General features: G+C 40.1%; 4 protein-coding genes across 9 annotated transcripts; 1 reads left to right on the top strand and 3 right to left on the bottom strand.

Annotated features, from left to right (window-relative positions):
* Positions 1-8,198: 8,198 nt before the first annotated feature.
* On the bottom strand, positions 8,199-19,640 carry rundc1 (RUN domain containing 1). Of its 2 annotated transcripts, XM_017710385.2 has the most exons (6): positions 19,105-19,640; positions 17,066-17,074; positions 14,016-14,174; positions 12,389-12,587; positions 11,353-11,448; positions 8,199-9,622 (listed from the first exon to the last, which is right to left on the bottom strand). In XM_017710385.2, exons 1-6 carry the CDS (start codon positions 19,486-19,488, stop codon positions 8,751-8,753), a joined length of 1,719 nt encoding a protein of 572 aa, XP_017565874.1. In that variant the 5' UTR covers positions 19,489-19,640; the 3' UTR covers positions 8,199-8,750. The 2 variants fall into 2 exon arrangements, with proteins under 2 accessions (XP_017565874.1, XP_017565875.1); XM_017710386.2 differs by lacking the exon at positions 17,066-17,074.
* A 4,536-nt stretch (positions 19,641-24,176) lies between these two features.
* grna (granulin a) lies at positions 24,177-61,661 on the bottom strand. 4 transcript variants are annotated; one of them, XM_037544860.1, is made up of 25 exons: positions 61,633-61,661; positions 60,963-61,045; positions 58,902-59,042; positions 56,130-56,267; positions 52,119-52,247; positions 51,672-51,756; positions 48,853-48,962; positions 47,033-47,183; positions 46,834-46,938; positions 44,336-44,433; positions 42,880-43,033; positions 41,698-41,795; positions 41,102-41,255; positions 40,740-40,837; positions 37,142-37,295; positions 36,698-36,795; positions 36,051-36,204; positions 35,607-35,704; positions 34,960-35,113; positions 34,516-34,613; positions 33,756-34,022; positions 31,285-31,575; positions 30,615-30,845; positions 29,207-29,434; positions 24,177-25,826 (listed from the first exon to the last, which is right to left on the bottom strand). In XM_037544860.1, exons 2-25 carry the CDS (start codon positions 60,972-60,974, stop codon positions 25,683-25,685), a joined length of 3,390 nt encoding a protein of 1,129 aa, XP_037400757.1. In that variant the 5' UTR covers positions 60,975-61,045; positions 61,633-61,661; the 3' UTR covers positions 24,177-25,682. The 4 variants fall into 4 exon arrangements, with proteins under 4 accessions (XP_037400757.1, XP_037400758.1, XP_037400761.1 ...); XM_037544861.1 differs by having other exon boundaries at positions 48,853-48,959; XM_037544864.1 differs by lacking the exons at positions 37,142-37,295; positions 40,740-40,837; positions 41,102-41,255; positions 41,698-41,795.
* A 2,994-nt stretch (positions 61,662-64,655) lies between these two features.
* Positions 64,656-80,436, top strand: ifi35 (interferon-induced protein 35). 2 transcript variants are annotated; one of them, XM_017710380.2, is made up of 10 exons: positions 64,656-64,703; positions 65,180-65,212; positions 66,285-66,353; positions 67,024-67,182; positions 71,530-71,646; positions 73,352-73,496; positions 75,187-75,293; positions 76,267-76,453; positions 77,935-78,044; positions 78,523-80,436. In XM_017710380.2, the coding sequence occupies exons 2-10, from the start codon at positions 65,186-65,188 to the stop codon at positions 78,730-78,732; spliced, it is 1,131 nt and encodes a 376-aa protein (XP_017565869.2). In that variant the 5' UTR covers positions 64,656-64,703; positions 65,180-65,185; the 3' UTR covers positions 78,733-80,436. The 2 variants fall into 2 exon arrangements, with proteins under 2 accessions (XP_017565869.2, XP_017565870.2); XM_017710381.2 differs by lacking the exon at positions 64,656-64,703 and adding an exon at positions 64,710-64,887.
* A 2,537-nt stretch (positions 80,437-82,973) lies between these two features.
* On the bottom strand, positions 82,974-103,951 carry bcat2 (branched chain amino-acid transaminase 2, mitochondrial). The gene is made up of 11 exons (XM_017710379.2): positions 103,698-103,951; positions 100,178-100,252; positions 98,765-98,965; positions 97,988-98,098; positions 97,608-97,727; positions 97,195-97,358; positions 93,328-93,470; positions 92,919-93,004; positions 87,839-87,979; positions 86,209-86,283; positions 82,974-84,300 (listed from the first exon to the last, which is right to left on the bottom strand). Exons 1-11 carry the CDS (start codon positions 103,713-103,715, stop codon positions 84,259-84,261), a joined length of 1,176 nt encoding a protein of 391 aa, XP_017565868.1. The 5' UTR covers positions 103,716-103,951; the 3' UTR covers positions 82,974-84,258.
* Positions 103,952-112,155: the final 8,204 nt, after the last annotated feature.

Genomic DNA, 112,155 nt, shown 5'->3' with positions numbered 1-112,155 from the left:
CTTTATGAAAAATAATCCTATGTAGCACCAAAAAGGGCTCTGCTATTGTTTATGATGTCAAATTGTAACAAGAGAAGAACCCTTTTTGGTGCTATATCGAACCATTTTTAAAAGGGTCCCATAAAGAAGCAGATACGACACATTCAATGTCATAATTATCAGTGGGAAACTCTGATTTTCCGGTGAGTACAAGTTTGGGGGTGTCAGCAAAAAAGCAATGACAGCTGCTGCTAAACTGTTTGCATTTTAGAAATTCTGCAGCTACACAAGAACAAAGTTGGCTAAAATCATCCACATGTGAAAATATAAGCACATGCCAACCAATCAGTAATGCTAACCAATCAGTGCTCAGTAGCAGTAATGCTAACCAATCAGCACTCAGTAGCAGTAATGCTAACCAATCAGCACTCAGTAGCAGTAATGCTAACCAATCAGCGCTCAGTAGCAGTAATGGTAACCATCAGCGCTCAGTAGCAGTAATGCTAATCAACAGCGCTCAGTAGCAGTAATGCCAACCAATCAGTGCTCAGTAGCAGTAGTGCCAACCAATCAGCGCTCAGTAGCAGTAATGCTAATCAATCAGCGCTCAGTAGCAGTAGTGCTAATCAATCAGCGCTCAGTAGCAGTAGTGCTAATCAATCAGCGCTCAGTAGCAGTAGTGCTAATCAATCAGCGCTCAGTAGCAGTAATGCTAATCAATCAGCGCTCAGTAGCAGTAGTGCCAACCAATCAGCGCTCAGTAGCAGTAGTGCCAACCAATCAGCGCTCAGTAGCAGTAGTGCTAATCAATCAGCGCTCAGTAGCAGTAATGCTAATCAATCAGCGCTCAGTAGCAGTAGTGCTAATCAATCAGCGCTCAGTAGCAGTAATGCTAATCAATCAACGCTCAGTAGCAGTAGTGCCAACCAATCAGCGCTCAGTAGCAGTAGTGCCAACCAATCAGCGCTCAGTAGCAGTAGTGCCAACCAATCAGCGCTCAGTAGCAGTAATGCTAAACAATCAGCGCTCAGTAGCAGTAACGCTAATCAATCAGCGCTCAGTAGCAGTAATGCTAATCAATCAGCGCTCAGTAGCAGTAGTGCTAATCAATCAGCGCTCAGTAGCAGTAGTGCTAATCAATCAGCGCTCAGTAGCAGTAGTGCTAATCAATCAGCGCTCAGTAGCAGTAGTGCCAACCAATCAGCGCTCAGTAGCAGTAGTGCCAACCAATCAGCGCTCAGTAGCAGTAATGCCAACCAATCAGCGCTCAGTAGCAGTAATGCTAACATGCTACTAGCCAAAACCTGTTTGCTGTAGAAATGAAAATATCCTGGGAAGTTATTTTTGTTATTTTTTTAATGAAGTACAGAATTCTGCTTTCCAGAATTAAAGGGAGTTTCCACACTAACAGCTAGGAACACATACTTTTCCATTTTTAGCCATTTAGCTCCATTCACCCTCTTTCACTGAGGACTTTCTCTAGCATTCAGCGTCTTTGTCATGCATAATGGTAGAAATAGGAAGCGGTCAGTCTCCCCTTGAACCGGCTCTGACTGCATCAGCTAATTGTTGACTCTCTCAATCTGGCAAACCACTGTATAAACAACTGGTGGTGACTGTTAAAGGTCACTGCAGTTGGACCAAGAATTAAATGTGCAGTTTGCCAGGTCTTCTTCTCCCCCGGTCCTCATCACCGCACTTCTCAAAACATCACACCGATCTATAGAGCTACGCATAAGAAACCGACTTCAGCCTCACTCCAACAATTAACGTTGGTTTGTTGAGGCTAAATGAAAAAGTGTTCAAACTCATTCACTGATTGTACATTAAAACATGAATTCAAACTTCAGATCACAAAGTCGCTTGGAAGTTTTATTCAGATTTATTAAGGTCCATTCACTACATAACACAACAAAAGATAAATAAAAGTGGACAGGTTTCCCATCAGCCTGTTTTATATAAACAGAAACTTAACTAAAATATTGTTGAAGCACATTCACAATGTACATTTTTGAGAAAAACAAAAGGCCTAAAACAATGTTTACTGCTACTTAAAGTCGACAAACCAGCACGTAAAAAAACACAGGACGGCAAAAACAACAGTGGCGCGACGCTAAAACAAAAACACTGACATATTTGACACGAATGAGAAATTATAATCGAAACAAGTGCTAATTACGTGAGGAAAAACAAGAGAAACTATAAAGACAATCTGGAATGCAAAAGGACTGAAAGGCTACGTTCACATTACCAGGCTGAAGCGGCACAAATCCGATTTTCTGCCCTAACGTGACTCGGATCCGATGTTTTCAGGGCTGTGACACGGAAATCTGATCTTTCCAAATCCGACCTGAGCCACTTTTATCTTGGTCCTAGATCAGACCGTATCCGACTCGTGGCCATATGACCTTAAAGTGACGCTCAGATCGGAATTCATGTTTTTTTACACTACACATGCGCCGTCATTCAGCGTTACCATGGCAACAGCGCCGTATAGAAGTTAAAGCCTGTAAACAGTGGAAAAGCAGCTCATCTCACCTTTTTCTCCTTCGTCTGGCTCTAATAATGAAGCTGAGAGCTGATCAGAGTTAATTATCTTCTCAGCGAAGCTCGTTCTGCTCATTAGTTTGTGCTGATGATCCACGTGATTCATTCACGTGACATTACTGAGCAGGATGAGCTCATGAGGGTCATTTCAGGACGCCGGCTCATCACATTAATGACAGATCTCAATCACTTATCTAAACGAGTGTAAACCACCGAGTCATAGAGATCAACAAATAATCTAATTTGAGCAACGAGGCTTGTAATGTGAATGTAGCTTAAAATACTACAACACTGACCCCCATATTAAGACCTCATTAAGTACGGCTTTAGTTACTAAGGAGTGAAGGAAGCAGATAAACAAACTCATGCTGGAAAAAATAGGAAAAAAATATATAAATATAAATATAAACAAACTACCTTGCAGGGATTACCTTAAAGCATGCGCTCATAACACCCAGTAGTTCACATTAAAATAGTGCACAAACATTCAGAGATCAGAGAAAACAAGAGAAAACAAAAACAAATGCTAAATGCTTTGTTGGGAAGCAGTGGTTGGGCACAGTAGTGTGGACAGTACATTCAAGATCGTAGAGCCATTTAAAGAACCCATATTCTACACCTTTCTTGCATTTTTGTCAATATCGTGTGGTTTTCTAGACCAAAAAGTCATCCTTCATTTTTACATGAGCATTTTTGTTACTGTACCTTTAAGACTGGTGCATGTAATTGAGCTCTGTTCTAATTGGCTGCTCTGTATTGAGCCTCCTTCAAGAAGCACCCAGAGCTGAAACACTCCTTAGAACTTCAATGCCAGTGGGCAGAGCTAAACTACTGTGGGATGAACAGGTGGATATATGCAAATGAGCTTCCATGACATCACAAGAACTGTTTTGAAAGCTCAGTTTCCATATATGGATCGTATAGACTGGGTAATAAACGGTACACACTTAAAATGATGGTTCTTCCTTGGTTTTTCAGTTAAGAAAATGGTTCTATATGGAACCATGAACACTCAAGGAACTCTTTGCATGATCTGCATTGTAGAATGGTTCTGTAGATTGATGGAGAGTGTGTCGTAGATGGTTCTATATGGAAGCTATATAGCACCAAAAAGGGTTCTTCTGTTGTTACAAGCTTGGCATCGTGATAATGGTAGAACTATATATAGTTTTGCTTTATAGAACCCCTTTCAGAAAAGTTCTTCACACAGTGGGTTCTGCAGTTAAGAAAATGGTTCTACATAGAACTATAAACACTCAAAGAACCTTTTGCAAGATTAAAGGGTTCTTTCAATAGTGAAATCGTTCTTCAGATTGATGGAGGATGTGCTGTGTACGATTTGATATTAAACCTTCTTGAAAAGGTTTCCATATAGCACCAAAATTGGTGCAGGTTTGACATAGTAATAATAGTAGAACCTTTTTTGGTGTTATATGATCCCTTCTCACAAAAGGTTCTATATAGAACCATACACTCTTAAAAAAGATTATTTACTAAAAAAAATGGTTCTTTATAGAACCAAGAACACTGAAAGAACCCTTTGCATGATTAAAGGGTTCTTGGCATTGTGAAATGGTTCTTAAGATTGATGGATGTGGTGTTGTGTTGAATATGGTTCCATATAGCACCAAAAAAGTTCTTTTGTAACAAGCTTGACATCATAATTATAGAAGAACCCTTTGCACAACAGTTCTATGTAGAACCATACATAGTTCTCCTTTAGGCATTGTGAAATTCAGATTGATAGAGAATGCTGTATTTTCCATATAGCACCAAGAGTTCTTCTGGCTTGACATCATAACAGAAGAACCCTTTTGGTGCTGAATAGAATCCTTTTTAAAAGGATTCTATATGGAACCATACACAGCACATTCTTGTCAATCTGAAGAACACTCACCATGCAAAGAACCCCTTAATCAAGCAGAGGGTTCTCCAAGTGTTCATGGTTCTTTATAGAATCATTTCCTTCACTAAAGAACCCTTGAAAAACCATCTTTTTGAAGTGAGATTGTACAAAGATTGTACATTTTCAAACATCAGGAATGTTCACATATTACTTCAAACTTCTTCATGTCAAAAAAGCAATAATATGGGCCCTTTAAAGAGCCTTAAAGTCAGCAGGGCCTCCAAACAAGGACAAAAACAGCAGAGATTTCCATAAACAATACCTTCTTCACTCAATCAGCAGACATGAAACCATTCCCACCATTAAAAGATACGTCCTCAGAAATTACAGTGACAGCTTCATTCCAAATGGCTATAAAAGCACTTCTGTAGCAGCAAACAAGTAAGTCTTTGTCAGGGTCCCAGTGGGCTGGAATATAATCCAGCCTGTCTGAAACATTAGTCTGCAGCATAGGTGCCCATTAATGGAGCTCTGAGGAACAGAGGCAAAGCTGTATCCACTAAAGCAGGAGTCGGCAACCCAAATTTTAAAGAGCCATTTTGTACTTTCAATAAAAATGAAATTATCTTGAGACCCACAAATTATGTCCATTTTACCATCGGGGCTGTAAATGTGTCTCAGTATTTGCTAATGTCCTAGTATAGAATATAAAATACAGATATACACCAAAAACAGACTCACTTTGCTCTGCTTTAAGCTGCAGCTCAGCTATAGCAGCTTTTCTCGCATCTCCAGCAGGAAACCTTTCCTCAAAAGTAGAACAGTTTCTTGTAAAATGTCTCTCAACACTCGGCTTTTACGATGCTGAAGTTGCTTCTCATTCACCAGCTTCTTGTTTGAATTTCTCCATTCCACCTTAAACGGAACAGGAAGCTGGTGGATGAGAAGTAACTTCAGCTTCACAATGTTTTAGTGTTTGGCAGTTTCTCGTTGCAGATTAAACGTATCAGGAAACCAGCTGGAGTGATTATAAATGCTAATAAGTCCGTTCATCTCCAAATGATTGATGTACGTCTTAAATCTCTCTCTTTGCCTTTTCGTTAGCCACTAACAAGGCGAGACTGTTGTCTGTGTTGCTATGGTGACCAGCAGTCTGAGCGCTGGTCTTCAGGGTTAAAGCGTGAATCAGCAGTTCTACATTAACTCCAGTGTTTAAGATCATTTACCGTTAAACTGAGTTGAACGATCAGCAGAGCTTTATTTTACTGTAAAGGAGGATTATTTTATTTTTACCTACAAACCTGATTCCGCTGTGGAGCCACAACAGGGCAGTAAAAGAGCCGACACCTGCACCATACTTCAGTGTTTCGGCACAGGTTTGACGGAACACTCCGTTCTAGATACATTTAGAGAGTCAGGATATTCATGCAAACATGATGCTCCTAGAAATGCTCATGCAGACCTGCATGGCTGATTTTGGTAATAGCTTTTAAAGTAGGCCATTAATAGCACTCATAACATGTGACGGAACCAGTGTTGGGTGTTTGGGAGGAATGTTAGCACATGGCTAAGAATAAAAACCTCGAGGTATCGATTAATGCAGCATAGTCATTGTTTACCTTCTCCTTTATAGACATGAAAGATGGCACTCAGAATGATTAGCATGTTAAAAGAGCCAAATAGGGTACCTATTTTCTGAAACCCTCTAATGAAATGTAATGATAGGAACTGATCACTGATAGTGACCCAAGAAAAAAGCTGACCTATCCATGTGCTGCCCACAAAGGCGGTCTGTAGCTTTACGTAATGCTGGAGAAATCCTGATCAGCCTCAGGAGCAGAGCTGCTCTATTCCAGGAATTCTGATTCCAAGTGACCGGAATTGATGAAGTCGATTCCACGTGATAATTTCACTTGTAAATATTAAGACATGGAGAAGAACGTCTGATAAAAATAAACAATATTAATTATATCTGACCCTAGATATTCAGCTAACGCTAAATTAGCTGACTAACAGGAGCTAGACTGTGCACTCTTAAAACACTCAAAGAATCTTTGCATGAGTAAAAGTTTTCTTTTTGCATCTGTATAGCACCAGAAAGGGTTCTCCTACTGTTACAGGCTTGACACCATTGATCCTTTTTACTGCTATACAGACCCAAAAAGGTTCTATATGGAAGCATATAATTCACTCTCCATCAATCTGAAGAATCATTTCAGCATGCAAAGAACCTTTAAATCATTCAAAAGGTTCTTTGCATGGGGGAAAAGGTTCCCTGAGGGTTCTTCAAGATGGTTCTTCAGGGGTTGTTTGGTAAAGGAAATAGTTCTCTATAGAACCATGTACACTCAAAGAGCCATTTAAATGATTAAAGGGTTCTTTGCATGGTGAAAAGGTTCTTCTATTGAAAATGGTCCTATTTCAAAATGGTTCTAAATAGAACCAATAACACTCAAAGAAACCTCTGAAGGAGTAAAGCGTTCCTTGCACCAAAAAGGGTTCTTCTATTGTTACAGGCTTGACGTCATTGTTCTTTTTTGGTGCTAAACAGACTCAAAAAGGCTCTATATGGAACCATATAAAACATACTATCCATCAATCTAAAGAACCATTTCACCATTGCAAAGAACCCCTTTCTGGTGCTACATGAACCCTTTTCAAAAAAGGTTCTATACAGAACCATACACAGCACATTCTCTATCCATCCGAAGAACCATTTCACCATACAACGAACCCATTAATCAGGCAAAGGGTTCTCTGAGTGTTCATGGTTCTATACAGAACCAATTTTGTTTACTAAAGAACCATCTTTTTAAAGCATGTACCTGATTTCTCTCTGTCAGCTCGTTTAGGTGGTACATGTTTGTTTCATTTAACTTTGTCTAGAGTAAAATATGAATCTATTCTTATTGGGATATTACGATTTTTATGATGTTCAGTTTTTATTGTATTGAATAAACTTTGAATGTTATCATTTCTAAGTTACTTCCATGTGTAAATATCACGTGTGTACATACGTGAAAGGTTTGCTGTAGTTCATCGTGAGGATGAACATTATGGGCTAATCAGAAAGTTGACTCGTTTCAGCTTCATCACTGCTAGCTAGCCAAGTTAGCCTGTGCTGCCACTACTTCAGCTGAAGGTACTGTAATAGATTTATTAACATTTGTCCCATCATAAAACCATAAATACAGACATTATGACAAAAAAACTAAACTTTAGCCACATCAACGAAGTGAGGCTACTTAATAAAAGCAAAGAGCGAAACGATCCTGATGAAACCGATTAGCCACACAAAGCCTTATCTGTTTAGAGTTGGATGATTTGTGCATCAATGTTGGCTGTAGCTGTAAGTCACGGTCAGATTACATGACTACACTCTGTCTAAACAGTGTGACCTTTCACATGGACACAAGCGTTCATAAGTTTGGCATCATACTTCATATTCCAATTGTTATTCATTACTAACTTTACTAAAGTAAGTAACATGACTAATACTTACACAGTGCAGACTGAAATACAACAAGCTAAAATTTCTTGCGTTATCTTGAGAACTTAAGAGTACTAGTCGTTCTGGATGTTCATTTTAGTTCAGCTACTAAGATCATCTGCATCTCTACAGCTCATCGTTCTGCATACATCTTCACTTTTCTCTGAAGTTGTAGAGTAGCGCCTTCAAAATATGATCATTTTATATATCGCCGTTGTCAGAACAAAATCTCGTATCTCCAAAATAGTAGCTTTACAGGAGAAGGAAAAAACTCTACTTTCAATGTAAGTCAATGGAACCAGAGGTTGCTCCAAGTCATTTTGGGGCATTTCTTTTGGTCCAATCATTATGTAAAAAACTGAAAACCAGCAAAGTTTTGCTCCAACAGCCATGATATGTTACTGCAATGATATTTTTATTTTACCGAAAAAAAAACGGCGATTTCGAACTTTTGAAAGGTCGTGTATATTAATGAAATAGATCATTTAAAACTATAAACACAAATCTAGTTGTGTTACAGTTTCCCTTTAGGTTGAACGGGATTTCCGCCAGCTTTGTGTAAAGCTTTTCCAACCTAGCAACAGTCGCTAGGGAGAAAAAACATATTGTGGAGCATAGCCAGGTCAGCTTTGAAACTCTTTTATGGAATACAGTAAGAAGCTGAACTCATCACTGAACTGGTGACCGAGAAGAATAAAAGGAGACGTTTTTCTAGGAAGGGAATGTTGACGTAGTGCAACAGTAGTGAACTCAGGGTTACGACAAATATTAACTTAGATTTAAATAGATAGAAGATAAACTTCCTTCTCCAGCATTTTCCTGCCTGGCTCAGAAGCCGAGACTCCAAAGCTACATTCAACGCCTCGTGCTCTTCATGCGAACTGGGGATCAGAAGGCGTCCTTGATGTTCTTGAGCTGGCGCACAGCCAGGTCCACGGGCAGGTTGAACTTGAGGTGGCTGAGGCGTCCCAGGATCCTCAGCGCGCCCTCGAAGCCCGTCTGGGCCATGTAGCTCCAGGGCTGGTAGTGGGAGTGGACTAGAGTGCCAGATTTGCAGAGGAGGTTGACCCAGGACACCAGCCTCTGCTCATTGAGCGCCATGCACACTAAAGCCTTGAACTCTGAGTCGGCGCTGCGCTTGTAGCGCCCGTGTTCGCGCAGGACGCTGTGGATGGCCCAGAGCAGAGACTGTTTTGGCGTGATGGTCACCTTGCTGCCCCCTAGAGGCAGGCTGAAGGACTGCGAGAGCTGCCGTGCTGGAGATTCTACGAAAGCCTGGCCGTTTTTGGAGTGATAGTATTTCACAAACAGCTCCCAGGGGTGCAGCGTTTGGGGGGAGGGGCTAAACGGGAGCAAACATGAAATGGGCGCCAGAACCAGACTCATGCCCTGCGAGGGAGTGTAAAGGCCGTGGGCCAAAAGGTCCCGCAGCGCCACCGCCAGGTCCTTTCTTACTGAAGCCGTAAGCTCGTCTCCAGGGCCACCCAGAGTCAGACCGGACGTATAACTGACTACGTGCTCCTCCAGACCAGCTGGCTGCCTTTGGGACGCCTGAAGACGCACCCGCTCCACCGCTCCCTCCAGCTTCTGCAGTAACGGGCCGTAGTCCTGAGCCCCGTCCCCGTGGGACCACACACTCTGTGGCATCCGGCTGGCGGCGCAGCCAAACTGGCTCAGGGCGAAAATCTGCAGCACAGCCAGAGCCTTCTGGATCAGCTGCAGGCCCGTCTCACGCAGCCTCTGAGCCTGTTCTGGGTCAACTGGAGAAGCAGAGAGAGAAACAGAACGTGAAATGAAGGCAAAAAAAATTCTAAAGTTTCCCTTCAGTTAATGACGGTTATTTTATTAATTGGTAGCTACAACTAATTATGTAAGATAAAATCACAATAACACACAGCCTCAAGTAGCTTACTGCTTTTATAATACGGTGTAGAACATAAAATATGATAAAATACACAATTTCTCAGAAAATGTCAAGTTATTATTAATAATAATCTACTTAAAGTATTCCGCCAAGAAACGTAGCTCCTTTAGAGTACGGTATCACTTCTTGTTGTATAACAATGAACATATGATAACAGCACTGTTTAATACAGAAACATTCGCATTATAAGTACTTTTTGGGTCACCAAATTACCACCATGAGTCTTATTTAGCACCAATCCAGCTGCACCCTCTTCTCACACTGGGGCTGAATATCAAATGGCTCCCTGCTCCCTACATAGTGCACTATGTAGGAATATAAATACTGGATTCTGCAGCCCAACAGAGCAAAATACAGCTAAGAAATAGTCATTTGACACATCCACACTCAATAAATGATGCACTGTTTGACTACAGAGGCTAGAATTTCTAAACTTTCGTAGCTAGAACTCTGTTTAGGGAGTACGGAGCCGTTTTGGAGTCAGCCTGGGTTTGACGCGACTTCTGAAGTGCGTGAGACATTTAAGTGACATTTTTAGACTTTTATACTGCCAATTTACAGTTAATCGGATTGTAAGTGCTTTAATTCAAACCTGTGATATTAACGGTGGAGCTGTTTAGGCTCTTTTAGCCTGTTAGCTAGTTGACCAGCCTGGTTCTAGATAAGAACATAAGTCATAAGTTAGACAAAAAATGGGTTCCTACTTTATCAGTACACTCGGTGATCCATGCGGGCAGCATGAGAGTCACAGATTACTCCACTGACAGCAAAAGGGTGTTTTTTTCGTGATTGGAAGAAATATATAATTCAGCTGCTGTGAGGCTTCGAACGTGATTCAGCCAATCAGATTTTAGGACCAGAACTATTCGTCCTATAATATGAATTTGTCCAATGACTACTTTAAGTACTTCAGTAACTATGAATTCAGTTACCTCTATAAATTATACATTAACTATTACAAAATAGTACATTATGCATTATTTTGTATTTAATACAACTTAGTAATGACTATTAATTATTCACTATCTAATGACTAATTCAGTGACTACTATGAATTGTTCAGTACCTACTACAAATTATTCACCAATTACTATGAAATATGCAGTAACTACTGTAAAGTATGCAGTAGCCACTATGAATTATTCAGTACTTGGTATAAAACAAATGTACAAGTCCTACAGTGAGAGTGAGGAACTGAATTGAGGATCCTTGAGGGTCAGTCTGCAGACCCAGACTGAGCTTAATTTGAGCCAAAAAAAGCTCTTCAATGGTAAATTCCATGAGTTTTGACAAAGCTGAATCTGTGCCAGGCCCTTACAGTAAAATCACTTACAATGGTAATGCACGAAATTTGAAAACACTTTTTTGAGTGGAACTAGGGACTTCAGACCCATTAAAAGGGGTAAAAAATTAGAAACATGAAAGACTTCTGAAATACATAAAGCTGTCAATGCATAAGCCAACATCAACAACATGAAGGAGTTTGTGGAAAATTATTATCAGACATTAGGGAACCATCTTCAGATGCAGGGCTGAAGAAGACCAGAGCTATGTATGTAAACTGACCTTGCTTCATGCCACCTTGACTCCGAGGTTTAGGCCCGGATGCTCGAGCTTGCTGGCTGCTCTCTCCCTCTGACAGAAGAGGGTTCCCCACCTCATCTGTGTAGTAAGATCAACATTAGTTCACTCACACTTATAATAATCACTAAAACCTACCATCAATGTTTAGTACAAATATTGATGCAAGTTTCATTGCAAGTTTAGTCTTAAAGGGGAATGACACCAATCTTTCAAAATTTCTGAATAATTCAGTCCTTGAGATGTAAACAGCCATTCTGAGTGGTTTGTCATGTAGTGCTTTACTGTAGAGAAACTTATCGGCTCTGTTTTCTTGGCAGCGATGTTGATAGGAACCAGGGGTCGCAATGATTGCAACGCAAATATAGACATTTTACTTACTATCAAAACCACCAGTGAAGCTACATGCTTCTGAGTTTTTATATATAATGTTGATGATGGCAAACAGTCATATATCTGAAAAGGTAAGTTTTCTTTGGCAACTATTTTGCCTCACAATGTGCTGCATCTACCAAAACAGATTAAAAATGTATTAAAATACATTTTAACCCAAAACTTTTCTGTAAAACTATCATAAGCCAATGTGACAAACATCAGGCAGCACATACTCTACATAACCATTTGATGTAGTAACTTTCTGTGAGGGAGCTTTTAGACGTGGATGTCTGGTTCCCATCACCACCACTGCGAGCAATTCTGACTCTGTAAGTTTCTCTAGAACAGAGCATTTTACACCAAACCCCTCTGAGTGTCACTCTGAATGACTCTGTTTACATCTTAATCAGTTTATTTTTTAATAAAACTTCTGAAAAATGGGTGGAGTTCCCCTTTCAATAATCTGAATATTATTTAATCGTGAAGAAAAAAAGCATCTGTGGAGCTTCATGTGTCTAGCGGAGACCTAGCTAGTGGGCTGAACTGGACACAGCGTGGGAAGCTTGAAGCTGTCAACAGTGTGTGATTGTTGACCTTTAGTCTGGCCCTTTTGGGTGCGTTCTTCACGTTCCACACTGCTCCTCACCCTGTATGAAGTTAATGAACATCTCCAAATCCCTGATTTGAGTTTTGAGCTGCTCCACCAGCTGCTCTTTAACCCTGACAGGGTTGACAATCTGGGCGATGGCTGCGTCCACTCGCTGGCGTAGCTCCTCAGGGGTCAGCTTCCCAATGTCCTCGTTCAGATTAACGTCCAGCTTCTTGATCAGCTCATCAATGATCACCTGGAGCAGCACAAATAGATAAGTTTCCCAAAAGAATCCAAGCACAAAGGCTGATAGTAAACAGCAGAGAGAGCAACACTCTCTCTGTCACTTATGACACCTTATGATATCCCATAAATATATATCAGTGCTGTTGGAACAAACCCTTGTATCTACATTTTTGTTGTTTTTCTGTTTTTGGCATAATCTGAAAATTCCTGTTGTCCTTCATATAGTGTGTAAGTTTTATGATGAATGGACCAAAAGTAATGACCCAAAACGACTTGGACAATGGACCCAAAGAAGACTTTAAAAGAAAAAATTTATTAAGAAATTATTATTATAATTCATATAAAAGATCATATTTATTCAGACTGATCACTATTTTACATCAACCTTGCATATAAAAGCTCAGAAGACACTTAGAGGTTAAATAAAATGTTGTAGTCATGGCGACCCATGGTTCCCATCACCACCACTGTTAATACATCTGAACCATTTCACACCAAACCACTCTGAATCACTCTGAATCGACTAAATGCATTCTGATTACTGATTTGAACTGAATTTGTTCATAAATACACTCTATTCAACAATCTGATGGAAAATCTCTGTTTACATGCTGACCATGACAACCAGCATCACGAGGCCAGTCAGAGTGAGATGAGCAGCAGTGAGCAGTGCTTGTGTTTTAAATTACTTTAAAATGATGTCCATGTTACATCATATATCCTCGTTAAAGAAGGCCAAGAGGAAGACATCCTGTTCTGAGACACATAAGCTGGACATCCGTACCACTGCCGTCTTTTAAATATCAGAGCATAAACTTCGTCTCCTCTGCAGACCAGTTTCTGCTCTGCCATGTTGAATGTTATAAACTTTTACTATGACATGACGCATATGCAGAAAGGACTTACACTTTCAAATTGGGAATGTAGTAAGATACAGGTGTTTACACAGATATTATTCTTCTATTTAAAGGATTATTTAGAGGTTTAACCACCTCGTTCAGTCAGATAGAAACTGTATTCTGAATGGCCTCAATCAGACTAGACTATTCTGATTGAGGTGTTAACATGGACGTATTCTATTCCGATTGAGCTATTAGTCTAGAATATTAACAGATTATTAGGCTGCGTGTAAACATGAATGTGGACTGATTTATCTGCTTTGTTCTCTTAGTTTCACTGTAAACAAACCCAGCATGAAGTGAGTCACAGTATAATGTGCATAACGATTCAGACAGAACACCCATTTTCTAAGCCGCTTCTAACTCAGGGTCGCGGGGGGGTGCTGGAGCCGATCCCAGCGGTCTGTGGGCGGAAGGCGACACAGACAGAACAGATCTATATATTTTTACCCCACTTCTCCATCCTGAAGGTATCAGGTCTGACGGATAAACACCTTTAGTCATGATATTACGCTGTAATATTATGGGATAACGTGTACCCTTTGTCTCTCCATGACAACAGACTGCGGCAGTGAGTCATAGCTGCCCTCCTGATAGGCAAAGCGCTCCAGGTCGTCCAGCTGCGTCTTCAGCTGAAAGATCAGCTCCTTCTGCTTCTCCCTCTGAGCCTCCAAACGCTCGCGCTGCTCCCTCTCACTCTGTACACATGCATACAAACACAGTGAGAAAGGTGGTGGTGCCGTGGGGGGGGCTAAATGGTGGACATTTGCACATTTAAAACACAGCACTGGTATACATTTTGGCCCTATGTACAATAAATAAAATACTTTTGCATTTTCTGCTGTTTTTGTAGTCGTCATTAATTAGGCTGATGTGTTTAACCAACTTAGATGTGCTTGTTCTTCCAACATAAGGCCTACATACTTCTGTTAAGGCCTACATACTTCTATACTAAATGTCACTGGGGTGGCCCCTCAAGGTTTCATCTCAGTACCTTTAGTCATGGAACATAACTGTAATATAATCCATTTAAATTATACACCGATCAGGCATAACATTGTGACCACCTCATTGTTTCTACACTCATTGTCCATTTTATCAGCTCCACTTAATATACAGGTGCACTTTGTAGTTCTACAGTTACAGACTGTAGTCCATCTGTTTCTCTGATACTTTGTTAGCCCCCTTTTACCCTGTTCTTCGGTGGTCAGGTCCCCATGGACAGAGCAGGCACAGGTACTATTTGGGTGGTGGCTCATTCTCAGCAATGTAGTAACACTGATGTGGTGGTGGTGTGTTAGTGTGTGTTGCACTGGTATGAGTGGATCAGATAAAGCAGTGCTACTGTCCTACAGAGGACCCGTACTACCTCGGCGGCAGCCTCGGCTTTGGAGTGCATCTAATGATTTCTGGGTAAGTCTTTTGCCCCTTCAATGGCTCATCTAACACACTTCCCTTGTGCTAATACAGTGACGGAAAGGCATGACATCAGGGATTCCCCTGAGGCAGGTCAGATGAGGGTAGGTTAACCTCTTATTGTCCAGGGTATATTTTTGTTTGTCTATCTGAATTTACATGACCAAATCATGAGGCAGATTATTCAGTAACTGCATGAAATAAATTTTTAACCCCCCCCCAATTAATAGAAAAAGTGTTTTACGATCACACATTAAAAAATCTCAGAAGCTCTATGTATTATTTTATAAACGTAATTTTTACATTGCATATCACTGAAGAGATGCCAAGTGTGAGTTTACAGCCCAGATTTGTGGAAAAATTAGTCGACTTTCAGTAGAAAAAATTGGTGAGTTCAGCTTCTTTTATTATAAAGGTTTAAAATTACTTCACACTTGACTGGAAAGAACAGTTACAGCTTCATATGACGCCCACCTTCTGAATGTAGCTTATGAAATATGAAAGCTATGAAGAATATGATACTGATGAATACAGTTTGGAACCACCGGTAAATCCAAGGAGCATATGAGGCTACAACTGGTATTGAAAATTAGTCAATTGGGTCATTCTCCATTTGCAGTAGTGGACAGTAACTAAGTAAATGTAATTAGTTACTGTACTTACGTAGTTTTTTCTGTATCTGTACTTTACTTAAGTTTTTCCATTTTGGGCGACTTTTTACTTTCACTGCACTACATTTCAAAGTCAGATATCTGACTTTTTACTCCACTACATTTTGAGAAATCTGTCATTCCTTTTGGTTTCTGTATGTATAAAAACGTAACGTCAAAACGAAAGAAGCTCAAAGCTTCATACCGACCCAGTGCAGCACACGGTTCAACGTCACTGCAGCTGCATAAAAATACATACATCGACCTAAATGATGGACTAACCTAACTTTGTGTAAATAGAGCAGAATATAGAAATATGTACACATATGCAGTCGTGACTGACATGTTTCTTTTTTACTGAACTCATACAAACACTTTCATTTTATAGTAAATTAGTTTTGGTTAGCTTATGTTTATGAACAGAGACCTACAGATCAAAAGTCAGTATGTCCATTTACACAGCTGAGCTATCATTAAATAACACTTTTCCCTTATGATTCTCTGATTTTTCATTATTTATCTTGTTTCATAGTCGCTCTGCATCTATAAAACAGCTCTTCATTAAACCAACTTTCAACTATTTATAATACAAAACAATGTTTTTAACACTTTTTTTTTACATTTTACTGCATTTAACCTTTCAAACTCTTTGAAACCACGGTGGATCCAAAACGTCATATTCTTCATAACTTTCATATTTCAAAAGGTGGGTGTCATATGAGGCTGTAACCGTCTTCTTTTCAGTCAAATAGATGGTGATGGAATTTTAAACTCTTATAATAAAAGAAGCTGAAATCACAAATTTTGTTGTCTACTGAAAGTTGACCCATTTTACCACAAATCTGGGCTATAAACTATAAACATGATATGCTCTTTAAAATTGATTTTTATAAAATAATACAAAGAGCGTCTGAGATGTTTGGCTTTCAGCAGAAAATTGTAAGCATAAAGCAATATGTGTGATCATAAAACACATGTTCTGTTCATTTCAGGGAGCTTTTACAAAAAAATAAAAAATAAAATAAAAAATCTTATTTATTTCCTGCAGTTACGGAATAATTTGCCTTTCGATCTGGTCATGTAAATTCAGATGGAAAAACCAAAAGATACCCTGGAGAATAAGACGTTAGAAAACACATATTTTATTTTAAAAAATGAATTTGTCACAGACATATTGATGAATGGTGTGATCAGGACTCATATTAAATTCTATTGTAGTATTTTGAGCTCTATTAATGGACATATTACGCTTGTTTAGTTTTGGGATGAAAGATTTTTTTAACCCACCTGAATTCCCACTCCAGATGGAGAATGACCCAAATTCAAATGGGGGGAAAAACACGGGCATGCATTTTTTTTAAATGTGAAAGGCATTTCAAAGACACTGTTTCAGTCCGAAGTAAATTTCACACACTAAAGTACGAGTGTGTAAAGCACATTTTCAAACATATTTTTACATTTCATTTAAATTTTAATTTCTTTTGCACATGGAAAAGCATGTAGATCAGGGTGTTTATACTCACCAGCTCCTCCTACAAGCAAAGCATGTGAGAAAAAAGGGACAAAAAATAACATCTTTAAATCAAGCTGCTGAAAAATGATCAGATTTTTAGCTAAATGGGAGACAAACATTAAAACTGATGGACATTATAATGAAGGTGGAGAGACTGAGAATGAGAAACTCATTGTAGGAGCCATAAACCCTATAAACAGGACTGTTTCCTGCTATAAACGTACAAACCGCCGTTAATGAGCCCGAAAAAGGGCTTTGGAGGCATCAATCAATGCATCAATCAGGGTCTTATGATGGTTTTGGCTCCAATAAATAATGAAAACTTAAATTATATACAGATATTATAAGTAATTATTTCTTATATGCTCTGTTTCATTTTAAAATGACTGAGGTATTAACTCTTATTCATTCTTCAAAACAAAATAATAGGACTGGGGTGGGTGGGGACCAGCAAATAGGATGTTATTTAGAGTCCCCCAAATGTTCAGAAGCAGCCCTGCTTATAAACAGTAAATAACCGCCTCTTTTATGCTGTTTGGTCCAGATCGGTGCTGATAACATTCTCTAGAAACACTTTCATCAGAGAAAGTGCATCCAAACAGAGTCTTTCATTTCCTGAGGGTGTTCAGTGCTGTGATTGGTCAGCGCTGACAGCATCTAAACTACACATTTACTCGCTTTACCAAAGATTACAACTTTCCATCATAGACAAAAACACTTAACCATGCAAAGATTCAAATGTCCTATCTGTGATACGCAGATGAGGCCAAACATTATAACGTCCGCCTAATTTACTATTGGTCCTCCACCACAACAGCTCTGAAGATCCCTTGTGGTATCGGGAATCTGGACGTTCGCAGCAGATCCTCTACATCCTGTAAGCTGTGAGGTGGAGCTGCTGTGGAGCCGACTGTGTTTCAGAACATGATTGAATTTAAATAGCTTTCGGTTACAATTTTCCAAATTAAGTAAACAAATGATCATTAATTCAACACAGTAATGTGGGAGGAAATGTCGGTAATAAATGTTGTTTTTTCTGCAACGTTTCATGTTTACAACCTATACACTGCCATTTCACCTCAGAACTGCAATACACTCACAGCCTGTGAGGTTTTTCTTATTTACTGTGCCGTAGAACTTTTGTTGTTTTTGTTCACATGTTTAAAGTTAACAAGGAAAGCATTAAAGCAAAAATATTCAGCAGTTAAAAGTAATGTAGACTCATTTTTCTAATGAAAAAAGTGAAAAAATGATAAATATCGGAGAAAAACAATCGCTGTTCAAAAAACGCCTCGTCTATTTCCATCAACTGACACTGAAAGTAAAGAATGTTTTTGGCCTCTCCTGTAAAGGTACAGTTTTTGAGATACTCATTTTCTTTGGACATTGATGATATGTGGACACATATGAGTAAGAACTGCCAAAGATTTAGAGTCCACAAACTTTTTGCTGCACCATACAGAGTTCCAACTGTTATGAAGCTCCTAAAGTGCTAGTGCAGAAAAACAACATTTGCAGCAGCACTGCCTTCACAAAATGTTTGCTTTCCCTCTTGCGTTCCTCCATACAAAATCCACTGCGTTTTCAAGGGCACGAAAACTTTTCAGGGGGACGCAATCTTATTACTTCTGATTTCAGACTGACCTGTTAACACAAATAGAACATACTAATGACATGCTGGTGTTGTTTATGTGTGATGTATTGGTTTAATGGTGTTACATAAACATAAATCTACTATTAACAACAAAAACTACAACTACTACAAACACAAAATAACAACTACTACAAAACAACAACTAGAAAATAACCACAAAACAACACAAAACTACACAATAACTACCTCAATTACAAAACAACAACTACTACTACTACTACACAACAACAACAACAACAACAACAACAACAACAGAAACCTCAACATTAACAGCAGCAACAACGACTTCAAAACAAAAACAGCTTCAGCAACATAAACAACAACAATTTCAACAGCATTTCTGCTTCAACTTCAGCGATATAAACACCACCATTCATCCTCCTTGTGATCCTCACCGGGTTCTCGCGCCCTCTGTGCCCCAGCACGTGCGGGCACCCGCGGAAGGCGAACTCCTCGAGCTCCTGGAGCATTCGCGTGCGCTCCCGCTCGTCGGCCGGCGCGCGCGCCACCTGCTGCAGGCGGAACTGCACCTGGGCGAAGTGCGAGCTGACGGCCAGCAGCGCCGCGCGCAGCTGCTCGCGCTCGTCCTCCAGCCGCCGCAGCTTGGAGGCCGGTGAGCAGGGCTCGAGCTCCGTGGATGCCGGCGGCTCCGTCCCGACTCTGCCCGAGCTCCACTCCTCCTCCTCCGGGTTCGCCACGGCGCCCACCGGCGCCCAGCGCTCCCCGGCTGCGGCCCCCGGAGCCTCGCTGTCCGAGGTGGACAAATCCTCGGTGGACATGACGACTAAAAAAAAACAAACACGAAAAGCTCGCGTTTTAATCCCCTTAATCTCTACGAGAGGTGCTGCGCCATCTCGAAGCGTTTACTCGTCCATCGACGGTCTGATCAGCCGCTCTCGGTGAACCGGACGGAGCGACGCAGCAACGTAAAGCGAGGAGATCCGTAATAAAAAAAAACAGAAACAAACCGGCGATCTGCAAACATCCGTATCTGGCTCAAAACGCGGCGAAGCTCCATCCGCCTGCTTTACAGATCAGCATGATGACGTGCGTCGCCTGGGATTCAACCAGGGCGTGATGACGTCAGCTTACGCACAGCTCATTGACGGGCTTAGCGATGACACATTCATCAGAACTCTTGTTTATTTTTTTATTTTATTTAGTTTATTATTTGCCCAAGAAGGAACAGTAAAGTAAAACAAAAAATAATGTGCAGGGAACGCTTTGGAAACGGGCTTTTATAAAGAAAAAAAATATTAAATTTCAATTTAATAAGAAACAAACAGACAAAAACACACGTAATGGGCTGTTTTACGTTTAGGTTTCTTTGAGTGAGAGCGGGTGAGTTTTACCCTGAAAATGACAGGCCTACAGTTTTTAGATGAGGTGAAAGACAGTGCCAGATTGAAGGTCCTCGATGACAGAGTGTAAACTGTCCACGTCCTAAAGCCTGTGTGTCATAATTCTCTCCGACCCGCAGAAGTATTTTCATTTTCTGTTAATATCAGCCCGTTTCACAATGCCCTGCACTACAGTCCCCAGCATGCACTGCAACGTAATGTGCTCCGACTCCACACCGATTTCCACACCGGTCATGTCACCAAACACACCAGCTGCATTTTAGCTGCAGTTAAAGCTAATGACGAACTTGAAAGTTGTACTGAAAACTGTTTTCAAAGCAGTCAGGAAGACGATTGTGTGTAAAGGAGAAAATAAACGGGCTTATTTGAAAATGGTTGACTTCATACACATTGAGTATTTGAAGTTTTTGGAAAAGTGCACAAGAGTTTACACAGTTGGCTGAAGTGACCATTTTAACAAAGCACTTCTGAAGAATATCTAAACAACTGGTGTTACATGTGAAAGTACAGGCCCGAATAATAATACAGAAAGATGAATAATACAAGAATCTTACAGCAGTATGCATTTGATTCCTCTGCTGTTTGGAGCGATTCATTCATCTTGGTTGTTTACTTTTTAGAATTATTCTAATTATTGGATATGGATTATATCATAAAGCTAAAGCTGAATGTCATGAACCAACAGGATTTCATTATTCTTTAATATCTGCATGAAAAGACCACAAACAAAGTAAACACAGTGGATGTGAACACAACCATGCTAGCAACACAAAGCAGTTGTACAGGACGCATATTCGTGGGCTTGAGGTTGGGGAACTGGCCCTGTGACCGGAAGGTTGCCGGATCGATCCCCAGTGCTGACAGCACATGACTGGGGTGTCTTTGAGCAAGACACTTAACCCCCAATTGCTCCCCGGGTGCTGTGGACAGGGCTGCCCACCGCACTGGGCAAGTGTGCTCACTGCCCCCAAGTGTGTGTGTATTTACTTCATGGATGAGTTAAATTTCTCTGTTTGTGGGATTAAAAAAGTATCACTTAAACAAATACAGCATCATGTTATATGTGTCCATGTTAATAAACTTGCTGATGGCGTTGTTGCTAGCTGACAATGATGTCACTAGTTGTGACATAATTAAGGTGTAAACAAAGTCCATCCATTTTCTAAGCCGCTTCTCCCTCAGGGTCGCGGGGCATAAACAAAGTTCTGCAGAGCATTTTGATGAGAAATGGAGCTTTGTAGTGAAATGTCAGATTTCTTTACAGTGGTGGTGATGGCAACCAGGAGTCGCCATGACTACAGCACAAATATAGACATTTTATTTGGTATCTCATTCAGGTGTCTTCTGAGTTTTAATATGCCGATGATGGTATTAAATGGTATTAATAAGCTGATGATGGTAAAATAGTGACCAATGTAAAAAAAAATGCTTTCTTTGGGGGACTATTTTGCCCTACAAGGCCCCATGTGAAGGCCAGCACGGTGGCACGGTGGGCTCGCAGCAAGAAGGGCCTGGGTTCGATTCCCCCGCTGGGTTACCAGGGTCCTTTCTGTGTGAAGTTTGCATGTTTCCTCCCACAGTCCAAAGACATGCAGTCAGGCCAGTTGAACATGCTAAACTGGCCCTAGGTGTGTGTGAACGTGTCTGTCTGTTTGCCCTGTGATGGACTGGCGACCTGTCCAGGATGCATCCTGCCCTCTGCCCAATGACAGCTGGAATAAGCTTCAGCACCCCCTGTGACCCAGAAAGAGAAGTGGCTTAGGAGAAGAAGAAGGCCCCGTGTGTATCCCTCCACTGTGAATGGCTTTAAAAACAAAATAATTTTGGCACAAAATTTTCTCAAAATGATCAGAAAACAGTGTCTCAGACATCAGGGATTGAATTCATAGCCATTTTCTTGTAGTAACTTTCCTTGAGGGAACTTTTACAGGTGGACGTCTGGTTCCTATCACCACCACTGTGAACAGTTCTGACTCTGTAAGTTTCTCTAGAACAGAACGTTTCACACCAAACCCCTCTGAACGGCTCTGAATGATTCTGTTTACATTGTAACCCTTTGATAGTGGAAATGTTAAAAAGAAATTGGTGGAATTCCCCTTTAAGGCCTTTGAAGTGAATATTTTCAACATTTTGGCTTGGAGCATTAAAAAAGCTACAATAACTGTTCCCCCCTCAACGCGCTGTATTCAACTGGAGCACGCTGAATGTTTTTAGCTTCAATGTCCACCATATGTTTCAGCTCCATGAACCTGAGCAGAGCAGGTGGACTACAGAGAGTGCACAAGGAAACGTCTGTTTAGATCACACAGCTGCGCTTGGCACCTCTCCTGTTTACTTTCCTTTCTTTATTTTAGACGTCACGCCCTGGGTGGGGGTGAACCTTTGTACTCAGGGAATATAATACAGACAGGAGGGACTTTCAGATAATGTCCATTCTCAGCCAACACAGAAAAGAATTATGTAATTGCATTTTTTCATGAGTTGCTGAGACCAGTTACACTCCTAAAGCAATGGTTTGCCTGAAATAAAATACAGTTTAACCCTTTTACCTTACACTGAATGTAGTCAATCAGGCCTGTTGTGCTGGTGTCTGAATTCTGCTCATTGACTTGTAGCACCTGAGCATCATATCACTAAAACCTAGCATCTCCAAAATGGTAACTTTACAGGAGAAGGAAAAAGTCAATTGGTGCTGTTTCTTTTGGTCCATTCATCATGATATGTACACACGATGTAAATGAACAGCTGGCATTTTCACATTATATCAAAAACTGAAAACGCCAAAAATGAAGGTTTTGTTTCGACTACAGCGACGTGTAGCTATCACGTAATGGAAACTAATACCCCGCCAGTTTATCGTCATTCGCTTGCTATAAACCATGTCTCAAATAGATTCTATTATCTCAAATAGACTTGCTTGCGTGCTTCTGACACTATGTGATATGTTACGAGTCTCATCCTGCATGAAATAGAGAAGAAAAAATCAGGAGTAGTTCACTTACGTGTTTACCAAATAGCATTAGCATAGCTAGCATGATAACAGCTCTGCTCACCACAGGACATGTTGGATTCTTGCAAGTTTAGATGATCATGATTTAAATCTGAGGGACTGAAGTGCTGCTGCTGGCTCTGAAGGGACAGAAAGGCTAAATTAAACCTGTTCTGTGGTGTTTGGATCCGTAAATGAACGTATGCAAGCAGTACAGGTTTGATTCTGACTAACTGACTCAAGTGTAGGTGATAAAAATGAATGTCTGAGAGAGTAAAAGTGGAGTGACTGGTGTTGGGAGTGACAGAAAGCTGAACTCGAATCTGCTCTGTAGTGTTTGAGACTGTAGCGTTTTGGCTAAGCTAACAAGAGCTTAGTTAGCAGGCCAATCATACCACACAGCACAGGCTCGGTTCCAGCTAACTGATGCTAAAATGGCTCAGTTTAGAGGATATCTGAGAGTGCAGAGTCCAGTAGCTGTGGTTAGAGTGAAAGCTGAACACGTTCTGTAGTAAGAGGAGCTCTTATTCCTCGCCCAGCCGGTAACGCCACGTTTTACTGAGCTTTTTCCAGTCTTTGATTTTCCCCCTTGCTATCAGCACCACCTATGCCACCCCACCACTCAGTGACCCTCTAAAATGTGGAATGTGTTTTTATAGAAAAATGATTTTTTATGATGCTATGATACGTCACCCCACTGTATACTTGTACTTAGATGGAATGACAATAAAAGTCTCTTGACTTGACATTTTTATTTTTTTATTTTATGGTGCTATGGTACAATTGTGCATTGTAAGCAAATGGCAAAAATTTACCAAATGTAATATAATATATATATTTTCAAATATTTCTGTTATGTAAGCAAATTTAAATAACAAAAACACATGAAAACATTTTTAGCATGTTTAAGTAATAATTCAATAGATGGTTCATTTCACCATTTTTGTGGTGTCATGAAAACAGCCAATTTATTTCTAAGAGATAAAAAAATGTTGGAAAATCTAAACATGAATTTTGACTGTTTTGGGTATATAGAGGACCTCAGGAAGAAAAATGTAGGACATAGGCCCTTTAAGTGAGTGAGTTGTAGCAGGAGCATAAACTTCAGCACAAGTCCTTGAAATGGTGTCATATTTTTAATTCAACTTCAGGAGGCACTGGACATTCAGCTTCCTCATGCATCTCAACACGTTCTGATCAACAACAATTCAACTACTGTACATGAAGTCAGTGTAATACCGTTAAGAAGACCACACTGGCCACACTGCTGGTAATTTGGGAAATAATCATTCTTTACAGTCAAATTCATCATGACACAACGTGTGTTTTGTGTTTTATTATTTCAGAGAGTTCAATTAAGCAGTGCTGTGTGCTGGAAAACTGAAGAAGAAATTCAGCCAAAATAAACGCACCTCCTGAGGAAAGTGCATTTAAGACCAAAGTAAAAACCATTAGATGGCATCCACTATTCAACATGGACTTAAAGGGGAATCCCACTTGTTTTTCAAATGTTCTGCATAATTCAGCTGTTGAGATGTAAGCAAATTCATTCAGTGGTTTGATGTGAAAGGGTTCATTGCAGAGAAACCTTTATTTACTTTTTAAATTTAACATTTTATTTACCCTCCAAAATCACAAGATTTCTGAGGTTTTAATGTAATAGTAAATGTAATGTGATGTAATGGTGGTAAAATAATGCATAATCTGAAAAAATAAATTGCCTCACAACACCCTGCATGTACACCTCCACCAAGAATGGATTTAAAAGTAATTTTTTTAGGCCCAAAAATTGTCAAACCTATCATAAAACAATGTCTCAGACTTTGCACATCAAAACCACTCTGAATTATTATGTTTACATTTTGCAGAAATGTTTTTAAAATTAAAATCTGACAAAAATGACAAAGTATGATGATGATGATTAAAAAAACTGTTGGATGGTGACTTTAAATGGCTCAATTATTTCTAAGAACTTGGAAATTTAAGTACAATATGAGATGGCTCAATAGTGCAAACAAATCTTCAGAATGAAACTCAGCCCTTAGATTCTTAATTCCTTTGTAAAAAAAAAAAAAAAAATCAACTGTAATCTCCATATCTATAAGCATGATGCCAGATTTTGATTAGTTTAATGTGTAAATGACATATCTATGGTTTTACACTGTCCTTCAAAAGTTTGGGAAGTTTTTAAAACAAATAAGCATGTTTTCTTTGTCAGTTATCTTCAGAAACCGCTGATAAAAGCCCAACCCTGAGAATAAAACCAAAGGCCATGCACTGTATGCCCTTGCTCTGGGGGATGTTGACACTCAAACCTTCCAGATACTTAATCCACCTTTAGACCAAAAGAGTTTTAATATGTGCTTTTTAATTACTAGTGCTAGTGCTGTCTGCTCTTCATACCACCCAAGACACTTTGATAAGCATGAAGTCATTAAATATACTCAAATCATTTGTATAAAGTTGTTTTATACTAACAACCTACTTCTGCTGAAAAGTATCAACAAAAATTGGAATTTACTTAGAAAGTGTAAAAAAAAGGGTAAAACACACTCAAACTTTTAAAGGACAGTGTATGTACATGTGTGTGAGTTCTAAATCAGTAGGACATCCTCGGCAGGGTTTATACGAGGAGCGCTCGCTTCTTCCTGGAGAAGAACACCTGCCAGTGGTCCCAGTTGAAGCCCGTTGTTTGAGTGCAAACGCCGCCCTCTCCACAGTTGTATCCAGCTGGACAGCAATGCTTCATATCACTGCAACACACAGCCTGGAGGGAGAAGGAGGGACAGAGCAGGGATGAGAAATATAATATAAATAACGTGCATGTGTATATATATATATATATATATGTAGTTCTATAATTACTGACTGTAGTCCATCTGTTTCTCTGCATACTTTGTTACCCTGTTCTTCTGTGGTCAGGACCTCCATGGACCCTTACAGAGCAGGTATTATTTAGGTGGTGGGTCATTCTCAGCACTGCAGTAACACTGACGTAGTGGTGGTGGCAATTTAGTATGTGTTGTACTATTAAGAGTGGATCAGACACAGCAGTGCTGCTGGAGTGTTTAAACACCTCAGTGTCACTGCTGGACTGATAATAGTCCACCAACCAAAAAATATCCAGCCAACAGCGTCCTGTGGGCAGCATCCTGTGAACACTGATGAAGGACTAGAGGATGACCAACCCAAACTGTGCAGCAGCAGATGAGCCATCGTCTCTGACTTTACATCTACAAGGTGAACTGACAAAGTAGGAGTGTCTAATAGAGTGGACAGTGGGTGGACAGTGTTTAAAAACTCCAGCAGCACTCCTGTGTCTGATCCACTCATACCAGCACAACACACACTAACACACCACCACCACGTCAGTGCTGAGAATGATCCACCACCCATACAATACATGCTCTGTGAGGGTCTATGTGGGTCCTGACCACTGAAGAACAGGGTAAAAGGGGGCTAACAAAACATGCAGAGAAACAGATGGACTACAGTCTGTAACTGTAGAACTACAAAGTGCACCTCAATAGAACGGAAGCTTATAAAATGGACAATGAGCGTAGAAACAGGGAGGTGCTAATAACATTATGCCTGATCAGTGTATATATACAGGCATATGAAAAGATCTGAACAACCCAGGTATAAATTTGCTTTAGTTGCTGGTTTCGTTGGTTTGGTTTGTTTTGTTGATTTTGATGAAATGAAAACAACAAACTTAAATATGCCATTTTCTACAATTTTTAGTGCACAATATTAATATATTAGAAAAAACTAAATATAAACAAATATAATTTGTGCCAAAACTTTTGTGCAATGCACATTTAAAGTTTCAATTTTCCCCAGTATGTTAAATTCAGCAAATAAACAGTGATTGCGCATAAAAATGTACAGAAGTGTGTCTCTATAGAGGATGTGTTCAAACCTTTACACGTGACTAATATAATATAATATAATATAATATAATACTGCACTTTGTAGTTCTACAAGTACAGACTGTAGTCCATTTGTTTCTCTGCATACTTCGTTGCCCTCTCTTACCCTGTCCTTCAGTGGTCAGGACCCCACATGACCCCCATAGAGCAGGTATTATTTGGGTGGATTCTCAGCACTTTAGCGAGTGCATCCATATGATAAGTGTCTCTAATAAAGTGAACAAAGAGTATATATACACTAAAGCACTAAATCATGAAAGGCTATGTATAATTTTAACACTCTTAGGTGTTGGGCATTCACTGAACAAGCTTTTTAATGGTTTTAATGTTTTCTAATAACTTGATGCATTAATACAAAATTCACCCGATGAGTGTCGCTGTGTGCATGTTGAGTTTTTTACGAGGCTTTCAGTGTGGCTCAACCAATCAGCTTTTAGAGCCCTTTTTATAATTCACACAAGAGTAAACAGAGATATAGTCATGGGGCAGGTCTCAAATTTGACTTCCATTTGAATCCCATACACTACTGTCATCACTGTGGTTAAACAATGTCACTCCCGACTATTTTCATTCATGCACAAGAAAGTGATGAATGAATTAGAGAACAGTGGAGCCAAAGATAACCTGTCATTAACAAGATAACAAGCATTATCTCTAAAGTGGTTTGCATGAGCAACTGGACATGCTGGGTGTGAAAGTGAGAATTAGCTAGTGCTCTACGGCATAAAGTCACTTTTCCACGACTAGTACTTAAAGGATAATGTAGCTTTTACATATAGATCAAAGGAGAGACAAAATTCAGACTGATAATGCTGTTTCAGTTATGCACAATTACATCATCTCCTTTTTGTTGTTAATGTGGTTGACCAGCCCAGACGTGTTGGGTGTCTGAAATTCTTTAGTTTTAGGACTGGAACTACGAGGCTAATGCGGTCAACAAGTCATAGAGACTTATATCCCAGTAATAACCAGTCAAACCAAAAGGCTAATGATGTTGTTATCTTACTGTTGTCTTTAAACATAAAAGCTGAAAAAGTTCACAAACCAGCTGCCTGTATGCCTATGATTTAAACATAGAAATTCAGAAATTCTCAAATTCAATACAGGGATTTGTGTAGAATATGTTAGCTCATTGAGTTCAACAGTTATGCAAATACAAATACTTTCTTGATTTTTTGCAATATATTGCTTGCCATACCCAGGTCAACATGTACGAATATGTACAAATTTTGGCAGGAGTCTCTTTTTTTGAAGCCACGTCTACACTGTTAGAAATAAAGGTGCTGCTGTGCAGGTACATTTTTGTGGTCAAGGTACAAACAGTGTAAATCTTCCCTCAAAAGGTACAACATTGGTTTTAAGGTCCAATTGTGAAATGTACGTATTTTGTACTTTTTCATAACCTAATGTTTTAAAACAAAACAATAAATTAAAAAGCCTGGAGATGAGACAGGGAGTGTGGAGTCAGTACAATTTAGAAAATATAATATCAGTGGATTAAGGTACAGTTATGTTCCTTAGGTACTGAGATGTACCCTTTAGGGAACCACCTCAGCAATAAGAGGGAAACTGCCCCAGTGACAGTTTAGTACTTTTTTTGTGTGTGTGTTATAAATAGAGGCAGTTTTAACAACTTTGCTCTTTGTTTGTGTTGTATCTGCTGAAAGGCCTATACTGGCTCCATAATGGCGTAAAGTGCTTGGACCCCTACGGTTGCCGCTTGCATTGCAATTTGTAGACGTCATATTTCTCATAGTGGTTACAGTCCATAGATGTTCTACATCAATTTCAGGCACAAACTAAATGGAAGCTTGCTAACAGTGCTAATGTACAACTTTATTTCAATCTCCTTTCAACAGCATTAATGTATGGAAATTCAATTTAGCTTTGGGATCAATAAAGTCTAAAAAATCTATCTATGTATGGCTGAATATGCAAAGTGAAACTTCACCACTGCTGAATAGTGGCTCTCTTTCAGATTTCGGTAACGTGATCTTAGTCCTGATTGGCCTATAAACAATCATTAAACGTTACATCTGCAGGTAGGACTGAATAATGCCTGAATGCTCTGCTGGCAGGAAACCCCTACCCTCCCAAAATTGTCTTGTTTAAAGTGGCAAATTTTGCTGAAATGCACTGAATCTGCATGAAACAGACTGGTGCAGATCAGTAGCCCTGAGCACTCAGCTTAAATATCTTTATTCAGAGCTCTTACCTTTGCAAACGGGCAGCAGCCCCAGGTGCTCCGAGAAGTTTTACAGCAGGCCTCAGTGTCCTTGCAGATGAATCCCCCTCCGCACTGTATGTCCTTATGCAGGTGCCTGATGTGTGTTAAGGGAACCGTCTCCACCTGAAGTAGGATGGTCTTCACACAAGATCTCGAGTCCTCATCACACATGTAGCCCTTAGGGCAGCAGTGCTCTCTGTCTGGGCAGCAGGTGGCCTGAGGGTTCATAATGAGAGAGAAACTGTAGTGGAAAAATATGTAATAAATTCCAGGATGATTAATAATATATGAAGAACAATTACTCAAACACTGATCTTTACGGAGGTCTTCCACTTCATTACTCCACAAATAAGTTAAAGAATGGTTTGTTGAAACACCTAACTTAGAATTTTCCACTCATCCCTGATGCAGTTAGTCAGAAATGTCACACCAGCACACCAGAAGTCAAATAGTCACCCAAATGTTCTATGCAAATACATCCCCAAAATTTCTCTTAACCCACTGAAACCACATCCAGCTTTTCATTAGGGTCATGCACACTTGTAGTTGTGTGTTTAGGACACAGTATGACTTACTGCGAGCTACAAAAATGAACAAAACTCCACCGTGTAGCTGGACTCCCATTTGTGTGCATTGATTATATCTATAATTTCTGTTGTTTATTTTTAACTGCTTAAACTTGAATTGAACAGAACTGGAGACGACTAACAATAGACACAACAGAAATCTTGCAATATGGAGTCCCAATACCTGTATGATGTACGTACACACACACGGGAGGCGGAATCCAGCACAACACCAAAACAGTACCATGTAGCTGAATAACCGTCAGCTGTGTTCAGTTGGATGGTAATGTTTTGTTCATTTTAGTAGCTCACTGTAGGTAATAAACTACATCGTCAAGTCTGTGGGACCTTAATGAAGAGCTGGATGCAGTAAAAGCGGATTTAGAGACGTTCTGAGGATGTATTTATGAAAAGAATTTGGGACTATTGACTTCTAGCGTATGGTGGCAACATTAGGCTCATAGCTCCAATGCTAATACTAAAGAAGCAAATTTTGAAGACCAAACATTCTTGGCTGAATGACTACTAAATAATTCCTTTAAACCTAATTTTAACTTTAACATTGATTATTCAAACATGTACAATATTTTGACATTAAAAAATAGTACTATATTTACACAGTGCTATGGTAATAACTGTTGTGTCATATATTTTATTCATATGGAAATTATGCACGCATTTGAATCAAGTAAATTCAACATATTACTTGTGTTGTATTTTTATAAATGTGCTTTTTATGTAAAACAATTAAATATAAAATAAAATAATATTGAAAAAAAAAACTGGGAATATTTGGCTGTAAACACACACAAACTTACAAAGACACTTACCTCAGGAAGAGGACAACAGCCCCATTTTCCTGTCCCAAGCCTACAGCAGGTGGCGCCAATGGGGCAGCTTGTCTGTGAGTCACACCTGACAGCGCTTTGGTCAGGGCTGCTCTCAGCTGCCACTTTAGTGTACCAGGGAATGACCACATCACCCTTAATGCAAGAAGTCTGAGACGTATCACACTTATACTGCTCTGGACAGCAATGTTCTCCATCCTTACAACACACAGCCTGAGAGAGTTAACAGAGAGAGAGACAAAAAAACCTGATGTAGGTGAGAAAAATCTATTACAATTTGACTTCAGTTCAGATCCTGAAGGCCAAACCAATGGGAGGACTTGCTTGGCTGTATCTATGTAGATACCACAGAGACAAAAGTCCTGATTGGATCATTTACCATAGATATTTTCAAGAATTTAACTCTTTTGTTTACAACCAAAACTTAACTATAATACTTGCAGTGTGTAAATACAACAAGCATGATGATGTTTTTCATTAGGCTGAATGAATAACTGGCTCGACATGTAGGTATTATAATATAAACCGAGTCTGTACTACAGTTTCTCATCAGGTTGAAGGGGACTTTTCTCAGCATTCTGTAAAGGGTGTCCAATCTCACAGTACATATGTGAGTTGTGAATGGACAGGTTCATTCATACAGTACACTCACGTTAGGCAGAGGGCAGCATCCCCATTTCTGGGTTTTGCTGATGAAGCAGCAGGTTGTGTGATCAGGACAGGAATGGTGTTCATCACACTGAATGCTGCCATTTCCTTCGTTCTTCTTTGGCTTCTTCTCCACTTTCACCTCCTCGTTCTCCTTCCTCTGTGCTGGCCGTCCAAAAGCTTTGACTACCATGGCCATCGGGACAGAGGTGTCGCCTTTGTCGCAGGCGAGCGTTCTGAAGTTACAGGTAGTGTCATGAGGGCAGCAATGTAAATGATCCTTACAGCACACACCCTGTGGAAAAATTGGTGTAGGGGACAATTCAGCATAAAGCTGCAGTAGACACTACAAATCAATGCCTGTAAGAATGGCTGGAATTTACAGTCACTATTAGATGATTTCAAGGGGACTTTGATATGAGCTGCTCTTAAAGAGGAATAGTCTCGACTCAGCTCGGGTTTTCTGTGTCTGGCATGTTTCAGTGGAAATAGTCCACCAGTTTCAGTCTGGATTTGATGCTGAATCTTCTGGGTTTGAACATGTGCAAACGTTTATCAGAACAAAAGACATGTTTTGTCACAGCTCAGGTTGTAGTACAGGAACGTGTTGTAACTGTTGTCATACTGACTGAGAATAAAAATGCACACAAGTCATAGATCCCTACCGAAGTTGCAGTGTTCAATAACTTCTGCTACACAAGGGGGCGTGGACACATCGGTGCAGTGTCAATACAGCCACGCCACCATCTACTGAAACAGTGCAAAGGAACTCTGGGTGATTAACGACTTGGGTTTTATAGGTTCTGGAACAGAACACTTCAATATCTATAGAATGTCATGAGTTTTGCTCTGAACATTTAATCAAAAGTCTGTAAAATTAAGCAAGACTTTTTGACAGCAGACACATTTACATGCAGCCTGATAATCCGTTAATAATCCAACTAATGGCTGAATCGGAATAGAATATGCCCATGTAAACATCAGAATAGACTATTTAGGCCATTTGGAATACATTTTCTGTCTGATTGAACAAGGTGGGTAATCCTGTAAATAATCCATTAAATAGAAGATTAATATCTGTGTAAACGCCTGTATCTGATTACATTCTCTATTGGAAAGTTTAAGTACGTTCTCATCATGTATCTCACATCATAGTGAAAGTTTATAATGTTCAGCATGGCGGAGCAGAAACTGGTCTACAGAGGAGACTAAGTTTATGCCCTGATCTTTAAAAGACGGTGGTGGGATGGACGTCCATTTTATGTGTCTCAGAACACGATGTCTTCCTCTCAGCCTTCTTTAATGAGGACACGTGAAGGACGTTTTCCTGAGTTTGACATCATTTTAAAGCAATTAAAAACACAAGCGCTGCTCATCTCACTCTGACTGGAATCGTGATGCACAACGTTATGTTCGTTGTCATGGTAACGTCTACACTAAGTGGTTTTCTACACATCTGTGTAATTTTGGATCAGATTACTTGTAGTGAGCATGTAAACAGAGATATTCAATTAGGCTGTTGAGCGAGAATATAAACACCTCAGTCTTAATCTATTATCAGGATGTATTCAATCAGACTGGCAGCAATCCTTGCATGTAAACACAGCCTGTGTGACTGGTCTCCTTTAGAGTAGTTTGGTGATAAATCTAAGTTAATTGTTCTCCCTCTTACCCAAATGTAGTCAGTCAGCCATGATGTGCTGGTCTCTGAAGTTTTCTTCTTTAGTTTAGCACAGGAGCTACAAGGCTAACAATCTAAAAGCTGATGGAGCTAAAAATCCTCCAGTATCAATGTGCCAGTGAATTTGCCTGTATCATTTGCCTCAAATGTTTTTTTCTTTCTGTTTTCACTTATGTGTTTTTTTCCTCAAATTTAGTCCTGGCCTGCTGGCTAGGTTTTCTGGCTAGTGGGTTTAATCCGGGTTCTCCGGTTTCTTCCCATAGTCCAAAGATGTGCAGTTAGGCCAGTTGGACATGCTACATTGCTCCTGGGTGTGATTGTGTATGTCTGTCTGTCTGCCCTGCGATGGACTGGCGACTTGTCCAGGGTGTATCCTGCCTTCCGTCTGATGACTGCTGGGATAGGCTCCAGCATCCCCCCACCCCCCTTGTGACCCTGAGGGAGAAGCGGCTTAGTGCGTGTGTGTGTGTGTATTATTATAATACATCTTCTGTATTTAAAATGTTTTCATCTGCTTTTCTCTTAGTTCCTGTAACCAAACAAATATGCAATGACTTTTTATTTTCAATTCTCTTGCAAATGTTTTAATGAGAAATAATTAATAATGGAAATAAAAAGGACTAGAAGAGTCATTTGAACTCAAATGAGTCTAAGATAATCTGATAAGTCTGGAGGCTAACAAGCCTGCCTTTGTTTTCCCAAGATCAGCTGCCATAAAATTCAAAATTCTCTGAGTACTTTCTCATTTGCTTACTCACACAGGATCAGGCGTTAACGGACAGGGAGAAAGGTACCTGAGTGAAAGGGCAGCAGCTCCAGTCTGCTTCCACATCCTTGCAGCAGGTGCTGGACGGTGGGCAGGAATGGCTGGAGTCACAGCTCACGTTGGCTGCTGTGTTTTGACCTTTCACTTTATCCAAAGGTTTCCGTCCTCTGATTGGTAGACTGGGCTTCTTCTCCAGCCAGGGCACAGAACCTGAGGGGTCCTCACATGTCCCAGCAGCGACATTACACTTTTTCCCGTGAGGACAGCAGTGCACAAAGTCATCACAGCACACGGCCTGTAATGAACACACAACACAACCTCACACACACTGAAGATTCACTGGGCATAGATTTTACTTTAGTTTGGTCTGATGGAGAGGCTTAAACTCCTGACTAATTTATGCTTGTTACAGAATAGTTCATAGTAGATACTGAATAATTAAAAGTAGGTACTGAATAATTCAAAGTAGACACTAAATAATTCATAGTAGATACTGAATAATTCATAGTAGATACTGAATAATTCATAGTGGATACTGAATAATTCAAAGTAGAAACTAAATAATTCATAGCAGATAATAAACTATAGTGGATATTGAATAATTTATAGCAGATTCTAAATAATTATCTGTAATAATAACTCTTAAGATTAGAAGCTGAAATACGACCCTGTAGTTTAAGAGTTTATCAGCTGAGAGCAGGAAAAGACCCACAGTGTAATATAAGCCTTTATTTCAGCTGATAAACAGTGATGTGGAGAAAAGTGGTCCAGTACTGAGACTCAGGTACCTCAGGTAAAGGACAGCACTTCCAATCTCCCTGAGCGTTCTTACAGCACGTGTCTCCATCAGGACAGGCCGCAGTGTCGTTACAGGGAACATCAGCACCTAAAGACACAAGAGGACGAGGCAGAGATAATTTAGATACTGACGACTCATTTTATGATGGCCATATTTTCATTCAGTGTAATGTATCAAAGAGAAACTCCACTGACTTTTCAGTATTTCTGCAAAATGAAATGTTTAAGATGCAAAGAAAGTCACCCAGAGTGGTCTGATGTGAAAAGCACCAATTCTGGGGAAACACACTGACTGAGAACTGTTCTCAATGAGGCACCATAAAAATGTCAGTTTCTCTTCAACACATTTCACATCAAATCACTCCGTATGACTGACAAAAACTGGCAGAACTGCCCTTTAATGAGGTGGAAACAGTGAGTTCTTCATGACGTACCTTTGGTCTTTGGAACTTTCCGTCGTCTGATTGGTAGACTGGGATTCTTCTCCAGCCAGGGCTCAGAACCTGAGGGGTCCTCACATGTCCCAGCAGCGACGTTACACTTTTTCCCGTGAGGACAGCAGTGCACAAAGTCATCACAGCACACGGCCTGTAATGAACATACAACACAACCTCACACACACTGAAGATTCACTGGGCATAGATTTTACTTTAGTTTGGTCTGATGGAGAGGCTTAAACTCCTGACTAATTTATGCTTGTTACAGAATAGTTCATAGTAGATACTGAATAATTAAAAGTAGGTACTGAATAATTCAAAGTAGACACTAAATAATTCATAGTAGATACTGAATAATTCATAGTAGATACTGAATAATTCATAGTGGATACTGAATAATTCAAAGTAGAAACTAAATAATTCATAGCAGATAATAAACTATAGTGGATATTGAATAATTTATAGCAGATTCTAAATAATTATCTGTAATAATAACTCTTAAGATTAGAAGCTGAAATACGACCCTGTAGTTTAAGAGTTTATCAGCTGAGAGCAGGAAAAGACCCACAGTGTAATATAAGCCTTTATTTCAGCTGATAAACAGTGATGTGCAGAAAAGTGGTCCAGTACTGAGACTCAGGTACCTCAGGTAAAGGACAGCACTTCCAATCTCCCTGAGCGTTCTTACAGCACGTGTCTCCATCAGGACAGGCCGCAGTGTCGTTACAGGGAACATCAGCACCTAAAGACACAAGAGGACAAGGCAGAGATCATTTAGATACTGACGACTCATTTTATGATGGCCATATTTTCATTCAGTGTAATGTATCAAAGAGAAACTCCACTGACTTTTCAGTATTTCTGCAAAATGAAATGTTTAAGATGCAAAGAAAGTCACCCAGAGTGGTCTGATGTGAAAAGCACCAATTCTGGGGAAACACACTGACTGAGAACTGTTCTCAATGAGGCACCATAAAAATGTCAGTTTCTCTTCAATACATGTCACATCAAATCACTCCGTATGACTGACAAAAACTGGCAGAACTGCCCTTTAATGAGGTGGAAACAGTGAGTTCTTCATAACGTACCTTTGGTCTTTGGAAGTTTCCGTCCTCTGATTGGTAGACTGGGCTTCTTCTCCAGCCAGGGCTCGGAACCTGAGGGGTCCTCACATGTCCCAGCAGCGACGTTACACTTTTTCCCATGAGGACAGCAGTGCACAAAGTCATCACAGCACACGGCCTGTAATGAACATACAACACAACCTCACACACACTGAAGATTCACTGGGCATAGATTTTACTTTAGTTTGGTCTGATGGAGAGGCTTAAACTCCTGACTAATTTATGCTTGTTACAGAATAGTTCATAGTAGATACTGAATAATTAAAAGTAGGTACTGAATAATTCAAAGTAGACACTAAATAATTCATAGTAGATACTGAATAATTCATAGTAGATACTGAATAATTCATAGTGGATACTGAATAATTCAAAGTAGAAACTAAATAATTCATAGCAGATAATAAACTATAGTGGATATTGAATAATTTATAGCAGATTCTAAATAATTATCTGTAATAATAACTCTTAAGATTAGAAGCTGAAATACGACCCTGTAGTTTAAGAGTTTATCAGCTGAGAGCAGGAAAAGACCCACAGTGTAATATAAGCCTTTATTTCAGCTGATAAACAGTGATGTGCAGAAAAGTGGTCCAGTACTGAGACTCAGGTACCTCAGGTAAAGGACAGCACTTCCAATCTCCCTGAGCGTTCTTACAGCACGTGTCTCCATCAGGACAGGCCGCAGTGTCGTTACAGGGAACATCAGCACCTAAAGACACAAGAGGACGAGGCAGAGATAATTTAGATACTGACGACTCATTTTATGATGGCCATATTTTCATTCAGTGTAATGTATCAAAGAGAAACTCCACTGACTTTTCAGTATTTCTGCAAAATGAAATGTTTAAGATGCAAAGAAAGTCACCCAGAGTGGTCTGATGTGAAAAGCACCAATTCTGGGGAAACACACTGACTGAGAACTGTTCTCAATGAGGCACCATAAAAATGTCAGTTTCTCTTCAATACATGTCACATCAAATCACTCCGTATGACTGACAAAAACTGGCAGAACTGCCCTTTAATGAGGTGGAAACAGTGAGTTCTTCATGACGTACCTTTGGTCTTTGGAAGTTTCCGTCCTCTGATTGGTAGACTGGGCTTCTTCTCCAGCCAGGGCTCGGAACCTGAGGGGTCCTCACATGTCCCAGCAGCGACGTTACACTTTTTCCCATGAGGACAGCAGTGCACAAAGTCATCACAGCACACGGCCTGTAATGAACACACAACACAACTTCACACACACTGAAGATTCAGTGGACATAGATTTTACTTTAGTTTACTTTTAGTTTACACTGAATAATTCATAGTAGACACTAAATTATTCAAAGTAGAAACTAAATAATTCAGAGCAGATAATAAACTATGGTGGATACTGAATAATTTATAGCAGATTCAAAATCTTCTTCTTCTTTCGGCTGCTCCCTTTAGGGGTCGCCACAGTGGATCATCTGCCTCCATCTTGCCCTATCCACTGCCTCCTCTACTTTTACACCAACCATCTCCATGTCCACATTCACTACATCCATAAACCTTCTCTGACGTCTACCTCTTCTCCTTCTACCCGGCAGCTCCATCTCCAACATTCTTTGACCAATATATCCACTATTCCTCCTCAACACATGTCCAAACCATCTCAACCTGGCCTCTCTGGCTTTATCTCCAAACTGCTCCACCTTCACTGTCCCTCTGATCTGCTCATTTCTAATCTTGTCCATCCTTGTCACTCCCAACGAAAATCTCAGCATCTTCATCTCCGCCACCTCCAGCTCAGCCTCCTGTCTTTTAGACAGAGCCACAGTCTCCACACCATACATCATAGTAAGACGCACTACTGTCTTGTAAACCTTCCCTTTCACTCTTGCTGCTATCCTTCTGTCACACATCAGCCCTGACACCCGTCTCCACCCACTCCATCCTGCCTGCACCCTCTTCTTCACCTCTTTTCTACACTGTCCATTGCTCTGGATGGTTGACCCAAGATATTTGAAGTCATCCACCTTTACAACCTCTACTCCTTGCATCTTCACCTTTCCACCTGCCTCCCTCTCATTCACACACATGTATTCCGTCTTGTCTCTACTGACCTTCATTCCTCTCCTCTCCAGTGCAAACCTCCACCTCTCCAGATTCTCTTCCACCTGCTCTCTACTCTGACCACAGATTACAATGTCATCTGCAAACATCATGGTCCATGGAGCCTCCTGCCTGACCTCATCTGTCAACCTTTCCATCAGCATTGCAAACAAGAAGGGGCTCAAAGCTGATCCCTGATTTAACCCTACCTTCACCTTGAAACCATTTGTCACTCCAACTGCACACCTCACCACTGTCTCACTATCCTCATACATGTCCTGCACCACCCTAACATATGTTTCAGCTACACCTGACTTCCTCATACAGTACCACAGTTCCTGTCTTGGCACCCTATCATATGCCTTCACTAGATCCACAAAGACACAATGTAGCTCCTTCTGACCTTCTCTGTACTTCTCTACCAACACTCTCAACACAAAAATTGCATCTGTGGTACTCTTTTTGGGCATGAAACCAAACTGCTGCTCACTGATCTGGACCTCTCGCCTTAGCCTTGCTTCAACAACTCTTTCCCATACCTTCATGGTGTGGCTCATCAGCTTTATATCTCTGTAGTTACTGCAGCTCTGCACATCACCCTTGTTCTTAAAAATGGGGACCAGTACACTACTTCTCCACTCATCAGGCATCCTCTCACTCTTCAGGATTTTGTGAAACAACCTGGTTAAAAAGTCCACTGCCTTCTCTCCTAAACATTTCCATACCTCCACAGGTATGTCATCTGGACCAACTGCCTTTCCATTCTTCATCCTTTTTAAAACTGCCCTCACTTCCACCTTACTATTTCTCTGCACTCCCTGATCCACTATCTCTCCCCCCGTTGTCCTCCTCTCTCTCTCGTTTTCCTCATTCATTAGTTCTTCAAAGTACTCCTTCCATCTACTCAACACTCTCTGTTCACTCACTAGTACATTTCCCTCTCTATCCTTTATCAGCCTAACCTGCTGTACATCCTTTCCAGCTCTATCTCTCTGTTTAGCCAAACGATACAAGTCCTTTACTCCTTCTTTACTGTCCAGCCTCTCATACAGCTCATCATAGGCCTGAGCCTTTGCCTTTGCCACCATTCTTAGCTGCCTTCTTCTTCTGAATACTCTCCTGGACTTCCTCATTCCACCACCAGCTTTCCTTGTCTTCTTTCCTCTGACCAGACGAAACACCCAACACATTTTTGCTAGTTTCTCTCACCACCTTAGCTGTAGTTTCCCAGTCCTCAGGTAGCTCCTCACTGCCCCCAAGGGCCTGTTGCAATATTTCCCTGAACTGCCTGCAACCATCCTCCTCCTTCAGCTTCCACCATCTAATCTTTGGCTCTGTCTTCTCCCTCTTCCTCTTCTTTGTTTCTAATATCATTCTACAGACAACCACCCTATGCTGCCTTGCTACACTTTCCCCTGGCACCACTTTACAATCTCCAATCTCCTTTAGGTGGCATCTCCTGCTAAGGATATAATCTACCTGTGTGCACCTCCCTCCACTCTTGTATGTCACCCTGTGTTCTGTTCTTCCCTCTTCTGAAAATATGTGTTCACCACAGCCATTTCCATTCTCTTTGCAAAATCTACAACCATCTGACCTTCCGCATTTCTGTCTTTCACACCATACATACCCAGCACCTCTTCATCCCCTCTGTTCCCTTCACCAATATGTCCATTGAAGTCTGCACCAATCAGTAATCTCTCCTCTCTAGGGACACCATCTACCACTTCATCCATCTTACTCCAAAATTCCTCTTTCTCCTCTAACTGACAACCAACCTGTGGTGCATATGAACTCACAACATTCAAAATCACACCATCAACCTCCAACTTCAGACTCATGATCCTCTCTGACACTCTCTTTACATCCAGAACACTTTTCACAAGCTGTTCCTTTAGGATTATCCCTACTCCATTTCTCTTCCTCTCTACACCATGATAGAACAGTTTGAAACCACCTCCAATGTTCCTGGCCTTGCTTCCTTTCCATCTGGTCTCCTGGACACACAGAATATCTACCTTCCTTCTCTCCATCATGTCTGCAAGCTCTCTGCCTTTACCAGTCATTGTCCCTATGCTCAGAGTCCCTACTCTAAGCTCCACACTCCTGCCTTTCCTTCTCTCTCGCTGCCTTCTAACCCGCCTTCCTCCTCTCCTCTTTGATGGTCTTCGACCTACAGTAGTCCAATTTCCACCGGTACCCTGCTGGTCAACAGCACCGGAGGCAGTCGTTGCTAACCCGGGCCTCGAACGATCCGGTACGGCAATCATATTTGTGATCCGCATGATAGTTTTTGCACAAGTTTTATGTCGGATGCCCTTCCTGACGCAACCCTCACCATTTATCCGGGCTTGGGACCGGCACCAGAAGTACACAAAGTACACCCCTAATGGCTGGTTATAGCAGATTCAAAATAATTATCTAATAATAACTCTTAAGAATAGTGGCTAAAATACGACCCTGTAGTTTAAGAGTTTATCAGCTGAGAGTAGGAAAAGACCCACTGTGTAATATAAGCTTTTATTTCAGCTGATAAACAGTGATGTGGAGAAAAGTGGTCCAGTACTGAGACACAGGTACCTCAGGTAAAGGACAGCAGCTCCAATCTCCCTGAGCGGTCTTACAGCACGTGTCTCCATCAGGACAGGCCGCAGTGTCGTTACAGGGAACATTAGCACCTAAAGACACAAGAGGACAAGGCAGAGATCATTTCGTTACTGAGGTCTCATTCTAAGATGGTCATATTTTCATTCAGTGTAATGTATCAAAGAGAAACTCCATCAACTTTTCAGCACTTCAGCAGGCCAAAACTACTTTTAAATTGTGGTGATAGGAACCAGACACGTGAAGAGTTTAACACCTCTAAAAGCTCCCTCACAGAAAGTTACTACATGAAATGGTTAGGAATACATTGCCTGATTCCGGAGTTCTTCATGACGTACCTTTGGTTTCTGGAAGTTTCCATCCTCTGATTGGTCGGCTGGGCTTCTTCTCCAGCCAGGGCTCAGAACCTGAGGGGTCCTCACATGTCCCAGCAGCAACGTTACACTTTTTCCCGTGAGGACAGCAGTGCACAAAGTCATCACAGCACACAGCCTGGAATGAACACACAACACAACCTCACACACACTGAAGATTCACTGTGCATAGATTTTACTTTAGTTTGAACTGATGGAGAGGCTTAAACTTCTGAACAGATACTGAATAATTTATGCTCTTTACAGAATAATTCATAGTAGATACTGAATAATTTATGCTCACTGAAGAAGAATTCATAGTGGATACTGAATCGTTCAAAGTTGACACTAAATAATTCATAGCAGATAATAAACTATAGTGGATATTGAATAATTTATAGCAGATTCTAAATAATTATCTGTAATAATAACTCTTAAGATTAGAAGCTGAAATACGACCCTGTAGTTTAAGAGTTTATCAGCTGAGAGCAGGAAAAGACCCACAGTGTAATATAAGCCTTTATTTCAGCTGATAAACAGTGATGTGGAAAAAAAAAAGTCCAGTACTGAGACTCAGGTACCTCAGGTAAAGGACAGCAGCTCCAATCTCCCTGAGCGGTCTTACAGCACGTGTCTCCATCAGGACAGGCCACAGTGTCGTTACAGGGAACATCAGCACCTAAAGACACAAGAGGACGAGGCAGAGATAATTTAGATACTGAAGTCTCATTTTACGATGGACATATTTTCATTCAGTGTAATGTATCAAAGAAAAACGCCACCGACTTTTCTGCACTTCAGCAGGCCAAAACTACTTTTAAAGTGTGGTGATAGGAAGTGAGAGTGGTCTGATGTGAAAGGCACCAGTTCTGGGGAAAGACACTGAGAACTGCTCTCAATGAGTGTGTTTACATGAACTTAATAGTCTGATAACTGCAGAAAACCAGACTGTGTCAGTAACTGGTTACGTGTGTTTTTATGCACTTGAGTAATCAGATAATGGCAAACTCTGGGTCTACATGAGTAAGACGGTCATCAGGTTTCTGCTTTACAACCAGCCAATAAACTCACTGAAGAAGACATGACGTAAACTTAAAGTAAACCTCAAACTACGTCCCACTTTATCTGAAAATCTAAACATACATCATTTAGAAGATGAAGGATATTCAAATTCTTCATTTTGTCAAGCATGTATTCGGTTTCAGCGTTACTCTAGTGTTTTGTTGATATCTCGCAGGTGTCGTGTTAATTGCTGATTGCTATTTTTGTTGCAATGGCCTATTTTCACACATGGGCAAACTGAGAAAACCAAACGAAGTCAGAGTAAGAGTTTACATGCATTGAGAAATCCGGATACTGAGCTAAAATCCAGCCTCTTTATCAGATTTCTTAACTCTGAACTGAGTGTGTTGTATACCTGAACACTTGAATAATCAAATAAATGCTGAAATCTGATGATAATCAGATTATTAAGTTCATATAAAGCCATTCAGTAATGCATCATAAAAAAAACTGCTGGTTGGTAAAAAAGTTGTCATTCTGCCTTAAAATTCAGAGTTAATTGAATGTCTAACAGTAAGTTAAAGAAAAAGAACCTTGTGTTGTGGGCTGGACCTTGTTGAGTCCTTATGGAACTGTTTTATTTCACATCAAACCACTTTAAATGACTGACTTCAGAAATATTGGTGGAACGGCCCTTTAATGGCAGTATAATAGACCAGAAGAGATATGTAGGTGGAAACAGTGAGTTCTTCTTAACGTACCTTTGGTCTTTGGAACTTTCCGTCCTCTGATTGGTCGGCTGGGCTTCTTCTCCAGCCAGGGCTCGGAACCTGAGGGGTCCTCACATGTCATGGCAGCGACGTTACACTTTTTCCCATGAGGACAGCAGTGCACAAAGTCATCACAGCACACGGCCTGTAATGAACACACAACACAACCTCACACACACTGAAGATTCACTGTGATTTTACTTCAGTTTGAACTGATGGAGAGGCTTAAACTGGCTGCGATGTGATTATAAAACGATTATCGATGCATCTTTTTTCTATACAGGATTTCTTTTTCTCACTCTGTGACAATATTGTACTTTTAAAGCAAAGTATTTGTAATGATCCCTTATGAAGCACATGAGACGCTGCTGCCACTCATCTGCAATAAAATGCGAGTTCACTTCCAATCCAGGTGGAAGCTTTGGCATTGTTTACTTGAACATTTGGAGATGAACAGACTTATTCACGTTTATAAGCAGCACAGTTGGTTTCCTGGAACATTAAATCTGCAATGAGAGACTGTCAAACACTTTTTGAATTTTCCACCATTTAAATGGTGACGTGTTTACGTTCTGGCACATCAGGCACCATTTAAGGTGGAACGGGAAAATTCAATCAAGAATCTCGAGAATGAGAAGCGATTTCACTCTTGTAAAACAGTCGAACGTTGAGAAACATTTTACAAGAAACTCTCGAACGTTTGAGGAAAATTTTCCTGTCGGAAAGGGGAGGAAAGCAGCTACAGCTAAGCTAAAACTTAAAGCAGAGCAAAGTAAGTCTGTGTTTTCGTTTAGATTTTTTAGCCTATAATAGGACATCAGCACACATTGAGACATACTGGACATTCAATGCTGTGGCTCTCAAAGTGGTTTGATTTTTGCCGAAAGGACAAAATGTCTCTTCTAAACATTTGGGTTGTGACTGCTGATCTAACCTGGCTTTAATGCAGAGGATGCTGGTCAGGTTTCTCACTCATCCACTAGTGTTTTTGTTATGTTATGCAGTTCCGCCCTTCTAAGCAATTTTTGCATTTTGTCAACATTACATTATAAATTAAATACTTAGAAAATCAATTTTTGATATTTGTGAATCGATTCAGAATCGTCCACGTCCGCATTGCGATGCATCCAAAAATCTAGTTTTCCCCCACCCCTAATAGTTACAGAATAATCCTAATAGGTACTAAATAATTCATAGTAGATAAGGAATTATTTACACTAGATACTGAAAAATTCATAGAAGATATTGAATAATTTATAGTAGTTACTAAATCATTCATAGTAGATACTGAAATATAAATAGTCAACAATTTATAGTACATAATGAATAATAAGTCTTAAGATTAAAAGATGAAAAATAAGCCTATAGTTTAAAAGTTTAAAAGACCCACAATGTAATATAAGCTTTTATTTTAGCTGATAAACAGTGAGAAGTGAGACACACATACCTCAGGTAAAGGACAGCAGCTCCAATCTCCTTGAGCATTCTTACAGCATGTGTCTCCATCAGCACAGCCCACAGTGTCGTTACAGGGAACATCAGCACCTAAACACACACAGAAAACAAAGCAACATTGATTTTTATTAATTGAGGATGTAACCTGAGCAACTGAAGTGAAAACGATCAAAACAGAGTGAACTAAAGAAAAAGATTTGACAGGTCTACACCAAACACGTTAGGTGTGAAAGCACCCTTAGAAACTTCATCTCTGGCTAGCATCTGTCTGCATCTGTCTGCATCTGTCACGCATTTGACTCCTCGATCAGACTCAAACTCCAACTCCCAGAATGCGCTGGGAGTTCATGTGACTCTGGACTCCAGCTGGCGCTTCTATCAGCGCTCACAGTCCCCCGAATTCTAACTGTCTACACCTGTGTCTCATTTTCCCTTAGAGTACAAAAGCCCGGGCTTTAGATACTATCACTGCGAGGTATTGTTTCTCTGAAACTACTGAGCGGTCTCTGCAGCACCCGGAGAGCAGTTGGGGGTTAGGTGTCTTGCTCAAGGGCACTTCAGTCATGTACTGTGGGCTCCAAGGAATAACCTTCTGGTGATAGGAACCAGGTGTCCACCTCTAATAGCTCACAGAGTGTTTCCTGTGTTTGGGTCCGTTTTGAGATAATGTTTTGGCTTAAAATTTTTTTTTTTTTTTATCCATTCAAGGTACATTTTTCAAGGTACATGTAAAATGTTCCTATTTACATCTTATTTGTCATTTTAAACATTACATATAAAACTCAGAAGACACATGCAGGTTAACTGTTGGTTTTGGATAGTGATTACAATGGCATCTCAGTTGATATGTTTCTCTAGAATGGAGGAATTAACATCTGACCACTGTGAATGGCCTTTTTTTACATCTTGATTGAATTATGCAGGAATTTTGAAAAACTGATGGGATTCCTCTTTAACTTTAACTCTGAGCAAACTTTTGCCTGTGACTGTATGTTATCATCTTTTAAACATAAAAGGAATGTTTTTAACAAGTTATTCCCAATTAATCCATGGATCCTTTAAATCGACAGAACGTATTGGTCAAGCAGTTTATCAGGTAGGTCCTAATTAGGGGTGGGAGGAAAAACCGATTCTTAAATGCATTGCAATGCGGACGTGAACAATTCTGAATCGATTCACAAATCAATTTTCTACATTTTAATTGATAACGTGATGCTGACAGACTGGGCAGGGTGGAATTTGGACGCGCAGAAGTGCAGCGCCTGGACACACTGCGGTGGCACAAAACAAAAACACAAGCTCCTCTGCACCCTCTGCATTAAAACCCGTTAGGTCAGGAGTCGACAACCCAAATGTTAAGAAGAACCATTTTGTCCTTTCAACAAAAATCAAACCACCTTGGGAGCCACAACATTTAATGCCCAGTATGTCTCAGTATGCTCGAATGACCTAGAATAGACTAAAAAATATAAACAAAAACGCAGACTTACTTTGCTCTGCTTTAAGCTTTTGCTCAGGTATAGCCACTTTCCTCCCATCTCCACCAGAAAACTTTTCCTCAAAAGTAGATCAGTTTCTTGTAAAATGTCTTATTTTACGAGGCTGAAGTCACTCCTCATTCTCCAGCTTCTTGTTTGAATTTTCCCATTCCACCTTAAATTCTGACTGAGGCGCTGAATGTAAATGCAGCACCCATTTAAGGTGGGACAAATCAAAGGAGAAACTTCATTTTTGCAACTTTTTAGTGTTTGACAGTCTCTTGTTGTAGATTTTACATAACAGGAAAGAACTGCAGTGCTCATAAATGTGAATAAGTCTATTCGTCTCCAAATGTTCGTCTTAAGTCTTTCTTTTTGCCTTTTGGTAGCTACTAGCCAGGCAAGACTGCGTTGCATAAGTGACCTACAGTCTGCACACAAGTTCTCAGTCTTTGAGAACCAGGGCTTTTGCACTATGTTGCACACTTTGGAACTGAAATACAGTGTCTAGCCTTGAAGATATTTTACTGACACAGCAATCCCCCCAATCTCTACAATGAGACCAGAACCGAAGTAATGAAATCACTGAAGAAAACAAGTAGGACGGCTGTAACGTGCTTCATAGACACCCATCACCACAGGATCTTATGTCACCGTAACAGCGTATTTTATCACAGATGAGTGGCAGCAGTGTCTAATGTGCTCCAAACAAGAGCAGTGAATGAGTCTTCCAGTATAATAAACAAAGACACTGGAAGTAAATTCATTATGAATTATTACAAATACTTTGCTTTGAAAGTGCCAAGTCCTCACACAGTGAGAAAAAAGAAATCCTCTATTATAAAACAGATGCAACAATAATATTTTTATAATCGCATCGTAGCCTCTGAATCATAATCGAATCGAACCATAAGGTGCCCAGAGATTCCCAACCATAGTCCTAATACTGGCCATGGCTAACAAAGGGTTAAAAACTGTTAAGATTATTGTTTATTCCATCAGTCCTGCTCACCCTTTGAAACAGCAATAGTCATAGTGGTAGTAGTAGCAGCAGTGCTCCGTGATGTCGTAGAGGTTTCCGGTTGTTCAGTGGTCATCTTTGGGGTCACTGCTTCAGCTGTAAGAGAGGACAATCAATTAATTGATATAAAAGAAAAAGAGGTCTACTAACACTTTGTTAAGGTATGGTGCATTGTGGGATAGCATCTCACGTTTGCGGTCCTCCCAGTCTGCTCTCAGCCGGGCAGGGAATTTGGCCCACATGGGCAGCTCCTGCTTGGTGGAGGTCACACATTTAGAGCTGTTCACATGGCAGACGCTGTCTTCTGGACAACAGTGCACTTTATCTGCACAGCACACAGCCTGTGGAGGAAACATATATTAAGTTGGGCCAAAACTAGAAACTTCAGAAAACAGTCGGCATCACACACTTATTGTCCATCTACTGCACACAGAACACTCTCAGAAATAAAGGTACTAAACTGTCACTGGGTCAGTTCCCCTCTTGTCATAATCATAATCCACTGAAATCATATCTTCTAAGCTGTACTGACTCCATACACCCGGCCTCGTCTCCAGGCTTTTTATTTTCTGTTCTAAAACATTCGGCTATGAAAAAGTACCAATACAAACTTTTCACTGGGAAAAGCTCTTTCATTGGTTGTTGCCTGAACCACCCATTGAGTTTCACCACTCACACAACAGGGCTCTTGAACATTCTGAGTTAAAATCAAATGTGTGAAAACATCAGAGAGCCTCGGATTACTCTACACTGTTAGAAATAAAGGTTCAGTGCAGCTACATTTTCCTTCATCAAGGTACAAACAATGTAAATGTTCCCTCAAAGGTACAGCAGTGGTTTTAATGTCCAAATGTGAAACTTAAATAAGTTTTTCCAGGTGAAAAGTTCGTATTTGTACCTTTTCATTCCCGAATGTTTTAAAACAGAACAGTAAAATAAAAAGGCTGGAGACGAGACGAGGTATGTATAGTCAGTACTAGAACATTTTTAGAAAATATCAGTTCAGTGGATTACGGTACAGTTATGTTCCCCTACTAAAGGTACTGAGATAGGGTACCACCTCAGTGATAAGACACTGTTTTCTACCTTTTTTCTGAGAGTGTAGAGCTCGACTGCAAGGCTAATGAATGACTAGTTTCTCCTCTCATACTGAGATCATCCATGCTGTTGCTCATTTCCGATCAAGTTCCCAACCTGGAAAATTGCTTCAGATGTGAAAATTTGCCAGAAGTGGCAAATCATGCATTAAACCCTTGTGTGGCGTTGATGTGTTTGTTACTCAGTGGTCTGGTGGACCCACCACTTTACTGTATTACTAAATCATTACAGCCATAATAATTTATGTAAAAAGTGTAGGGTCTCCTTTAGCAGCTGTAGCTAGTCAGCAGCCTGTCCATGTTGTCCACCCTCACACACACACACACACACACACACACACACACACACACACACACACACACACACACACACACACACACACACACACAAATATACAAACACATACACACACAGAGACACGCACACTAACAGCAGGCCATGTAGGAGGAGAACAGAGTAAAGGACACTTTTACTCCCTGCAGGTTCAGCCCAGCGCTACATATGTAATATAAATGTATAGGGGGGTGAACAGAGTGAAGGGTACTTTATATGTTCTTCACAGAAAATGGGCAAAAATCAAGGAATCTGAGGTCGAAATATTTATAAAGCCCATAATTTTTTATTCTGGTGAATACTGAATGCAGGTGGCAGCTCAAAGTGCTCTACAAAGAGGTGATAAAGCTTAACAGCAAGAAATTATGAGTACTAATTTAAGATCATATAAGAAAATGATAGATCAGATTAAAAATATAAACAGCAAGAGATGCAGAATTTTAACTGAACACTAATTAAGAGATAATGGTTGTTTCTGCAGCTCAGCTGCTGTATATGGATTGCATGTGCTACGGACTGAACGGTACAGTCTGAAAAACAATTATGAGTAAAGTTGTTCTGCCTCAGTCTGACACCTACCCTGGGCATGGGGCAACAGCCCCACCCTCCGTCTGCAGTCGCACAGCACGAAGTCTGCACTGGGCACTCTGACACACCATCAGCACACCTAACAGCCCGGACAGGTTCTGCTGAGAGAGAGAAAAGAGAGAGAGAGAAAAGAGAGAGAAAAGAGAGAGAGAGAGAAGAGAGAGAGAGAGAGAGAGAGAGAGAGAGAGAGAGAGAGAAAGAGAGAGAGAGAGAAGAGAGAGAGAGAGAGAGAAGAGAGAGAGAGAGAAGAGAGAGAGAGAGAAGAGAGAGAGAGAGAGAGAGAGAGAGAAAAGAGAGAGAGAGAGAAAAGAGAGAGAAAAGAGAGAGAGAGAGAAAAGAGAGAGAGAAAAGAGAGAGAGAAAAGAGAGAGAGAGAAGAGAGAGAGAGAGAGAGAGAGAGAGAGAGAGAGAGAGAGAGAGAGATTCAGTAAACAAACTCACAAAACTCTTGGCTATGGAGTTGGTGTTGAGGGACCAGGTGAGGTTATCTGTGACATGGACACTGAGGAACTTGGTGCTCCTGACGATTTCCACAGCAGAGCCAGTGATGTTCAGTGGGGGGTGGCCACCTCGCACTTTTCGGAAGTCAACAACCATCTCCTTAGTCTACATTCAGAGACAGGTAGTTGGCTCCGCACCAGTCCGTTAGCTGCTGCACCTCCTTTCTGTATGCTGACTCATCGTTCTTTCTGATCATACCCACCACAGTCGTGTCATCAGCGAACTTGATGATGTGGTTTGAGCTGTACTTTGCAGTACAGTCGTGAGTCAGTAGAGTGAACAGTAGTGGACTGAGCACACAGCCCTGAGGGGCACCGGTGCTCAGTGTGGTGGTGCTGGAGATGTTATTTCCTATCCTGACTAAATGAGGTCTCTCAGATAGGAAATCCAGGATCCAGTCACAGAGGGAAGTGTTCCGACCCAGCAGGGTCAGTTTTCCAATCATCTGCTAAGGAATGATGGTGTTGAATGCTGAACTGAAGTCTATGAACAGCATTCTGACGTAGGTGTCTATATTGTCTTGGGAGACAATTGTATTGGGAGAGAGCCAGGTGGAGTGTGGTGGACATGGCGTTGTCTGTTGAGGGATTGGGGCGACATGCAAATTGCAGTGGGTCCAGTGAAGGAGGAAGCTGCTCTTTAATGTGTTTCATGACAAGCCTCTCGAACCACTTCATGATGATGGGAGTGAGTGCAACGGGACGGTAGTCACTGAGGCAGGACACTGGAGACTTCTTCAGCATGGGGATGATGATGGTGGACTTGAAGCACGTTGAAACGACTGTCGTGCTCAGAGATAGATGTTGAATATGTCCGTGAGAACATCAGACAGCACTCTGCCTGGTATGTTGTCGGATCCTGGTGCTTTTCATGGGTTGACTCAAGAGAGTTCTCTGCACATCAGCAGTGGACAGACACAGTACCTGTTCACTTGGAGAAGGTGTGGTTTTCCTCACCATCGTGCCGTTCTGTGCCTCAAACTGAGCACAGAAGTTGTTAAGCATGTATGGAAGGGAGGCATCACTCTCACAAGCAGGTGGAGGTGACTTGTGCCGTGTGTCAGCAGTGTTTTAAAAATGAGCATGGATTTTCTTTGAGAAGGCATGCTTAGCCTCTTTGATGGACTGGGAGAGCTTTGCTCTTGCCACCCTGAGGCTTGCTTTGTCCCTTGACTTAAAAGCCTTGTCGCGGGTTCTCAACAACATGTGCACCTCTGCAGTCATCCATGGCTTCTGGTTGGGGTGATTTGTGACGGGTTTGGAGACAGTAACATCATCAGTGCACTTGCTGATGTAGCCAGTCAGTCCATCTGGGTTTGTGTTCTGGAGGTTGCTGATAGCGCTGTACAGCTCGTTCAGTGCGGCATTAGCATTAGCACTATGAGCTATATACACCTCTATTATATACAGCGAACTTAGCTCTCTAGGCAAATAAAATGGCCTGGCTCTGACAATCGCAAACTCCACCAGCTGTGAGCAGTGACTAGAGACTAGCGCTGCGTTTTCACACCATTCAGTGTTGATGTAAATACACAGGCCTCCACCTCAAGTCTTACCGCACAGCTCAGCATCTCTGTCCACACAGAAGCACAACAGCCATCGAGCTGTACAGCTAAGTGGAGCCTGTCATCCACGTTTCCGTAAAAACAAAAACACAGCAGTCTCTGAACTCATGCTGGGTAGCCCGCTGAATCCGGAGGTAGTCCAATTTATTCTCCAAGGAACAAACGTTAGAGAGAAGGAGCAATGGAATGGCTGGTTGTGTGTTGCTTTCAGCCAGCAGGCTCACACAGCGCCAGGAATTGTAGCAAGCCTAACTCACGCGGCTCTTCCCGCAGTTCATTTGGAAGCAGAGCTTGTGGCTGATTTCTCAGCTGTAGCAGGCTCTGCCGATGGTAGACGCTGGTGCTTAGTTGAGTATGGTTATCAGGTGAGTAGTGGTGGTTAGAATCGTTTTGTGAATGTATCGTTTTGTGAATGTATCATCCTGTATGTTTACTGCCTGGTATGTTTATTGTTTTGTGTATTTATTTTTATGTCTTTATTGTATATTCTGCACTGTTTCACATGTATTCGCACTCTATGGGGTCCTGTATAATGTGATGCTGCTTTGTGCTGCCACAAGATTTGACTTGAATAATTCAAAGTATACACAGAATATTTCATAGTGTTTACTGAAAAGTGCTGAAAGTGCAGTTTATTGTAGGTTAAATATTTTCCTTTCAGTCTTTGAATACTAGAGTGGAGAAACACTGTATTACGACTTACAAATGTAAGGATGTGTTATGTGTCATGTGTCTGTTTTCCTCACCTTTCTTTTTGATGCAGGAGGTGCTGTCCACAGTGCACTCATGATCGTTTGGACAGCAGTGTTTTCCATCCGTGCAGATGATGCCCTGGAAACAGAAAATCCATTAAAATCAGCCATTCTGCCTGCATCAGCCTTTCAGGCTGCAGGACCACTTCCTAAATCAGTGTGTTTAAACCTTACACAACCTATTCTGCAAACTTTCTGCACATCTTAATTCACAGTTCCTTTATATTCAATTACAAATTAAAAGAAACAGTCCGGAAAGTCTCCAGTTGTAAAGTCTGAGAACTTAATAAACTCTACGAAATAATTTGAGAGTGTATTCAATTTTCTGGATCTCTGAATTACTTGTTACTTTCTACTGTGTCTATGTATATTTGTATTTATTCTTAAGTTATATATGTATAAGTTATATAAAAAAACATGCTTGCTACTGAGATAACATACTTGTGTGACAGGACAGCAGCTGTATCTATCAAACAGCTTCAGACAGGAGAACTCCGCTGGGCAGGAAGTATTATCCGGGCAGATGATGTTATCCTTGCTGGCCACAGAAGAGCTGATCATTCTGAATGACTGAGAGAATATAAGACTTCATCAAGCTCAATACTTAGTGAGTAGTTCTAAAGCTGCACTATGTAGATTTTGGGGACTTGGAGACCCCTCTGGTGGAAATATGTAATTGGGTATGAAAGAAAATTTTGCAACATGGGCTGTGCTTTGGACCCCCAGCCATTAGGGTGTACTTTGTGTACTTCTGGTGCCGGTCCCAAGCCCGGATAAATGGTGAGGGTTGCGTCAGGAAGGGCATCCGACATAAAACTTGTGCCAAAACTATCATGCGGATCACAAATATGATTGCCATACCGGATCGGTCGAGGCCCAGGTTAACAACGCCTCCGGTGCTGTTGACCAGCAGGGTGCCAGTGGAAATTGGACTACTGTAGGTCGAAGACCATCAAAGAGGAGAGGAGGAAGGCGGGTTAGAAGGCAGCGAGAGAGAAGGAAAGGCAGGAGTGTGGAGGTTAGAGTAGAGACTCTGAACATAGGGACAATGACTGGTAAAGGCAGAGAGCTTGCAGACATGATGGAGAGAAGAAAGGTAGATATTCTGTGTGTCCAGGAGAAAGGAAGCAAGGCCAGGAACATTGGAGGTGGATTCAAACTGTTCTATCATGGTGTAGAGAGGAAGAGAAATGGAGTAGGGATAATCCTAAAGGAACAGCTTGTGAAAAGTGTTCTGGATGTAAAGAGAGTGTCAGACAGGATCATGAGTCTGAAGTTGGAGGTTGATGGTGTAATTTTGAATGTTGTCAGTTCATATGCACCACAGGTTGGTTGTCAGTTAGAGGAGAAAGAGGAATTTTGGAGTAAGATGGATGAAGTGGTAGATGGTGTCCCTAGAGAGGAGAGATTACTGATTGGTGCAGACTTCAATGGACATGTTGGTGAAGGGAACAGAGGGGATGATGAGGTGCTGGGTATGTATGGTGTGAAAGACAGAATTGCAGAAGGTCAGATGGTTGTAGATTTTGCAAAGAGAATGGAAATGGCTGTGGTGAACACGTATTTTCAGAAGAGAGAAGAACACAGGGTGACATACAAGAGTGGAGGGAGGTGCACACAGGTGGATTATATCCTTAGCAGGAGATGCCACCTAAAGGAGATTGGAGATTGTAAAGTGGTGCCAGGGGAAAGTGTAGCAAGGCAGCATAGGGTGGTTGTCTGTAGAATGACATTAGAAACAAAGAAGAGGAAGAGAGAGAAGACAGAGCCAAAGATTAGATGGTGGAAGCTGAAGGAGGAGGATGGTTGCAGGCAGTTCAGGGAAATATTGCAACAGGCCCTTGGGGGCAGTGAGGAGCTACCTAAGGACTGGGAAACTACAGCTAAGGAGGTGAGAGAAACTGGCAAAAATGTGTTGGGTGTTTCGTCTGGTCAGAGGAAAGAAGACAAGGAAAGTTGGTGGTGGAATGAGGAAGTCCAGGAGAGTATTCAGAAGAAGAAGGCAGCTAAGAAAAAGTGGGACAACCAGAGAGATAAAGGAAGTAGGCAGGAGTACTGTGAGGCTAGTCGCATAGCAAAAAGAATGGTGGCAAAGGCAAAGGCTCAGGCCTATGATGAGCTGTATGAGAGGCTGGACAGTAAAGAAGGAGTAAAGGACTTGTATCATTTGTCTAAACAGAGAGATAGAGCTGGAAAGGATGTACAGCAGGTTAGGCTGATAAAGGATAGAGAGGGAAATGTACTAGTGAGTGAACAGAGAGTGTTGAGTAGATGGAAGGAGTACTTTGAAGAACTAATGAATGAGGAAAACGAGAGAGAGAAGAGGACAACGGGGGAGAGATAGTGGATCAGGAAGTGCAGAGAAATAGTAAGGTGGAAGTGAGGGCAGCTTTAAAAAGGATGAAGAATGGAAAGGCAGTTGGTCCAGATGACATACCTGTGGAGGTATGGAGATGTTTAGGAGAGAAGGCAGTGATGTGTGACAGAAGGATAGCAGCAAGAGTGAAAGGGAAGGTTTACAGGACAGTAGTGCGTCCTGCTATGATGTATGGTTTGGAGACTGTGGCTCTGTCTAAAAGACAGGAGGCTGAGCTGGAGGTGGCGGAGATGAAGATGTTGAGATTTTCGTTGTGAGTGACAAGGATGGACAAGATTAGAAATGAGCAGATCAGAGGGACAGTGAAGGTGGAGCAGTTTGGAGATAAAGCCAGAGAGGCCAGGTTGAGATGGTTTGGACATGTGTTGAGGAGGAATAGTGGATATATTGGTCAAAGAATGTTGGAGATGGAGCTGCCGGGTAGAAGGAGAAGAGGTAGACCTCAGAGAAGGTTTATGGATGTAGTGATGGTGGACATGGAGATGGTTGGCAGATGATGCGGCGACCCCTAAAGGGAGCAGCCGAAAGAAGAAGAAGGGTTGTGCTTTGGACCCCTTCCCTGAGCGGATGAATCTAATGATTGAAAGAGCATGCAAAGAGAACTCTAAACTTGGTGACGGATGCATCGTCCAAGGTTGTGAGCAAATAGTTAACTAATGTCATCACATCTTCATCAGTATAGTGTTGATGCTGAGATCACTTGAGACCTAAACATTGGGCCAGACCTTCTCTTTGAGCATGTGCATGTGATGTGAATATGTAAAGATGTACAACATGGTGTGAAAAAAACCCATCAGACACCGCTGACGTTTAAATGATTATTTTAGGCTTTACAGGGTGACTCACAGCAGTGTATTTTTATTCTCCTCACTCAGGAATGACACTTCTTTCAACGCTCATTAAAAATAGTGCTGTTTTAAGACTGTTGAGTCAATTGAATTTATTAGGTTCTATAAAACTAATATGCAAGAGTCCTCATACAGACCCTCAAGTTTCAAGTGATAGTTCAGCTAAAAATCTAATTTACCTTTGTCTCAAATGCAGTTCATTAGCTAAGACATGTTGGCATCTAAAGTTTGCTTATTTGGTTTTTAATTGTAGCTATAGGGCTAATGTAGTTTATATCTTACCAGCTAGCATGGTGCTAGCTGCATGCCTAAAGCTGCAGTCACATTGAACTCTTGCCTCACTTTTTTTGCTAGGGTGGAGCCTAGTATGGACGATCCTGATGTAATGGAGGGAGGGAAAGTACAGTTTGTCGAAATGAACAGCCAACTGCTATATAAGCGATCACGACTCTTCGCTGAGTGACAGCAGGGCTCATCACCCAGAATGTGTTTGAGCCGTAAAAAGGGCATGCTCACTTCTTTGGTTTATTTGTGTTCATTCTTTGAACTCTGCTTTTAGACTTTTAACTGATCTTTGACACTGTAGCCTCGTTCTCCTGCAGCCATGTTCAGCCTTTTCTTTTGAAATCTCTTCGAGCACGGAGGGTTTTGATAAGTCTCTTTAATTTTGCATCACTGCAGATCAGATACATGTTGGATTTCAGTAGCACATATGAAAGCGTCTCAAATTGTAATTGAAAATGTCAGATTCAATGTGTTTTTGCTGTTCACACAGACACATCTGTGTCACATATGAAGAAAAAAATCAGATTTGGGCCACTTTTACCTGCTCTGTGTGAAGAAAGCCTTCGTGTCAGTTAGTATACTTTTTCTCTGTCGTAATGTGACACAGCCAAACATCAGAAGGCATTTAGAGGTGACAAAAGTCCCTACACAATTATGGACATGTAAGAATTTGGTCTTTTGAATGATGTGGATTGTGCTTAATGTGATATGAAATAAGCTAAAACAGGTCCATTTTGTTCTCAGGCTGACCTTGAGATGGAAAGGAGTGAGAACTAACTAACTGCTTTGTTAACAGATAACAAGATTACACAACTGCATTTCTGAACTATATCAAACAGTGCAGCAAAAAGCGAAAACAGCCAAAAAGGAAGAGAAAGAAGAAACAGTGTAGATTGAGTTAATGCTGCAGTAGATCACGTGGTTTGATTTCGGTGGTCTTACTTTAGCGAGGTCAGTCTTTTTGGCAGATATCCTCTCAGTCCAGGGCAGAGAGTGAGTCGAGTTTGTACACTTGGATTGTGGTGTTTGGCACAACATCCCCTCAGGACAGCAGTGTAGGTGGTCCTCACAACACTCTCCCTGCACACATTTGTGAGTGATCTCAACCTGTGATGATGTCTCAATAGCATTTTTATTGCTTTATAATTTTTAATTATAACCTGCTTATAAGAACAGTCATATGCATAAGTTTGAGCACCTCTGGTCAGTCAAATTATATGTTTCTTTTTCTTTTCAATGTGAAAATAAGTTAACATATTCTCTATTATTATTAATAAATTACGTTCATGCTAAGTGGAGTTGATACAATATGTGTAGATTCAAGGTAGGTGGACCTAATAAAGTGTATAAAAACATCATTTATAATATGCAGGTCTCATCTTGCCTATCCTTCATATAAATCAAGCTAATATATAAACACTTATGAGGTTTATTTTAGTAATGCATGCAAAATCCAATGATCAAGAATAAGATGATATATCTGAAAAAGCTTTATAAAGCCTGTTTGTAGGTGAACATATAACTGTGACTATAAGAACTGTAAGTATAGCTGCGCTATATAAAACATTACATTTTATAGTAGATATTCCAGCTATTTTCTGTAATTTTACAGACAAACTACTGTAATTCCTATTTACAGAACAATGCAGAACTATAGTTTACCATCTTGGTTGTAAATATGTCTCGCTATGTGCTGATGACCTAGTATGGCCTAAACATACAAACAAAATGCAGACTTGCTTTGATCTGCTTTAAGCTTTTCTCACCGGCGGGAAACTTTTCCAAAAGTAGAATAATTTCCTGCAAAATGTCAATGTTTGAATTTTTACGAGTCTGAAGTCTCTTCTCATTCACCAGCTTCTTGTTCCAATTTTCCCGTTCCACCTTAAATGGTGCCTGAGGCGCCAGAATATAACTGCTGCACCATTTAAGGTGGAACAAGAAGATTCAAATGAGAAGCTCACTTTAGTTTCATAACTTTTTAGTGTTTGACAGTTTATTTTTGCAGATTAAACTTATCAGGAAACCAGCTAGAGTGATTAGAAATGCTACTAAGTCCAAATTATCAATGTTCATCTTAAATCTCTCTCTTTGCCTTTTTGTTAGCTACCAGCTAGGCGAGACTGTTGTCTGTGTTGCTATGGTGACCAGCAGTCTGCAGTGATCATCAGGGTTAAAGGGTGAATTAGCAGTTCTACATTAACTCCAGCGTTTAAGGCCATTTACTGTTAAACTGAGTTGAACGATCAGCAGAGCTTTACTTTACTGTAAAGGAGGATTATTTTATTTTTACCTACATATCTAATTCAGCTGTGGAGCCACAACAGGGCAGTAAATGATCTACATGTTGCCATCCCCTGATCTAAGGAATACAGTAGATGACATCAGGTTTTCTGCTGTAATTGTTCACCTATTACTGATTGTGCATAACTCCTCCCATTTAAAATAATATTATTTTACAGTTTACAGATAATCATAAGGGAAAAAAGCCCATCACAAGCCAGAAGAAGCCAAGTGTGGTCTATCACACTTTCTTGATAATTCACTTTCCCTACATTTTGAATTGCAAAGCAAGTCAACGTGTAAGTAGTAGCATAGGGAGGAAAGCCTTATCAGCTCCTGTGAACATGCGTGGATGAGTGCAGTAAGGACAGGTAATTACAACATATCTGATCCTTAGCCAAGCTTATCTGACCACAATTTACTATGTCCCTTTGTGTCCACTCTACTACGGCTGTGCATTTCATGAATATATGACCACTTATCTGAGCTACTCCCTACTACATGGTGAGCAAAAGTAGCTTGAGTCCATCTGAGCGGCACCAAGTCTATGTTTATAGCATTGTAATATGCTGCTATTCATATTACTGTCACTAAAATGTCCTGCACTTGCAGTCTGTTAAAGGTATAATCCTCCAACTTCTCAAACGTCCAGCATAATTTAAAGGTTAAGATGTAGACGCTACAACCCGTTTCTCATCATCACTACTGTAACAAAAATCAGAGTCTCTACACAATATGTATTATATATATATATATAAATATATAAATTTTTTTTGCTTTATTTTGGCATTAAAGTTCAGTGAAAAGGGCTTCATCTGTAAAGTGTTAATATTATACTCCTCTTTTCTCAACTTAAAATGCTGTATTTTGACTCCTTGAGGTCAGCTGGTGGGCCTTGGGGGGTAGATATAAGCCATATGAAAATGTTTTGGTATATATGTTCATTAAGTTGGATGATTATCTACACGTACATCAGTCCACATCCCCCACAGAGCACACAGCTGTCTCCATTTTAATGCACAGTTATTGTTTAATGTATAAATGCATTACATCTTAAAAGAAAAATAAAACACAATATGTGTGTTTTACTTATTCCAATATGTCAAACTAAAATGAACAGAAATTGTGCAGAAAAATGCCATAATTTGAGTTTGAGTGAGTTAAATTTCACTCATAAAATGATTAAAATGTGTCTTGGCTGGGGGTGTTTTACTTTTGCATGCAACTGGGTGTGAACTGTACTTTAGGGAAGAGAACCTGACCCCTAGGTTACTTCTTCTTTCTGACAGTGCTATCTTTTTTGCTTTAGACAGATGCTATCACTCTAGATATATATTCAAAATATATAGCAATATATTCTATATATATAAAACAGTATACATAATTTCCAAAGGTGCCTATGCTATGATGATCATCCTGTGGTCGACTGACCTGATGGAAGGGGCAGCAGTTGTACTCTCCAGAGGACTGGACCTGGCAGCATGTCTGCTGGTCCCCACACAGCTGCTGACTGGGACACTTTGAGCCGACCACCAGGTTCAGCAAGGCCAAGGCTAACGTTAACCTCAGCATCTGCGCAAAGATGAAGTTGAGCAGAGGATGTTAAAGAAATATGCAAATGAGTTGAGTTTTTTGTTTGTTTTTAAATAGCATTGTGAAAATTCCCTTTTCAGGACAGTTCAAACTGCATCAGCCTGCCTTCCCTTATTTTGGGAGATTCACTTCCTCAAAGTTCTCGAATCACATGGATTTCAGTGTCGCCATTGTCCACCATCACTTTACTCCCTCTTAAAACACTTCTGCACTGCACTTTCACTTCAGCTATGCCCAACCACACTCTTTTAAATGTGGAAAAAAACAGCTTTCATATCTCTTTACACAGGAGTGGTGTGATGGCGTCTGGAACACAGAGGTCATTCTGATAAAAAGCTGATTCTCCTTGGCTTTGTGCCAAGCCTGCACACAATTATGAGGAAGATATGTTCCTCCAGCAACCAGGAACTGGTCTTTTTTGCCAGTTCCGACTTATTATAACCCAGAAAAATTAAATATTATACTGTAAATATGAAGTATCATGATCAGCTCTATATCACGTGCATAGAAGCCAAATACAGACATACAGTGTTTATCCCAAGACATCTTACAAGGCAGAGAGAACAAAACATCACATTTCATGGAGCACAATCTGACTGGTGTTATAAACAATTCTGACTGGTTCAGTTCCATCTATTTCTATAGAAGCCACCATTGATTACTATCACATTTGAGTCTTCTGCGGACAGTCAGAAACACAGCAGAGTAGTATACATTTAAAAACAATGGGTCTTCAAAGGTTCCTTAGTAAAGACAATGGTTTTATATAGCACCATCTGCATGCTTAAGTGGCTCTTTGCATGGTGAAATGGTTCTTCAAATTGATGGAGAATGTGTTGCATATGATTCTCTATAGCATCAAAAAGCGGTTTTCTATTGTTACAAGCTTGACATCATAAAAAATAGCAGAACCCTTTTTAATGCAATACAGAAACATATCGCTGCTGTTGGGACAAAACCTTGTATCTCCATTCGTGGCATTTTTTTAGCTTTTGACATAATTTGAGAATATCTGTTGTTCTTTACATTGTCTATAACTTTCATGATGAACAGATCAAAAGAAATGACCAAAAATGACATAGAAAAAAGTCTTGGTCCATTGATTTACATGGAAAGTCAAGGTTTTTTCCTTCTCCTGTAAAGTTGTAAATTTGGGGATACAAGGTTTGTTCCGACAACAGCAATTTGCAACACATTCTTCTTCAATCGGAAGAAAAATTTTACCATGCAAATAACAATTTAAGCATAGAAATGGTTCTCTGAGTGTTCATTGTTCCATATGGAAGCAATGTCTTCACTAAAGAACCCTATAAGGAACCATCTTTGTTAAGGGTGTAACACTATTGCCAGCTCTGTGAAGGTAGCAGTGTTTTTGAGGGCTTGTAGAATTTTTTAAGACATTCAGAAATGTATAGGAATCAAAGCTGTCACCGATATGAAGATTAAAAAAAAGAGTTTACCATTTCTTATGCAATTGCATTGTTTATGCAGTGTCTATCCAATAATACATTGGTAGAGAGAGAGAAGAACAGAGACAGTGTGTAAGTGAGCTCATGCATCTCTGGATTACTGTCATGGAAAAAAAACATACTTTATTTTTAATGTAAGTCAATGGAATCAGACTTTTTTTCCAAGTAATTCTGGGTCATTTCTTTTGGTCCATTCATCATGACTTTTGCATGCAATGTAAAGAACAACAGGCATTTTCGAATTATAGCAAAAACTGAAGAATTACAAAAACTGAGATACAAGGTTTTGTTCTAACAACAGTATAATATATATATATATATATATATATTACATGTATAATATTGCTGTCATCACCACCCTTTTGCAAAACAACCTATTCAAAGCCTCAAAACTACTCAGCGATATAACTAACCTTGTCAGTTCACTTACTTTTAAATGCATGAGAAAAGTGGGTCTCCAGGAGCTCTTCTAGGCAAAATGACAAGCAATCTCCCTCAGAAGCTCCTGGTATCCTTTAAAGAAATGCACGTATTTAATATTAATTTATTTTAAGATTTTTTTTATAGTGCAGTATGTGGTGAAAAGCATATTGTCCTTCAAACCACTGTTCAGGTTAAGAGGAACTGCTACTGTTCTCACAAACACTATCAGTGGGTGCTAAACTCAGAAAGCATGAAGTTAAAGCCAAACCGAGGGCCAAAAACCGAAAATAAGTAAGCACAGAGCACAAATACAGTTTTTGGATGATAAATGAAGCGTGTGAATCAGTGAGCCGGTCAAAAGTAAATCTGCATAGTAACAGGTGATGCAGTATGTTAATGTGGTAGCTTTTAAACTTTTTAGGAAGCTGTAAATTGAGACAAATTTTGCTAACTAACAATATAAACAGCATAAATCCAGCGTTAGAACGATGAATGAGGCGTGTAGCTCGGGCTAGTGCGCTAACTGAAGGAGTAAAAACTGAGTTTGTTTAGTAACAGATGATGCGGATGAAGCCTTAATGTGCTCATCAATAAGCTTTTTGGAAGTCTGTAAGTGTTACTTGAAGACACCGCTGGAATTCGACTACAAAACGGGGGAAACAGGATGATCCTCCTACCTCTCCTCTCTCCTCCGTGGACGCTGCAGAATACAAAACAGAAAGCGCGGTTATTGCAGCCCGTATCTTCCTAAGCCCCGCCCTCTGCACTGGACGTACGCTGATTGGCCCGCACAGATGTCAGTCAAGCAGATGAAGAGGCGGGTCCTGGCTGTGGTGCAGGACGCTAAACTGTACACACTTATTTTTCAAATGCGACTATTTTTATTTTTCATTTCTACGTACATTTTTGGAGAAAAGTAACAACCACATGTGTTTTATTTCCTTTTTATTTCTCTTCGTTTGTTGACATAGGTTTAATTTCATTCTCTAGGTTCTGCCGGGCTGCTTAGAACCTCTCACTGAGGATCTTTAGTTTTAGCATTCGCATTTAGCATTTTATTTTAGACCAAAAGGATCCGAAACAGAGAATAACAAAGCCACACTTCAGCTTCTCAGCTCATAAAGGCACAGGTTCCACTTCAGTCCTGTAGAGAACTCAGCATACAAGCTTTTTTGGTACAGGGAGCTCGGTGCTTTTTATTTTTAGTGTTTAAGTGGATTTTAACACACAAATGTTCTAGATATGTAGAATGTTTTTGAAGGAGCTGTACAGCAAAGCGCTCCTGAAGATGTAGGAGGTGAAGCAGCTCATATTCAAATTGGATCATATTTAAAATAGAACAGCCATGCCAACAGTTCCAAAGGTCCACAGGTGTAGATGACCATCTTTCTCCCTAAAGCAGAACTCCACCAAAACTATAAGTAGACGGTTGAGATGTGAACAGAGTCGCTCAGAGTGGTTTGCTGTGAAATGCTTCAATCTAGAGAAAGTTACAGAGTCAGAACTGTTCACATTGATGGTGATAGGAACCAGGCGTCCACCTCTGAAAGCTCCCTTACAGAGAGTTACTACATGAAATGGTTATGATTCACTGCCTGATGACACTGTTTTATGATAGTTTGGAGAAGATTTTGGACTAAAATGAATATATAATGATCCATTCGTGGTGGAGGGATACATGCAGGGTCTTGTGAGGCAAAATAGCCCCCATTAAAAACCTATAGTTTCCACTATTTTCAACATTCCATACAAAATTTAGAGGACACGTGCAAGTTCACTCAAACACTGAGTTATGAAATAATTATACTTTACAGTCAAATCCTAAGTTTCTGACTGGACATACAGTGCACTATTTTGGTGTAGAACCCAGTTTGAGATATATGCCCATTTTGAATTTGATGCCAGAAACTTGTTTCAAAAAAGTTGGGACAGGGGCATGTTTACCCTCGTCTTTTTCCTTTTTTTCTTTTTTACTTTTAACAACACTCTGCTGCTTCATAATATGCCAAGTGTTTTCAGTGGTAACAGGTCTGGACTGCAGCCAAACCAGTTTAGCACCTGGACTCTTTTACTACAGAGCCATGCTGTTGTAATACGCGCAAAATGCGGTTTGGCATAGTCTTGCTGAAATAATCAAGGCCTTCCCTGAAAAAGACGTCATCTGGATGACAGCATATGTTGCTCCAAAACCTGTAAATATCATTCAGCATTAATGGCGCCTTCAAAGATATGCAAGTCACCCATGCAATATGCACCAACACACCCCCATACATCACGGATCCTGTGTGTCTATGATTTCCAAAAGTATTTCAAATTTTGATGCATCGGACCACAGGACACTTTTGCTTTAGTATTAAATGATCTTAGGCTCAGAGAAGGTGGCGGTGTTTATGAATCCTTTATATATATGGTTGCTTATTGTATGGTAGAGTTTTAACTTTCATTTGTGGATGCAGCAACAAACTGTGTTCGCAGACTGAGCCCATGCAGCAATTTCTGTTTTTAATGCTGTGCCACCTGAGGGCCCAAAGATCACGGCCAGCACTGCCTATTCTGTGAATGTTTTAGTGATACCATAGATGATGAGTTTTTTTTACTTTACGTTGAAAAATGTTATTCTTGAACTCTTGCACTATTTGATCATGCAGTCTTTCACAGAGCGGTGAACCCCTCCTCATCTTTACTTCTGAAATACTCCGCCTCTCTGAGATGCTCTTTTATACCCAATCATGTTACTGACCTGCTGCCAATTAACCTAATTAGCTGTGAGATGTTGCCCCATGCGTTTATTAGCATTACACAACTTTACCAGCCTTCTGTTGCTCCTGTCCCAACTTATTTGAAATGAGTTGCTGGCATCAATTTAAGTATGGGCATACATTTTTCAAAATGTTTCAACATTTGATTTGTTGTCTTTGTACTATTTTCAAATAAATATAGAGTTTTTGTCATGCTGCACAGTGTCCCAACTTTCTTGGAAATTCCGTTGTAAAAAGTTAGATAGATAGTTAGATAGACAGACAGACATACAGGTGAATAAACAGATAGACAGACAGACAGATAGATAGAAAGACAGGCAAACAGACAGAGATAGAGATAGACAGATAAATAGATAAATAGACAGACAGACAGACAGACAGACAGACAGACAGATAGACAGATAGATAGACAGATAGGTAGATAGATAGATAGATAGATAGATAGATAGATAGATAGATAGATAGATAGATAGATAGATAGATAGATAGATAGAAAAAGGGTTCTATGTAGTACCCAAGCATGTTCTATTACTTGTAACAGCTGAAGCCTTTTTTAAAAAAATCCACAATAACTTCCTAATCAGAGACGAACCCTTTAACCATGCAGAACAATGCGCTCAGGTAGTTCTTCACTGTTCTATACACACCCACACATATATATCAGCTGCCTTTACTAAAGAACCCTTGAAGAACCAGTTTTGTAAGCTGTCACTGAGCCGCAAATCTTGTTGTCCTTGTTTTACTGTGTTTATATTAATATTTATATTTACACGGTGTGCGGTTTTATGTTGGTGCAGATTCGACTCGGGTCTAGAAGATTTGCTCTCCAAACAAAATTAGAAGATTTGCTCTCTAAACTGATTGAAATCGCGTCCGCCTCCTCAGAGGAATATATGAATAATTAAACCCCTCGGCGGTGACGTCACCGCCACTCACCGCCCTCCCAAGTGACGAAACGAAAGCGAAAGCGAGCGGCTCGCGCGGTCAGGGTGAGTCTCTGATGTTTTTGCTCTGTTTACTGAAAGCTGGGCTGTTTTCTGTGGAGATAAAGATGGTGGAGAGTTTAATGGTGTAAGTCGGGATCACGACGCTGTGGCTGATCCGCTGAATTCGGTCCTGTGTGGAGAGAAATACGCGAGACTGGAGCAGCAGCGAGGGCCTGAGAGCGGACGAGTGGGTGAAGAGTTTGAGCGATGAAGCCGAAATACTGTTCTAATACTGACTAATGACCCGGGATCAGTGTGTGGTGGTGGGATTGTGGCGTGTCTGGGGGCTTTAGGCTCGACTTAAAGCGTTAGTTTCCTATAGAATAACATGGTATAGCAAATATGCAGAGGTCATTTCCTGTTTGGCGCATATTTGTGCTGTGGGAACTTTCGCTTTCCAGCAGGCTGTTGATAAAGCCTCTCTGAGTGTCTCAGAGCGGTTTGGTGGTTCTAACTGCTCCTCTTTTCTCTATTTACAGGATTTTATGCTGTCAGAAATGTCTTCTGATGAGGTAAAGGACACCGCATGTTCTCTCTCCACATTATACATCACGACTTCATCAAATACAGTGCTGTGCAAAAGTCTTAGACCCCCAGAAACACTGTTAAAACAATTTAACCTGGCATTAAGTGTGTTTATGCCTGTAAACACCACATAACATCACACACTTAAACATTCTGGCTCTTCAAGGGTTCCTTAGTAAAGGAAATGGTGCTGTTTAGAACCGTGAACACTCAAAGAACCCTTTGCATGAATAAAGGTTTCTTTGACTTATGAAAGAGTTCTTCAGATTGATGGAGAATGTGCTGTAGATGGTTCTATATGCACTCTTTTTGGAAATGTAGCACCAAAAAGGGTTCTATTATTTTCATGATGTCAGGCTTGTTCCAACAGAAGAACCTTTTTTGGTGCTATATAGAACCCTTTTCAATAAGACTGTATACAGGACCATCCACAGCACATTCTCCATGAATCTGAAGAATGCTTTCATGATGCAAAGAACCCTTTAGGGAACCCTTTCTTTGTTTCATTAAACATTAAAGCAGGTGTTGGGTGATGATCCCAAACAATACTGGGTTTCCTGGAGAGAGAGATAGAGAGAGAGAGAGAGAGAGAGAGATAGATAGATAGATAGATAGATAGATAGATAGATAGATAGATAGATAGATAGAAAAGGCAGACAGACAGACAGATACATAGATTGATAGATAGACAGATAGATAGATAGATAGATAGATAGATAGATAGATAGATAGATAGATAGATAGATAGATAGATAAGGCAGAGAGACAGACAGATAGACAGTGGGACTTTAATGCTGTATACCAGTTTTTGTTATTTTTCCTATTTTGATGATACCCAAACCAGTTGCTCTTTACACTGTGTGAAAGCTTCGTGATGAGTGAAACAGTGGGAAACAGTTCAAAATACTTTGACTACTTCAATTCCATTAACTTCTATTCAAAGTTAAAAAACTTATTTCCTTCTCTGGTGAAATTACCAGTTTGTAAATACAAGATTTTAGCTTACGACTGTACAAATAGTCTGGAATACTTACGCTCACTTCACCCCTGTCATTTCAGGATTTCTCTATTGTAACTGGTGATGACTTAAAACTACAGAAAGTCCAAGAGGAGATTGAAAAGCTCAAGGTGTGTATTTCCTGCTGTATCTGGAAAACAAACACATTTTCCTCACTTTTTTCACATAGTATATAAATATTTTTACTGTTTTAGAACATATTGTTCTCTACCATGTCCACACAGTCCATATCTTCATTATTTCTTGAAATAAGTAAAACAGTCTGCCAATGGAGTAAAACACTTTCACTTGATAAAATCACTTAAAAAATGAAATTCTGCAGAAACAGGTGGAATAATCTTATAATATTCTTACAACAGCCTCATAATAAATGGTAGATTTATTGACTACATTTAAGACATTTTCTTTTGTTAAGATATTATTTTTTTGCCATGTGTAATTTAGCTCCACCCACTCAGACTGAAGTTATAGGAGTGTTTCAGCCTAAGATGCTTTTGGAATGAGCTTACTGCCAATCAGAGTGGAGCTCATTTACATATATCAGTCATAAAGGTGCAGTTGTTGCAAAAACAGCCTTTTTAATTCTAAGAGACAAAGAGGTTCGGAAAATGGTCGTGTAGAATTCATTTTGGTGCATAAACTCACACAAATGTTATAAGTGAGGGAAAAAAAATGAAAAACAATAGAAATGTACGTTAGACAGACGCTGCATAGAGACACCACCCATTAAGCACAGACCTTCAGAGAAAAAGAACATGAGAGCTGTTTCTAAATCAACAGGCACAGCATGACGCCCTGCTGAAAGACCAGAAGCTGCTCTCGGATGCCAGGAACAGCAACGTCCAGTTTACTCACCAGTTCCAGCAGCGAGCTGTAAACATCAGAAAGGACCTGGAGGAGGAGAAGGTCAAAAAGGCCGAGGCAGAGAAGAAGGAGCAGGTCAGAATTTGAACACAGTTTACAAAGGTTTTGAAAAAATATAGATTTTTATTTTGGTGTGGACAAAAATGCAGTGTCCACATTCTGACAGCTTTCTTTAAGAAATTTTTGCCTTACATACCTTGCATGTACCTCTCCCTAAATGGGTTTAAAAAAAACATTTTAAGCCAAAATCTTCTCAAAACTGTTGTGTATCAGTGTCTCAGATGTTTACATGCAGTCTGACAATCTAAATAATAATCTCACTAATAGCTAATTTGGAATACAATACATCCATGTAAACACCTCAGTCTGAATAGTGTAGTCCAATTAAGGCCGTTTGGAATACAGTTTCAATCTGATTGAACGAGGTGGGTAATCCTGTAAATAATCAGTTAAATAGAAAAATAATATCTGTGTAAGGGCCTGTATTTGATTACATTCCCAGTCTGAAAGTTTAAGTCCGTTCTGCATGTGCGTCACATCATAGTGAAAGTTTTTAATGTTTGACATAGCAGAGCAGAAAAGACGGTGGTGGGACATGTAAAGCACGTTTTCCTGAGTCTGACATCATTTTAAAGTGATTTAAAACACAAGCACTGCTCACTGCTGCTCATCTCACTCTGACTGGACTCACGTGATGCTGGTTGTCATGGAAACGTCTTCACTAAGGGGTAATTGCAGATCTGATTACTTGTAGTGAGCATGTAAACAGAGATTTTCATCAGATTGTTGAGTAGAGTGAGAATATAAAGACCTCAGTTTTCATCTATAATAAGAAGGTATACAATTGGACTGGAGAACATTTTTAGATGTAAACACAGCCAGTGTGCCACTATTGGTCAGTGCTTTCCTAATGAGATTACAATTATATTATAGATTTATATATTATATATTAGAGATTATAGAAATACAAGCTGTGCACACAACTGAACTCCTGTATCAGCAGTGGGCGCCTAGATACTTTCAGACACACAGTGTTACTCATTACTGTTGTTGCAGTTACTATGCATGTCCTATGTTTACATGCTCCCTTTAAACAGCCCATAGTCTTTTTTTTAATGATGCATGCAGTTTTTCAGTGTTCTAGATGTACTGACCCGACATACACTCAGAAAATGTACTGTGCAATAATTTTTACAATAACAAATATATTTCGACAGCACAGTTTTAGAAATCAGTAATGAATCAATTTAAATTTAAATTTCTGCATAATTCAGTAATAAGTAAATCATAGTGGTATGATGTGAAATGGTGCAACATATTTATAACCATTTCATGTAGGAACTTTCTGTGAGGGAGCTTTTAGAGGTGGACGTCTGACTCCTATCACCACTACTGTGAACAACTCTGTAATCTTCTCTAGAACAGAGCGTTTCACACCAAACCACTCTGAACCACTCTGAATGAATTCTTTTACATCTTAACTATTCAATTATGCAGATATTTTGGTGAAATAGCCCTCATGTTTTATTGACATGTTTTAAGACCTAATCATTTATCATTGTGAAGTAATTTTGAAAATTGGTGGAGTCCCCACTAAGATAAATAACCAATGCACAAAAGGGGAAAGTGAGCACAATAAAACAAGAAAAAAAACAAATAAATATATAACTAAGCAAAAAAAAGAAACAAACTTTACCAGTTTTACAACAATGACTTGACACAGAAACACCACAAAGCTGCACTTGAGACATAAACAAGACACACAAATAATATATAAAATAAAGCAATTAAAAAAAAAACAACTACAAACACTGAATCCTAAACCAACTCAAAGCTGTTTACCTCGTCTGAAACCTCGTCTGCTAGATGCTGTAAATGTAAATGATAGTTACCTTCATTGCAAGGCATCCTGGGAGGCCACACAGACCACATCAAACCATATGTATGTGGAATGTTCTAGAACAGTGATGTGGTGTGATTTACAGTAAGAAGACTCTGTGCTGTTTGTCGTTACATGAGAGATTATAGAGAGCATGATATAATGAAGGAGAACATTCTTGTAATTAAAGGTGCCTTAAAGGATTTTTTTCATGATTACTATGCAGTGAGATTTGCTGCTTTTGAGAAACATATATAAATATATATGATTAATTTTATTGTTTGTTTAAAATTGTCAACTAATTTTATGAATCATTATATTTCATCGTCTTTGTACATTACATATGAAAAAGTATGAGTGCCCCTGGTCAAATTCATCAGATTGTTTTGTTGATTTTCTAAGTGAATATAAGTGAACACATCCTATACCAAGAGCACACTTAAGTCTGACATTATTCCGCAAGGTTTAGTGCAGAATTTCTATTTATTTGCTGAGTTTTAACATTTAGTAAAAAAAATACATAAACGATAAAAAGAGCCATATTTTACGCTTTATTTCTTTTAATATTTCTAGCAAAAAACATGTAACAAGGGGTACCCAAACTTTTGCATACGACTGTATCTCATGTCTTTCTGCTTTTAAATGTAGTATTTTAATTCTAAACTACTTGATGTAAATGCTTTATAATATATATAAATAAAATACAGTTTCTCACAAAAGTGATTACACCCCTCACATTTCTGCAAAATATTTTATATTATTTTTTCATGGGACAACACTATAGAAATGAAACTTGGATATAACTTAAAGCGGTTAGTGTTCAGCTTGTATAGCAGTGCAGATTTACTGTCCTCTGAAAATAACTCAACACATAGCCATTAATGTCTAAATAACTGACAACACAAGTGAGTACAGTGAAAATGTCCAAATTGTGCCAATGTGTCATTGTCCATCCCCGGTGTCATGTGATGCATGAGAGTTCTAGGTGTGAATGGGGAGCAGGGCTGTTAAATTTGGAATTTTTTGGGTACAATTCGCTCATTGTGGCCACTGGATATTTAACATGGCACCTCATGGTGAAGAACTCTCTGAGGATGTTAGAAATAGAGTTGTTGCTCTCCACAAAGATGGCCTAGGCTATAAGAAGATTGCTAACACCCTGAAACTGGGCTATAGCACAGTGGTCAAGGTCATACAGAGGCTTTCCAGGACAGGTTCCACTCGGAACAGGCCTTGCCGACCAAAGAAGTTGAGTCCACATGTTCAGTATCATATCCAGAGGTTGGCTTAAAAAAATAGTGCTGCCAGCATTGCTGCAGAGGTTGAAGAGGTGGGGGGCCAGCACAATGCATCAACCCGGCCTACATGGCCGTTGTCCCAGAAGGAAACCACTTCTGAAGTTGACACGCAAGAAAGTCCGCAGTTTGCTGAAGACAAGCTGTCCAAGAACATGGATTACTGGAACCATGTCCTATGGTCTGACGAGACCAAGATAAACTTGTTTGGCTCAGATGGTGTCCAGCATGTGTGGCGGCAGCCTGGTGAGGAGTACCAAGTCAACTTTCTCTTGCCTCCAGTCAAGCATGGTGGTGGTAGCATCATGGTCTGGAACTGCATGAATGCTGCTGGCACTGGGGAGGGAAACATGAATTCCAACATGTACTGTGACATTCTGAAGCAGAGCATGACCCACTCCTTTCTGTGCCACATGGCAGTTTTCCAACACAATAACGACCCTAAACACACCTCCAAGATGACAATTGTCTTGCTGAAGGTAAAGGTGACAGGCTGGCCAGGTATGTCTCCAGACCTAAACCCAATTGAGCACCTGTGGGGCATCCTCAAGTGGAAGGAGGAGGTGTCTAACTGGCTCCATGATGTCATCATGGAGGAGTGGAAGAGGATTCCAGTAGCAACCTGTGCAGCTCTGGTGAATTCCATGCCCAAGAGGGTTATGGCAGTGCTAGATATGCTAGATAGTGCTAGATAATGGTGGTCACACAAAATACTGACACTTTGAGCACAATTTGGACACGTTCACTGTGAGGTGGTACTAACTTGTGTTGCCAGCTATTTAGACGTTAATGGCTGTGTGTTGAGTAATTTTCTGAGGGCAGTAAATCTATACTACTATAAATCTATACTACTATACAACTGAACACTGACGTTATATCCAAGTTTCATTTCTATAGTTTTGTCCCATGTAAAGACATAATAAAATTTGCAGAAGTGTGAGGGGTGTACTCACTTTTATGAGATACTGTAATTATTATTATTATTATTATTATTATTATTATTATTATCATCATTATGTAGAATAATCATATTTGTTGAAGAAACGTTTGTAAATGAGGTGCGAGTGTGAAGAACTTTAAAGAACCTCCATATAATGTAAAGGTTCTAAACCAATACAAGGTTGTTCCTAAAGACATACCACCAAGAAACAAACCAAGACCTGTTCAGGAACCTTTATTTCTAAGAATATAGTGTCAGTGTTAATAATCTTTATAATAACTGACTTGTGAGCTATTGTTTTCATGTAGGAAAGGCTGGAAGATGTAAAGAAGGAGTACGACAGGCTGGAGATGGAGCTCAGGAGTGTGGACCAGAAACTGAAGGATTTGGAGGAAACCAATCAGAGCCTGAGGCAGCAGACTGAGGTTTGGAGTTAATGAAGCTCAATAAGACACAATGGCTTGAGTTATTAACCTCTCACATGGTCAGGGCTCACCAGCCGGCCCAAATTGTGATTACACACTTCTATAACCTTAGAATAGCGTAGCCAGTTTGCACTGAAATCCCTGTAGTTTCTGAATAAGAAGCCTCCATGTATAATAAGCCTGAGATCTTAATGTGATACTCATTATTATGTGTATAGAGGAAAAAGGCCCATTGAGGTCTCATTCACTTCAAAATGGCTTTGAATATTAAATAATGATAATTTTTAGGTGTGCAATAGAAGCCTGTAACCTAATAATGATTCACATTGGTTATGATTCTTTAGAAAAAGATTAATTGAGTCCTGGAATCTCAAATTTTACCAAGATTCAGTCATTTTGGTTGGATTCAGAGTCATTATAAAGTATACTGAATGCACAAATGCAACAGAGGAACTGTTTACACAGTAAGAGAATATGCATATGTTTTTATTTATTTCATTTACAGACAAAAAAACAATACCAAGTTTTTTCAATGATTTTTACACTTGAAAATAGCCAAAGAGTTTGAGCACATACTTTATTGTACTTTATTGTACTTACTATTATAGTCACTGATAATCATTTATGAGGTGAAACTTTCATGCAACTAGTTGCGTGTTGAGAGTTGCATGCAATTTCATTTCACTTTCATTTCTGTGCAACTTACAGTTACACAAAGCAATTAAAACAATGCAACACATTAGATTACTCCACTAGTTAGCCAAATTAGCGACTGTATTTTTGAATGCGTGGTTCTTGCTATATAAAATCATCTGTGGCATGTTATTTACATTTGTATATTTGCAGCATTTTTATCATCCTCTTATATTTTTTAGCTGTCGTTGCCTCTATTTCTGACTAAATATTAATTTTAATAAGAGATTTTGTCTCTTCTGTGTATTAAGCCTTTGAAAATTAATGTTTAAGTAGCCATTGCGGTCACGAGAGCAGAAAATTAATAGTTTAGCTACATAGATCATTATAACAGCAGCTAAAAAAGAACAAACACTGCACAAACAGCTGTTTAAAGCTGTTTAAATGCTGATAGCATTAGCTGGCTAGTTACCACACCTTGTAATATAAATGTTTGTTTCGAGAAGCTCGTTTGTTTGGAGTTATGATTCAGAAAACGGACAAAATAAATCATTATCAACCTTGCATATAATCAAACAGGAAGATCTCTTTTTCAACCGTTCAGCAACTCTTTTTGTGGTATTTTCTTGTCCACAGATCTCTGGTGAAATCAATAGTTTGAAATGATGTTGTTTGTCATGATCATGTGATGTGTTATCTGATTATTTATTCACAAAACTTGTTCCACAAAGATGAGACGTTTGCAACTGTTGCCGTTTGAAATGAGTTGCTTTATATTTTGCAACTAAAGTGCAACTTAGTTTTTGTAGGTTTCAGGCAACAAAAGTTGCATGTAAGTTTCAGCGTGTAAAGCCAGCCTAGGATGAATTCATTTATAAGATTACTTCAGTCGTGATTGTCCAATAGTCTGAAATCAATGCAGTTAAACTGCCACCATGAGGAGTTTATGTACTTTACAGTGTGTACATGCATGTAGGTGCTCATGTTGGCCAGACGGTTTATTTAGTCTGAAATCTCAGTTCAAAAGTAACATCACTGTGAAACTGACGAAGCTGAATGTTTGGCTGTTCAGGTGTCCACTGCAGTGCCAGAGAAGAAAGTGGTATTTCACGGAGAGACGGCTGACGAGGCTCAGGCTTCGGGTTTCGATTTGAAACCCCACATTGTGTATCCGATGGAGGGGGGCACTGCGCTCATCACCTTCGAGGATGAAGAAGGTCTGAGTTTACTGATGTCCTCAGTGCAGAGCGTGGAGTTGAATGAATGTTGTTGAGTGAAAATCGAAGTTCTTTGTCTGTATTTCTATAATAACAGATATTTTTGGTTAAGAGTATCTTGCCCCGCCCACGGGTGCACAGTGATGTAATAAAAAATCAGAAGACTTTTTAGAGGTGGGGCTAAAGTCAATACATTTTGATGAAAGATTATGAGAAAACAATTTCGTCTTTTAAATGATGTGATATGATTCGTATGAACAAGGCCACAAACGAAGACGGTCAAAAAGGCAGTTTTTGATTTCAGGTTGACTTTGAAACTGTTCATGAAGGTAATTCAACAAAATAACTGATTAAAAAATATTTGTTTGTTTGTACTTTAACACTTTCAGAAATACAGAAGATTTTTGCATTTGTCTGATTAATATTTTACCAACACTTACAAAAAAAAAAAACATTCCTTGCTCAGTGCTGTAGAACCATTTCTGATACACTAAAGAACTTTTCAAAGAGAACTGTTTCTGTAAATGAGATGTGGATGAATGTGAAAGTGAAGAACCTTTATAAAGCTTAATGCCATCTAATGTGTAGAATCTAGAAAGACCTGTTAAACTCATAAAAGAACCTTCACCAGGGCTGGTAAATGAGGAGCCTGGCCGCTTCCTGTTTCCATGGCAGTCCTAAATGAATGGGAGTAAATTAAGCTAAATGCAATAAAACTGAAAGTTAAAATAGTTTCTAATCACTCGCCCAGAACTTTCCTTTCAGTTTAGAAAGTAGAAGAATGTATTTCACTAAAAAAAGCAAAGAAAACTCAACTGTATGATTCCTTTTTTCTACAACAAACGGGTTTTGACCAGCAGTAGGCTAATACTGCTGCTGCTGAGTGCTGATTGGTTGGCATTACTGCTACTGAGTGCTGATTGGTTAGTATTACTGCTATTGAGTGCTAATTGGTAGGTGGGCGGAGCAGCTCATTCGCTGTTTGCGCTCACTGACATCATGAACGTGCATGAGGCACCGTTTTAAACTCCTAGAACTCGAGTTTAAAAGCTCTTAAAAATATAACAGCCGTGTTAAAATGGTTTATACTGTTCTTTGTTCAGGAAATGAATGTATTCTTTTACATTCAAAATGTTTAATCATTTATGAAGTATGATTTTGGTCAAATGCTCCATATCAACCCATTCATTTTGGACTCACTCGGGAGCGCCCTCTAGTGTTTGAGAAACCTGGAAGACATTGCAGAGCAGGAATTCTCCTCTCTACAAGTTCTCTACCGTTGCTTTTTGTAAAGGTTCTCGTGCACAAATCTCTGTCATACATGGCTCTTTTTTGAAGCAGTACAGTTTTATGACATCACTCGATGAACCCTTTGTGGCACTGTTTTTTTAAGAGCCTCTACTTTGACGCAAGTACACGATTTTTGTCCAGCTATATAAAGAGCAGGCCAAATGTTTGGAAACAACACTAATGTACTGTGAAGAAGGCGGTATTGTAGTACTGTAGTAGTACTTGTGCAATTAATGTATACCAATAACTGTGTGTTTGCACACTCACTTCATTAGATATTTCTGAAAAATATATTTATAATATCTTTATTTTAATTTATAAATAGTCATTGCTTGCATCCATGCTTGAAGTGCATTGCTTTGTGTTATCTAATCTTCTGTGTCCCTCTTTTCCTTCTCAGTGGCTGAAAAGATCCTGGCTCTAAAGGAGCACGAGGTGATGCTGGGTGACTGCAAAATTGTCGTGCAGGCCGAGCCAGTGCGCTTCCTGGTGCCTGATGTGGTGGAGGTACTGCAGCATCTCCTTTAACCTCAATGAGTCTGTAGCTTTGTGTTTTTGTTTGGTGGATCAGTTGACCCATAGAAATCTAGAGTTATGGTTGGCTTGAGAAAACCAACTTACTGTATGTCGGTTTTTATTATTCTACACTTCTTTTTGTACCATTTTCACAGGTGGTACTTTTTTAGCTAGAACTACTGAAGGATTATAGCCCTTATACAGGAATAGTGCACTTCTGGGACCGATTGCATGTAGTTTTAGTATAGCATTCATTCTAAGAACGTTTCTTCCCCAACCACCTGGGATTGCATAGCAACAACCTAGCAACATCTTATCAGTCACCTGGGATTCCATAGGCACATCTTAGCAACCACCTTGGATGCAATATCAATGGCCTAGATACACCTTAGGAGCCACCTGAAATGCAATAGCAATGGCCTAACAATGCCTTAGCAATTACCCAGGATAACTTTGCAGCACCTTAGCAACCACCTGGGATACTATAGCAATGGCCTAGCAATAACTTAGCAAATACCTGGGATACCATAGAAATAGTCTAGCAAGACCTTAGCAACAGCCTAGCAAGACATTGGCTATCACCTGGGATACCATAGCAACAGCCTAGCAACCTCTTAGCAACCACCTGGGATACTATAGCAACAGCCTAGCAATAACTTAGCAAATACCTGGGATACCATAGAAATAGTCGATTTATGTTCTGTTTACAGTCTCTGCTTTATTTTTTTTTTTGTCTTTGTTTCAACCTCAAAAAATGCCAAAAAGTAGACATATCAAACATGCTGTTTATATAACAATCAAAATTTCTCCTCTTCCACCTACAAACATGGTGTGGATCAAAAGATCTGCAGTTATCACACAGTTTATCTGCTTGTTTCAGTGAGCTGTGAGTAAGAAATGTAGGAAGAGGTATTTTGATCGGGCACCTCACAGGGTTAACGGTGTGTTTCTGACTCTGGTTCAGATGGACACTCAGGTTTGCCCGCGCCGCATCCTTGTTTCCAACCTGCCCAACAAAGAGAGCAAGGAGCGGATCCGGGATAAGCTGGAGATCCATTTCTCCAAGTCCAAGAACGGGGGCGGGGAGGTAGATGAGATCGATATGCTGGAGGACTCTGGAAACGTGGTCATCGCCTTCTTAGACAGCAACAGTATGTACAATATATAGTTACGTAACGGAAATATAAAATAATTTTTTAAACTAAAAATTCCAAATAACATAAAAAGCTTAGTGTATTGTACACTATATGACCGTAAGTATTGAGACACCCCTCCTAATTATTCAAGTTCAAGTTTTTCACACACACTTTTTGCTAACAGGTGGAGAAAATCAAGCACTTAGCCTTGCAGTCTCCATAGACAAACACTGGCAATAGAGGGTTGTACTGATGAGCTCAGTGACTTTAAGGATGGCACTGTCGTAGGATGCCACCCATGCCAATTTGTGAAATTTCCACCCTGCTAGATCTGCCCTAATCAACAGAAAGTTCTATTATTGGAAAGCAGAAGCACCCATGATAAACAACATCTTAGCGAAACAGTAAACCAAACAAACACACCCACAACCCCATATCATTATACCTCCTCCCCCAAACTTTACAGTTGAGTGCAGTCAGGCAGGTAACGTTCTCCTGGTATTCGCCAAACCCAGACTTGTCTATCAGACTGTCACATAGAGAAGTGTGATTTGTCACTCAACAGAATACGTTTCACTGCTCCAGAGTCCAGTGTCGGCGCTTTACTCCACTCCATCCGACACTTGGAATTGTGCATTTTGATCTTAGGCTTGTGTGTAGCTCTTCAGCCAGGAAACCCATTTTGTGAAGCTTCTAATGTGCAGTTCTTTTGCTGATGATGCTTCCAGAGGAAATTTGAAACTCTAGTGATTCAACAGAGAATAGACACTGTGAGACACTGTGATTCAACAGCAGCCCGACTCTGTGAGTTTGCGTGGACTACTGCTTCGTGGCTGAGCTGTTGTTGCTCCTGGACACTTCCATTTCACAATAATAGCATTTACAGTCGCCTGGGGCAGATCTAGCAGAGAAGAAATTTCATAAACTAACGTTAAAATTCTATGACAGTGTTATGTTTAAAGTCACTGAGCTCATCAGCACAACTTATTCTACTGCCAGTGTTTGTAAGCTATGTGCTTAATTTTATCCATGTTAGCAACAGGTGTTGCTGAAACACCTGACCTTAATGATTATGGAGGTCTTTTGTTCATGTAATGAACCTATGTTCCCCTTTTTTGCAGTTTCTCCAGGTACATCTGAGCATTCAGTGTATGTCTAAAAATATTGTACTGCAGGCCCCCTAGTGGCCATTCTGCTGCTGGAATGGAAATCGACTCGTTAATTTGAATGAATACAGCCAAAGAAAACATGTTTTCCCCATAATCCACAAAAATAAAACTGACAGCTGAAAGCTTTCTTCACATCAAACAGTCCTATAAAGCTGGGCCAAACTGGCAGAATTTTGTTTTATGTCTACTATGGAAACAGGTTAAACAATTTCCTACAGGTTCATAACTGAATTGTCCCTCTATGTTAATGTGGGTTCATTTCAGGTTTCCAGGTGGTTTAGCAGGTTTGCATCTAAAACACAGAATCTTTTTCTCTTCCTCTAATAGTTGCCAAAGGCCTTACAGATAAACAGACTCACGAGGTAGAGATGGAAAAAGGAAAGAAGCACAAAGTGAAGGTCACTCCCTTCCTCAATGGCGACATCACACATCTCCAGGTGAGAGACAGTCCTGTATCTGACCACATACCTCGTTTAGTGTTTTTTCCTCTTGAAGAGCAGCAACATCTTCAGTTTTATTACAGCTTGAACATTAGCAAATGTAACAGCTGGAATGCACACTGATCATCAAAACGTTGGGCCTCATTCTCTAATACAGAGGTCTTTAATTAAAAGTCATTAAGGTCAGTCAAAGAAAATTTCCTCAAGCAAAGGTCCGGAACATCATAATGTCTATGCACAGATCTGATTGACCGAGTAGCGTCACGTGTGATATTTACAATGCATGCGATTGGTCTGTGAGTCTCTGGCCGCTAAAGCTACTGTAAAGGCTAGAAAACCTATGCTGCTTAAAAGAGGACTAATAGGATTATTGGAGAATGAGACCCATTCAGATGCCAAAAGGTGTTCCCAAACATTTGACTGGCAGGGTATATGTCTTTTACTTTCGTATCTCTGACCTCTCTGTCATCCTCAGACTCGTAACGTGATCTGTGATAAGACGGTGCTCCTGACGGGAATCCCCGCTGTAATGGATCAGGACAACCTGCAGGACCTGCTGGAGATCCACTTCCAGAAGACCGCCAATAGCGGTGGAGAAGTGGACGCCATCATCTACAACCCTGAGGGCCAGAAGACTCTGGCCGTGTTTGAACAGGATTCTTCTGAAGATGAGCAGAACCAGTGAGAGAGACCATCGCGGCCTGACCACAGCCAAACTGCGACAACCTCGATATATGCTGCCATTATTTAGCTATACGGCTCAGGTCAGGTCAGGTTTTTGCTGCTAATATGGGACTGAGGAAGATGACGGATAACTTTGTGATGATTTTATCCAATTATGCAAAGTTTGGATGCACTGTGTCCAATGACGCTGTTGTGGATTTTCTAAGTGAAAATAAGTGACATTCTCTACAGAGAACACATTCCTGCACATTTTAAGACTCAATAACTGTTTATTGTTTAAAAAATATTCAGGTTGGCTTGTGCAGATGTTTTGGCACATTAAATATTGTATATTATGTTATCATTTTTCCAATATGTTAAAATAAACTGAAATTGTGCACTAAAATTGGCCAAAACACATCATATTTAAGCCTGTTCACTGTAGAGGACGAGTCAACTTATTTTCACTTATTTAATCAACAACACGTAATTATGAACAATCTTATATCTTATTTTTATCACATGTCAATTTTATCATATGTCAATCTTAATCGAAACTCTCATATTCAGATGGTGCCGAAGCCCATCAGGTGTGGTTAAGCTAGGCTAATGCTGGAGCAGGGTTTTCTGTTGTAAATGTTTAGCAGGTGTTTTGAGATGGATGCTGTAATTTTGTGTTCTCCAGCAGTTCAACACATTCAGTGCTTTTACATGCATTCAATAATCTGATCATAATCAGATTTCTGCAATTATTTGATTATTGAAATGGTCACAAACAGCATACACCGATTTCTTTGATCAGAGTAAGGTCTCCAAATCTGATTAAGTAATCTGATAAAAAGGCCGGATTTTAGCTCAGTAATCAGGTTTCTCAGTGCTGTAAACTCTTACTCAGATTTCTTTTGGATTTCCCAGTCTGAGCATGTGTGAAGACAGTGGTATCAGAAATAAGCAAGCAGCATCACCGCAAGACGCAGCAAAACACTTTGGAGCGACGCTGAAACCAAATACATGCTTGACAAAATAGAGGATTTAAATACTTATGCTTGTTCATATTTTCAGGTGAAGTGACTCAATGTCTGAAGAAGAAAAAAAAAGCCACGGCACAAAGTTTGAGTTTTACGTTACATTTACGTCTCGTCGTCTTCTGTGCGTTTATTGGCTGGTCGCAAAGCAAAAATCTGATTACTGTCTGAGTCATGTAGACCCAGTTTCCACATTATCTGATTACTCAAGTGTATATAAACACATTGATTGGACTACTGACAAAATCTGATTTTCGGCAGTTAGCGGATTATTAAGTGCATGTAAACAAACTCACTGTTTTACCTGCTTTAATGTGTCTCAAGCTGATTATTAAGCAGTAATGGGCTGAACCAGTGCATGGAAAAGTCTCAACTGTGCAGTAAACAAGCCTGAAGTCTGGAGAAATTAGTTGTTTGTGAACTTTAATTTTGGTGATTTTTTTAAAGAGGTTTTTGGGGGAAAAGGAGTCATTTATGTATGCACTATTGAGCTGTTTTTTATTCTACTATATCGTTATCTCAAAAATGTATCATGAATGCAAATATGAAGACTTGCATAGGTAGTTGACGTTTAAGCCAGAAGAAAAATAGAAATATAATTTAAGTTCATAAAACAAGCCAGTCATATTCATATGCAATGTCAAAGTCTTCAAAATGTATTCATTTCTCTTCTAAAGCAATAAAGTCTTATTTTCAGAAAAGATTCTGAGGTTTAATCCCCAAAACATCTCTCCACCCACCAGAACCCACATCCACGTGTTGTAGCTGTGGTTTTAGAACATAGCATAACTTACTGTGAGCTATAAAACTTCACCGTAGCCATTTCAGACAACACCAGTGCTGGGATTCACAAAGCAGAACTGATCTTGGATCAGATTCCTCCATATTTATCATAGTCATTGTCACACATACTGATTCTAGACCTCTTTGACTTGAGGTGTTTTGGACTCTGTTTTCTAAAGGGGCTGCCTGTAGTTTGGGTCATTTTTATAGCTCACAGTAAGGCCCAGTCCCATTTCTTACTTTTACCCCTACCCCTTGTTTTTGAGTGTCATCTTGCCTCTTGGAACTGAGTTACAAGGGGTAGTGGTCGAAATCTTCCTCTATGAGGTGTGGTACCACCCCTACAAATGACTACATCTGTGGTCAGTGGAAAACTGTGAAAATGTTTGAGTTTTCTTTGAACTATTCCTTTAAATACCACCAGCCCAATGGTGCCCAGTCCTGGTCCTGGAGATCTACCACCCTGCAGAGTTTAGCTCCAACCCTGACCTAACACCTAGGCAATCAGGCCTTCAGGCGTGTGTTGGATCTGACCCAGGCTCATGGATCTCCAGGACCTGAATTGAGCATCTGGAACCCACCCCTATCTACAGTAAAACAAAGCAAAGCTTCATTTTGTTTATCCACAGATTTATTGTAAAAATACAGTAACAGCAAATGGTAAACACACCTACAGTCCATCCAAAAACCCTTACATTACACATTACATTACATAGCAGCTTAGCTCTTAGTGCAGCAGAGACAGAAACACACGAGCAGTGAAAACAATCACCTACAGAACAGACTCAAGCAGGCACTTTGGAGAAAGAAAGGGACAGAATTGGGGTCACTGATGACGTTGCACCACGAAGGGAAGGTTTAAAAATGTAATAGACAAAATAAGAAAGGTCAGAAGAACAAAGAAACAGGAGTCTGATTAGAGAAAACAAGTTAAAGCTTAAATCAACATTGACCACATACAGGGTACCTCAGAAACCTTTACTCCTCTCATGAGCCTCTATAGGGGACACTGAAGCCACATTACTGTGCACGTAACATTTAGCTCATTTGAGTTTTTTAATGCTAACATAAAGCTAATGCTTGTTTGGGAGGTACTGCATAATGCAGGATCTGTCAGTAACTCAGAAATCGCGTTTTATAACAACCACTTGAAGGGCTACAGAACTGGAGTTCCAACACAACTGACCTGTTCATGCTCCTCCCTCAAACACATCCTACTGTAGCAGCTCAGCTTAGCTGGACAACCTGAGGAAACTGTAGTGCTGGATTCAGTTTGATCAAAACACCTGAATGATTACCTTTTGATTTAACGGCATCAATGTAGAGTCAAGCTAATATTGACACAGCAAATTCTCCTTTACAACCTGCCTAGTTTTGATTACCCCGATAACAAGAGGATAGTGGGCCACTAAGCTGGTGGTCCACTGGTATTTTGATCAACATTTTCTGGTCGGCCCACCGGCAGTTATGCAGAGTATTAGACAAAACAATAATTGCTCATTTTCCACTCACAGTCCCATTTAACTGATTTTTCCTTCCTTCCTTTCTTTAGTTATACTTTGTAAATTAGTTTAGTAAATAATTTTAATCTAGCTCAGAGTCACCAACATCTTTTATAAAATAATTTTATATCAAGACTTTTTTTTTTGTTTGTAACATTTGTTTCAGTTTATTTTCCAAAATAAAAGTCTCTGTGCATTTAAAATCTGCTTGAGAAAATTAAAAACTAGTTACTCCTTGTATGCAGGACAGTAATCTGGGTGGTCCAAGGGATGGACCAGCATCAGCAAACAGTCAGCAGGTGCTGACCTTATCAAGCCAGTGGACCGATATATGCTCGCTATCTGGGTATCCATTCAACTGTGAATGCACAGTATTAGAATCCTATGAATATCAACAGATTAAGTACTAGAATAGAAATAGCCATCTGACAGAAGATTAGATTTAAAGCATATTACTTTAAATGAATATTTTATATTTGATGCTGGGATGAATAACTGGCTCTAAATGTAGGTATTGTGATATAAACTGAGTCTGTTCTACAGTTTCTCATTAGGCTGAATGAATAACTGGCTCTAAATGTAGGTATTGTGATATAAACTGAGTCTGTTCTACAGTTTCTCATTAGGCTGAATGAATAACTGGCTCTAAATGTAGGTATTGTGATATAAACTGAGTCTGTTCTACAGTTTCTCATTAGGCTGAATGAATAACTGACTCTAAATGTAGGTATTGTGATATAAACTGAGTCTGTTCTACAGTTTCTCATTAGGCTGAATTAATAACCGACTCTAAATGTAGGTATTGTGATATAAACTGAGTCTGTTCTACAGTTTCTCATTAGGCTGAATGAATAACTGACTCTAAATGTAGGTATTGTGATATAAACTGAGTCTGTTCTGCAGTTTCTCATTAGGCTGAATGAATAACTGACTCTAAATGTAGGTATTGTGATATAAACTGAGTCTGTTCTACAGTTTCTCATTAGGCTGAATTAATAACCGTCTCTAACTGTAGGTATTGTGATAGTAGTTGTAGTTCTTTTGCAGCATTAAAATAATGCATCTGTGGGCGGAGCATGGACAGGACAATTTAACTAATATCATGAAGATTTGTTTTATGTATTAGAGAGAGAGAAAGAAAAAAATAAAAATTCTGCCGACCTGAAGGTTCAACCCCAAACACACACTTATAAAAGCAAACTTTACTCTAAAAACAGCCTCAGTGCTTCTTTCTTTGTGCTCCTTTCCAAGTAACTCGGGTACAAATATATATACATATAGACTTACGTACCATACTTTTGTTTCTTGGCCATGTTAGAAAAATCACATTCGTTTTCTTCATGTAACATACTGACAGGGCAGTTGTGCGAACTTCAAAATTACTGCATTTCACTCTCTGCATCTAATTCAGAACACAACAAAGTAGTCTTGTCACGTTTTAAAGCCTTCCTTAGAGCCATCCACACTGTGGAAATGTGTTTGATGTGTGGGCATATGAAGCTAGCCACTGCTAATAAACAACCAGCTTGGAAGAACAGCTAGGAAAGGCTGTGCTATTGAATAGCACATTTCTACCCTAGCTGACCTACAATTAACAACTTTTATTTTGAACTATAACTATAAATTAACTTTAATTTATAACTTTAATAACTTTTGTTCCTCATTTGACATTCATTCCTACTTTGTTCAAGGTATTTTTTCCTGTTAGGAAGGTAACAGTTCAAGTTCTGTCAGTACCCAGCAGACATCTGCATCAGTAACTGGTCAACAGGGGAAAGAACAGACAGATTTCCTGACCTGTCTGAATGTAGACGTATTGCACCTATATACGTAAAATTGTGCTTGTATTCTAGCTCACAAGCAGCTACTGTACCATAAAGGACAAATGAGTGGATAAGTAAGAAAAATACACCTATAAAGGACACATACAGAGGTGTGTTAGAGTCGTGCTGGACCTAAGGCCATTTTCGGCTGCTTTGCATAATTGTTTTAGTGGTGTTTTTACCAACGGACTGTTCAGTAAAGCGGTCTACTTTAGAGTAACTAAATCTATCCCTTTAAAAAAAGTTCCTACACACAACACAAGACAAACAGAACTAGGGGACGACGGCCGTAAGCAGCACACAGCCTGCCAGCGTGGAGGAGTGAATCAGTGGGTTAAGGGCAGGTGGTCCAGTACATACGGTTCTTACAGTTGATTGGGAGAAGGAGGTCTAGTTCGGCAATCTGACTGGCCAATCAGACGACGACTGGGGACCAGTCCCTCTTTATTCGTCCATACTGTGTGTGGATAGAAAAGGACAGGAAGGTGAGATGTGATGGCAGCAAAAATCATTATTATTATTGCTAATGGTTATTTAATTAGCCCCCTTTGAAGAAAAGCAAAACAAAAAGTCTTTTAATGGCAGACTGGCATAAAAAGTGAATGCACTATGATATTGGAATGATTAGCAACAGCAGATATTTGCTAAAAAAATGGTCATTGCAAGGCTGTTAAGAATTTATCAATATTTTAAACTGATATTTGATGTATTTATTGAACTCTGGAAGAGCAGAATGTTCAGGTGACACCACAGTTTCCTTCTTAAGCCAAGCAGTTTGCTTTTTTGCTATTAGGCCAAAGTAGCTAACAAGTAATGGAAGCTTACATCCAATCAATCACTGGCATGCCTAAATCATCATATACTTGCTTTAAAGCGAGTGGAGTTCAGTAGCTCTAATTGACTTATGTGGTTTCTGATCCTGTATGATGTCACTACAAGATACAGACATGAAATGTGATGCTGAAAAAAGCTGTTGGATCTCAGTGACAACTAGAGAAGTGACACATGACTATTAACCTCTTCAACTCCTTGAGACCACCAGCACATTGTCATATTCTTCATAACTCATATTTCATAAGCTACAGACGGTGGGTGTCATATGAGAATTGTAACCGTCTTCTTTACAATCAGATAGATGTATAAATGTAATTTTACACCCTTATAATAAAAGAAGTTGAACTCAATTTTTTTCTAAAAGTTGACCCATTTTTCTACAAATCTGGGCTAAAAGCTATAAACAGATGGCGTCTCTTCAGTGACCTGCTCTGCAAAAAATTATTTTTATAAAATAATACAAAAAGCGTCTGAGATGTTTGGCTTTCAGCAGTAAATTGTAAGCATATAGTAATATATGTATATAAATAAATCAATACATTTATTTCATACAGAATTCAGATGGACAAACCAAAATATACCCTGGAGAATAAGAGAAAGTAAAGCATCTCTGGCTGGATGTAACACAAGAGCAGAAATTCTTTGGGACTTGTAAACAGAAATCTGACCAACCTCTCTTTAAACAAATAGCAAACTTCAAAATGACAAAATGACCATTTATTATTTTGAAAAATAAAAAGAAATGAATACCTAACAACTACTTACATCAGAACTGTAAGCACATTTATACATGCACACAAAAACAAATAGTTCTGTTTCATTTTATTTTATGTTGTAGCATCAGAGTTGTATTTAGTTTAAAAATAATGTTCTTGCTTTTGTTGAATGTAGTTGGGAGTTGTGTTCTTAGTTGGTGTGGGACCCTTACTTTGAAGCACCTTACTTTGAAGCACTCTGGGGGGTGTAAGATAGCGAGATTCAGTATTCCAGCTGGCTGGGAGAAAAACGGTAGAGCCTGAGCAGCCTGTGTGCTGCGTGTTTTCCTCCTTTCCTGCAGCTGTTTTGAGCCGAGTTTACATTAAAACATTAGAGTTACGCTGACGTTTTCAGTCTCAGTGTGTTCCACAGTTGCCGAATGATTGTTATTTGTCTCTCATGCGGGAGAGCAGGTTCGGTTTGTGTAATGACGTCTTTGTTGCGTAGCAGTATGAGGTAATTAGATCTGTTCTGTCATTGCTGCTTGAACAATGTGTTTATCGTGGAAACTCGTATCACAATAACTCTAAAAATTTGATCTATCGTGCAGCCATATTGTATGAACAGAGTCAGTTGGCTCTATATGTTCACTACAAATGTTGCGTAGGGTGCCGCAAGTTACTGAAGACTATATAACCCACACACTAAAAATGTCTTTTCTGGAAAATTTGTGTATATTTTGTTTCACCAAATTATTACTTTATTCCTTTATGTCTCCAAATATTTATTTCAAAACACCTAAAACGGTTTAAGGGCAACAAGTAAATACACTAACCTGTATGTCTGTGAGCTCCTTGAAGAACCTCGTGGCAAGTTCTGGACCATTCTGCATAGTGGGAATCTGATACGTCTACAAGACAGACAGAAAAACGAATGGAAAAACTCAACGCATACAGACATCTTTAAGAAAGGACCCACATTAGTCTTCATAATGCTATTCCAGCTCTCACTACTTCACATCAGTGCTTAAAATATTTTCCAATCTAGCTCAGCGCATCACCATCTTATTTCCCCCCCCATTTTCTCCCCAATTTAGTCGTCGATTCAAGCCACTAGTCAGGACTCCCCCAATCACACAATACTACCAGCACTAGGAGGGCGAAGGCAAACACGGGCTTCTTCCGAGACCTGTGAGGCGCCATCACATCTTTTCGAACTCCCGCTCACACATCATTGGACAGCCGAACACGCTCGGAGGAAAGCGCCAACCGCCAGATCTGTTAGGTCAGGTAACATACGCCTACACTGGCTAACATCGTGCTGACCATCCTGGCCAACCAGAAAGCAAGGACAATTGTTTTCTCAGACTCCTGACCACAGGTACTGTAGCATCACTGGGAGCATCATCTTTTAAGAAATAAAAAACCTCTTTCTCCGTATTCATCCCTCACACTAAAATCAACTTCCACACTGACGTACAGTTTTCTCTCTCAGTCATCTTCCACTGTGCGGCAACAGGACTGAGATGAAAATTGATAAACTGCTTGATAAAATTATTGCTAAAAATTGATAGTCATATGAAACTGTGGGTATTTTACAGTAAAATTCCATATTTCTAGGACATTTTCAATTTGCACTAACGGAGGTAACAAAGCTTTTGCCCAAAGTCAGAGTTTTATAGAAGAAGTGGGCAAAAAAAATTATCTTCAGAAAAACACCATCACTAATAGGGGTGGGATGAAATATCGATACAGTGATATATGGTGTCGCCATCTTTTGTAATATGTCATTGATACACTGGCACCAAACCTTCATTTATTTATTGAAACATGCACACGCTGTAAACACTCTGAACAGACATCCCCTCCAATTTGGTTTACCAGATTCACTACTTCAGGACGCTTACATTGTAATAATGTCACAGTATATGTGTGCTAAAGAGTCATGAAGCTAAGCTCTGCACTTTACTGTAGACTGTTTCATACTGGTTATCAAATTCTGTGAAACTAAAACCAATTAATAAATAATTCCTTCTATACATTAGGAGTATTTTTTTTTTTAGTTACACAGATATCCCGATGCATCGTAGAGGATTGTCTTGCAATATAATGGGTATCACAGCACTGTGAGCAACGTATTGTATTGTATGGTGAGGAGCCCCATGATTCCCACCCCTAATTGCTAATGTGTTTCACATCAGAGCTCACGGTTGCCTGTGGTTTGTTCATGTCTTTTAATAAAGCTTGGAATCAAATGAAAGCATACTGTACAAATTAAATTTGTGCAAAACTTCAGGACAGTTAATTACTGAAGCACGATTAAGAATGAACACTAGTCTCTGATGTGCTTTTCTCTGTGTGGCAGCACATCATTCACATGCACTACTTTTAAAGCTCAAAATTTCTAATACACTACAGATTCTTTGGCAGACTTTAAACAGCAGTTAGTGGGCAATAGTGAAGTACCTGTCCTTTGTAGAGGAGACTGCCAACAGGACACACCACACAGGCGGTTCCTGCTCCAAACACCTCTCGCACCCGACCAGCTTTCAGAGCTTCCAGGAACTCTTTCATAACCACAGTCCGCTCAGTAACCTTAAACTCACCCTGAAACACACATATATACACACACAAACGCTTTAGTCAGCATCTTCATCAACTCCTGCTCCTCATGCTTGATCAACAAGTCACACACATGTTCAAAAACGTTCAAATTGGGTTAGGAACTGAATCAGACCAATCAAAAACCATTAAACACAAAATACTTTGCCTATTGAGGCTTTGGGGACACAAATACAAGTTCAGCATGCTTGTCTGTTTGCAATATCCATGTTAAGTTTAATTAAGTAGCCATCACTTCAATGAGAACCAAATTGAGGACAAAGGAACGTCTTCTGTAATAGCCTAAGTTCATAATCTGGACAGGTTTGCATGGTTTTCTACTTTGTACACTAGTTAGTCTCAAGCTATCCTTTTACTAAACTAAGTCATGTCTTAACTAGTAACGACTAACTAATGTGCCCGTCACTTTAACTTGACAATGGCATGTGCAAAATTTGTCAACGTAAACGTGCCGGCAGCGTGTGCCGACTTCTTACATGGAAAAACTATCCAATATAGAAGAGAACAATGTAGCGCAACCCATGGCAACCTAGTGATGCATGAACCTGAACTTAGCAAACAACTGCGCTATAACTAGCTTACGAGTGAACACAGCTGGCACAACCGGCTCCTGATCCTCAGTCCAGATAAGAAAACCGGATTTAAAAAACATCCTAACTGGACAAAACTTCCTAAATAACTCCTAACGTAGGCACAACCCCAGTGGTGTCCTGGGTTCTGTTTTAATTGTCTATTATTTTAGGCAACTGTGAAAGGCAGTACAACAATCTCACAATAGCATAATTACGTTACATTTCTTAATTAAGCAGTAGAAGACGAAAGGGAGCATGTTGTCACTAAATAACACCACGACTGTGATTTGGTCCCCGAAGATCATCACAGCTGTGATGTTATTGGCGATAACACATGACCGAGCGTTCTACTGCTTTAATACAACAGTGAAATAAATAAAGTAATAAATTAATAAACTGGGTCATAAACGGCGCGTTTACTATGCTTTAATGATCGCAGTTCCTTCCGCTAAATTATAGTTCCTTAACAAGCAGCTTGTTGCTATGTCAGAGTAGTGAGCTCCGCCCACTTGCTGCTCAGCCTGCAGTTCGTTCTTCAGCTCCACACACTTAACTCCCAAACTGTCGTCACCACTGAGCAGCTTTTTGTTTTTATTGGGTCGGTTTTATGGCTCAGTCTGATTTGGTCAGACTATGAAGATCAGACCCCACGTCTGGTGAATGGTACTGGGTTCATTTCTGGCTGATTCCAGGTTGTTTAGCTGTTCTTCTGTCACAGCTGCCACTGAAAAGCTGCTCAGTGGTGATGAGTTTGGGAATTTAGTGTCGTCTCATCTTCAGAGTCGGACCAAATCAGCTGTCAATCAAATGTGATCTTAAAAGCATCAGTTTTCTGTTTGTGGCAAAGTAAGAAGTAAAAATGTTCAAATGGCTTCAGAGATTAATTTTCTCATATGTGACAAAAGAGCCTTTGTATCTATTACTTATAGACATTCCTTCAGTCCATGTGCGAGATGAGCTGCCTTTAGCAGAGAGCAGTGTTGTGGAAATTGGTAAATCAGCCATTAGGGTTGTACTTTGTGTACTTCTGGTGCCGGTCCCAAGCCCGGATAAATGGTGAGGGTTGCGTCAGGAAGGGCATCCGGAGTAAAACTTGTGCCAAAACTATCATGCGGATCACAGATATTATTGCCATACCGGATCGGTCGAGGCCCGGGTTAACAACAACGAGAGGTTCAGATCAGTGAGCAGCAGTTTGGTTTCATGCCCAGAAAGAGTACCACAGATGCAATTTTTGCGTTGAGAGTGTTGGTAGAGAAGTACAGAGAAGGTCAGAGGGAGCTACATTATGTCTTTGTGCATCTAGAGAAGGCATATGATAGGGTGCCAAGAGAGGAACTGTATACTGTATGAGGAAGTCAGGTGTAGCTGAAAAGTATGTTAGGGTGGTGCAGGACATGTATGAGGATAGTGAGACAGTGGTGAGGTGTGCAGTTGGAGTGACAAATGGTTTCAAGGTGAAGGTAGGGTTACATCAGGGATCAGCTTTGAGCCCCTTCTTGTTTGCAATGCTGATGGAAAGGCTGACAGATGAGGTCAGGCAGGAGGCTCCATGGACCATGATGTTTGCAGATGACATTGTAATCTGTGGTGAGAGTAGAGACCAGGTGGAAGAGAATCTGGAGAGGTGGAGGTTTGCACTGGAGAGGAGAGGAATGAAGGTCAATAGAGACAAGACGGAATACATGTGTGTGAATGAGAGGGAGGCAGGTGGAAAGGTGAAGATGGAAGGAGTAGAGGTCGTAAAGGTGGATGACTTCAAATATCTTGGGTCAACCATCCAGAGCAATGGACAGTGTAGAAAAGAGGTGAAGAAGATGGTGCAGGCAGGATGGAGTGGGTGGAGACGGGTGTCAGGGCTGATGTGTGACAGAAGGATAGCAGCAAGAGTGAAAGGGAAGGTTTACAAGACAGCAGTGTGTCCTGCTATGATGTATGGTTTGGAGGCTGTGGCTCTGTCTAAAAGACAGCAGGCTGAGCTGGAGGTGGCGGAGATGAAGATGATGAGATTTTTGTTGGGAGTGACAACGATGGACAAGATTAGAAATGAGCAGATCAGAGGGACAGTGAAGGTGGAGCAGTTTGGAGATAAAGCCAGAGAGGCCAGGTTGAGATGGTTTGGACATGTGTTGAGGATGAATAGTGGATATATTGGTCAAAGAATGTTGGAGATGGAGCTGCCAGGTAGAAGGAGAAGAGGTAGACGTCAGAGAAGGTTTATGGATGTAGTGAAGGTGGACATGGAGATGGTTGGTGCAAAAGTAGAGCAGGCAGTAGATAGGGCAAGATGGAAGCAGATGATCCGCTGTGGCGACCCCTAAAGGGAGCAGCCGAAAGAAGAAGAAGTGTGGAAATTGGTATAGATTACCTTATATGTGTAGACCTTGCAAAATTTACCTAATTTACATGGCATACTTTACCACGGTTGCCATTTGTGACCTTTCTAACCTCATACCATCTCATCTACACCATATGTTGCTGCCTCTTTGCTTCTTGGCACATCCATTCAAGGGGGTTCGTAATTTGATTAAGCAAGCTTGTAATTGCGCAGTAAGTGCTTATTTGCTCAGGAAAAAAAAAAACATTAACATTAGAATAAATTCAAATAATAATACAGTAAGTAGTGATTTTATGTTTATCATTGTGTTCATTTGACCATTTCCTGCCCTCTCCTTAATAAAGCCCAGTATTAACTGTAGTTATCAACCAATACCTGCTTCATCTAGTCAGTGCTTCATTATGTAAAATCAAGAGTGCTGGTAATGGAATTTAATAAATATGTGATGGCTGCAGTTGTCCATGGTGTCCAAATAATGTGCTAAAATGCTTTTACATAGTATTGTAGTGTGTGTGTGTGTGTGTGTGTGTGTGTGTGTGTGTGTGTGTGTGTGTTGGTGGTGGACAAAGTACACAAATCATGTACTTGAGTTAAAGCAGAGATACCCAAGGTAAAATATTAAGAGTAAAAGTAGAAGTTCCTCCCTTTAGACGTCAACTTGAGTAAAAGCACAAAAGTATTTGGTTTCAAATGTACTTAAGTTGGAAATGACAACACGGGATATGAAAGGACAATGGGTGTTGGGAACACAGAATGAAAACGGAGGAAGACTTTGTGAGTTCTGTCAGCAGAACGGACATGTCATCACAGGAACATTATTCCCTCACAAGGAGATCCATAAAGCAACATCAGCAGATGGAAAAGTCAAGAACCAAATCAACCATCTTCTGATTAGCGGGCAGTGGAGGTCATCGGTACAAGACTCCCGAGCACAGAGAGGGGCTGATGCCAAGAGCGACCAACAATTGGTGAGGACACGTATTAGGCTGCGCCTCAACTCACACAGGAACAACAAGAAGGTCAGGCCGAGATTAGACAGTGAACATTTACAAAACAAAGAAACAAGGAAGAGGTACTGTGAGGCAGTAAGGAGCAAGCTGGAAGAGACCAAGACGGAGAGTGAAGATATAGAGGAAGTGTGGGAACAACAGAAGAATGCGTATGTTAAGTCAGCAGAAGAAATACTCGGCTTTAGAAAAGGGAAGAACAAGCCATGGATAAGCGATAACAGCTGGAAACTTATTGAGGAGAGGATGTGAAGTTTACGGGTGTGAAGCCTGGAAGCTGATCTTCCAGACCAAGTGTTTGAGAAGGATACTCAGAATCAGATGGCAGCAACATGTATCCAACAGAAAGGTGCTAGAGATGGCAGGAGCGGAGAAGATCAGCGAGGAGGTTAGAAGAAGGAGATAGAACTCGATTGGGCATGTGCTGAGAAGGGACAGGAATGATGACTGTGCTGTTGCCCTCGAGTGGACACCAGAAGGAAGAAGGAAAAGGGGCCGCCCGAAAACAACTTGGCGGAGAATGGTGGAGGCGGAGAGGAACAGAGCAGGCTGGAGCAGGTGGAATTCAGCACGTTGCGCAGCTGCAGGCCGAACCAAGAGGAGAAGTGATGTTCAAGCCTTGTGTGCCTCCTGGCACAGAAAGAATTAAAGAAGAAAGAATCTCAGGATCCGAAACGTTTCCTTTCCTATATTGATCTGTCGGTCTCTGTTCATAAACATAAACTAGTCAAAACAAATTTACTATAAAATGAAAGTGTGTGTGTGTGTGTGTGTGTGAGTGTAGACCTTCAAACAGAAGATGACGATACTACCAAAACCTGTTATACCCACTTCAGTGTATCAACACTGTTTTCTGACACTAAACAATGAATTAACTGTTTGAAAGGTTAAACCAGAGCAGCAGCAGCTACCTCTGTTCCTTTTCCTCTTCCACTGTAACTTCTTCACTTCCTGCTTGACCCACTTACTTCTGCGTCCCCCCTCTTCCCCTCCCCCCACTCGCTCACCCATTCTCTGGCAAGATCCAGCAGAGACTGCCTGGTGACTCCTGGGAGAATGATGCCGTCTAGTGGAGGAGTGACCAGCTCTCGTTCTAAGGACAGATAAATAGGTACACATTAAAAAGAACTGGATATATTAGAGAGCAGACAAAATCTGATTTTAATCCAGTATGAACCTGCAGTGTGTGTAGTTTTACAGTCTGACGGTAATAATTGTGGAGTGATTTTAATACAGTATGAATGTGCAGTGCATGTTTTTACAGTCTGATGGCTCCAATAGTGCTTAAGACAGCAGCCAAAGACAGACATACTGAAAGAATGTCATCCTAAACAATCCACATCCCTCTCAGACATTCACTGCAGGTCCACAGATAGCCAGCAGAGGGAGACAGAAGCCACACAGGGCCTGACTCACCTCCTTTCTCAGTAGTCCAGTAGATGAAGAGGTTCATGGTGCCGACCTCAGTGATCTCCTCATCCTCCCCATAGAGCCACAACACCTGCTGACAGCCCTGCCTCAGTGCCTCTGTCTGGATCGCAATGGTCGGACCGTAGTTACTGAAACCGACACAGACAACAGTTACTTAAGTAGTAGTAACTGACTAACTCACAGTAGATACTGAATATTTTAACTTGGATACTGACTAACTCAGTACATCCCAGACAAAGATTTTTTCCAATCTGATTGAATATATTCTCATTACAGATGAAGACTTAAGTGTTTATATTCTCACTCTACTCAACAATCTGATTAAAATCTTAATCATATCCAAAATTACACGCATGTGTAGAGAACCACTTAGTGTAGACATTACCCTGACAACAAACATGACATGAGATGAGCAGCAGTGAGCAGTGCTTGTTTTTAATTACTTTAAAATGATGTCAGACTAAGGAAAACGTCCTTCACATGTCTGTATTAAAGAAGGTTGACAGGAAGACATCGTGTTCTGAGACACAAAAGATGGATGTCCGTCCCACCGCCGTCTTTTAAGGATCAGAGCATAAACTTAGTCTCCTCTGCAGACCAGTGACGTGACGCACATACAGAACGGACTTGAACTTTCCGATAGGGAATCAGATACAGACCTTAACACTGATATTAATCTTCTATTTAACTGATTATTTACAGGATTATCCACGTAAATCAATCGGATAGAAACTGTTTTCTGAATGGCCTCAATCGAACTAGACTATTCCAATTGAGCTGTTAGTTGGATTATAAAGGGATTATTTGACTGCATGAAAACGTGGCGAACTTATAGTAGTTACAGACTAATACACCTCAACATTAATAATAGAATAATGACCTTGCAATTTAAGGGGATAAGCAAGCCTAAATTCTCAGAGGGTAAATGTAGTTATGCATTTGCTTGAAAAAAATGCAAAAAATGTGTGTAGGTAGTTGGTTGCTTATTACAATGCACTACTATCACTGATTGTTATTAGCGATGCACATGCAAGAATAACTCTATGCATGCTGTTTAACAAAGACAGAACATCACAGGAAGAGAGAGAGGGAGAGAGAGGGAGAGAGAGAGAGAGAGAGAGAGAGAGAGAGAGAGAGAAAGAGAGAGAGAAAGAGAGAGAGAGAGAGAAACAGTAAGAGAGAGGGGGGTGTCATCGTTGTGCTAGGTCACAGACTGCAGACAGTGAGTAAACACAGCTCAGTGTAAGTCTGTTACTGAGGCTCAGACTGCAGGGCTGTGTCTGTATCTGGATTTGGAGCAAATCTCTCTCAGCTTAAGAGCACGAACAGTTTTTGTGGAGGGACCACTAATGAAAAATTAAGACTACTAAATATATATTACACACAACAAATACTGCTATTATTCTTAGCGCTGTAATGATTATTATGCTGTTGCAGTTATTGCTGTTGTCATCAGCATTTGGGACTCAAAATCACCTTATTTTTGCTCCAAATATGAAACTGGCCTGATTTTGTCTGATCCGTGTTGTAGTTTTATGATGTAAATCAGGTGAGGCAGGTACCTCTCAAATTGGTCTCACATTGGTTCTGCAGCTGAAAATTGCATTGCGTGCCCAGCTTGAGCCTCGAACACAGTAAAATCACACGAGCTCTCGCATCTGATCGCCTTATTATATCAGCGCTGCTGTTTTGTCTCAGATCACGGACAGACTTCATCCTGAGTAGAACCTTATAAATGATCCTTGGTCTGTTTTACCTGCTAAAGTGCTGAAGACTGTAGGCTTTGTGTACAGTGAGCCTCGAGGTCTTGACCGTAAAGCAAAGCTAAAGCGAAATGGGACTGTTTTGTTTTCACAATGTACAAATCAATCGAACCTCAAAACGAACTACAAACATTCATTCTTGGAGCCTTTTAGAGGGGTCCGAGTTCATTTGGCGTGTTCACATATGCAAAAGAAGCCGTCACTCAGCGACCGGGGTCCACTTCAGACACTTAAATGTGTGCCCAAGTGTGTAACTGTACCAACAGAACTCAGTTCGGTTCATTTTAAAAGATCTAGATTTGTGAAAACACCCTGAAAAAAAGCTTGAAGCAGACATCAGACAGCAAACGAAACATTGCTGTGTCCACCATGCAGTCAGCTCTTGTCAGTGCTTGACCCTGCGTGCCTGTGGAATGGAATCTGTTCTATTTAAGCACCCAGTACGCAGCTCTATAGGTGCTGGTATACAAGCCTCTCCCACTTTAAGAGGAAAGACTCCACCCACTCAACACACTCAGCATTCTTCTGCTCCAACACACTGCTCAAGACATTAGGACTCCAAGACTGAAGCACTGCAGTGAGTCCTCTCTGGAGCAGAACTGACTCATTTCTGATTTTCCATGTTTGCATGAATGTAGTTTAAAATTACACAGTCCATATCTGCCACTCTGAGCCACCAGCTTATACAGTGCATACATTACCAGCCTGCTGTTACAGTTCATTACACAAGACATAACCAGCTAGTCCATTAGAGCGTGTTAAAACAAACAGGCAGATCAAGCAGGATGGCTTCTGCCTGAGCGCTACTGTGAGAAATGCTCACAGTGCAAATATAAGAAAGCTAGAAGCAGCCAGTTAAAGTGATTCTTCAGCAGAAAAATCATTTATTTTTATGGAAAATTACATTTAAAATTTTTTGTCTTTTTAAATGATTATATCATTGAAGGGGCATATCTTACATTTCATCCTCCTAGAATTATAAGGTTCTATTAAACTTCAACATTATGTGAGGTGTTTAAGCTGTATGTATTTTTGGACTCTTTATCTAGAAAACAAAAGGTTTTATCTCTAAAGTCAAACTAACTTAAGCTATGTTTACACAGCAGGTAAAAGTGGCCAAAAAGCAATCTTTTTCTTTATTTGTGACACAGATGTGTGTCTGTGTGTCAGCGTGAACAGATAAACACACGGAACCTGACATTCAATTGTGGTTTGAAGCGCTTTCATATGTGGTACTGAAATCAGATACAGCAACGCAACTCCGACCGAACAGCCAGATTGGAATTCATGCGGCATTTAGGTCAATCCAGATCTACGTTCATAATTTCACGCTGCTGAGACTCAAACATTTAGGCTGATGTTTCTGTACCAAAAATAGTGAGAATTATCGCAGCTGCTCCATGTTCAAAGAGGTTTCGAATGAAATGACCAGAGGAAACTAAGGCAGCAGCGTCAGAGAACAGTTCGGACACAAACCAAAGAAGTGGCCATGGTCAAATAACGTGCCCTTTTTACGCCAAACTCAATGTGGGTGATGAGTCCAGCTGTCAACGACTGGAACTTCAAAATCGCTCCTGTGACGTGGCGAAGACAAAACTGAAGCTCCGAGAGCGACAGGCGTTTGCTGGCAGTCATGATTGTTTACCTCTGGACGAGCCTCATGAAGCATTGTTTTTTTGCACATGTGGGTCAGTTTAGCAGCTGATCTGTTCAGACTGGTGTCACATGCAGATCACATTTAAAAGATCATGTGAACAGACAAACTGGTGAGAAAATCAGATTAGGGCCAGTTTTACCTGCTGTGTAAAAGTAGTCCAATTGACTTGATTATGTGGTTGCGGACACTGTATGACTCACTGTTATCTATAAAGCAGATAAGAGCAGTTGCAGACACCTTTAAGGCTGAATGTTGTAAAATCTGTAATTTTGTTCATTTTTATAGACAACAGAGGTCACATCATCTCAGAAATCACATAAGTAAACATCCTTATTCAAAATGTTTGCATTTTTAAGTACTCCTCTATGCAAATCTTTAAGCAATCAAATACCAAACAACGAGAGCAGATAAACTTGTGTGAATTTCACTCACCCTCCCATCTTGTAAGCCCCCACACCGCCCCTGCAGGCTCGGACATAACGGGGGTCTGCCAGCAGGGATACAGGGTTAAAGGTTCCGGTGGCGAAGTACGGCCCAACCGGCCCCACGATGACGAACAGCAGGGCCTGGCCTGACCGAGACACGCCCAGAGATGGCTGCAGGGGTCAGAGAGGAGAGGTTATTGTAGCACTTACAGTTAAGAAGGACAAATGATTTAACACTAGAATAAAAAGTCAGGATTGGAGTCTCTGAGCTGAATCGATTAAATTCATAATTAAGTGGTCTTACATTTTTCTGATTTTTTAGAATTATTTGATTTGATATCCTGAACAGCAGATTTGATTGTGATTCAGTGGCACAAAAAACATCATTTTGCCTGAGATTCACAGCTGATATGAGCTCACCTCCATTCCAATGTAAGTGGGCCGGATGTACAGACTGGCATTTGAGGAGTAGGGGACCCACTCCTGGTCCACTTCAATCAGTTTCTTAATGCACTCCAGCAACTCTTGCTTGTCAAATGCCTGGAAAGTGCAGCAAAAACATTCACACCTTCCACAACAAACTCAAGACTGACATGGGCAACAAAATGTCTAAAGCACTATTAGACCTGGATAATTTATATTATACTAGATTAAATTCCCTCCGCAATTATTACCGTCAGACTGTAAAACTACATACACTGCAGATTCGTACTGGATTAAATCACATATCATTAACTACTTAAATAGCAGAATCTGGGTTCCAGACGTCAGTTCTGTAAGGTGTGTGTTGTGGTACTCACAGGGAGGCAGCAGCGATCTGCACTGCGGTACATGCGCTCCATATTCAACATCGGCCTGAACAGACGGATGTGATTATCTGCACCTCTGAACGCCTTCATCCCCTCAAACAGCTGAAACACACAAAGAAGAAAGAAGAAAGAGAATGGAGAGGTGAGAGGAATTACCTTAAACTTACTTTTAACAAGCAGACCTTGCAGATTTCATAGGATAACCTAACGTTTACACAGAGACTGATATCATCGCTGTCCAAATAAATCCATGCAACTCTATTTTTGTCAATTCTTATTTTTCTACATTACTTAAACACACTAGCTCTTCTTTACCTCGTGTGAAAATCGCATGATGAATGGACCAATAGAAATGCATTAACTCATTAACTCACAGTGAAAGATTGGGATAGTGTAGTGGGTAACACCTCTGCCTTCTACACTGTAGACTGGGGTTCAATCCCCACCTGGGTAAGCACCCTACACTATACCAATAAGAGTCCTTGGGCAAGACTCCTAACACCGCCTTGGCCTACCTGTGTAAAATGATCAAATTGTAAGTCGCTCTGGATAAGAGTGTCAGCCAAATGCCATAAATGTAAATGTAAAGATTCCTCTCCTGTGAAGTTACTATTTTGGAGATACTTGTTTTTCTTTGGATTGCATAAATTGCATATTTAAATCTGTTCTCTGTAGAGAAAATTAAGAGAACACGTAACCTGACCGGGGAGAAATTATACACATGTAATAATACATGCATGAGCGCATAACAGCATAAAAAGTCCTGACCTGCACTGAGTAGTGGAGAGCAGAGGTTGCCGGGTGAAGGGAGAGGTTTTGAAAGGGTTTGATCTGAGGGGCTTCCCATCCTCCTTTTTCTGACCAGTGGATGGTCAGCATGTGGTCTGAGAACTGCTTCCCGAACACCAGGGTGGACGGGTCTGGCTTGGGCTTCGGATCATGGCTCTTCTCTACGGTGAGGTCGGCAGCCTGACAGAGAGAGGAGGAGAGAGGAAGGCAGAGGGAGAAGGAGAGAGAAAGAGAACAAACAAAAAGAGGGAGGTGGGAGTAAAGTGGATATGCGGAGGGGCAGAGAGGTGTTTATTCATGATCGCTGATTGCACATGCATCTGAATAACTGATCTGGATCCATTCATGCCAGTTACATGTTTACACAAATTGAATGAAATTAAGTGATGGTGAGAAAGGAGGGGGAGCTGCTGGTGCAGACAGATAAAGGGACAGCATGAAAGAGTGAAAGCACAGAGAGAGAGAGAAGTCAGTCTCTACAGGACAATAAAATTGCTAATGTAAAAAGCTCTGACACTCCCCAGATTAAAACTCCACCCATGCTGTAAATCTTCACAACAGTAGGTCTTAATCCTGGTCCAAGTCTCCAAGCCAGACTTTTGCCTGTCGTCAGAGAGTCTGGTGGACTGCATCACTTAATGCAGCCAATAAGCATGAAAGTTTTTGTACAGTATCAAAAAATAAAACTGAAAATTTCACAATCCTATGGAATTCAATGTCAGTGATCACCCTGAGGCATCTGGTCACACCTGAGATATATATATATATATAACACACACACACACACACATACAAGCTGCTGCAGGAACAAAAACTTGTATCTCCAAAATGGTAACTTCACAGAAGGAAAAACATACTTCACTTTTAATGTAAGTCAATAGAACCAGACTACTTTTCAAGTAATTCTAAGCGATTTGTTTTGATCCATTCATCATTACATTAAGCAAATAAAAAAAACCTGAAAAATGTAGATACCAGGTTTCATTATATATACACGTTTACCTCCAGTATTGTCATTTTTCATTTTTTGACACTATCTGAAAAATACCTGTAGCCCTTTACATTGTGCGTAAATTTTAAAAAAAGCCAAAAATTACTTGGAAAAATTTCTGGTTCCACTGACTTACATTAAAGGTAAAGTATGTTTTTTCCTTCTCCTCTAACGTTACCATTTTTGAGATTATTATGAATTAAGCGTGTCTGACTGGCTAAACAGCATTTTGTTGACTCACTAAACCTGCAGCAGCTGTTGGAACGAGTGAAAGGAGTAAACAGGCCCAGTCAAGCAGAGTCAGGAGACTCAATTGTGGCTAAGACTGACTAATAGCAGTCACACAGGAAACTGAGCCGAGGGGTCCAATTGCCTCCCTGCGCTTCTGTTTAGGTGAATACCTTGAAAGACGAGCTGGCAAAGCGGGAGGATCCAAACGATGAGGAGAGAGGCTGCAGGAAGCGTCTGCATAGTGCCTTAACAGAGAGGAGACATAGAACAGTGGAAGAATAATGAGTACAAAAGACGGGAATCTCAATGAAATTTAATATTTGAAAGTAGATGTGTGAGCAGACACAGTGACACCACTCAGCATCTTACTATCGCTGTATATTAAGAGGAAAGTGCCGTTATAAAACGGATGGCTATGGCCCTAAAATCTGATTGGCCAGTCGAAGCCGCTGTAAAATCCACAATATACGCACACCTATGACTGCATCACGACAGATGAACTCCATCACTGTACCACAGCAAGAAAAACCCTTGTGCTACCAATGGAATAATCTTTGACTCTCATGCTGCTCACAAGGAGCACCGAGTGAACTGATGAAGTAAGAACCCGTTTTTTTGTTTAAACTGAGGGACGACTTATGTTCTTAACTAGAACTGCGCTGGTCAACTAGCTAACACGTTAAAAGAGCCAACAACATAAACAGCTCCATCATTAATATCACAGGCTTGAATTAAAGCCCTTACAGTCTGATTAACTGTAGAACTGCAGTATAAAAGTCTAAAAATGTCACTTCAGTCAAAAGTCGTGTCAAACCCAGGCTGAATCCCAAACGGCTCTGTACTCCCTAAACAGAGTTCTAGCTAGGAAAGTTTAGAAATTCTACAGCCAAACAGTGATCATGTATCGAGTGTGGATGTGTTTGAGTCCCAAATGACTGTTTCTTAGCTGTGTTTTGCTCTGTTGGGCTGCAGGATCCAGTATTTAAACTCCTGTGTAGTGCATTATGTAGGGAGCAAGGAGCCGTTGGAGAGTCAGCCCCAGTGTGAGAAGAGGGCACCGCTGGATTGGTGCTAAAAAAGTCTCATGGTGGTGATTTAGTGACCAAACAGTACTAATAAAGCGGAAGTCCTTTCATGAAACAGTGCTGTGTTATCATATGTTCATCGTTATATGACAAAAAGTCAACAAGTTCATGAAATAACTGCAATATTCAGCAGTGGGCGTCCAAACAGTCTCCTTATTCAGTGGTTGGCGACGATATCGTACTCTAAAGGAACTATATTTCTTGGCAGAATACTAAATGTTGATTATTATAAATAAAAACAAATCATTTTCTAAAACATTGCATATTTTAACATTTTATGTTGGCTACTGTCTTACAAAAGCAACGAGCCACTTGAGGTTGTGTGTTACTACGATGATTTTAATCAGGAAAGGGGGATTTACTCAACTTCACTTTGCGTCTAACATCACCCCCTTCCTCCTGATAAAACCATGGCTTTGAGATAAACAGCCAAAACTCAAATGTTCTGTTTTTAACGTTACTGGCCTTAGGAGAGAGCAATATGATAATATTTTATTGTTATTGTTATATCATTACGTGCTTTTCATATCATGAGTATTCCCTCGGAATAAAATAAGGTGTTAAATAAGCTGATCAAAGGCTCTCACTGCTGTAGCTAGCACCAGTAACGGCAATGTTCACATTAATGTAAAGTTTAAGTCTCAACTATTCTTGTTAATGGAAAACATGAATGTATATCATAAATGTAGTCATTATTATTTACTTGACTTTAAGTTGACTTTCACTGCCAAGGTGACACAGGTTGTTATGATTCAGTGCTTATGAGGGTTTGGCACTCAGCTGCTCCACTCAGCTCCATGTCCCGTGCTAGTGTGCTTGAGCCTATCCATGCACTCATTGGACAGAGAGCAGGACACACCCTGGAATGGCCCCAGACCATCACAGGGTGGGTTCAATACAGTATTAAATCAAGTGAAAGTGTGATACAGCGTATGGAAATGTACAATAATATCAGTCATATGCCCCTCATTTGCAGTCCTTCATGGAAACCATGGTCAATGAACTATGTATCTATTTTTATATTGTCTATTTTTATTGTTACTGTTTTAAGGTCACTATTTTGCACAAGAACATGGTATTTTGCAATATTTTCTTTTGAAGCACAATGCAAACAAATCTATGTAGTATATAATAGTATACAATTAAAGCTCTGGAGAATCTAGACATTAACACAAGTTTGAACACTGAATATATCAAATTTAAAACCACACAAAAACCAGAAATGTGCATTGTAATACCCCTGTTATTAAAGGAGCATTCCACATACTTTTCAAAATGTCTGTACAATTCAGTGTGTGAGGTGTAAACAGAGAGATTCAGAGTGGGTTTGGTGTGAAGTGGTTCAGATGTCTTTACAGTGGTGGTGATAGGAACCAGGGGCCACCATGACTGCAACACAAATATAGACATTTTATTTACTATCCAGAACCACCAGAGAACCTACGAGAGTCTTCGGACTTCATATGGAATGGTGATGATGGAACTTTTTTTTTTTTTTTTACATTTTTAGACCAAAACCTTTGTGAAAAATCATGAAACAATGTTTCAGACATCAGGCAGTGAATTCATAACCATTTTACACATTAACTTTCTGTGAGGGAGCTTTTAGAGGTGGACGTCTGGTTCCTATCATCACCACTGTGAACAGCTCTGACTCAGCAAGTTTCTCCAGAACAGAGCATTTCACACCAAACCCCTCTGACTCTGTTCACATTTGAACCAGTTAATTATGCAGAAATTTGGAAAAATCAGTGGAATTCCTCTTTAAAGCAATCATATAGCTGCACTAAACTTCTAAAATGACATTTTCAATGTACATTTGTTCCTGTAACACTGAGAATTTCCCCGCTGTGGGACTAATAAAGGACTCTCTTATCTTATATATTTTATTAATGGCTTTATTAAACTGATTATTTAGGTTGACATCCCCAAAAAAGTGGAACTAAATAATGGTTAAGATATAAACAAAGCCATTCAGAGTGGTCTGGTGTGAAATGACATGGGGACCCCTGGTTCCTGTTACCAACACTGTAAAGACATCTAGCTAAGTCTCTAACAATCAACCATTTCACACCAAACCACTCAATTACTTTTACATCTCAGCAACTGAATTATGCAGACATTTTGACAAAATAGGCGGAACTGACTTTGAGTGCCCTGTTTGGCCCTAAACTACAGAGACCACGTCGCCTCCACGTCAACAGAAAAAGGATCCAGTGGGAAAAATCCAACAAACCCATTCATTTACACGTTTACGAAGCCTGACCTCCCTCTAACCCCTCATCTTTAAGCCTTAACTCCACTAACACCACCAATAATTAACTCTCACTAACATTGTGGAGGACATTTTCGAGACATCGAAACATAAAAACTTTGTTTACTGCAGTTTCTCCGGTTTCTTCAGCGAATCTTTCCGCTCCACCTTAAACAGAACGGAACTCCTGCACCACTTAAGGTGGATCGGAAAAAATCGAACAAGAGGTCGACATTAAATCAACAAAAGGGGATCAGAGGTTTCCCGGAAGAGGCGTGTGTGTTTAAAGAGATCTATTAATTATTGACAAAAGATTAAAATCGGACAGAAACGATTTAAAACAAAACTCACCGCCCTCAGCGAAGCCATCACACCAGAGCGGTGGGGATCGGAAAACCGTCCGACTCGAAGCAAAATCTCCAAATACTCGAGTTCCGGAATAGAGCACTACCTTATTTACCTTGTTTCTTTGTTTTTATTTCCTTAAATACTTAAAACATATGAGTTTAGTTTGTTAGCTTGAACCCCGTGTCACCGTGATCCTCTGATAAGGGATTATAAGCCGTTTATAGCATTATGGAGAGTGTTTTATAATGGAGCTGTGTAAAATAAGATCGCCACAAAAAAAATCGTTCCGAGAAAAGGCGATGCTGATTGGTCAGATTACGGGGCGTTTTACTTTTCTGCAACTCTGATTGGACAATCCGAGTTTACTTTTTTTTTTCGTTCTATTGGCACTCAGGCTGAGCTAGAATTACGCAGACTTCACGAGGCCACATGATAAAAAACCCCAAATAAGTATAGAAAATCCATTTGTTTTGATGTACACTATTAAAAGATGGTTCTTCAGGGGTCCTTTGGTTCTATATAGAGACATAAACACTCAAAAATTGCATCCTTAAATGGTTCTCTGCATGGTGAAATGTGTTGCATATGGTTCTATATTGAACCTTTTTGGAAAAGGGGCTTCTATTGTTCTACAAGCTTGACATCATAAAACAAAAGCAGAACCCTTTTTGGTGCTATAGAGGACCATATACAACACATTCTTCTTAAGAAACATTTCACCATGCAAAGAACCATTTAAGCATGAAAATGGTTCTGTGGGTGTTCACAGTTCTACATAGAACCACTATCTTTACTGAAAAAACCCTTGTAGAATCATCTTTTTAAAGAGTGTAGTCTTATAGGTGACATGTAAACACTACACATTACAGGTCTTCTCTCACTAAGACATGTTCACTGAAATCAATAAAACACTTTTAAGATAATGTTATAAACAGATAACTGGCAATCAAATAGCAAAATAAATAAATAAAGTAATTGCCAGCCTATAAAAACGTTGTATAACAAAGCGAATACAAAATTATTGCTGTTTGATTTTTAAATAATCATAAATAATCATTTATGACAAAAGCACAGCGAGTCAGGACTCGACACACTTGGTAATAAATAAAATTCTGCCCAAATTCTAACAATATACAAGCAGTTAAAGAACAATTAAAACATTTTAATATCCCAAATCATCTTAGTCAGTAGTAATATTAAGCCGAGGCTGTACTAAATTAGATAGAACATTATTGATCCTAAAGGGAAATTGCAGTGTTTCAGTAGCAAGACATACACTATATTGCCAAAAGTATTTGCTCGTCTGGCTTCACATGCATATGAATTTAAGTGACATCCCACTCTTAATCCATAGGGTTTAATATGATGTCGGCCCACCCTTTGCAGCTATAACAGCTTCAACTCTTCTAGGAAGGCTTTAGACAAGGTTTAGGAGTGTTTATGGGAATTTGACCATTCTTCAAGAAGAGAATTTGTGAGCTCAGACACTGATGTTGGACGAGAAGGCCTGGCTCACAGTCTCCGGTCTAATTCATCCCAAAGGTGCTCTATCAGGTTGAGGTCAGGACTCTGTGCAGGCCAGTCAAGTTCTTCCACACCAAACTCGCTCATCCATGTCTTTATGGACTTTGCTTTGTGCATTGGTGCACAGTCATGTTGGAACAGGAAGGGGCCGTCCTGTTCCCACAAAGTTGGGAGCAAGAAATTGTCCAAAATCTCTTGGTCTGCTGAAACATTGAGTTCCTTTCACTGGAACTAAGGGTCCAAGCCCAACTCCTGAAAAAAAACTCCACACCATAATCCCCCCTCCACCAAACTTTACACTTGGCACAATGCAGTCAGACAAATACTGTTGTCCTGGCAACCGCCAAACCCAGACTCATTCATTGGATTGCCAGACGGAGAAGCGTGATTTGTCACTCCAGAGAACACGTCTCCACTGCTCTAGAGTCCAGTGGCAGCACTTTACACCACTGCATTCGACACTTTGCATTGTGCTTGGTGATGTAAGGCTTTGGTGCGGCTGCTTGGCCATTGAATACATTCCATGAAGCTCTCTACGCTGTTCTTGAGCTGATCCACATGATTGAGCCACATGAAGTTTGGAGGTCTATAGCAATTGATTCTGCAGAAAGTTGGCGACCTCTGCGCACTACGTACCTCAGCATCCGCTGACCCCGCACTGTTATTTTATGTGGCCAACTACTTTGTGGCTGAGTTGCTGTCGCTCCCATTCGCTTCCACTTTGTTATAATACCACTGACAGTTGACTGTGGAATATTTAGTAGTGAGGAAATTTCACAACTGGACTTGTTGCACAGGTGGCGTCCTATCACAGAATTCACTGAGCTCCTGAGAGCGACCCATTCTTTCACTAATGTTTGTAGAAGCAGTCTGCAGACCTAGGTGCTTGGTTATATACAACTGTGGTCATGGAAGTGATTAGAACACCTGAATTCAATTATTTGGGTGCGTGAAAGAATACTTTTGGCAATATAGTGTGTAACATATATACTATGCAGGAAACTAGAGAATAGACATAAATCTAAACATTAAAGTACAAGAGAAATAAAATTATGTAAGTATAATATTATATACGTATATTTTATAAGATATAAAAATATATCTATTTACATATTTACATGGTATATGAGACATTTACATGACAGCAGGCACAGAGTGGTATGAGGTAAACTAAAAGCAAATATTATAGACATAACTTACTGAGTTGCATCAATATTACAGTGTAAAGTTAAATCAAATCAAATCAAATTTATTTGTAGCGCTTTTTACAACTGATGTTGTCACAAAGCAGCTTCACAAAATTCCAGAAAAGACAAAGTTTTAACAAGAATGTCAAAACCCTGGGCGTGGGCAGCTGGTCTGAAGTGGGTAGCAGGAGGGCTCGACAGTCAGTTGTCTTTCAGTGTCCGGCCAGACATGTGGGCGGTGGTATACTCTGAAAAAAGGCAGGGAGAGGGAATCATATTCTGTCTGTTTGTACGTAAAACAGGGACTGTGAACATTTCCAGAGTGTGGCTAATGACTCCGGCAGATCTGACTATGACAGCTTAACTAAAAGGAGAGAACCAGAAGGAGACACAGACACTGGAGCACTCTGAAACAGTTTGGCATCCCTCCGCTCCACCATCCACAGACCTGAGTGACAGCAACAGCGTCTCAGTTTACTATAATTCCCTGTGTCCAAGGAGCCCTGGATCTGCTGCCTTTATCTAAGGGGGAACATTAGCTACCAAAAGCTCAACTGAACAAGTGAATTTTCAGTCTAGTCTTAAAGATTGAGACTGTGTCTGAGTCCCGAACAGTTTCTGGAAGATCATTCCAGAGTTTGAGGGCTTGATAAGAAAAAGCTCTTCTTATTCTAGGAACTATTCATAAGCCAGCACTTTGGGATCTGAGTAGTCGTGATGGCTCGTAATAGGAAATAAGGTCTAGCAGGTACTCAGGAGCGAGCCCGTGTAGGGCTTTATATGTCAATAAAATAATTTTATAATCAATACGGAATTTAATAGGCAGCCAATGAAGAAATGATAGCACTGGACTGATATGATAAAATTTTCTAGTTTTAGTGAGGACCCTGGCTGCAGCGTTTTGGACTAGTTGGAGTTTGTTTAAACTCCTGCTCGTGCATCCTGACAGTAGTGTGTTACAGTAGTCTAGCCTAGAAGTAATGAAGGCATGTACTAGTGTTTCCGCATCACGCAGGGACAGGGCATTTCTTATCTTGGCAATCAATATTGCGAAGATGTAGAAAAGCTGTCCTAGTGATGCTGCCTGTGTTGATCGAATGATAAATCTGAATCAATAATGACACCAAGATTTTTTGCTGCTGAGCCAGGTGTAACTGGAAAGTCAGCGAAATTTAAAATTAAATCTGGTAGTTCATTTCTTGCTAATTTTGGACCCAGAAGGAGAACCTCTGTTTTGTTGCTGTTTGGTAGGAGGAAGTTCTGTAACATCCAGTATTTCACGTGTTTTACACAGTCCTCTATTTTCTTTAATCTGTATTTGTCATCAGGCTTGATATGTACAGTTAATGAAAGTTTACGCCATGGTTGCTTATAACTGTGCCTAACAGTAACATGTATAGTGTAAATAATAATGGTCCTAACATAGAGCCTTGCGGAATTACAAATCTTACTTTTGAATAATTGGAAGATAAATTATTTACACTGACGAACTGATAACGTTCTGATCATTAGTTATCTTAACTAGAGCTGTCTCAGTGCTGTGATGTGGCCTGAATCCAGATTGGAATTTTTCATATATATATATATATGAAACCATATATATATATATATGGTTCTTATGTAGTGAGAGAAATTAAACTTCTATCTTCTGGTCAGCTCCCTCCATTGTTTGTCCTATCTGCTGATTTGAGATGGTCAACTCCCTGCATTGTTGGTATGGCCCTTTGATTGCCGACCATAAGGTCACACAATAACCCTCCAGAGTGGCAACCATCAAGGAGTGTTGATGTTCGCCATCCTTGCAGGGAGTCGGCACCTCTGTCCTTTTGATAGGGTAATCATCATCCCCCTGCTTAACCCCCTCTTCTTTATCACCCTCACCCCCCTCGCATACCCCTGCTTATCCCCCTCTTCTTTATCACCCTCAGTGCCCACATTTCCTGTGTGTCAATAAAATCAAGTCTACGCTGAAGGTCTCCTGAGTTCTGAATCCTGAAAGCTGAATTTCTAACAGGAGATATGAACTAAGTTGTTGGGACTTTTTCTAAGATCTTAGATATAAATGGTAGGTTAGAAATAGGCCTACAAATTGACAATACGTTAACATCAAGATTTGGTTTCTTGATCAGAGGTTTGATAACTGCTAGTTTAAAAGATTTGGGTACATGGCCCAGACTAAGGGACGCGTTTACTATAGTTAAAAGAGGGTTTATAATAACTGGCAGTACTTCTTTGAGTAATTTTGAGGGAATTGCATCAAGTGTGCAGGTTGTGCAATTTGCAGAGGAGATAATCTTCTCTAGCTCTAGCTGTGGGAGCAGTTTCCAGCCTTTTTTCTACAACTGTGTTTTGTTTTATATCAGCCAAGTCAGATGACAGCCAAGTTGGATTTAATACTGTGGGTTGAATTTGTTGTCTAATATTTTCAATTTTATTATTAAAGAAGTCCATAAAAACTTCACTGGTGAGAGTTTGTGGTTCAGTACCTGCCTGATTTTTTGTGATTCAGGAAATCACATTAAACAGAACTCTAGGATTATACTTATTTTTCTCAATCAGCAAGGCCAGATATGCTGAGTGAGCTTTAGTGAGGGCATTTCTATACTCTATAAGGCTGTCCTTCCAGGCAGAGTGGAACACTTCCAGCTTGGTTTGTCGCCATTTCCGCTCCAGTTTCCGAACTGTTTGTTTTAAGGCACGGGTTTTATTGTTGTACCATGGGGCGAGCCTTTTCTGCCTTATCCTTTTTATTTTAAGTGGCGCCACATTTTCTAAAGTAGATTGAAAGATATTTTCTAAATTATTGGTTAGTAAATGTTAGTTAATAAAAGTAAAAGTTGTTAATTTTGTACAGAACACTCTTGTTAATGCTGCTGACCTGGCACACAGCAGCATAGAATAGAGCACTAACTACAACAGACTGGTAGAATGTCTATAGGAGCTTAGTGCTCACACCAAAAGACCTCAGCCTCCTCAGGAAGAAGAGACGGCTTTGGCCTTTCTTGTACACTGCGAGAGTGTCCAGGTTGTTGTCCAAGTGCACGCCCAGATGAAATGTAACGTTACTATGTTTTACTATGCTATAAACCTGCTTTGGGCGCCCAAAAGCCGGCCCGGCCTCTCCAACTCACCCGAAGTGCGTCACATCCATGCTATAATAGAGGGGATCCCTGAAACGAGACCTGCAGACTACAGATATTTCCAGGAATGCGGTCGCATCGTTCTCCCTTTTTAAAGACAACAGAGGCCAAAGGCCTAGTTACAATGGCAGGAAATTTTGCCTGTTTCCCCAAACTCAGCAGTTATATGCCCCCTTAATGATACAGCAAAGTCGTGGCCAGTTTTGTAGTTGTCTTGTGTCTATTTTGAGCTTAAACACTTTTTTCTGATGAGCTGATTTCAAGACATTTCACCTCACAGCACCCTCCATGCATGTACCTCTGCACGAATCAATGGGTTTTAAAAAAATAAGTAAATAAATAAATAGATATATAAAATACACCTCAAAACTATCATAAAGCAATAGCTCAGATGATATCATTCATACATAACTGGACTCTCTACGTTTCTTTAGAACAGAGCATTTCACACTAAACCACTCTGACTGACTTTCTTTACATCTTTTCCATTTATTTACACCAAAATCTTGAATTCACCCTTAAAAAGACAGGAACTATATTCCTTTTTGCCCCATTAATATGAACAGGCATGCACTATCTTGCTTTACAATTGTGATGGCAGCCACTGGCTCCAGTGCTTCCTGAGGAGTGGATGGGCAAGCTGTGGCAGGCAAGTTGTGTGCTGCTGCTGAGCCTCCTGGGTATGCTGCTGCCAGATGAGCTGGGATGACATGCGCAGCTTGCCAAACCAACTGGCCTTTGATCCACCACAGCCAAGGCAAAAAGGTCTGTTGAGCCTGGGAAAGAGATGTGCCCCCCGCACCAGGGACTCTGTGAGATCACCAGCCACCCTCACTTTTAAAGCGCAACATTTGCCACATCTTATCCCACTTCTGACACCAGTGGGGCATTTTCATAGACTAAGACACGGAAAACCTTGTGCTTTAAAGGAAAATGCTTTTACAACTTATTTACAGTACAAGTCTCTCCTACTGTAAAAATGGTACCTCCCAAGAGCCTCTGCACATGGCTTCTCTACATGGTCACGCCTCCTGCACTCCCACGGTAAGATCCAGTAATGGGACACTACACTCTATATATCAGGGGCCTTAACCTTTTTTACAGTGTGCCCCTTTTTTAGAGTAATTAAATACGTCACAACCCACATTTCCCTCCCCCTAGTGCCTCACACACACCAGCATACACATTATAAAAATTACAAGATAATAATCTAATAGTAACTCTACACATTTAATGGTATGGCTAAGCCTGTATTCCATAGCTAACACTTTGCCAAGAACCACAAATCTTTAGCCTTGCACTGAAAAAAAATTGAAGTTTAATGATCAAGACCCACCCTCAGTAACAAACTCACTAAATTGAGATTCATATTAAATTTTAACAGAAATTTAAATTAATCAACATTAGTCTGCCTTCCAAGGCCTGTAGGTGAACTCACTCAGCAGAGCATGTATGCAGTCATCAAAATGATTTCCTCTCTATTTGATAAGGTATACATGTCTTTGTAGCGACACTCTCTCGACCCTACTAGGTTTACACTGGGACCCCCAGGTTAAGAGGTGAAGAACCCCTGCTATATACAACCTTTGGTTAGACAAGTGGCTATGAAAAGTAAACGTGAGGAGGGAACAGTGAAAAGCAGATTGTTCAGTTGGAGTTGTCCTCAGCTGGGTTAGCAAATTTGCTAGCCATGCAAATTCTGTAATGCAAAATGTTTTTTTGTTTTTTTTTTTAGAAAAAAAATATGTAACCTATGTATATTTAGTGAACTGCTGTTTTGTCTGACAGTAAGCTTGGGTTTAGAAGTTTTGTTTATTGTCTGCATTTTTGTTGTTCCTAGCTTCCTAGCTTCAACCACTTCAACTCCTTGAGGCCACAGGTGGCACTAAAACTCACTTCTTCATAACTTTCATATTTCATGAGCTACATTCAGAAGGTGGGCATCATATGAGGCTGTAACTGTCTTCTTTTCAGTCAAATAGATGGTGATGTCATTTTAAACCCTTATAATAAAAGAAGCTGAACTCTACTCTACAGTTTTCTACTGAAAGTCGACCCATTTTTTGACAAATCTGGGCTATAAACTATAAACAGATGGAGTCTCTTCAGTGATCTGCTCTGTAATTATTATTTTAATAAAATAATACAAAGAGCATCTCAGATTTTTGGCTTTCAGCAGTAAATTATAAGCATATAGCAATACAGTGGTGTGAAAAAGTGTTTGCCCCCTTCCTGATTTCTTATTCTTTTGCATGTTGGTCAAACTTAAATGTGTCAGATCACCAAACAAATTTAAATATTAGACAAAGATAAAATAAGTAAACAGAAAATGCAGTTTATTAATGAAGGTCTTTATTATTAAGGGAAAAACAAATCCAAAGGGCCCTGTGTGAAAAAGTTATTGCCCCTAAACCTAATGACTGGTTGGGCCACCCTGAGCAGCAACAACTGCAATCAAGCTTTTGCGATAACTGAGTCTTTTACAGGGCTGTGGAAGAATTTTGCCCACTCATCTTTGCAGAATTGCTGTAACTCAGGCACATTGGAGGGTTTCCGAGCATGAACCACCTTTTTAAGGTCATGCCACAGCATCTCAATCAGATTCAGGTC

Source organism: Pygocentrus nattereri, chromosome 14 (assembly GCF_015220715.1).
Source record: "Pygocentrus nattereri isolate fPygNat1 chromosome 14, fPygNat1.pri, whole genome shotgun sequence".
NCBI classification, from domain to species: Eukaryota; Metazoa; Chordata; class Actinopteri; order Characiformes; family Serrasalmidae; genus Pygocentrus; species Pygocentrus nattereri.
The sequence above is the reverse complement of the archived record's forward strand: the minus strand, read 5'-3'. Positions and strand labels throughout refer to the sequence as shown.

Bases quoted from the DNA above. Each gene is read 5' to 3' on its own strand.
- rundc1 (XM_017710385.2), bottom strand. From the start codon at position 19,488: ATGTCCACCGAGGATTTGTCCACCTCGGACAGCGAGGCTCCGGGGGCC. The intron at 12,588-14,015 runs GTACACGTTATC...GTGCTGCTCCAG, and splicing joins TTGTCATGGAGAGACAAAGG to GTGATCATTGATGAGCTGAT. The intron at 9,623-11,352 runs GTCAGTTTACAT...CTGCTTCTCCAG, and splicing joins TCAAGGTGGCATGAAGCAAG to TTGACCCAGAACAGGCTCAG.
- grna (XM_037544860.1), bottom strand. The intron at 40,838-41,101 runs GTACGTCATGAA...TTGTGTCTTTAG, and splicing joins GAAACTTCCAGAAACCAAAG to GTGCTAATGTTCCCTGTAAC. The intron at 34,614-34,959 runs GTACGTCATGAA...TTGTGTCTTTAG, and splicing joins GAAAGTTCCAAAGACCAAAG to GTGCTGATGTTCCCTGTAAC.
- ifi35 (XM_017710380.2), top strand. From the start codon at position 65,186: ATGCTGTCAGAAATGTCTTCTGATGAG. The intron at 66,354-67,023 runs GTGTGTATTTCC...CTAAATCAACAG, and splicing joins AGGAGATTGAAAAGCTCAAG to GCACAGCATGACGCCCTGCT. The intron at 78,045-78,522 runs GTGAGAGACAGT...TGTCATCCTCAG, and splicing joins GCGACATCACACATCTCCAG to ACTCGTAACGTGATCTGTGA.
- bcat2 (XM_017710379.2), bottom strand. The intron at 93,471-97,194 runs GTGAGTGAAATT...TGTCGGTTTCAG, and splicing joins GGGGCTTACAAGATGGGAGG to TAACTACGGTCCGACCATTG. The intron at 84,301-86,208 runs GTTAGTGTATTT...ATCCACACACAG, and splicing joins AGGAGCTCACAGACATACAG to TATGGACGAATAAAGAGGGA.